At 43.8% G+C, this 144,179-nt stretch overlaps 1 protein-coding gene across 8 annotated transcripts; it reads right to left on the bottom strand.

The window, feature by feature from the left end:
* Positions 1-11,721: 11,721 nt before the first annotated feature.
* Positions 11,722-98,655, bottom strand: TMEM260 (transmembrane protein 260). Of its 8 annotated transcripts, XR_012159604.1 has the most exons (19): positions 98,490-98,654; positions 89,086-89,117; positions 88,180-88,331; positions 72,003-72,180; positions 68,933-69,046; positions 66,168-66,347; positions 62,723-62,763; positions 61,611-61,694; positions 61,024-61,141; positions 60,438-60,610; positions 59,443-59,614; positions 57,375-57,523; positions 55,007-55,183; positions 53,793-53,846; positions 53,192-53,282; positions 20,162-20,334; positions 19,566-19,745; positions 13,459-13,506; positions 11,722-11,977 (listed from the first exon to the last, which is right to left on the bottom strand). XR_012159604.1 is itself a non-coding variant. In XM_073350020.1 (16 exons), exons 1-16 carry the CDS (start codon positions 98,596-98,598, stop codon positions 51,817-51,819), a joined length of 2,097 nt encoding a protein of 698 aa, XP_073206121.1. In that variant the 5' UTR covers positions 98,599-98,653; the 3' UTR covers positions 51,050-51,816. The 8 variants fall into 8 exon arrangements, 6 of the variants coding, with proteins under 6 accessions (XP_073206121.1, XP_073206123.1, XP_073206126.1 ...); XR_012159605.1 differs by lacking the exon at positions 53,192-53,282 and having other exon boundaries at positions 98,490-98,655; XM_073350020.1 differs by lacking the exons at positions 11,722-11,977; positions 13,459-13,506; positions 19,566-19,745; positions 20,162-20,334 and adding an exon at positions 51,050-52,089 and having other exon boundaries at positions 98,490-98,653.
* Between the last annotated feature and the right edge of the window lie 45,524 nt (positions 98,656-144,179).

Genomic DNA, 144,179 nt, shown 5'->3' on the forward strand with positions numbered 1-144,179 from the left:
AGAACGAGGAGTAATGGTCTCAAGTTGCAGTGGGGGAGGTTTAGGTTGGATATTAGGAAAAACTTTTTCACTAGGCGGGTGGTGAAACACTGGAATGCGTTACCTAGGGAGGTAGTAGAATCTCCTTCCTTAGAGGTTTTTAAGGTCAGGCTTGACAAAGCCCTGGCTGGGATGATTTAACTGGGAATTGGTCCTGCTTTGAGCAGGGGGTTGGACTAGATGACCTTCAGGGGTCCCTTCCAACCCTGATATTCTATGATTCTATGATTTGCATGCTCAGCTGTGGCATGTGCCGATTGACCATTGTAACAGTCTGTGTGCCAAGGGGCTTGGGGGAGAACCCTGATCCCCTGCTCACATAATATGAAGCAGTGTCCCCTTAGTAACTGCCTGAACTTCCCATCAGTACACACAGGGCTTGATTCAGTGCCCACTGAAGTAAAGAAAGACTCCTAACTGGGATTATGCCCCCGGTGCATTAAGAAAATCGGAATAGCCAAAGTGCTAGTAAGGAAAGTGTCTTTCAAAAAGACATTTAGTTCCCATGGAGACAGTGCACATATTAGTATCCAGTAGCTTTGTCGGGGCCAGATTGAGAGACCAGACTTAACATGCAAAAATGGGTGTTATCTGGAGCAATGCGTGTTGACAACCACAGATCTGCCTGGTTTGGTCTTTTACCTTTCATTTAGGGAAAATTCTGATTTAAAAAAAAAAATCTTCTGTGTATGTAGCTTATAAAGAGAACTGGATCTTTGACAGAAATCACCCACCCTTCTTATCCAAATCACTGGGGAACATGCAAACACGCACACAGGACCAAGGCATACCTTCAAAACCAGTAACTGACAGTACATTCTTAAACCAATCTGTAGTACTTCTAGATGAAAATGGAGTTGCTTCGAGGCATGATTTTACTGCAATTTTTTTCTTCATCTTGATTAATTTTCAGAGAATGAGTGCAAGGTAAAACAGTAAAAAAAAACAAAACACCCCAGTGCCTTGGAAATGCAGTGTTAGTCCCTAAAGATAGATTCTTCATCTCAGTCAGGAGAATGCTTTACAGTTTTATTGGGGTTTTCCAGTCCGATTCAGAGGAAAAGCCAAACCAAATCTCTCCAATCTGATACAAAGCCTCAGCAGTTGAAACTCTTGCATGTTGAGGGGTGGAGGGAGTAGCCCTGCAGTTATTTTTCTCTGTGAGAGAGGTGTTCAGTAACGTCTCCCCCCTCTCCTACCATTTTCAAATGCAGGGTTAGCTCTGTGGTTCAACGCTTGGAGAGATTATGATGTGCTGCAGTAGCAATAACAGGTGCATGAAACTCATTGCAATTTATCCTTTTTATTGAACTCAAAGTTTGCAGTTCCTTGGCTTTCTTGGCATCTAACTACAGCTTGGATCTGGGTAGGACTGAACTGGCTGAGAATCAACCTGGACAAGACAGGAGTGATACTGATGCAGCGGGGGGATCGGTAGAGGAATGGAAGAGGATCGTGCCTGCTCTGCCACTTTGAGAGTGTACTGCCAATGTGACCGGCTCCCCTGTGTGTGACTGGGTGGTGACGCCTGCCCTCGACTGGAAGCTCTGGCCTTGGGCCCCAGTAAAAGAAGTGTCATCTATCCAGGTTCACCACTGTAGTGCCTCATGTGTGAGCCACAAACCCCACTTCCTTCCTCTTCCTCAGTGCCTTAGCTTCTCTCCTGTCCCGGTGTGGTTACACTTCTGCTTGCTGGTGGCCAGCCTTATTAAACCATGTCCCTTTGGGGCACCACCCCACAATCCAACTGTCCACTCCAACCAAACTGGATGGTGGCAAGTGGAACTCCTCTGGGCTCCTTCAACTCCCTTCTCTCTCCCTTCCCCTGGGATCTCCACAGCGAGCCTGTGTCAATGTCTCCAACCATCCCCCTCTCCAGGGATCCTGACCAAGACCTGGTTTGGGAACCTTTTGAGGTTCTCCTCAGATGGGGAAAAAAGAAGCAGGCTCCTTCCTGCTTCCCTCTGGCCATCCCGCTGAAGCTCATAGTCTGATGAGCCCAGGGGCAAACAAGCTCCCTTTAACCTGTCACAGCGACTCTTGGCCAGTCAGGGCAAGGCCTTGTCTTCACTGATAAAAAAAGGTGCAATTTTACCTCAGGGTAGCTAATGTGCTGGCAAGGTCAACCCAAGGTGTGGGTATAGTGCTGACCACGCTTAGTTCACCTCAGAGAAAAACTAAATAGTCACCCTGAAGTAAACAGCGCACCTCCATTAGCAGTGAAGGCAAGGCCTCGGTGTCCTTTCAGAGTTTATACCTTGCAGGTATTGTGGGTCACATACACAGAGGCCATTGGTGGCCCATAATTCCTTTCCCCCGTGCAGCTAACCTGAAGACTGCCACGTTTGCTTTCAGATCCAGATCTTGCTATACTCTTCTGGCCATTTGTCCTCTGCAGGTTACATTCCTGTCACCGGCTTAGTCTGGGGCTGCCTATGTGAACTCCTGGAAACTCTGTTCAGCTCAGCTGGTGGAGAACAACAATGCACCCGCCTTCTGAACGGGGAGAACGTACACAAACAGACAGCACTTCTGCTCACTCTCCAGATCAGCCTTTTGTTAGCATTCAAAATGCTGGTGATAATCTTGACAGTTCTACATGGTACAGGGCTCGGTGCCTTTATCATATGCTGCCAAGTCTGGGATATGGCTTTCCAAGACTGACAATACAGAATAAGCAGTTGAATGGATTTGTGTCTCTCATTGATTGTGCCCAAGAACCGGAGTCCAGAGGCCTTCAGATTACCAGATACATTTTGTTGGTTTGTTTTGTTCAAGTAGAGTAGTGAGAACTCTAGTTTATTTTGGTTTGAAGTTCTAGGGCAGACAACTTTTCCAGGAGGGGTAGGACACTTGTGGCTGTTTTCTTATTAAATCCCTTTTAACGTGACACAGTAATTTTGACAGATTTTTTAGATGACCATAAAGTGCTGAGTTACAACTGTTACAGGTGCCAAGTGAATAAGAAATACAATAAATGCGAAACATCCACACTGATATGCCTCATGGCAAAGCTAGCAAGCTGAACCCTCCATCATCTGTGGGCAGCTCAGCAGCCCCATAGACACCCACCAAAATGTAAAAGAAGATAGAAGTCACAATGACCAGTTGCTAATTTAAGTAGAATGCATTTTATTTAAAGCACCATCAAACATTCATTATCCACAAGTTGAAAATGAGCATAGATAGATTTCAGATCCTCTGACTAGTTGTGACATATTCTCCGGATGCAACACCCCCGCCTTTAACACTGTCCTTTCTCTCTGGTAGCTGCTAGCCTCTGCTGCTGTCATCCTGTGTTGAATTAATCTCTTTGGAGACGGCTGTTGCTAACACCGGCTGAGGGAAGGGAAACAGAAAAGGGAAAAGAGAAAAGGTAGAGGAGAAGAGAGACAAGTACTTTCTCTGACTGTGATTTAAACCGAGTTGTATCTTCTCTGACTGTAGGAGACTTATGGAATACCAGGCTGGGTGGTTACTTAGATGCTCACCGTTTATGTGGTGAATACCTGGATAGTCCATACTGTGTGGAGGTGATTTCTCTAAGTACTGGCATAGGAATAACAAATAACATATAACAAAAGATACTGTCAGGTATAAGGTGGGGTGGGGGAAAGTACAAAAACCTGCATATATATTACACAGCTCCTCTGCTCTGATTCTAACCTTTCCAACAGCAAGTGAACCCAATGAGTTAACTGGCTACAATGGTCAAATTTTCACGAAACAAACACTGACCAGAGGCCACTCAATATGCAGGTATCTGCATTTGTTTGTGCATATCAAGCAATTGAATACACAGCTGGATACTTGCCTATGCAAATAGCAGTTTGTGCATGCAGCCCCCTGAGTTGTGAATGCAAATCAGTGTTCAGGTCTCCCCGCTATCTCCCCCTGCCCGCAGTAGAAGAGATTCAAAAGAGTCTCAGGGATATAATGGTGTTGCAAAGTGTTGGTTGCTGACTTCAGGAGTCCTTGATGCCTGCACAGCCATTCTCAGAATCACTGCACAGCAACCTGGACACCAGCCATTCTGTGAGTGGGTGCATTTGCAGGGGAAAAAGAAAAAGAAAAGAAGAAACTACTTATTGTCTCTGGTGGTGCACAGTCACAGCAGACAGAGTCTTGTGTCTGGTCTTCATGTGTGACTGGCACAAGTCCCACAGCTAAGTCTTTGACTGCCAGCCAAAAGCGGAGTGGCATGCACCTGTCCCTGCTGGGAGACCTGGTGACCCTGAGTTGCCCTAACGGTTCGTTCTTTTCTAACATCGTGTCTACTCACATTTTCTTCAGGATTTCCCTGCCCTGGGTGCCAGGGAACTGCTCTGATGCCAACTGCTTCGACATGGATAAGGCAAGGACCGTTCCCAAGCTGCACTTCGGCACCCTGGAAGCATTCAGCTTACTGGAACAGATGGGGCCCGTCAAGGTATTCGCGTCCTGCATGCATTAGTGAAGTATCCCCGGCATCACGTCATGTGCAGAGTCAGAAGGGGGCTCCCCCTTACAATACAGCTTGAAGCTTACACTGAGAAAGAAACCTCACTGAAGAGCTCTGACCCTTGCCGACCTGCTCCAGATCGACCTCTGACGACTCCAGCACATTCAGCGTTAATTCTCACAACTGGGTCAAGCCTGGGACCTGGCTGCTCCACAGATTTCTTGAAAGGATTTTGCCTTTCCACTGAACAACTCTCACTCTACCCAGACCCGCACTGCGATCTCGCTTGGCGTCATACAAAGGAGTAAACATTCTGGTCATCAAGGTGCCATGCTCTTAAGTCCGTTTTCTTTTCTAAACCCAGCTTTTATATATAAAACAACAATAACACTTTGTCCTTTCACAGCATCTTCCATTACATGGATCTCAACACACTTCACCAACGGCCTCCCAACACCCTGTCTGGGAGGGGAGGATAATATTATTATTATTTAATTATATATCACCGTGCCTAGGACCTTTAGTGTATAACCCTCTCGTTTTACGGATGAGGAAGGTGAAGTAGATGCCTCCTGTCTCACAGGAAGTACTTGGCAGATCCAAGAATAAAACTTTCATCTCCTGGCACTCAGTCCAGTATCTCACTCACAAGACCAGCTTTTCCTCACCATTATGTGTCACCTTTTCCTCTAGAGTGGACCTATTTCAGTGGCAAATATGAATGTTTGATAGATTTTTGACTCCTACCTTTATGCTGGTTTATTGTCACATAGCTTCTCTTGTCGTATTATGTGTACATTTTCACTTACCCCTTTTACAAAAACCAACAAACTGCTGTCTTCTAAAAATAGTCTGCACAGAAGACTGGCGGATTCTGCATGACCCCTTCTCCCCTGTTCTGTGAAATTCTTCCGATAAAAATAGTCTTTAGACAGGGGTGAAAGTAAGTCGAGTGACTTACCGGTACTCTGGGGCCAGCTCTGGCCCCTGGAAGGGGCGGGGCCTAGGGCGGAAGGGGTGGGGTTGAGGGGGTCAGAGCCAGCCCCACCCCACCCTGTAAGGTAAGTGCCCCCCGCCACCAGGGTAGCAGCAGCAGCCCGGGGCTCCGGGGGCTATTTAAAGGGCCCGGGGCTCCCCGCTTCTACCACCCTAGCCCTTTAAATAGCCGTCGGAGTCCTGGGGCAGCAGAGGCAGCTGGAGCCCCGGCCCTTTAAATAGCCCCTGGAGCCCCCGCTACCCCAGGGCTCCAGGGGCTATTTAAAGGGCCTGCGGCTCCCCTGCTTCTACCTCCCCAGTCCTTTAAATAGCCACCGGAGCCCTGGAGTAGCAGCAGCAGGGCTCCAGTGGCTATTTAAAGGGCCCAGGGGGTAGAAGCAGGGGAGCCCCAGGCCCTTTAAATAGCTGCCGGAGCCCTATAGCCGCTACCCAGGGCTCCAGCAGCGGGGCTCTGGAGGTAATTTAAAGGGCCTAGGGCTCCAGCCACGGCTGGGAGCCCCAGGCCCTTTAAATTGCCCCCTGGGGAAACCGGGCTGCCCCAGTACGGTGCACCGGCTCTTGCCGGGACACTGTACCGGGGCGTACCAGCTTACTTTCACCTCTGTCTTTAGATTAAAAAAACTAAACAAAGAGATAAATCTTGTTGCAGAAGCATTGTTCTGATACGCTGGATGTCGGAGCTCATGAGGGAGACATCGTTCTTGTCAGAAAAGGGGTCTGCTCTGTGAGCAGAAAGAGAGATGTTAGAGTGAACACACTGGCTGAAGAGCTGGGCTTATCTCTGACCTTGAGCGAGTCCCTCACTCTCTTTGTAGCCCATTTCCACCCTGCAAAACGGTGGTAATAACATGCCCTTTCTCCTTTGTCTGTCCTGTCTATTTAGATTGCAAGCTCTTCAGGGCAGGGACCGACTCTTGCTATATGTTTGCACAGAGCCTAGATGCGGCCCAATCTCAGCTGGGGCTTCTAGGCGCTTCTGCAGAACAAACAAGAATAGGAAGAAGAAAGTAATCTGAACTGTAGCCAATGATAAAAGACATTAGGTGTATATTTAGACAATAGAGGTGAAATATAAGTATTCATTAATGCTGTAACACAGGGCCTACAGGCCTGAGGCCTGTAAAATATTTAGTTTAGCCAAATTAGATTTTAGGATTTAGGATAAATTAGCATAAGTAAGTTAATAATAAACCTGCTGAGCTTGTGTCTATGTCTGTGATATGCTGGTGTTTTGAAAATACCTGCTGAGTTTGGATAATAATGTCTAGGAGAGATCAGTAGACCCCACAAGATGACCATTGGTAGCCGGGGTGAAATGTTAGAGACTTCCTTAAGGTAACTGACTGTTACTATGATGATAAGATGACATAAATGCTCATGGGTATAAGGAGAACTGATGATACCACCTGAAAAATGGGTCACCCCAAAAGTAGTGGTGTGTAGAAATTTAAATAAGGAAAAGGGTTTAAAACCTTCATAAATATCCATGAACCCAGCAGGCACCAGTGTAACACATTATATAAGCTTTATCCCGGCCTGCACGCCTTAGTAGGGGGAAACGCTAGGATGACAACCACTGGTGGTGACAATGAGGATGAGGACTAACACTTCAGGTTTTTCCGCAAGGCATGGTGCGTGTAACACAAACACTGTGTGTTCTGCGTTGGTCTCTCCTTCCTAGGGTGACCAGACAACAAATGTGAAAAATCGGAACAGGGGGTAGGGAGTAATAGGAGCCTATATAAGAAAAAGACCCAAAAATCGGGACTGTCCCTATCAAATCTGGTCACCTTACTCCTTCCTTTACCAGATTGCAGGGTGCAAAGTGTTGTTTGGTTGGCTAATAGAAGCAATTATTATAAAAAGAACACTGTGTTGTCCCTATTCTGTAACATAGGGTACCCCCCTTCTCTTAGGGTTGCCAACCCTCCAGGATTGTCCTGGAATCTCCAGGAATTAAAGATTAATCTTTAATTAAAGATGATGTCATGTGACGTAACCTCCAGGAATAAATCCAGCCAAAACTGGCAACCCTACTTTCTATCAATAACCTCTCTACTGTAGTCACTCTTGAGGCTGAATTCTCACAGATTACAACAGGTGTAAACCCTCACCTTGAGGTGGGTAGTTAGGTGAAGTAACCCATAACTACAGATCAGGCTATACAATTCTGCTCTTTTAGAAGTCAATATGTATTTTGTAATTAGTTTTGATGTGTTTAGGCTCAAATCCCTAGCATAGGGGAAAGCATAACTAGGCTGAAATATATACAGGTCCAAGTAAGGTGGCCCTCGGTGAGAATGACACACCACACTAACCACAGAATAGCTAGACACTACTGAAATAAGTAATGCTCTCAAGGAAAAGAAGATAGACTGTGCCATAACTGACCCATATAAAGAAGCCCTTGAGGAATTCCACCATGATTTCAACAATTTCCATCCCACCATCAACCAGAGCCTGGACCAGTCCACACAAGAGATCCACTTCCTGGACACTACAATGCTAATAAGCGATGGTCACATAAACACCACCCTATACCGGAAACCTACAGACCACTATTCCTACCTACATGCCTCCAGCTTTCACCCAGAGCACACCACATGATCCACTGTCTACAGCCAAGCTCTACGATACAGCCGCATTTGTTCCAACCCCTCAGACAGAGACAAACACCTACAAGATCTCTATCAAGCATTCTTACAACTACAATCCCCACCTGCTGAAGTGAAGAAACAGATTGACAGAGCCAGAAGAGTACCCAGAAGTTACTTACTAGAGGACAAGCCCAACAAAGAAAATAACAGAACGCCACTAGCCATCACCTTCAGCCCCCAATTAAAACCTCTCCAACGCATCATCAAGGATCTACAGCCTATGCTGAAGGATGACCCATCACTCTCACAGATCTTGAGAGACAGGCCAGTCCTTGCTTACAGACAGCCCCACAACCTGAAGCAAATACTCAGCAGCAACCACACACCACACAACAGAACCACTAACCCAGGAACCTATCCTTGCAACAAAGCCCGTTGCCACATATCTATTCAGGGGACACCATCATAGGGCCTAATCACATCAGCCACACTATCAGAGGCTCGTTCACCTGCACATCCACCAATGTGATATATGCCATCATGTGCCAGCAATGCCCCTCTGCCATGTACATTGGTCAAACTGGACATTCTCTACGTAAAAGAATAAATGGACACAAATCAGACGTCAAGAATTATAACATTCATGAACCAGTTGGAGAAAACTTCAATCTCTCTGGTCATTCGATTACAGACCTAAAAGTGGCAATTCTTCAACAAAAAAACTTCAAAAACAGACTCCGATGAGAGACTGCTGAATTGGAATTAATTTGCAAACTGGGTACAATTAATTTAGGCTTGAATAAAGACGGGGAGTAGATGTGTCATTACACAAAGTAAAACTATTTCCCCATGTTTATCCCCCATACCCCAATGTTCCTCAGACGTTCTTGTCAACTGCTGGAAATGGCCCACCTTGATTATCACTACAAAAAGCTCTCCGCCCCCCCCCCCCACTCTCCTGCTGGTAATAGCTCACCTTAAGCGATCACTCTCTTTACAGTGTGTATGGTAACACCCATTGTTTCATGTTCTCTGTGTATATAAATCTCCCCACTGTATTTTCCACGGTATGCATCCGAAGAAGTGAGCTGTAGCTCACGAAAGCTTATGCTCAAATAAATTTGTTAGTCTCTAAGGTGCCACAAGTCCTCCTTTTCTTTTCACAATGCTGAAGGTGACCTACCAGCAACAAGCTGACCTAACTGCAGTAATATAGGGGTTGTACACAGACAAGACTGGCCCTGACTTGACTAACTAATCAGAATACCCTGCATGCTAATCAGACTGCCCAGCAGACTGGGTAGCACTGACTACATTAACTAAAACAACGTAGAGATTTCCCCAGCCTGCCCAACAGACTGTCAAGTGATCAGATTAGCCAATTAAAATGGCCTGTGTACAGTCAGCCTACAGACTAGCCTGCCATTGATCTGATTAACAAACTCGGAAAGTGTGGGGAGCACACAGACTGGCCACCAGCCTGGTTTGGACCAGATTGACCGCCGAAAATAATCAGGGCTTTGCAAAGTCTGCCCCTGAAGACTGGCGCTAACCAGATTAAAGAAATACACTGAAGAGAGAAAATGTCTCACAGCCCAGTTTTGAGCTTTTACTTCACATTTTGACATTACATTAGCAGTGGCAGGGGACCAGCATTTTATCTTTCTCCTGCCGCTGAAAATGTTGACTGACTATGGATCCCTAGGGGGAGATGGGGCAGAGTGAGGCCAATGGGACTTTTACCATTGGCTCCAATGGGAGCAAAGTTAGGCCCATGTAGATAGTGTTTGAGAATCCCATCCTGAATGTTTAGGCAGGGTTCATTTTAGTTGGTGGCTTGTCCTCTCTGCATTCACCACAACCGAGAAAGGGACTACACTGCACTGTGGCCAGTAAATGACCAATCGGGAGCTTGCTGCTTGAAGTCTCAATGGGAGACGAACTTTGCACCCAGTCTGGAGTCAAGTATCCTTGCTGGAGAGAGAGAAAATGCAAGTTTAGGATCGGGGGAAGTCACCCAGGGCACAGCCTCGCAGTCTGCTGAGCGGTAGTGTGGCTGTCTGCATACACAGGAAAACCATAACTTGAGTCAAAGGCCTTTTCCATTGGCGTAATATTTAATTTCATCACAGTGGGGTGGCTTCTCCAAATGCTGCCACTGACTTCACTTATGTTCAGATCTTCCAAAGTAATTTTGACGTGCATTTGAGCTGGACCATATTGCAATTACTGGCTCCGGTACCCATGCCAGTTTCTGTACAGATCCTCCCAAGGATCTAATGATGATCTAACAATGATGTCAATGGAGTTATTCCTGATTTACACCAGTGCAGGTAAGATTAGAATCAGGCCCTCATTCTTTGTCCATGCAAAGTGGTTGTCTGTTGGCTTTTTTACTCCCTCGCATTTACCCACCGTCTCACTGGTCTCCACTTTGTTTCTTTTCCTGTCTGAACTACTGTGATAGGCATTTACACTCTAAGACCCCAATTTCAGTTTGCTTTGTTAAAAAAACCAGGAAAGTACATCCAAAAACTGACATCAAAGGACTCACCTTTGGCTTAGCCTTTCTCTGTTTCACCAAAAACGAGCGCAAGCTGACACTCCTGTTGAACTAATACCAAATGAGTATTCACGAACTTCCGTTGGTCGCTGCACAATGGGACCACCGCTTGGTATGTGGTGGGGGCTGCTGCACAAGTCCAAAAGGGAATGGTGACGAACGGCTGCTGTCACAAAAGAGCCTCTGTCTGGAACCCACCCACCAGACAACTTCAGATGACAAGACAAATGGAAAAAGAGGAGAAGGAAGATGTGAGACTGTGAAAACGGGAGCATTTTACCCCAAGGTGGGGTATGTTTAGTATTTGCCAGCAGTGCCCAGAGTGTTCAGACAGGCATCTCTTATTGCTTTATAAATCTCACCGAGTACAAAGATTGCTTCATGGGTGGGGACAAAGCTTCCCCCTCCTGGCTGTTCGGTTCTGCAATAACTGTGACTTCCGAGTTGTTAAACCAATGGATCCATGGGGTGTGCCTCCAGCCATTCTTTCAGCCCACTCTTGCTCTGCCACCAAAACACCCCTTTACAGTGTTGTGGCAGGAACCCCGGGGAGAACATCTGTGCAGGTTCCTTGTCTCTCTCCAGCAGAACCACTCTGCAGCAGGACATTCTGATCAAGATGAAGAGTAAGGGGTCAATTCGGCTTGACTTTGCTCATTGCACACAGCTGTCTAAGCCCAATGGAGTGAGTTGACATCTTCAGCTGGCGTGTGTGTGTTTGCACAGCTCACATTTGCAACCACCAATCAGGTGACTGGGTGCTGTTTAAATTATGCATGCAAGTGAATCTTTGCACACCCCAATGCGGTTGCTTGCCCACTTTTGGGGGGCAGTCAGCCGCTGCTGCAACTAGAGCAGGACTGAAAGTTTAGTTTGGTTTTAGAAGACAGATTTCACTTTGCTGATCCTGATTCTGTAGCTGAGATTTCCACTGATGTCAATGGGAGTGCCATGTGTTGAACAAGCACAAAATATATGATAAAGATCCTCACTGAGGATAAGAGGCTCCTCACTGCTGTTCAGCAAGAAGAATTTTGCTCATAATCTATAAATCACATACTACAAATAATAACTAGAAACCACAAATGCACAACCCTTGATTGATGGTATCTCTTTGGGGTTTTATTTTTTAATTTCTGAAGCCATTCGGATAGGAGACACAGTGTTCTGCAGACTCGGCTTGTTTTGAACCCAGTGAACTTGACACGTGTCCTTTAGGGAGGCTCCCATAGCCCATGATTTGGGGCTGAGTTGCAGAACATTGATCACAGATGTCCCCGCTGTCCCCACTAGTCTCTTGCGAACAACTTCAGAAGCCAATCCCACAAAGACCGACGTAATCTAAACAGAAGATATGATAGAAAACAGAGGTTTTAGGAGTAGTTTATGTAAAACTTAAAACGGCAAATTTCGTTTTCAAGTGTTTCTTTCCTCCTCCTCTAGAAACCTGGGCATTTGATCATTTCACAGGGTTGGCAAAAGGAGGACAATATGGATAATGTTGGCTCAGATCAATTTTTTGTGTGTAAGCCTTTTTTTTTTTTTTTGGCAGAATCAGGGTTTGCAAGAAGCAGATAAAACTTTGCCGTTGAAGAACTCCTGACAGCCAGAAACAGCTGCATGCCAGCAAATCAGTACTTAACAAGAGAGATCATCTCGTTAGCCAGGTAAGAGATGGAGACAGAAATCCAGAGAGCTTTCTTGTGAGGATATAAATGAAACAGTTGTTTAGCAATTACTCCAAGACAGTAAATCTCTGTCTATGAACCCTCTTACAGATAAAATCTAAACTTGGTTTGCCCTCCTCATACAACACACATGCATATGCATACCGGCTGCTACATAGCTCATCGATATTTTATTCACATCACATTCCAAGGAGCTCACTGACTGGAATTCAATAGAAACTGTTCTCTGTGTGAAAGTAATTTCAGAAAGTAATCTAGTTTATGGAAATGAAAGGCATCAAAACACAAAAAAACACTGTTTCTGTACAAGTGCTTTGCTTCAAATATTTGACATGGAAATTTATATAATCCCTTTGGGGCACACGGGTTTCACAAGAGTTAACATCTTTTGAAATGAATTTCACAAATGTTTATTTGGAATACCAGGCATACAAATAATTTAGAATATCAAGGCATCTTGTTGAATCAGTCTTAATGATACAGATCTTCGATGGTTGTGAAGGTTAAAAGGTATGTATTTTAATTGGGTATGCAGAAGATGTCATTTTCAATCATTGTACTGCAGGCAGAGGATAATATTGCTTTCAAATTCTAAGCTTTCCGATACATCCGGCTTGACTTTCTCTGTTACTTAAAGAATGAAATGCAAACATTTTTCACATTTTATTTAAGTGTGTGCGGCATGTACTAAATGCAGAAGTGGGCTTTGGACAAAGGCCTTAGACTTTTACCATCTGCCTTTCTCTAGCTAGGTTTGTACATGACCCCTTTCACTGCAGTATTTGAGCACCTCACCAACATGGAAGAATTTATCCTCACATACCCCTGTGAGATAGGGATGTGCCATTATCCCCCTTTGACAGAGAAATTAAGTGACTTGTCCAAGATCACACAGGAAATCTGTGGCAGAGGCAGGAATTGAATCCAAGTCCAGTTTCTTAACTTTACAAGCAGCTTTCCACTCCATTGGAAGCACTGGCCCCAGCCTAGTTTAGGCCACAAGTAAAACTAGTCTGATTGACACAGGGTAGTCCTTAATTAATCATTCCTACTCTGTGCAGGGATTCAACTGTGTACAGTAAATAGGACCTACGGCCACACACCCATGGCCAGAAAGAAATATTGGATAGCTACCTATTTATTGAGCTCCATCCATCCTGTGCGCTGAAGGAGGCAGAGGCCCTGTAGAAAAAATTGTATGTGATCATGTAATTAAAGACTGTATCATAATGCATATGCACAGGGCGGTCAAATTAAGATTGCACAGGAAACCTGACTACTGACATATCCTAACTTTTGAGCGCTTGCCTTTTGCAACCGTCACGTTCTTTTAATGTAGGGGTTTTTTTCCATGTAGTTTCCTAAGTTGACTAAAAAGCCAAAAAAGACAGTTACCTTTTCCATAACGGGTGTTCTTCGAGATGCATTGCTCACATCCATTCCATTGTACGTGTGTGTGCTCGTCACATACGCTGGTGCCAGAAGTTTTTCCCTCAGCAGTATCCGTAGGGGACCGGCTCTGGCGCCCCCTGGAATGGCGCATGCATGGCACGGTATAAGGGGCACCGCCAGCTCCCGCCACCCTCAGTTCCTTCTTGCCAGAAACTCCGACAGTGGGGAAGGAGGGTGGGTCATGGAAAGGACATGAGCAACACATCTCAAAGAACACCAGTTACAGAAAAAGTAACTGTCTTTTCTTCTTTGAGTGCTCGCTCATGTCCATTCCACATTTGGTGACTCTGAAGCAGTGCCCCTGGAGGTGGGTAGGAGTTCACGGACGTGTAGATTGCAACACAGCTCTGGCGAATCCAGCATCGTCCCTGGCCAGCTGAGTGATAGTCTAATGAGCGGTAAATGTGTGGACAGAGGACCACGTTGCAGCTCTATAGATGTCCTGGTTAGGGATGTGTGCCAGGAAGGCCACCAAAGATGCCTGAGCTTTCGTCAAGTGGGCTCTGACAATCGGCGACAGTGGAACCCCCACCAGGTCGTAACAGGTCCTTGTGCATGAGGTGATCCAATTGGAAATCCTCTGCGAGCACACTGGATGACCCTTCATCCTATCCGCTGTAGCGATGAAGAGTTGAGTCGATTTACGGAAAGGCTTGGTACGTTCTAAGTAAAAAGCCAAGGCCCTCCAGACATCCAGGGCGTGAAGACACCTCTTCTCACTGGTTTTGTGTGGTTTGGGAAAGAACACCGGAAGGAAGATGTCCTGGTTCATATGGAAGGTGGAGACCACCTTTGGCAGGAAGGCTGGGTGGGGCCACAACTGAACCTTATCTTTGTAGAAGACCGAGGCAGTTCTGAGGTCAAGGCTTTAATTTCTCAGACCTATCTCACTGACGTCACCACCACCAGGAACGTGACCTTCCATGACAGATGGGAAAGGGAGCAGGACCCCAGAGGTTCAAAGGGCAGGCCAGTGAGCCTAGAGAGGACCAAATTAAGATCCCATTGTGGGACAGGAGCCTGCACCTGCAGGAAGAATCTCTGCAACCCTCTCAAGAATCTGAACTTCATGTCATGGGAGAATACAGTCTGTCCTTGGATCGGCAGGTGAAAAGTGGGGATGGCCTCAAGATGCACTCTAATGGAAGTGTGCGCCAGGCCCTGGCTCCTCAAATGGAGCAAATAGTCCATGTTCCTGTATGGTGGAACATGAGGGAGAGATGTCCCGTTCTGACACCCAGAGGGAAAACCTCATCCACTTGGCCAGGTAAGACAGTCTAGTTGAGGACTTCCTACTTTGGAAGGAGTCCAACAGGTCCTCCTGGACTCCTTCCAAACAGCTCTGCTCCTCCGGGTTCAGTCACACAATATCCATGCTAAGAGGTGGAGGAATCCAAGGTTGGGGTGTAAGAGCTGACCATGGTCCTGTGATGGCAGCTCCAGTTGGTTGGGTAGGGGCTAGGGAGGGGCCGCTGACAGGCTCATGAGCGTGCCGAACCAATGCTGGTGAGGCCACGCCAGGGCGATCATGATAACCTTGATCTTTGCCATGGCCCTGCTGATGAGAGGAATTGGAGGGAATGCGTACATCAGGCCCTCTGACTATGACAGGAGGAAGGCATCAGGGAGGGAGACCTTGCTCAGAACCTGTCGAGAACAAAACCGGTGGAATTTCCTGTTCTGTCTGGTAGCGAATAGGTCCACTTGGGGAGTTCCCCACCTCAGGAAGATCATGCAGGCTACCTCTGGATGGGGCGACCACTCGTAGTGAGAGGAGAAGTCCCTGCTGAGCTGGTCTACCAGCATATTCCTGACACCAGGAAGGTGACAAGCTTCCAAGTGAATTTCGTGGCTGATACAGAAGTCCCACAGACGGAGTGCCTCTTGACAGAGAGCCGACGAGAGCACTCCCCCTTGCCTGTTGATGTAGAATATCGAGACTGTGTTGTCCGTTAAGACTCATACCACCTTGCCTGACAGGTGGGGAAAGAAGACTCCACATGCCAGCCGGACCGCTCAGAGCTCTTTGACGCTTATGTGTAACCGTGCCTCCTCCAGGGACCATATCCCCTGTGTCTGGTGGATGCTGATATGTGCCCCCCACCGAGGTCCAAGGTGTTCGACACCAACTCAATGGAGTGAGGAGGGTTGTCGAATGGAACCCCTTCCACAACTGTCCTGCGGTCGGTCCACCTTCGCATTGAGATTTCTATTGCCTGGGGGATGGTAATGATCTTCTCCAGAGGGTCTCGGAACTGGGAATAGATAGTCGCCACCATGCTGCATCCAGAGCCTGGCATGGTGGACCATGTAAGTGCATGCTGCCATGTGGCCCAGCAGGTGCAGGCAGACCCTGGCTGTAGTCAGAGGGGACGTGGAGACTTCTGCGATGAGGTTTGCCATCGTGTGGAACCTTTCCAGCGGCAGGAACGCTCTGGCGCAGGTAGAGTCGAGGACCACTCCGAAAAACTCTATCCTCTGCACTGGCACTGACGTTGACTTTTTGTCATTCACCAGTAGGCCCAGAGAGCAGCACATGGCTTGAAGCACCGCAACATCCCTTCAGACTTGAGACAATAATGTAGTTGGCACTGCCAGTACCGGGGCTTCTCCCGCAGGCAGGGAACCTTGCTCCAAGTTGGAGCTACCAGTGGAGTGATTGGTCCCAGGCGACCAGGATCAGGCTGAGCGGTGGCTCTTGTCCAACCAATGCCGGTCACTGCGTCCCAAAGCCAACCTGTCCAAGCAAGACTGTCTTGGTCAGGCTCTCTGTGACCGACGGCGTTCAGCAGATCTGCATCAGATACCAGCAATCCGCACCTCATGCTACTCGATCAGTACCAGGACACTGAATGGGACTGGAAACTATGGGTCAGTTGCTGGGAGGATCATCCTGAGTAGGGCGACCTCCGTCTTGGAGACAAGGCGATGACAGCCAGGTGGCCGGTGGTCTCTGGTGTCCAATCAGTGCCGGAATCAGTATTGGGCCCTTGGAGACAGTTGGGGCCGGTCCCGGAGTTCTTGCCGGGTGGCACATGCCTCAGAGGGTCTGCACCAATCTACTGGCAAGGTACACCTCGAGTCCCTCGATCAATGCGTCCGGTGTGGGGACCAAAGAGGGCTCCATAGAGCCTGCCTCTCCAGTCCTGAGGTGTGACGGCTTCGAGCGAGTGAATGTTGGCAGGACGTCCCTCTCGGTGGGGATCAGTACCACTTAGGCAGGGACACATGCATACGTCCCAACACGGGCTTTCCCCAAGACTGGGGTACCATGGGAGCTGGTGTGGGCAGCACGGGGAGCGTCAAGATCTCTTGAGCTGCTCAAAGAGCTTTGGGCATCGATGGCATCTGAAGCTGGCTAGGGCCTGCACTGTTATCCAAGATCACAGGCGAAGCATGGGATGGGCTGCACCTCTCGATTTGAGATGGGGTCCGACTTCCCAAAGGGGGTGCTGAGCTGCTTAGCACAGATTGTGGCTCACCCCCAGCCCTCTCCTGCCCCTATGGGAGGTGAGAGATCTTCCCCTCCCCCTCTTTTTCCGCTTCTTCCCCGGAGCCGTGGATGGAGGGCCGGTGCTGGCTCATGGACAGCGCCGGCGGAGCACTGCGCATGGAGGCCCCGGTGCTCAGTGCAGAGACGGACTGTTCCTCCGGTGCCGGAGTGAGTGCCGACTCCATCAGGAGCACTTTCAGGTGGATATCGCGCTCCTTCTTCATCCTAGGTTTAAAGGACTTGCAGATATGGCACTTGTCACTTATGTGCCCTTGGCCTAAGCACCTTATGTGATATGTGGATCACTGATGATATAAGGTGATCACCTTATGTGATATGTGGATTGTTTGCAGTGATCGCAGGGCTTAAAGCCTGGGTACGGGGCATGCCCCATCCCCTGGCTGAGTCCCATTTGGGACTAACCAAAAGTTGATGATTACTGCTAAGGGTAACTAAGAAACTAACAACTATATTACAGGTTTTCAAGGTTCACAAGAACATAAAACGAAACACTGCTAGCCGAAGCAGCCGATGTTCCAGCACCGTCACTGACAGCAAGAAGGAACTGAGCGTCGGGGGAGCCGGTGGTGCCCCCTTATACCACGAGCACCCTGCAGGGGGCGCCAGAGCCGGTCCCCTACAGATACTGCTGAGGGAAAAACTTCCAGCACTGGTGTATGTGGCGAGCACACACACCTAATATGGAATGGACATGAGAAGGCACCCAAAGAAGAAACAGAAATTCCATCATGTGGAACAATACTGAATCCCTACAATGTTATCAGAAGGGTTGGAATCTAGAGATCCACAGCAAAACCTCTAGCTCTTGATCTAATGGAATAGCTGGTAGCAGCAGTAGGCTGTTACCCTGTATGTGGACCTACTACTAGAAGGTGACAAGACACTTTGTGAGTGGGTGTCACAGCAGAGGACTGTTGAGATTCAGGAGTCCTGTGCTTTATTCCAGGTTCTGATGTGGAGTCTCCAGTGGTTACAGATGTGGTTCGTTCCCTGTTCCCCACACTTGCCCCCTTCTGCCCTTGTCCCCTAGCAGGTACCCCTGGTGTGGGGTAGATTGCATCCAGGCTGAGCATGCTCTGCCCCACCCCACCTCACAGATTGTTTCTTTGCAGCTTGTGCCCCACCTCCACTCCTCACCCCTCTGCATTCCACTCTGCGAGCTTCCTTGGTCTCCTCCTCCAGCAGTGGGAGAATTGAGAGCACAGGATGGAGCGACAGACTCTCTGCTCTTAGTTCCTGGTGCCACAGTAGCCCCTGTCTGCCAGGAGGTGCAACTGAGGAAAATCCTGCTCATCCCCTGTAGCCCCTGGGGAGGGGCGGAGCATGCTCAGCGTGGATACAATCCGCAGAGAATTTATCTGTCAAACTTTAACAAAGCTCTACTTAAAAGCTCATAATTTGGCCAAATATGGGTAGATTTCTACAAGGATGCGAAAAGCACTTCACTGACACAAGGGCAACCCCTCTACCAAATTTCAAGCCCGGGCGCTCCAAAGCGTGGAGGAGATAGCGCTTGTCTGCAAAACAGTAGCGAGAATTTTTAAACATATTTTCCCTGAGCTTTGCTCTGAGCAACAGCTGAACTCTCTTAGCTGAAACTTTAAATAAATAAATAAATATAAATAAATAAAAGTAACTCAGCCAGAGGCAGACACTGAGCATGGACAAGGTTGGGAAAGTTAAAAGCAACTGAAAACAGGGTCTTATGATGAAAAGTGTTAGAAAACCTTAGCTGTTGGTGGTGTTACCAGCTATACCTACAGTTTTGCTCATAATGAGCCTGATTCCGATTTCAAGTACACCAGTGTTAGTCAGGAATATCTCTACCGAAGTCAAGGGGGTTACACACACTGTGAAACCTGCATGAGATCTTAGTCAGGGCCAAGTTTTGCAGGAGACAGTTTGGTCACAAAGTTCCCTTTTGATTTCCTTCTTCAGTTACCCAGTTGTTATTCCCCACTCCCACCCCCTCCTCTAGGCATACCATGGCATGTGAGCACACACACCCACTCCCCAATTCTGAAACTCCCCTCTCATTAAGGCAGCCAGCAAGTAACACAAAGGCCTCTGTTTTGCTTCAGTCCCTTTTATGAATAGGTGGAACGAATGATAAGCAGAGGAAGCAGGAAGGAAAGCTGTTCAAAACGGGGCATCAGTTTTCCTTAGGGAAACGCTTTTCAAATCCACGCTTGTACTTTCCCATCCCCATCTAACACCGCCATTCCATTACTATCACGACAGTGGATTCTACCTAGCAATTAAATATTAAGCTTACCTTTTCAAAGCTGCTGAAAGGATTTGGAGACCCAGTTCCCCAAAATCTCATCCTTCGTGTATACTGATGTTTTCTTTTCTCACCTCCTGGTTCAACTAGGCCATCTCTGGCCACTAGAAACTACAAACCAGTTGGGCAAGCTGCAAAAGCAGATTCATGAGCAGTGCCAAATAGCAGCATCTATTGGGAGAAAAAGGCATGCCGCAGGTCTGAAGATCATTTCAGGTAAATGTGGGTGACTTGTAATGTACGGGGGCACACCGCAAACGGAGCCTCAAAGGTTACATAGCATCAAAGTGAATGGGCTGCAAGGGGCTTTATTCACCACTAACTCAGCAAGCCATGCTATGAGACAAGTTTCCATTGCAGGGCTGCGGGAGTTAAGATTGCAGTTCCTAGAAGTTGTGGGCATCATTTATTCCTCGAGTCCAGTGATAAAAATGCATCCCTACCCTCCCTCCCATGAGCTAGCAACCTGACTCCCCCATCAGAAGAACCCAGATGCTGTGAATAGATTTAAATAAGGTTTGGCTATACTGGTGACCATAACAATTGCTGTTATGGAAGGTAAGCTAAAATAAGAGTAATCAACGCGCCTGCTTCAGGGTGTAAACTGATCCTCCACAGACAGCATCACTGCATAAGTTATCGGGGAGGGAATGCTTCTCTTCTCGTGAAGTATCAAGTACTGGCCACTGCCCGAGGCAGAATGCTGGGCTAGATGGTTCAATTCTCTGATCTGGCATGTTAAATTCTATCCACATATGACCTGTGAGAGAGAGAGAGAGAGAGAGAGAGAGAGAGAGAGAGAGAGAAGTTTTAAATAAGAGTAACAACTTGTTAATATGGGGGGAAAAAAATCTTTTCCCAGGAATGGTTCTTTAAGAAGTTTCCCAAGAAGATTGCATTGTTTTATGTAATGTATTTGGGGGAGGGGGTGCACGCAGGCTGTTTTGTTTTGTTTGAACAGAACACAGAATGTCATTCAAGAGATCGGTTCCCACAGCCATTCCAGTTTCCATTATATTTCGCTTTTTGGAGCACTGAAAGTTAATTCTTCTAACTGTCTACTGGCTTTCCAGGTACTTTCAGATCTGATTAATCCAAATCCATCGGTAAACCCAATTTTACTTCAGATTAAAAAAGATTCAAATTAACAACTGAGCGAGAGCCGGAAATTGTAAGAGAGTGCTTACGTCTTGTGCAGTGTTCCTGCACAAATCCCTCCAACACTCAGGCAATACGATTAGTCTCTGTATTTCTAAGGTACCTGACACTGACTTACAACCTCAGTCATTATTTATTTACGACGATGCCCACAATATAAAAGGGACGGTCCTTGCCCTCAGGAGCTCATAGTCTAAGGACAGACTTGTTAGGGAGACAGGTGAAGGGAAGGAGAACAACAAATAGGGGATTTTTATACATCAGCTATATTCACAGTAGGCAGCACTGGAGAAGAGGCTGTCAAAGGCGGCTTTAATGTGGACATGGCTGGGGCCTTCAGGATAAGCACAGGGAGATGGTACCGCACACAGGGGGCTGTGTGGAGAAATGCACGGAGGTGATGGCACGGACAAGCAGGGGAACAAGGATGGGATCAATGTCAGAGTGCGGGTGGGGTGACAATGCCAGGCTCAGCACGGAGCGATAGGTAGGCAGGGTCAGAGTTATATGGAGATGTGAAGGTAGTGAGGAGCCCACATGCGATAGCCTCAGTTTACCCAAATCTCACTTATCTGAGATCTGCTGTGACCCGAAATGGGCTCACGTTGGCTAATATCTGGTAATACAGCCATGTAACGCTCCTCCAGAACTGAACTGGTTCAGTATCTCCAGTGACAGCCACGGCTGTATCGCAGTCTGAGCGTGGATTTGCCTCATGGCGGGGGTTGTTGGGATTCCCCCCAGGTGCTCATTTGGAACCCACACAGACACGCTGCATGGAAACCATTCAGGTTTATGATGATGATTACTGGCCTGCAAAGGATTTTGTACAAAAATCGAAACCCCAGATTGGAGGGTTTGGAGATTTTTTTCCTTCCCATTTTGTAAAAAAGCAAAACTTTCCCAGCACACTCAGCTGAACTCAGAGCAACCTCCTCCCCCAGTTCCTTACCTGGCAGTGGCAGGGCCTCTTGAACCGAGTGGAGGGGGCCTGGTTTCACTCTCTAATGCAGGGTCTTTCCCCTTTAGGGAGAAGCTTGACTGTCCTGCTGTCTCCTCCCACTTCAGTTGAGACGTCCAGCCAGTGGACATCACAAACCTCCTTTCCCATCTGAAAGGGGCGGGGGGGGCTTGGGGTTTGGGGAGAAACCCATGTGTCCTCTTCACTCTCTGCAGGCAAGAGAGATACTATTGTGGTCTCAGCCTTTCAACGTGTAAAGGTGTGACAGCTGACAGATACACCAGGGGTTTCGCTGGCCACCTCCAGAGCTGACAGCATGCATGGCATCAGTGTGAGCTAAAGAGACACACTTCCCTAGATAAGGCTGTAACAAGCTCATATCCTCTGTGCTTGGGCACAGAGGGAGACCTGCAACACACGCTCCCCAGTGCCTTACAAAGGCAATTTGGGGTTTCCTTCACAATATACACCCCAGAACACACAGCTTGCTTGTAGGTCACAAGATCCCCTAGCCTCCATCCCTGGGAAATTAGAGGCTGCCATGTGAAGATGAAACTTTCAGACTGTGTACATGCATACACACTGCACTCTGGGATGCAAGCTGCAGGGAAACCCCAGCTAGCTGTATGTTTTTGAAGAAAGAGATCTGCAGGACTCAGGCAAGTGGGTGCTGGGCTAGGAGGAGCCAACACACCCAAACCCCATAAACAAAGGGGGAGAAAGTTTTCCCACAGGCCTGGAGCTGGAAGGAAGCTTCTGTGAAGATCCATCACAGAAGGCAGAGGGAGTTGGAGGAAGAGACAGTGTCCTGTGCTAGGAGGGATGAGGTCAAGGAGATGGGAGCCACCACAGACTCTGGGAAGCACCCACATTTTGGGGTGATTATTTGAGTCCAAAGCAATTTTCGGAAGTTCATCCATCGCTAGTACATGTGGCCTTTTGCTTCACACAATACAGGTGTTTTCTGGACATTGTCACAGCCTGGGTCAAATGATCATTGCCATCATCACAGTCTTTCTAGACCTGTGTTTCTTTGGAGCTGGGTTACAGGTAGTTTTGATTTCTATGGAGCCACGCGAAGCCAAGACATCCATTTCCTTTTAGCTCAGTACAAACTCCCAACTAAACTAATGATGAAGGTTGGGAAGAGCCCAGGGTTTTACCCTTTTATCTTCATGTGTTTGCATGTAACGTTTGAGGCACTTGTTTAAATAAATGCATAAACAGCACTCTTGAAACAACTGAATGCCAGCAGCCCAGCACTCACCAACAACCCCAGCCCAGCATGCTCAGTCCAACACTACACCCCCAAGCCAGTGTGCACACGACAAACCTATCATGCCAATCTAGCATGCTCAGTCAGCTAGTCATAGGCAACCCTATGACACCAGTCTGGCATGCTCTGTCCTGCAGTCACAAGATGCCAAAATCAAGGTGCTCAGACACTACGTTGCCAATCCAGCATGCTCCTTCATGGCAACCCTCAGCACCAATCCAGGGCGTGCACGCAAGGGACAGCTAATATATCCTCACAGAAACCTATTTTGGGTTCCATCTTCCAAACGTTTATTTTCTGAAGGAGAAAGGGGAAGGGAACGTGTCCAACTCTGACACTGTCTGCTTCAAGAAAAACTTCACTCTGGTTTTCCCCCTTCAAAAAATGGATCAAAGCTATTGTTTCAGCAGAATACTTGAGTAATGGTTTCACAGATTTGACTTCCTTCTATGTTACTGTTGATCCGCATCTGGCCCACATCCCTGCAGTATCTGAGCATCTCACAATCGTTAGTCTTTCTCCTCATAGCACCCGTTAGGACAGTATTACCACCCTCACGTTAGAGGCAGGGAACTGAGTCACACAAAGGCTAAGCAACTTGTCCAAGATCTCACAGGAAGTCTATGGTGGAAAAGGGAATTGAACGCAGGTCTCCCAAGACCTATGCTAGAGCCCTAACCACTGAACCATCCTTCCTCTTTATAAAACATGGCTACTGTCTACTAATAATATATCTATTCTCAGGCAGCCAATTCCCAATGTTTCTCTTTCATAAGAGAATTCACACTGGAAAAGAATAGAATCACCAGGAGGCCGGTAGCTATTCAAATTCCTCCCAAGAAGACAATGGTTAATTACCAAACTCCATTTGATTGTTGACTTTGTTTCTTTTCTTGCTATTTTAGGTATACACTTTTTGGAATTCAAACACACTTTCCTTCCTGTTTGTATTTTCATGTCTGTCTGATATCACTCTTGCATTGCAATCAACATTCCTTTATTCTTTATCATTTGAATACTGTTTGTGCGAACACTAGTAAAAAGACCGTATCTGCAGCTTTTCATTCTGCGCACACACACACAACCCCCCCCCCCCCACCCACAACAACCCTAACCAGCATTAAGTGGATTGTTTGCAAAATCATTTTTGTTCTAAAATGTAATCAACTATATTGGATGTAATGTTTGTATGTTGAAAATAATATAAAAAATAGGGTTTGGGGCCTCCTATTTCCATAAAAACGATTTGTATGGCATTTATAAATATTAATATGGAATACTAGTCAAGAACAATGCATAACAGTAATGAGAATCACAAAATCCCATCATATTTGACACTGTCATATCACCAGTTTAAGGATTAGAAGGTGAATTTTACAGTTAAAAATATTGCTTCCCAATAATAACAATAAAATCAGAATAAAAAAACCCAGCTGCTTGTTACATTATATATTCCTGATGGTTTACTTCTTATTCTGGAGTTTACAGGATCATTGCTTTGAATGCATGTTTTTTGGATGGCTCGTTAAAGGGCTAACCTGAGAATGAGAAGGGAGGGTTTCTTATCTGCTTTCATTCTTGCTGAAGCCTGGCTTGGCCTAGGCTTTGTTTCCTGCTAACCCCTGACACTGACAGAGTCAAAGGCCTATCAAGTACTGCCCTCATGTCAGCAGGTTTTTTATATATACACGGAAGCTTCGTTTTGAATGATAAAGTTACCCCAGGTGTCAGTTTCCGCTACTATTTCTAAATACATCTGGTTAAGGGGGAGGGAAGCAGCAATTTCATTGAAAATCCAAGCTATTGAGATCTAATCACTGCTTAAGCTGGGGCTTTATTCAAATCTGGATCACCAATAGGGCTTGAGATGTAAATGAAGTGCAAAGAGAAATAAAGCGAGAAAACCCAATGATAGCCCCTTCCTTCAGCCATTTGATTCCCAAGTCCTTATCAGTCAATTAATGCATACTAAAACTTCAGTGGCAGCACCAATTTAATCGACCTAATAGCTGCCGCAAGCCCCAAGCATTAGCTAAACAAAACACACTTTCCGCAGCCTTAATATGAGACTGAAAAAAGGTCAAAATAGACAGCTTTACTGAATAAATCCCAAAGATCCATTCTAATTTCCACTCACGGATCTCTTAAGCAGTTCTTGGATGCTCTTTATGATACTTTGATCCACACATAGTTTCATTAAAACTTTGTGGCTCGATATTTTTAAACCTGATAGCTTCGCTAAACTAGTTCTCAAAATGTTTGCTAAGCCGCTGTGCATAAAACTACTTTACTGTCACGGTGTCTTCTAATATCACCTAAGTGCAGGCTGTCGCCATTTTGAAAATGAACCTTCTCTACATGCACTAGATCTCAATTTGGGAATTTTTGCTCTTGCATTTGAAGGGTGGCTGACATTATAAAGGAAAGGTGCTGTCTCCCCCCACCTCCCTCCCAGCTCCTGAAATCTAACACTAAAATTATCTGCTGTACCTTATTTGTTCTGGAAGCAAGTTACACAGAACTTTTATCCACTGTGGTTTCCAATTTCAGGATTAACATTAGATGCCAAAAACTGCCCAGAAAAAAAAAAAAAAAAAGTAAATGGTGGTTTGAAATCCAGTTTCATGATGGCAGTATGAACTGCCTAAAGTCCAAAGAAAACAAAAGGCACTTCCCCACCCCCAAAATCAGGGCATGATGATAAATCTAGTTTCACGGCCACAGATAAAAGTCTTCTTCCCAGAGAATGCCCTTTGCTCCCTGGAAAACAACATGCAACTTGGGGGGGAAGGTGACAATTTTCTCTCTTTCTTCTAGAGCTCACAGAAGGCTTGATTTCTTTAGAAGCTTTTGTGGCCAGTTTGCATTACAGCAGTTAAGAGAATTACAGCAAAAGGATTTCCAAAGAGGCTGATCTCAATTTTCAAGAGAAAAAATAAACAAAGGATTTACCAAAAAAACCTAACACTGCTCCCATTGGAGTTAATAATAAAACTCCCATTGGCTTCAGTGGGGGCCATTGATTTCAACGGGGGCAGAGTTCAGGCTTTGGAAAAATCCCATCCCAAAGTAGTGATGTAGCCTGCCTGCTGTTCCAGTTAGGTAGGTAGGTGACCACCACAGGTTGAGCAGTGTAGCAGACATTCGAGGTCACACTTTGGGCTTGTCTACAAAGGGACATCCAGGAAAGTTAATCTGAATTAACTAAAGAAGTGAATCTGAAGTGGATTTGTTAAACTACATAAAACCCTTGTGGGAACACCCTCATTCAGAATTAAAGTGGCTTAATTCAGCTTAGTTTAATTCACTTGGAAGTGAATTAAGGCCTGGTCTATGCTGGGGGGGAGGGGGGATCGATCTAAGATATGCAACTTCAGCTACGACAATAGCGTAGCTGAAGTCAACGTATCTTAGATCGACTTAGAATCACTTACTTCGCATCCTCGTGGCGCGGGATCAACGGCCACCGCTCCCCCGCTGACTCCGCTTCCGCCTCTCGCCGTGGTGGAGTTCCAGAGTCGACAGCAGAGCGATCGGGGATCGATTTATCGCATCTACACTAGTCGTGATAAATCGATCCCCGATAGATCAATCACTACCCTCCAATCCGGCGGATAGTGTAGACATGGCCTAAGACAAGATGAAATAAGGCCACTTTAATTCTGAATGAGGGTGTTCACACAAGGATTTTATGCAGTTTAACTAATCCACTTCAAATTCACTTCTTTAGTTAATTCAGATTAATTTTCCTGGATGTGCCATGTAGACAAGCCCTTACATTCCAATAGTTGCACTAGCAAAGGCCTGCTTACTGGTACAACTATTTCAGCTAGAGGTGTGATTTTTTTTTTAAACCATCAAAGTTATAGTGGTAAAAATCTCTAATGTGGATGCAGTTACACTGGTATAAAGGTGTCTTATAGTTACTCCCCTTCCTATATGTATGTGTCAGTGATCCCTCAGAGTTTGAGGACTATTGTCATCCGTAAAATGACAGCCAGTTATCACTGGTGAATCCACAGGTGGCTAATGAGACCAATCCAGGATCCAAAAAACTTGTCACAATTGAGACAGACATTTCCCAATGGAAGGTGTGAATCTGGATTGCTGAGTTGGGCTGCAGCATGTTCTTTCCTCCTTTCCTGTTTCTCTGTTTCCTGTTGTCTGCTGGATCTCAAAATACTGGGATCCTTGCCACAAGGTCCCTTGTCATTTTGGTTGGTCAAGGGCTTGAGTTTTCCATCAGTTTATGTCAATATTGCACTTCTTCATGTTGGTTTTGAGGGTGTCTTTGAAGTGCTTTTTTTGCCCGCCCTTCATCCGTTGGCTGTGGTTCCTTTGAGAGAACATGACCTGCTTTGGGAGTCAATTTTCTGGCATTCAAAGAACATGACCAGCTCAACTTTCTCTGAGGTCTACAACCAACTCGGCCTCATACCCAACCAAGAAAACTAAAGTATTCCACCAACAGGCTCTGAATCACCAGGATCCTGCTTCTGTAATTCAGATCAATAAAGAGACCCTGGAGAATGTCAAGAACTTCCTTTACCTTGACAGCTGTTGCAGAAAGTCCTGTATGTATAACAGTACTAGTATAAAGCAGCGCAGTGAGGTGGAGTGGCCTCCCTCCAGACCTAAGAGCAAGGGACCACTACACTCTGCCTGGTGGGTGGAGCCAAACCCACCCCACTGCCCTTGCAGAAAGTACCCGGACAGGGCAGGAAGTATAAAGGGAGGACCCGGCAGCTCAGTTGAGTGGGAGCCGGGAAGGAAACAGACATCTCCAGCCCGCTGCAGAACTCCGGAGCTGAACCTGCACTGCGTAGAGCTCTGCCCTCGGCGGCAGCCCACCCTGGAGAGGAGTTTCTGGGACTGCCGTCCACGGTGTAACCCAAAGAGACAGAGAACCCTTGGACTATGGACCCCCTTGCCCAGACTGTGGTAGGAAGTAGCCCAGGGAAGCCAGACTGTATCCAGTTTTGCTGCCAGAGCAGAGGTCAGCATGTTTCAGAGGATCCCCATTGACCCAGTGGTGGAACCACTTGCCACTGTTAGGCCCTGGGGCTGGGACTTGGTGGAGTAGGGTGGGCCTGGGTCATCCTGCTGCCAACCCCACCCCAGATGTGGTGGCCTGTCCTAGGCCAGAAAGCCTGTGCATTGCTTGTGGTTCACTCCAGCCAGGAGGCTGTGGGCTCCAGACTGTTTGTTTGCAGGCTACTTTAGCCAGGAGGTTTAGGCAAAAGCTTGACCCCGGCCCTGCCCAGAGGTCAGAGCTCCATTTGCTGGCTGCTTTAGCCTGGAGGCTTAGGCTAAAGACTGATCCCTGCTCTGCCCTACTTGAGGGGTCTAGAGCTCGAGACTGTTAAAGGTTGTTTGCCCCTGCTAGCAGGCTACGAGCTATAGACTGCTTACAACTGGCCCTACCAGCGGGACCCAAGCCTGAGTGCTGCTGCCTGACGCAGTGAGGTGGGGTGGCCTCCCACCCCACTTGAGAGCAAGGGACCACCACCAGCACCTTTATACAGACAGAGACCAGCAAAACAAGCTATACCAGTAAAAGCACGGTTTTGCCAGTATGTGGTGTCTACTCTATGGGCTTCTGCTGGAACAGCTGTCTCAGGCTACGTCTACACTAGAGACTGATGCAGCTGCACTGCTGTCAGATCTCTTGTGTAGCCGCTCTATGCCGATGGGAGCGAGCTCTCCTGCCAGCATAATTAAACCGCCCCCAAGGAGCGAGAGAAGTTCTCCCACCAACATAACGCTGTGCATGCTACCACTTATGCTGGCGAAACTTATGTTGCTCGTGGGTGTGTGGTTTTTTTACACCCCTGAGGGACATAAGTTTTGCCGACATAAGTGGTAATGTAGGCGTGGCCTCAGACAGGAGCGTAAAGAGGCATGATCCATCACTGACACAGCTGGAGAAGCCCTTAGTGTAGACGCAGTGCTTTTACCAGTATAGCTCATTTTGCTCAGGCGCTGGGAGTGGGCAGGTGGCTGTATTATACCTGTACAAACCTCAGCTTTGCCAGGACAGCTACTCCCACATTCGGAGTGCTTTGCTGGGATGGTATACTGATATTCCTACACTGGCAAAGCACTCCTAGGGCAAATATAGCCTTGGTCCACACACACTGGAGTGATACTATAACAGTATAGCTAAAATGATACAACTTTCCAGGGTAGACAAGACCCGAGTCCCACTCCAATGCTGTAATCACTAGACCATGCTTCTGGCTAACACAATAACAACAACAATAGAAATGAAAGTGAAGAAACCAATGTAATAAGCCTGCAGGGACCATAAAATTGTGAAGCATTCATGGGCTTGGGGAAATCGCAGTCCAGTTTGCTACCTCTAGCAAGGCTAGCTTCTGATTATGTTGATGAGAAAAACCGTAAACAAAACCACCATTCTCTGCTAATTAATTCCCTTCAAAGCACTCTACAAACCTTTAATTACATGGGTTGAAAAGCAGCAGTTACCCTATCAGCGCTGATCAGCCCGGCTCCCTCTTCACCAAACCTCGCCACCTGACAGAAACATTTTGTTGTTTTCACTGCTTCACACACCTAAGATGGGTTTGCAGTAAATCCTGTCAACTAAACGCCTGACAAAAGTGCTCTGATGTCAGGTATAAAGAATGCCACCTACAGCTTAACGTCTGGAAAAAAAAAAATTCTGAGTGCTTCAAACAATGAATGTTTTTGTCTTCTTAATGCCCAGTATGCAACCGAGTGGAAATGCTACTTCCATCCGTAATCTACAAATGAAATTAAAGTTGTTGAAAGACACATGATAAACCAGGGGCCTTTGTTTCCTACAGAAGAGGAAAAATTGAAACCACTAAATATTTTAGCAGATTTACTAAATTTCCAATTAAATCTGGAATTATTCAGAGCACCTTTTTCTCTCTCTCATACACATGCAAATACAGACAGATTTCCTATTTGAATAAAGCAAGGGAAATGTGAAGTGCCCAACGTAGCAGGAAAATTCATGAAGTGGATTCTACGATCTTTCGTATTAGCCTTGTGGACTAGCAGCAACGTTTTGAAGTGCTACCTGGGGATCTCTGGACCCACGCAGGTGGCAGCAGACAGTGGTAAGACAATTCAGTCGGCGTTGGGGGAGGGAGCCAGATATGCTAGGCAAGAGCACCCTCTGCCAGCTGGCATGAAGGGCTGGCTGGAGTAACATGCACCCCCCTCGACAGAGGAAAGGTCACGGGAAGCAGCTTACAAAAGACAGACGAGATGAGGACCAAAATCAGGGGCAAGATTAGATATCAGTGATTTAAACACGGGAGCAGTAGAACAATGCCCAGCACTGTCTCTGGCTTTCTCGTCTTTCCTAGTCCTTGGCCTTTCTTGCCTTTGCCTAGTCCATGCTGTCCTGCAGAGCCTCAATCATGTAAAATTCAAGATGATCTGCACTCCCTGTCCCCGGCGTATGCTGCTGTTTTGGTCCTAAATGCATCCGCAGAGCCAGGGGTGACCACGGTGTCGGCACACCGTTGGAGCTGGTACAAAGAGTGCGCGCTGCCAGCTCAAAAACTGGTTGGTATTTCACTAAACTACAGGACTGGTTTCCTGCTCAATGTTGGCATCACCATTCAGTGCCACCTCTGCCAGATGCCAGCGTTCAGAAGGAAGCCATCAGCCGTGGTGCTGGCGGACATGCAGGGGGAACATGGATCTGCTCCTGCTCCCATTTGAAATCCAGAAGGCGATTTGACCCTGGTCTTTGTGGGAGATGGAGCAGGCCCTTAATATTTGGTTGGCTGCTAAAGAGAAGACAGGGATCTCAGGGACACCACAATCCCTGCATGGATCCTTTCGGCACTGTGTCCCAGCTTACAGGTCTAAGTCATGGAAACATAGTTCAACTCGTAGCACGAGCAGACTTTGACTTTGGGCACCATGCACCACATTTTAAACCAGAAGAATTGCAACACAGAAAACGCTCACATCGAAGACAACCAGCCAGATGCTGCAATGGCTGCAAACTGGGGAGAGGGAACACGATGCACAAGTGGAGAAGGGAAAGATACAGCCCCAAGCAAGTAGAAACACTAACCCTCAGACTGCTTATACTTCTCTGCATTTCTCTCCCCCTGCAACCATCCCGGAGCTACAGGGCTTCCCCAGCATAGTCATCACACACCAGTCTGGGGTCATGACAGAGTATAAAGAGGCCTATCCCCTAGCTTCCACCACCTCCTCTTTCGCTGCCTATGTTTGTGGCACAAGCTGTGCGTGAAATTCACCCCTTTGCCATGGGCCAGCAGAGATACAATGCAGCACTCAAGTCTCACTAAGCCTGACCTGAGATGTAAATTGTGCGTAAGTCTCATGTTGGCTCGCTGCTCAGGGTGGATTTCATCTGTAGTCAGTGCTGGGGCATGGGTATCTGTGCACCACGCAGACAGATATTTGTACAAGGGGAGGATGGACCAATTTGCCCATCTAGTCACTACTCCTGCTGTGCTACACCAAGCTTCTTTGTTTTGTCTGACTCAGCTTCAGATCTTCGATCTAGCTATAAAATGGTACTTGTTGCAAATTTTAGTACAAATGGCGACCTGTGAGCTCCCAGAAGCCCCTGATGAATGAAGGCTGCACATAAAATTTGCTCCTGGCTAGAGCTATTCAATATTTTCCAAAATTTCAATGAAAAGTAACAATTTTTGGGGTGGGGGGGGAATGTTGTCCCCTTTTTGACCCAGCTCATTCTTGGGGTGAGATCTTGACTCCACTGAAGCCAATGGAAGCTGTTGCTGAGACTAGGATTTCACCTTTTGTCGTCTTGGTGGGACAAACTCTTGTATGAACATTCTCCACCAATGTTTCAAGCCCTGTTATTCTGCCATTTACCCAACACATCCCCAGTGTTTCGCAGGGCTCTCTCCCAAAGTGGGCATTCCTATCTCAGCAAAACAGTGCAATCAGAGGGATTGACGGTGGATGCCCCACAAGGATTGTGTTTCTTCTCCCCAGCAACTACTTGTCTTCATCTCCAAGGCCCTTCAGGACCCATCCCCACTCTACCCAACATCTCTTATACAGTGTTGAGACATGGACTCCCATCACCCCTCTGAAAATGATGCAGACCTGGATTGTTCATTTGCCAAATTCTCCTACAACCACTGTTGTGGTTTTTTTTCCCAATGTGCCCCTTATACATGGAAGGACCTTCCTATATAAATCCACCACACTGTCCTCCTGGCTCTCTCTTCTGCCATGATACCTACAAACAAACTCGGCAATGGCTATGCAGCTGGTCTGCTATGACCACTCACGCAGATCACTTTCATCTCATTGTTGCCCTTTTCTCCCCCTTGTCTGTCCTTCTGTACTCACTTGTTGCTTCTAATCGTATACATAGACTGTAAACTCTTTGGGGCAGGGACCATCTCTTTGTTACATATAGTCATGGGATCCCCAGGGTGCAGCCTGGGACCGTGGGACCACTGTGCCCCCTTAACTCTCTCCAGCCTGGGCTCTCTCTCACAATGCTTTGCTAGTGACAAGCAGCAAACCCCTCCAGGCCCTGTTATCACTCAGCAAAACAGCATGTGGAGCCCCACACCCAGCTAGATTGCATGAATGCTCCCAGAGCCACTCGTGAATCACACAGAGAAAGGCAACAGCCTAATCCCTCCAGCTCCCAGCACAGTACCTCAGGAATATACCATTTTGCACTGATCAAGATGAGCAGTGAAAATTTATTAACTGGTTCACCACTTCATCAATGGAAAGTGGACATACACCAGCCTTTGCTAACCTGAGCAGATTTACCACACACTTCAGGCAAACTAACTGGTAAAGATAAACAGTAAAACAAATTTATTGACTACAAAAGATAGATTTTAAGTGATTATAAGTCAGGGGTGGTCAAACTTTTTGGCCAAAGGGCCACATCAGGGTTGCAAAACTATATGGAGGGCCGGGTAAGGAAGGCTGTGCCTCCCCAAACAGCCAGGCCACCAACCCCTATCCTCCCCCTCCCACTTCCCATCCCCTGACTGCCCCCCTCAGAAACCCCGACCCATCCAACCCCCCCTGCTCCTTGTCCCCTGACCTCCCCCTCCCAGGACCCCTGCACCTAACCACCCCCTGGGGCCCCACCCCCTACCCCACGCCCCTTCTCCCTGTCCCCTGACTACCCCGACACCTATCTACACCCCCACCCCCTGACAGGCCCCCCTTCCATGCCTATCCAAGCCCCCCTGTTCCCTGACCACCCTCCCCCAGAACCTCTGCCCCATCCAATCGTCCCCCTGCTTCCTCTCCCCTGACTGCCCCCCTGGGACTCCCTGCTCCCTTACCATGCCGGAGCCAGCCACACCGCCACACCGCCCGGAAGGAGCAGTGGACCAGAGCATTGATGGCGCAGTGCGCTGAGGCTGCGGGGGAGGGGAACAGCAGGGGAGGGGCCGGGGACTAGCCTCCCCAGCTGGGAGCTCAGGGGCCGGGCAAGACGGTCCTGTGGGCCGGATGTGGCTCACAGACCATAGTTTGCCCACCTCTGTGATAAGTGAAAGGCAAAAAGTCAGAGTTTATTACCAAAAGAAAATAAAACATAAGCACGCAGTCTAAACTCTCAGCCCTATTCGACTGGGCAACATCTAGATTAAGCAATTTTTCTCACCCCAGTGGATACTTCAGTTCATAGTACACAGGTCAGGTTTCACCCTTGAAACCTGGGCCAGTCCCTTCTGTTGGAGTCTTCAGAGTGTCCTTGTTGCTTGCAGCATAAATGGGGGAAGGAGAAAGGCCAAGCATGGGCCCCCTGTGTTCTGTTTTATATTCTTAGTCCCATGTGCTTGGAGAACACAAGTCCAGGCATGTCTGGTGGGCATTGCTGACACAAGTCCAGACAAGGCTGAGCAATTCCCCTGGTGTGGCCTCATGCAGGTGAGTCATTGCATCATAGCTCCCTTGCTGGACAATGGCTGTTGATGGGTTGTTTGACATCCCACCCGGGCGTTGGTTCTTTCCTTGCTGTTGTCTCTGGGGAGCTAATATCTGGCTTATTCCCCAATTTACAGCATGTCTTAGTGACAACCATAGAATCATAGAATCATAGAACATCAGGGTTGGAAGGGACCCCTGAAGGTCATCTAGTCCAACCCCCTGCTCGAAGCAGGACCAATTCCCAGTTAAATCATCCCAGTCAGGGCTTTGTCAAGCCTGACCTTAAAAACCTCTAAGGAAGGAGATTCTACCACCTCCCTAGGTAACGCATTCCAGTGTTTCACCACCCTCTTAGTGAAAAAGTTTTTCCTAATATCCAATCTAAACCTCCCCCACTGCAACTTGAGACCATTACTCCTCGTTCTGTCATCTGCTACCATTGAGAACAGTCTAGAGCCATCCTCTTTGGAACCCCCTTTCAGATAGTTGAAAGCAGCTATCAAATCCCCCCTCATTCTTCTCTTCTGCAGGCTAAACAATCCCAGCTCCCTCAGCCTCTCCTCATAAGTCATGTGTTCTAGACCCCTAATCATTTTTGTTGCCCTTCGCTGGACTCTCTCCAATTTATCCACATCCTTCTTGTAGTGTGGGGCCCAAAACTGGACACAGTACTCCAGATTGTATTGTATGGTTACTTCACAGTAACCATACAATACAATCTCATACTTTCATATGCATTAAAGATATACATATTTAGAAAGAACAGTGACTTTCAGCGAATCATAACCTTTTCCCTGATACCTCACATGGCCTGCTTTATATGCAATATCACAATTATATACAGATAAGGAATATGGGGATTACAAGATGCTCCTCTAAGGTATAGTATGTCATACATATTTGTATAGCGCCTAGCACTATGGGGCCAGAGTCTCTGGGGGCTACTGAAATACAAATAATGAATAATCGTGACAATCAAACAACAACAGTGACTCTACAAAGGTGTAACTTACTGGGTCTCATTCTCCCCATTCTGTAGCCATTACACCCAATCAACGTGAGTACAAATGCTTGACGTAAAACAGTGGAGAATCTGACTCATAGAAATTAGGCAGCTTCACTTAGTCTCCTGTTAAAAACCATGAACTTTACAACATAATCAAGGTGTGCAGGTTAAATTGATCCTCTGTAGCTTTGTGACTCTAACCCTGCTGCCCTGGCTTATACCTTTTCTTCCATGCAACTATCATGACCGGGGAATAAGCAATTTACCAGATGATGCTGTATATTGTCTTCTACCAGTGAAATTAAGTAAAACATACTGTTAGCACAAGTCCAGAGATATTTATGTCTATGACATTCTAATCCACATCCTAAAGATAAGTATGGTTAAGAGATTGGCATTTTGCACTCGGTACACACAACACAATTAAAAACCACAGATTATTTGGTAATTGTTTTAGAACTTTAATTCCAGATGCAGAAGGTTTTTTCACATTGTTCCCATTGGAGGGCTAGGAAGGAGAAGTTTCCCTATGGTGGATTGCTGGGAAGAAAAAAGGTCTGGCAGTGGAGTGGTTTTCTCCTCCTTGGAGTGCAATTTGGACATAGAAGGGCTTGATTTACTTCTCACCTCTAACTGAAGGGCTATTTGCACAGCCCATTTTCCATGCGATGAAAGCAAAACACTGTGAAGAGCATTTCCAGAAGGAGCCAAGAGTTACTCATCACAGCCTGGAAATGATCAGTACAGAGCCATAATCATTAACCCTCCAAGTGCATGATACCTGGAACTGGAGGGTTTTGAGGTCATGAGAGGGGCATGTCTGGAGTTTGTGGAAGGGTCTCCATCATCCAGCCCAGGTTCAAGTCAGGAGGGGTAGATGAGGAGGTCAGGTAGGGGGGGCTTTCCAAGAACAATTGGGAGGGGCTTGGGTCACTTGGTGGGAATAGCAGAGGTGCTCAGTAGCTACAGACAAGGACATTTGTCGTTAGCACCCAGTGCCATTCTCTGAGGTAGAATATTTTCATCTGCAATCCAATTTACTTGCTTGCAGTGGTCTAGGGGCTAGTAAGGGGACAAAGGTCAGATTTTTACATTTTCTAATTTCTTTAGCCTCATCACCACCACCAACATGCTTAGACAGCACCGAACGCCCATGGCCACATTGTATGTCTTTATTCCAGGCATGTAAAAGCTCCACAGAGTTATTTCTGATCTGGTGCAGCCAGGCTAATTGCGGATGGCCGTGTGACCATTGCCAGTCCATGACTGGGCAGTGTCCCTTCCTGACCTCACATCTAATCTCCAGGGCTCACTGTGCAGGGACTTTGTGTCCAAGATGGGCTGTATGACGAAAAAGTGCCAGCCGGTGGTGACCGACATTGACTTCAATCCTCTTGAGTGGAAAAAGGAAACTGCGGGGAGGGATAGCTCAGTGGTTTGAGCATTGGCCTGCTAAACAGTTGTGAGCTCAATCCTTGAGGGGGCCATTTAGGGATCTGGGGCAAAAATTTGGGATTGGTCCTGCTTTGAGCAGGGGGTTGGACTAGATGACCTCCTGAGGTCCCTTCCAACCCTGATATTCTATGATTGAGGCCAGTTCTTAATAATACATCCCTATTACTGATCAAATCAAACCACCTTACGCCTAGCAGACGTCACCGGCAATGCACTTGAAATGCCTCCAGCCTCCTGATGTCTTGTTTAAGGAACACAGAGTTTCAGATCCATATAAAAAGACTGGAAATACACAGGTTTGATAAATTCGTGCTTTCGTATACAATTTCATCTTCTTTTGTCTCCAGACCCTATACAGGTCCTACATGGCTGAGACTGCTAAACCGATTCTCCTTAGGATGTCTGGCTGGATGTGTCCATTTAATGGCAATTTACTGCCTAGACAAATGAAATCTTGCATTACTTACATGATTTGTCTGGTAGCCCAGATGTCTTGTATCACGACTTTTGCACTGACACTCTGGATATTTGTTTTTGCCCAAGAAATCCTTAGTCCAAGGGCAGCTGCCACACGTTGGAAGCTCTCTAGTGCATCTTTAAGGTCGTTTGTGTCCTGGCCAAACAGGATGACATCATCTGCATGATCCAGGTTGGTAGCTGAACCTACAGTTACAGTATACTAGCATTTCTGGAGACACGGTCAAGGAGCCAATCCATTGTGCGGCAGAACAGCCCTGCTTCACCCTGGATCTTCTGTAAAACCTGTCAGACCTATGGGTCCCTCATCACACCCATCCCTCTGAATCAACATGTAGATCTTGAATTAACCTCAGGAGGATGTTGGGAACACCAGTGCCTCAGAGGTCCTTCCACAGGGCAGCTCTGTCAACAGAATCGACACCCTCAGTCCATGTTAAGGAGAAACTGGGAAACAGCCAAACACAAACTCACAGGCAGGGCCAGATTAACCTTTTGCGGGCCCAGCACCAAACATATTTGTGGGCCTCCATGTAGTTGTTATGGGCCCCTTCTGAGTGTGGGCCCAGCACGACGGTGCCATTGGCACCATAGTAAACCCAGTACTGCTGGAGTGGGGATGAAAACTTTTATTCAGAAACAAAGTAAGATATTTGAAGCCACGCTTGATTGAGAGGTCCACTCAGCCCATAGAGAACAAACTGGGCTAGCATCAGTATACCCAGAATACTCTTGAATTTGGTTTACTTGTGTGGGAGGGGGTTGTTTGTTAGTTTTATCTTTTTTGTGTAAACACTGAGGACCTGCTTGGGGCCCTGAACACAAGTGCTTAATTAGCACATTTATGGGCCATATTAAGCCCGGATGTAGCAGTCAGTTGAGTGGCACCTGCATCTCCCCACCACCATCTCCTCCCCCCAAAGTTGTTTTGTAAATACATTTTTTGAAAGCTAGATTTTCGAGTTTGGTACAATAATGTTTACAAAACTTTTTAAAAAGTTAGTTTCTTCAGCCTATTTCTCACTTTGCCTCACTGTCCCTCATGACTTCAAGTGAATCAGTAAAATTACGGGGGTGGAGTGTGGGGAGGAAAATTGCTGGTGCCCATCTTTTGCAGGGAGAAAGGGCCATTGAGACACACACACACACACACATTTTACCACCAAGGCTACACAATCCATTCTTAAGCCCGTACCCCAACCTTCATAACTGGGCTCTCCTCTCCCCACCCCCTTACTATTCCCCCCACACAATTAACCTCCCCCTTCACACAAGGACTCTCCTCAACCTCCCTGCTACTGCCCATCCCCCACTTTCACCTTAGAACTGTCACCTCCCTCACTTCTACTGAGCCCCCCGCCCCCCCAGAACCAACCCCCATCTTCAACCTGGACTCTTCCCTCCCTCTGCCCTCCACACCCAACCCCCACCTTCAATTCAGACTCTTCCCTCCCTACCTCCCTCTGCCCACCCACACCCAATCCCCACCTTCACACTCCGCTTCTCCTGTCCCTCCTCCCCACAGAGTCACCGCCAGCTGCCCCATTGCACCCGGACTCACCCCACAACTGCCCCTTCCCCCCTGTGCTCTACCCCCTTCGCTCCCCAGAGTGTGGGGCGCAGTTTCTGGGCATTCCCACTGGCAGGGGACACAGCAGCCAGCCCCACCCATCCCAGCTGTCACTGTGCCCCGGCCCCCAGGCACCACAAATAAAGACTCCCCCCCACCTCTCGGCGCAAAGGTGCAGGGTTGAGACGGTGTCCAGGAGCCCACGGCTGGTCATCAGGGTCGCCGGGGTCCGCATGGCAGGAGGCACAGCACCTCTGCTTCCCCCAGCTCCCCTTCACCCCAGGAGAGTGGGGCGACTCAGGGATGGGGGTGGGACTGAGCCAGGAACCCTCACCCCGTGCCCCATGGGAGAGGAGGGTGTGGCAGGATCAGCGCGGGGAACTAGGGATGTAAATAAAAAAAGTAACTGTGTAACTGATTAAAATTGTATCAGTTACACGGTTCAACATTTAACTGGGCGGGGGGGTGCTGCAGCACCCCCATGTTTTATGCAGGGCTCCCCTGCCAGCCCTCGCGCCCCGGGATCCCAGCCCTCGCCACTGGGGACTCTACCGCCCGCTGCCGACTCCACCGCCCGCTGCCACCACCCCAGCCGCCGGCCCTGCGGGTTCTGGGCTTCGGCCAGCAGCAGGGTATAATCGTTAACTGGCAAGCCCAAAGCGAGAAGAGTGATGCTTATCAGTTAACCGGTTACACTTTTACATCCCTACCAGGAACCTGCCCCCTGCACTGTTTCCTCGCTTGGGGTTTTTTTGGTCCGCTCTGCCTGCTTCAACTGGGGCAGCTCGCAGCATGGCATGGGACATCGTGGGACTAGTCGTACAGCTGGCAGCGCAGGTCCTAGGGCCCCAGCAGAGCGCAGCGGTGCATGAATTACACCTCCCAGCACAAACCGCAACACCCAGTTCCGGCTGCACCCTGTGCATTGCACTTCCTGGGCTGCTGAGTGTTTCAGCCCCACTGGGAAGTTGCAGTCGGCCTGTGGCCAGGGCAGGATTAGTTCTTTGGGGGCCCCCATGTCGTCATTATGGGCCCCTTCCACGTGTGGGTCTGGTGCCACGGCGCCACTGTAAACGCAGTGCTGCTCACAGGAAGGGATTGAGACTGGATATGCAGCTTTCACCTCTGCCTGATAGGTTCAATCCAGCCTTGTTTAGTAGTGACCGAAAGCTGTTGCCAACTCATGGTGACCTGCGTGTAATGAGTTTGAGTTCACAGTCCATTTCCTACTGGACAGGGAACAACATCACAGCCTTGCCCCACCACCCCATCCCTGTCAGCACACTCATTAGAGAGGCCAAGGACTGAGCAGACACAAAGGCCTGAGCCCTAGATATAGTCACGTTCAAAGCAGCAGGTTGCGTGGCAGGGTGGTGCAAGTTACACAACTATTGCCCATGTTGTACCAGCTGTTTGTTTATATTGGCCTCATCGCTATGATCTCCGGGTGCATTACGGACTATGCAGCTAACTACTGTCGAGAACAGTGCATTCAGATCAAATCCACTCCCAGCTTCTACCCTCTCTATTCAGGCTTGATGAGCTAAAAACCCTTTGGCAACGTGACCAATTTAAGGAAAAGCCAGAGTGAACAAAAGCATACGATAGGACTTCAATACAAGCCTACATTTAAAGGAAAAAACCTACGTGAACTGCATCCTAAATGCCTTCACACTTGAACCGTGAGAAAGCACAAAAGGCAGATAACTCCAGGGTCCAGAGATGTCCTCCACAAATGTGGTGTCTTCCTTCACTCGGGGCTCCAAAGTGGGAGGAGGCACAAAGAGCTTTCTGGTGGGATCAGAAGGTACAGTAACAGAAGTCACTTTTTGGACAGCCAGGACCCAAGCAATTCAGAAGTTTTTCCTTGCCCATCTTGCTCTTACAGAATGTATGCCATCTGGCTTTCATTCAGAACCATAACTTTCCTCCCATGCCTGGCAAGGTGACCTTAGAATCCAGGTGGAGGTGAGAATCATCAGCATATCTAGGTATAGACACCACACTTATCACCATGGTATCTGAGTATATTCTGCAACTGTAACCCAGAGCAACTCTCAGCCTCCTACTTCGGCTTCACATACACATTAAACAGAAGGTAGCACTGCATATGCGAATCTTAGGGAGTTGGGAGAAATTACCCAATGAAGCTCTTTCAGTCCTCCCCAAAAAGAATAAATGGCACCACTGTAAACCCAGCCCATTCATCCCTGCCAGGTCCTGTGGATGAGTAAAGAGTGAGTGCTTCATAATCAAATATGTCACATGTCACAGAAAGACCTAATAATATGAGCAAGGAGGTCTGAACTCTGTTCATCCCCAGAAGACTGGCAGCCCAAGAAATAAGTGCATTCTCCACAATGAGCCAAGGTCTAATGCTAGACCTTCCCCACTAATCTGCTACAAAAAGGAGAAAGCTGAGACATCAGGAAATTGGCAAGGTTAACAAGAGAAGTTTTCCTGAACAAGAATCTCACCACCATTTGCTTTAGGAGGGTAAACAGCTTGCTCTTATGAAGGGAAGCATGAACAATGTCTACTTATAATGGGTTCAGGCATTCCCCAGAAAGGAGGGGAGGACATCTTGCAGGCAGCTGAGGGAAAAGCTTATTCAGAACATGCTTCTGGAAACTCCTGACGCGTTGAATGAAACTCAGCCAAAGCAAAGGAGCATGGTGACATTACAAGAGAAGGGGTTTCTAGGGCCCACTGTATACCTGGCTGTGGACAGAAGAGGCCTGTGCTGTCCCAGCAGGCTGCATATCCACCTTCACACACCAACGCCAAGCCTTAGCATGTGCCCACCTACGTGAGACAGAAACCACGCAGGTCTATCCCATGGTGATCATGAAACCCATCCCACCCCAAGTCAACACACCACAGTCACCTTCTGCATGGACCCGTGCATCACCAGCACAAAGGGTTTCCAACTCCAAGCAGAGTCACAATTCCTCCTTGCTAGTAACATGGCTCCTAAATTCATTTTATCTCAGGACTCGCATATCCACATGAATCCTCTTTCAAAGTTAGTCTGTGGTCAGGTGTGAACACCCAAGCCTCCTTTTCCCGACTCGCCTTAGGCTGAATCCAGTACCTGCTGGCTAGAACTGCACAGTTCTGGTGCATAGGTAGGTTCTGGGGCTAAATAGAGGAATGGAGTGTTCAAAGCTGGCAATCTAGCATCTTTCATCAGCACTTAATTCACTAAAAAAAACCCCAATAAGCCACACCAACCCTTAAAAGCTTTAGAGCTGTATTTCTCATGGATGCAATAATACTTACTTACAATATGGACTCTGGCTGCTCTTTATATAACCACTGCTCTTAATCAGCTCAGTATTAGAAGCTCCAACCGGCTCTCATTTGACTTTTTTTATTTTTAAAACACAGATTTACAATCTCTCAGATTCTTCAGTTTTTAAACCACTCTGCAGAGATACTTTAAGAGTCTTATTTAACTCAGACACATTGGAAAATTGCAACCCCTCCCCCCAAAAACAACCCCATAATTGGAAAGCATTGATTTAAATAAATCTAAAACAAAAGAGACTAAAACATGAAAACAGATTTTTGCTATGCAAGTCCAGTGCTAAGCTTGTTTACATGGAATGTTCATTTGCTCCAACGATTCTTTCATTTTATATCTAGAGGAACCGGTAGGGAGCATGTACTTTCAGCGTCTTTTTGAGAAGATTGCTAAGGTGAGCTCTACCTTTAGCAAAACCCCCGCAAGCTTTGCAGTTACAAAAAGGACTTCATGTGTGTTAATTTGGCTTGTTAGAGGATGTCGTTGTTTTCATATCTTTTCCCCCTTCTGATCACTTCTTCATTTGTGAGATAGTTAGGGGGCACTGGACATCATTGTTCGTGTTTTTAAGAACCAGGATCTCCAAATGACATTTTACTATGGAGTACATATTTACTGTATGCTACACTATATAATTTACTTCATGAAAACTATGAGTTGTAGAGTTTAGTTATTCAGAAGACTACATTTCTCTTCAGTTAATACTATTTACTGAATATAATAAAGTACTATATTTAAGGAAAATTTCTATTTTTAAACTAGTGAAGACGACAAATATTTAAACATTTTCTTTCCATGTTTATTGAGGCTTTAATTTAATACTATCACACACTTGTGTTTTTTAAACCCTTAAAATTCTTTTTTCCTTAGAGCATTTTCTCATTTCTTTTCTAATTCAAATATAAATAGCTCAGCCATTCTTTATAGCATAGTATTTGATTTTGGAATTGCAACGATTTACTTTTTTCCAATATTTATTGAGCATCTTGTTATTTTATACATATACATATATACACACACACATATATAAATATATACAAAACAACACACTTTTTCCTGAATAAAATGTGACATACTCCTTTTTCTGCATTCTCCCCATCTCCTAACCTTTTAATATTTATTGAAATTTTCATTTACACTTTCTAAAAAGTCAATTAAAAAAAGAAAAAAAGACCTTGGGAGATTTTTCCTACTAAGGCTTTGAAAGTTTGAATTATATTTAAAAAATAACCAACAAAAATTGCAATAATTCACTGTACTTTAATGATTAAATCCAGCAATTTAACATGGTGGATTTGTAAACATAAAGCTTGCAACAAACGAAAGTCTCCTATGCATTGATAGATCAAAACAAAGTTATAAATCTAAACCCTATATTCTGAATCACATTCCAAAATGTAAATAAGCACACAAGCATGCAGCTACATATTTTTACAAAAGCAATTACAAACAAGTCTTGTCTGACTCTACTAAGTCAGAAATGCACACAATACTGTACTTATCTGTTGTGCCCTCTGCTGGGTAAAGTACACAAGGCAAGTAATATTATTCCTATTAATTTTTGGCATCATCTCTCTGCATCTGCTTTCAGAATGCAAAGCGTGAAATCTGTAGTAGCAGGTTTAATATTTGATCCAGCCAAAAATATTTTTGCTACAAGGACTTACCTTTGGTAGTGTTTTTCCTCCCGCCCTGTTTTGTTTCTTTGCCATCCGGCCTTGTTCACTGTCCAAACCAAAAGATCTGCCACCAAACTCAGTACATGGCAGGACTAATTTCATGCTGTGCAAAATTTATTTAATTTCACATCCTGTAAGAATAATCACTTAGCATAATGCCAATTTAAATATATTTTTATCCGCAAATGCTAATGAAACCACAAAATCCCAAACCATCTTTGGAAAGAATTATGGTATTTAAGGGTCACCCACTCTTCCCAAACAGTGTCTCTCAACAACCCGTGGCTGCACGAAGAATTAAAATGAACTAAACAATGTAACTGTAATTTTAAAAAAATTAAAATCTCAAGGATACAGTAGAATCCCCAGAGTTCTGATAGGTTTCAGAGTAACAGCCGTGTTAGTCTGTATTCGCACAAAGAAAAGGAGGACTTGCGGCACCTTAGAGACTAACCAATTTATTAGAGCATAAGCTTTCGTGAGCTACAGCTCACTTCATCAGATCAGAGTTCTGATGTTTCTAAATAGTATGTTTCCTTTATATGCATTATCAAAGACAAATGCTCTGATGTGGAAGCACTTATGCAAGTGTTTAACTTTACTCATGTGAGTAGTTCCCTGATGTCAATGGAACTTACTCATTTGAGTAAGGTTAATTGTGAGCATCAGCATTTCCAGGATTGGAACATTACAGTAGCTCGCTCTCTTGCATGTTGCAGAGGACAGGAACCAGAGGACCAAACAAGGTTAGATTAGCAGAATCCTAAAACAGAAAGATTCATTACTATGGTGACATCATCAGGTGTAACAGAGAGGGATGAGAGAACCATGTACACAATAAACAGTATTTAGATAGTAAATATGAGTAGTATTAGGCAGTTTGTTTTCTATTCTAGTAGAACAGATAGGTGAATATCTACACCAGTAATGCTAGGTAATGAATTATCTAGGAGTTTGGTAAAGTCATAGTACCTTTTAATGCATAGACAGCATATTATGAGTGGAGTAAAAAAGGATTTTAATTAAAATCTACTTTACTATGGCTACTACCTACCCCGATGTAATAATCTTGCTAGACATTGGATACTACTTTAGTGTTTTTTAAGGAAAATATTCTAAAGCCACGTATTGTCACAGACTCAAATTTACTATACAAATTTGTCAGATCGGCACAGCGGTTATTGTACTGTAGTTTTCCTGGCAGAAAAACAAACAACTGAGGTTAAACTTTAACCAGTTGATTTTTTACATAATATGAAGTCTAAATAGGAAACACTCAGAGAGAGAAGTAATGACAACAACTGAAGAAAAGAACATGTAAATGCATAATGAAAAGTTTCAAAGCAAATCTTAGGAAAAAAAACAAACAAACCCCTGAACAATTCCAATCATCCCAACATACCACTGTAATGTACTGTTCTAATCTTAAAGCCCACATTCTAAAGTCTCTCACAAAAGGGAGAGATGCATGCCTGTATTTTCTGAAATAATCTCTTTATTTAAAACCAGAATTACTGGTGTTTCAAACTGTCTCAACTGTAAAAATGGGCTTTTCCTACCAAAACCAAACGGAATTCTTCAAAAGAGTTTAGGTGTGGAATTGACTAATCATGGTAATGCAACTGATCAGTTTCCAAGAAAATCAGTTTATGAATGTATGGTTTTTAAAATACATTTTCCCTGCTTCTGAACCGCATCTTTACATCTGTCTGCAAAGTGTTTTTCTGCATGCTGGCAAGAACTAATTCCATATAAAAATGTTTTATGAATTAGCTTATTTCTCCTGTGTTTTAAAATGAAGTAACATCACAAGCCTACATCATAATATCTGGGATGACCTTTATGTTCCTCAACCCCACCAATCATCTTATTCCTCCCCATGCAAAAACATATGTGGGCGAAACATGAGAGTAGATGAAGGTGTTATGAATCACAGATTCACTGATGATCAATATATTCATATCTATACATCAGACAATTTAGTAGCAATACAAAAAGCAAAACTTCAAGATAAGCCCTGTGTTATATTAGGGAAACAAGATTATCTGGCATTAAAAACCACCAATAGAACACATCTGAACCACAACCTCAGCTGATGTAAACTGAGGCAGATCCTTCTCTTCATCTTCGGTCTCTCTCATTTTTTAACAAGTTTTAACTGAAATGTCAAGTTTTTGCATGTAACAAAAAAGTCAAGACATACTAAGACATCCTTTCGGGAGTAGCTATGAACAGTAAAGGGGCTACCTTTTCCTCAGACATCAATTGTAAAGCGCTTTTACATTAAGGCATGAGCTCCTGAATCAAAGTCCAAAGTTAAAAAAAAAAACATACAAAAAATACGAAATGTATCAAAAAAGGTTACAGGTGTGGTGGGGGGGGGAGGGTTGCTTCTCTTTTATTTATTTATTTGTTTGTTTTCAAGGTTCTCAAAGTTTAGCAGGTCGTTCATACATTTGATCTGCAGCGTTCTCGTGCTTCACCCCTAAGTATCTTGTGGCATATTTAAGAGCATTCATAGGCTTTATAAAGAGAGACCATACTGTGAGAAGGTTGTTTGGATTTGTGTATTGTTTTTCATTCTCTTTGAATCTTAGTAACTCAACTTTAACCAAATGGCTGATTGCAGAAAATTAGGTCTTGCAATTCACACTAATTTCGTTTTAAATTATTTATGACATATACGGACACCAGTCAGACTGGATGCCAACTTTAAAAGTCTGTAACGCCACTGACTTGCCATGAATATGGAGCTTTGAGAGTAGTAAACTCTCCAGATCTGCATTCACGGGGTGGAGTCTGAAACTTGCAAACAGTCACCATTCAGTAATTCTTTTACATCAATAAATCTTGCCCCAAGATTATACGCTGGTTTATTATACAGGGATTAGAAATTAAAAAATAAAAAATCTTACTACAGAATTGCAAAGACACATTTCTTGTGGAAAACTCTTAGCTTATATACACCTCAGACTATCTCCAGGTAGGAACATCGCTCTATGATTGGTGCTTGAATTAGACTTGCCATGCAGATCCAAATTAAACAGACTTTTAGAGGGTACTGACAATGATGTCTTCATTTGATATCATGATCACTGCAGAAGCTTTAGCTGCATGTTTGCTCATGTAATGATGTGCCAAGATCTTGTCCTTTAAATGTTCCCAGAATTCCCTGGAAACATGACTCATTCATTTGTGAGTACAGGCTTTAGAGCTGTTTTGCATTTGTGACAAGTGTCAGGATGAGCAATACGGACAATCCTCCCCCGGCATCTCTTAGTGGGTGCTGCAGTTAACCAGATGTCTTAAAGCAAGCCAGCAACTCATCAGGACTTTTTTGTTCAGATCTAAGCTTGTAAATACCATCCTTAAGGCTGAAGCCTAGTCTGGTAAATTTCCAAAACACACAAGTTAAGTCCTGAAAACCAGAGAAAGGGTTTTGTGCCATAATGCATGACCCTGATGTTTTTCAGGCTGTGCTGGACCATGAGACATTTTTAGTATAAATATAAAAGTATCTGAAACACGGAAACAGTTATTTTCTGTTTGACTTGTGGAGGGAGGAAAACACACCTAAATTAATTCTGTATTTAACACAATCTCTGTTTAAACAAAATATTAGTTTACAGTAAAACACCTAAGTGCCTACAGTTATGGATTGGTTGATTCTAACCCTTTTTATTTGTTTAGTGCAGTGGGGTATGCAGAGGGGTATGCAGAGATCTACCGGGGGTGCAACAACTCCTCTAGATATTTGCCTAGTTTTACAACAGGCTACGTAAAAAGAACTAGCGAAGTCAGTACAAACTAAAATTTCATATAGACAACGACTTGTCTATACTGCTCTGTATACCATACACTGAGATGTAAGTGCAATATTTGTATTCCCATTGATTTATTTTATAATTATATGGTAAAAATGAGAAAGTCGGCAGTTTTTCAGTAATAGTTTGCTGTGACACTTGTATTTTTATGTCTGATTTTGTAAGCAAGTCGTTTTTAAGTCAGGTGATACTTGGGGCTACACAAGACAAACCAGACTCCTGAAAGGGATACAGTAGTCTGGAAAGGTGGAGAGCCACTGGTTTAATGAGATATCACAGTTGTTAGATACGGGGCAATATCCCAAGATCAAAATCATCACTGGGCATATGGAAACTATGCGGTATCATTACACTTCATGTCCTGTATAAATGATTGCAAATGATTGATATCAACTTTTCCACCATATAAAACAATTCCCTGGCCATGGACGTGCGCTGTTTTGAGTGGATAGATGCTTATATTGCATTCATGGCTATTTAATGATAATGCAGACACCCAAAATCCAAGTCAATTTCAGAACAGAATATCCCTCTGTTAGGATTCTGGCACCATGATTATTTTATAAGCAGTGACTGTACATCGTGTAAGCACAGACACGCCCATTTACCAAGTACTTGCTTAACGTTTTACACTGCACTGAACCCTAACAGGTCTGGTTTTGTTTTAAAGTAAACCAAGCATTTTTTGGTTCCTCCCTGTGGAGAAGTTACTTTCAAGTCAGTGAAATTTCTTGGCCCATGATTAAAAGTCTTTGCCAATTAGGACTCAACAACTTCAATTCATTTTTTCTGGTTCAAGATGAGCAGGAGCCTAATAAGGCTGTGATAAAAGGGCAAAAGGCACCGAGAGCCAAAAAGGGATTAATGAGCTCCTCCATTTATTTGTCTTCCTAACAGCTGAACTGTTACAACTATTGACACTCTTCAAAAGGTTCCGCTCTGAACCCTACCCAGACTCTGCAGGCTCCAATGGACATCTTCAAATCCAGAGAATGGAGGGGCAAGAGCTTCCCCTGTGTGATGCCAAAACCAACAAAGCCCCACGGATCAGGTAATGAAACTTCAGCTTTTCCCCCTTTGAGATTTATTTACTGGCAGCTGACAAGGGGCAAATTCAGCTCGAATTGTGTAGTCAAGGCCCTGTCAAGCCTTTAGAGGCACCCTTGTCTTGAAGCACCTTCATGACTGGCATTTCACTCAAAAGCCCTCGGCACTGGTCCTTAACAGCTTATGACATCACAAAGGACACTCCAGACAGATGCCTACATGGCATCCTGCAGCATTTTAAAAGAGAATTAGTGGTTTTAATTATGGTCGTAGTCTGAAAAGGAACCATGCAAGCTCCACAGGAGACCTTTGATCAGACCCTTTTGCTAGTACAATGCCACGGAACTGTGACTATTCCTAGTAAGGGGCCTTTTCTTGCTGAATGACTCACCAGTGATCTTTGAATGCAGACAAGCTTCTAGCCCTCCCTCTTCATTAGTGAGCATTTCTATACAGAGGCCTATATAGTGCTTGGAGTCTAGGAGCTATACAATTGGGGGGAAAAGAATCCCTACAGATTCTGGCCTCTACTTAGGAAGTGCTGAAGGACTTTGAGTGACTTTATTCATTAAAACAGGTTGCTATTAATTAACTGTCATAATAAAATAAAGAACTATTATTTGCATTTCTTAGTGCGCTCCCTTTAGTAATATGTATAAAAGATGCTTGTAACAGAAATGAATTTATAAGAGAAACCCTCAGAAGTCTCCTTTTTTACATTTAGGCAGCAGGAGTCTGGCTAATTATTAGAACCAGTTCTGCAAGAGAACAAATAGAGGTAAAACACACATATGAAAGTAATTAGGAAAATGCAAAATCCTGTTTACTTGGCAACCGATTCATGCAACTGAGACTAACGAAGACTTTATCAGCTTTGCTTGTTTGATAAACTTAGGGTGCCACCTAAGAGGAGCCGATAAAAATTAAACTTCTGCCAGCTTCTCTGAGCATTGCCATTTAGCATGTAGGCTTTGCAACGTTCTCAGAACAATTGCTTTGGGTAAAAGTACCAGCAGACCTAATCCAAATGGTTTTATTAAACGGAATCTTGAAACTTCTGTTGCTTCCGAAGTTTTACCTTCACAGTCTGACATCAGTGATATTTTTCAGCTCTAGATACACACACTATCTATTTCTATCTACCTACATATGCATGCACACATGTATTGGGAGTAGATAATCCAGGGAAATTCCCTCCCAACCCCTTAAAATAGCTGTTTAGTAGCTCCACATTTCCAATAATTTTCCAGCCAGGGAATGTATTTATCTGTGGGAGAATTCTTCTCTGGTCTGCGTTGCTACTTACTAAAATAGAGATGACACTTTATTTTAATCAGATCACAGTTTAAATGTCTGTGTGGCTCTGCTTTTTCCCAAGTAGGCATTAGAATCCACAAAGGCTTCAAATTATTTCAGGGCTATACAGCTAAGACTGGGCATCAAATCAAGATAGAAATTGCCTAACTATATTTGCCTGAACGGATTGTGAATAATATAGGGAACAAAAGCAGTCAAAAAACCAGAGTTTCTAATGTCATCCATTGTGCTGAAGGACGGATCAAGAGAAGGGAGAAGAATGCTTATTTTAAAAGGCTGGTATGTAGGGATGTATGATATACTGTAGTTTTATATGAATGCTTTACTTATACAGTAATTGACAAAATGGAAGGGTACTATCAACCTGAAATCTAGTCAATTGCAAAACAATGAGTTAAAAGCACACCTGAGGACTTCTACATGAAGCCTTAGCTCACGGCAAGCTGAGGTGTAAATCCACCCCACGCTAGCCCGTCATGCACTCAGTGTCTGTCATATGCTAAAAGCTCCCACCTCTCATTTCAAAGTGAGGTAGATCAATGCGGAACAAAGGGAACACAGATCAAAGGAAATTTTTAGTGCGCAGCAGCAGGGTCCACCCGGACACTTGGTGCATGCGCTTAGTGCATTTAGCACCCCAACTTGCTCACAACTAAGTTTTCGTGTAGACAAGCTCTGAGTCACGCTGGCAATTTTTCTGATTTTATAACCACATGTTCCCATTCTTCTCAGTGTTTGCAAATCCCCCACCTCAAACATTGAGCAACTGACTATTCAAAACGTGCTGCCAAATGTACACAGTGACCAAAATGGAAAGAAAGAGAGGAAAATATTTTTCTCTAATATTGTAACGTAACAACTGGAGGGTAAGAACTTTCAGACAGAAGTGTGATCTTTAAGTACTCAGTGTCCATTTAAGCCTTTATGGAATGGAATGAATCTGTTACATTTAAAAACACAGACCAACACATGAAGAATATCTGAGAAATATCAGAGTTCGTAAGTGGAGTAACAGTCCAGAATCACATATGCACAGACAGATATATATATATATGGGGCGGAAATCCATATAATAAATTGCAGAGCCATGTGATAAACATATAGTGCACCTTTGACCATTTCTCCTGCACTCTGCTCACTATACAATCTCCACTTCTTCTAAGGTTCCAAACCTCAAAATAGCTTTGATCAGTGGTAATTGAAAAGAAGAAGAAAAAAATATCAACCTGCCACATAAATGTTTCCTCTTTCTCCCCAAAAATTACCTCCACCAAGATTCCATTGTGGGCCAGCGACAGCTTCTCTAAATCTAAAAATATCTCAAGGGCCTGCAAGGCTAGAAACGGGAACATTATAATCACTGGGAAGGTAAAATTCCTACCTTGCCAGTGGGGGCCCAGCACTCAGTTTTAGCCCTTGAAAGACCAAATAAAAAGGAATAAATATCAGTAACAAAATAAAATACAGACCAGCTATTTTAGGTCATTTTTAGACAATTTTATTGGTCCCTTGAGCCTGACACAGTTCGATTCATGGTAACCAACTCACTTGGCTCCATAGGAAAGACGAAAAATAGTTCAGAGAAAATGCTCTAAAACATTCCTAAAACTATTTTTTGTAGCATCTGTGACATCTACAGGATGTGTGAGAGAGTAGTGAGGTGTAAAGGTTTTACCAGCACTCTTTCTGGATAACTTGTGTAACTCAATCATGGCTTCACCCACTATGAATAATGATCCTATATCCCAGACACCCACACACACCCACACGCACTCTTTCTCTAATGGAAGTGTATAATACTGTGCACAAAGATATACAAAATAGAGATATTTTACACAGCTGAAACTCTACAACAGAAAGAACTTTTAGTAGGAAATGAATTTCATATATTTATGAAGTAATTATACATATCAAATAAAATCAATGGACGTATCTGCACGCACAGTATTTTGGATTTCCTCACTTTTTTTTTTTTTTTTTTTAAACACAGTGCTTAATTTGGTAACAAATTTTTTTCTACACAAATCAATGTGAAGGGCGCGCTGGCTACCAGAACTCTTCATCTGGCGACAACTAAAAAAAAGAACAGTGCTACATTTCCATCCAGGAGGCCACTTGATTTCCTTCTGCTATCACGTCTGTCGTATTTAAAAAACCTTCTCATGTTGTTAACTAACAGATTAAATTTTACCTCCCGACTTCAGAATTTTAACACTTCAGAAAGCAGGTCCACAAACGGGTTCTATACAGCCAGCTGCTTCAGATCTTTTTTCATTTTTCTCAGCCCCTGCAGCTCTTTCTTCAGGTGTTTTACAGCCTGCAAAATATCGGCTCGTTGGGGATCATCCTCTGCTTTTGCCGTATAGAGGAGGAAATGTTTAACAGTTTCAGATAACAACACTTCAGGGTCCACATCCACCTTATGCAGACGCAGCATCCTTTCGCAAGCTATTGCATAGTTTTTATGCCAATTGACTGGATGTTTTTTGTGTGAATTGATGATTTCCTTGTACGACTGTAAAAATAAATAAAATATGAAGTGCACACACATTTCTCTCTCTAGTGGCTTTTTCAGAATTTTATAGTGTTAAGAAAACAGACAAGATCAACATCATTTTGATGGCCACAATCTAGAATGGCATGTCTGTGAAATCAATCTAGTAGTAATGCAGAGAAGTATGAGTTGGAATATCATTGGGTGGCAAAAATATGTCATTTACTAGAACTGCTATGTTTTCTTTAGAATGCTGCAAATGAATGATATAACCCCATCCCCTGACATAATATATTTCCCTGAGAGAGTTGTTACACTATGGAAAAAAGATTCAGCTGTAATGCATGGAAAGACATTTACCAATAGTTCAGAAGGTCAGGACATCTTAAACAGGACTTAAGCAGTCCATTGACTTCAATGGGACCATTCACATGCTCCAAAGTTAGGCACATGCTTAGGAATCTGCCTGACAAGGGGACGACTCAAACTCTAAAATGTTACACAGCAAGGAACAATTTAAAGAAAACTATTAATAGTTCATCTCTTGGGTTAAGACGTTCCTCATCTCTACCAACGGAGATTATTAGTTTTGCGAATGTGCATCACTTAATACCGTTACCAATAAGGTACTACCAATGAGCCACTGATGAGGTCACAGCTAATATTTCTAGTGGTGTGAAGTACAGCACAACTTATTTCCAGAACGAAGATTTTAGAATTTTATATATGCTGGCACAGCTGTGCATAGACATGGGGACTAGTGTGCACAGGGAACTTCAGTGCTCAATTGGCATGGGTTAGGAGTACATAATGCGACAAAACAAGGTGCTAGCTAGAGAGAAGATGTTTTGAGCGTCACCTTTATTTGCTAACTGAATGACCATCCAGACATGCTGCTGCAATTGTTTGGGGGCAGGCCTTTAAAGCGGGAAACAGGAATGGATAAAATCTCTGAACAATCCCCTTTTAATTTGCTATATACTTGGATTGGATGAACAAGAACACATCCAGCACTCATGCTATCTAGCTATGTGTATGTGCCCTGGGCACTAACACAGCACTAGAGATAGCTCGCCGACAACAACAACAAAAGGAAAAAAAAAGGTGACAAAAAGTTACCTACGTTGTACGCAAATGTATAAAGTTGGGATTTTATATCTGCAGACACGCTAGCAGTTTCTGCAAGGTCAAAAATAAAGAAGGCTGTTTTCATCCTAGAAAACAGAATAAACTCCATCACGACAATTATAATAATTTTTAAATACAACTAGATCACTTCACATTAATAGGCAAAACCTTCAATATTATCTTATGGAAGATGCAACCACGAAATCCCCTTATAATTGTATATGAAAGCCCACCTCTCCTCCACTTGAAAGTCTGCTGTGATTTACATTTGACACAAATATATTTCCTCACTCTATCTCCAAACTATCCTCTCCTTCATCGAGACATTTACAGCAAAATCCACATTTCTGCAGGACCCCGCAACAGAATTCACTCAGTTCTAACCATTTCATCAAGCTGATGTACAATCCACAGGATGAAGGGAATTTTCCTTATAAGCAAGTCTTCCTCTAGACATTTATTTTTTTCTGAGGGGGAAATACTTCACTTCGCGGCAAAGCAACACCCGTTATTACAGCACCCACTTTGACATGCGTTTCACGGCAACAAATTGAAACCATTAGCCGTGGGTTGCTGGAAAGTGAAGGGAACCTCACCTGGCTTGCCACATCTCTTCATTTGCTACAGCTTCCCAGGAAGATGGATCAAACCTAAAAAATAATTAAAGTGAAATTCAACCTCGCTGCCTACAGCACTGCGTTTCATCCTTTGGACTCCAGGCATATCACCCACTGCACGATCATCTTGCGCTCTATGACAAAACCCCTTCCCCTCCAACTTCTCAGATTATAACTCACCTAGGCAGAAGGAACGGGGCCATGAAGTCTAGGGCACGGCAGCAAGGAATGCAGAATGAACCTGCTCCTGGATAAACCTTATTTTTCTCGCTAGATATAATCTCTTGCTGCTCCTTTTACACGTCTCACAGCGCCCTGACTATTCTCAGCCTGGGCAGCCTGATATAAGCACCCTTTGTAGCTCTGTTTGTGACGCTTTGGGAGTTAGATAAGTGATGTCCTTAATACTCTTGGTCCCTGTGAACAGGGAAAAGAAGATCTGAGCCCAGTGAGTCACAAAACTGGCCTGTGTCTCATATTTTTAACACTGCGGGCATGAAAGAGTAATATAAGCAGGAACTATGGAGATTATAATCTTACACTTTAAAAAAAAACACAATTATTTTATTATTAAATTGGGGAACAGAAGTTGCAATTCAGCACAGCACTTAAGCGTATGTTTAAATGCCATTGACTTCACTGGGATTCAAACATGTGCTTAAGTGATCCACTGAATAGAGATGGACTTAAGGACATGCATTTAAGTGCTCCAGTGACTAGGGGCCTTTGTGCTCTTGAAGACAAGGGATCACAGCACTGACTACAACCGGAAAAGGAGTGAGATGGCTCTTTATAAGAGCCCCTACCCAGCTGTGTGGCTGCCCCATAATTTCGACTTGACGTGCCAACAAATCTATAGTTATGAAATACCCCACCAGTCCTAAAGATCCTCACTAGCCCATTCCCAAGCCTCTCTCCTACAGACACTATCCATCCTGGGGAGTGATGCCACACTCACCATGGTGGAGGAAGACTGTGATGACACCTCTACACCCATTTTCACTTGTGACAGCATCAGTGTTTGAGCCTCTCTGAAGGTGAACAGCTACGAGAATTAACATTGCAGCACACAGCTCCCCCACTGTTTATGCTGGTGGCAGAAGACTAATTAAACAGGAAGACACAGCACAGAGTCCTCATGATTTACGAGGCCAAGACAGACAAATAAGATTTGCAACAGTCGCGCTTCATACCTTCCATAGTCTTCAGTCCAGTTATAGATGTTCCTTGTAAGATGTATCCACTCTCCTGGGTTAAAAACCGTTCCTGAAGAAACCAATTTGTCACAGGAACCCCATGGCCAAAGTGAATGGCTTTTTCTCCAAGTTGAGTCCCCTTCGTTAAGTCCTATGCAGGCAAATGCTTCCTTACTGTCAACAAACAGAGAGACTCCGTTATTTGTAAACGCTTCCAGCGTTCACTGCATCGCTCACCACTACAGCGGAAAACAGCTCCTCCCGAGCGTCGCCCAGTACAAAGCACGGCATCTGGGATAAGGCGCAGGCAATGAACCGGGAGAAGATCTGAAGATCTGAAAGAAGTTCAGTGAGTATGTGCTACTTGGGACTGACAAGGAGGGGGGACTGTTGCAACATCCCAGCAGATAATGGCTCCCCTGCCTGGCAGCCATTCGCATCTGCAGCAGCCATGGCGCCAGCGGCAGATGGTTTTGTCCTGAGGCTCCTGTTGGCAGCCGCAGTGACAAACAGGTCATCTGCTGACCTCCAGGCTGGGCAGGTGGGAGAACGGGCCCTGCCGGTGGTGGGCTGGGTGATCAGTTGCAGGGATGGGTCTCCCGGACAGTCTTGAAATGGGCAGGACTCGACTAACAGGTGTGTGCGAGAGCGAGGAGGGGGGAACCCCTGTTCCCCTGGCTTGTGTTGGTGGAGGGGGCTCCTTATTCAGTTTCCAGGTGGGGGTCGGGCAGGTGTACACTAGTACATAGAGAGACAGGCTGCAGTAGCTGCAGGACTTCCACTCAGTGGAGCAATACCTTGGCCTGTCTCCTCCTCAGGTGTTCCTGGGGGGCTAACGAAGGAGGGAGGAGTCTACAGGAACAACATCCCCCCTAGAAGAACTGATGTGGGGCAGAAGGGAGCCCAACACACACACACACTGTCTGCTGAGGTTGCGGCAACAGAGGGCGCACTCAGGGAAGGGGCTGCCCAGGGCAGAGTGAATGTAACCCTTTCTATGCCAAAGCGTAGGCAATGACTCCGCCTTCTCCCCATGCAGCTGCGTGTAGGTGTACCTGCCAGTGCTGCGTAATCCACCTCCCCTCCTTCCATTCCATTGAATCTATTAAGGTATTTCTAGCACCCCTACCACTGGGCACCAGATAGTAAACTGGAAGTTATCTTGCAGTCTGTGAGCTCTACAGCTGACCCAGTCAGGCTGAAAGGAGAGTATCTAAGTCTGAAAACACACAGATGCAGACACACACACGCAGAAACAGTTTTTTCCAGAGGTCAACTGTTAAAATACTTACTTACAATATTAAAAAAGGGAAAATTACCAGACCAATATCTTAGGCAAGGCTTTCTATCCCTATCAATTAATGCAGAACAAAACTATTAGAACTTTGGTGTTATGAAACAGCATTAACTGACTTGCTCAGAATTGCAGACGTAGCCTTTGTCAGGACTGAAATCAGAACTCAGGAGTTCCGGGTCCCGGTCCTGTGTCCAGACCACACAGCTCTGTCCTCGAGAACTGCAGCTAGGAGACCTGGCAATTGCACATTCAGCACTATATTGCCTATCCTTATACAACGGTCACCCCTATGTGTGTCACAATCTTTATTCATTAGGTGCACACTGTTATTAGCACAGTGCTGTGGTGTGCACAGCATTTGACTTGCTGGGCTTTGAATATCGAAACCACTGCTGTGTTACACGCCCATCAAGGCCATTTAACTTTAGAAGGGGAGTTTTTGTGGATTAGTCTAATGTTCCATCCAATATTGCACCTCTGGAATGGCTAATACTGGATGCTTCAGAGTGAGGTAAGGAGACCCCTCCAGTGCACATGGCCAACTGGGAACCATCACACCATGGAATGGAAACACATTTCTTCCTGACCACACCTGACAATTGTCTTATGCCTTGAAGCCCTTGCCATGTTTCTCCTGGCTAGTCAAAATGTGGATGCTATTCTTATTCATGTGAGTGTTTAATCCTTTCTTTGCTCTTACTAGGCTATTTTTGTACAATGTTTATTCCTGGAGTACCTTCATTCTATACTACTAAGATGGCTGCAGTGTCATGAAGGGGAAACGACAACAGTTTTCTCTCCACCCGTGGTGATTTCAAGTATGTAGGAGCTTTGCTTTTTTTTAACTGAATTGTGCCAAGATCTTATGAGCAGTCTTTATTAATCACCTTTTATTTTTCCTCCTGAACAATAAAGGTTATAGCTGGACAGTGTTACTTCGGCCTAGACATTCAATTAAATCAGTGGGGGAAGTCAGTGTAGACAAGTGGTCTTTTGGAATGTAATAGCTGCTGCTATGTAAACAATTTTAGGAAAAAAGCTTAAAGGTTTTAGGAAAGAAATGCTTACTGTTTATTTACTTTGAGAAAATGATGGAGATTAAACGTGAGCGCTCCGTCGGGTAATATTCCTTCCACAGGATTCCACCGCCTCCCAGGAAAAGAGATGCCTGGCAAATGCTTAGACATCTTTGGTAAATACCACTCATAAGTCATCATCTACCACAAAAGATAAAGAAAATATTAAAATGATCTAAACTTTAAGACAAAATTCCCCACCCGCACATACACAAAAAAATGTAAGTTTGCACAGATTAAAAAAAAAAATTTGGCTCAAGCGAAAAACCTCTCTGCATGTGTAAATGTATCCACTGACTAGAGATGTGCGAAGAGGCTAAAGTTTGGTTAAACATTAGGCAGCGTATTTTGGTTTTGCAGGCAAATCAAAAAACCTTGCAAAATAGATCATTTTACACATTCAAGGTTTCAGTGCTCATTTGTGACAAAGTGAAATAAGCGATCTCCTTTTCCATGTTAAATAATTCTTTCCTGCTTCTAGGGCTACAAGGGGAATGAAATAAACCCTGCAAACATACCACAGATATAATCATAAAAGGACTCGTTAAGGCAGCTGTATAAAAACTGTACAACTAGGAGCCTGGAAAATCTCACTCACAAGACAGCAAAGGACACAGAGTGCAGGAAAAGAGCCGCAACATTGTACAAAATGCCAAACCCCATCACTGGCATACTATGGTCAGCATCTTGCTTGGGGTGGGGGCCAGGGACCTGCTCCCTTCTTGCAATGCCTTGTGGGGACAGCTGACAGACTTGCTCCCCCTTTTAACATTTTCCAGGTGCCTTTCTGCACCCACGGGAGTCTCTCTCTTTGCTGGCCAGTCACAAGAGGCTTCAGGTCCAGTAACTTCCCAAACAGCACAAATATTGGCTGTAAGTGACATCCGAATATTTTCAGTTATCGATTACTTGGGCAGCCTATTCCCCCTCCACCTCCTGTTGTCTGTGGTGCTGAGAAGAGAGCACCGGAGGTAGAAGCACTGATCAGTGTCCCATCACTGCATCTGCCTCTGACTGAGCTCTTCCTCTTCTCTTCAAGGAAGGGGTATGATGATGTCCTTCTGAGAGCTCTCCTCCTGGGAAACTGGTAGGTGGAAGAAGGGGGGCTGGAGGGGGCAGGAATGGCAAAAGAGGCATGCGGCAAGAGGTACAATCTCACACCAGGGAAGACAGATTGGGCACAAGCGTCGGGGAAAGGAGGAAGCAATCTTTTGCAATAAACGATGAAGCTTCCCATTCAATGGCAGAGCTCCATTGCGGGTGCTGGGTCAGAACCCCTCTGTGAGAGGGCCAATTGCCATGGCTGCTCTCAAGAATCTGCATTTGAGAACATCTCATTGAGCACTTCACCTGCCTCATCAGAATAGCCCCAAACTCTTGTCACAAAAGTAAGTGACCCATGGTCGTGGATTGTGGCTACTTTCTTTGGGGTCCTTTCTGTCATTCCTCTACAAACTGTGCAAGCCCTGATCAATGTTTGAAAGTTACTTGCAGCTAGTCCCAAGGGGAAACCTCACACTGGACAGCTTGTTACCTTGAGAAAATGTATCTTTTTAATTAAATTAAAGTCACATGGCTAACCATGTGGAAACCTCATGGGCCATTGCATAAACACACACACTGATACCGGTATCTCCATATTGACAGGTGAAAAAACACTTTTCTTTTACATTTACAGATGTGCCATATTCTTCTTCACTTCTTCCTCACACCCACTGGCTATTGTGGTACCCTCTTGTTGGCATACATGCTCCACTCTAAGCCAAAAGCACGAGCGATAAAGTTCAAGCGAAACTTCGTGCCACTCTGGAGGAGTGCTGGAGGCACAACCTTGCAACAGAGAAAATGGGCCCTCATGGTTTGAACACGTTTTCTGAGTCAAGCCCAGTCGCTTCAAGTCTCAGAACTTGGAAACTTCAACTAGACCCTGAACGGCAGGAGACTATTTATAAAACAACGTTATAAATCAGAAAAATGAAACATAAGGAAAAAGTGAAAAGCTGAACCTGCATTTGTTTTCTATGACAAAGTTTTGGATTGCCTCCTATGTATTTACCTACCTCCTGATCCACTAATGTGACATCAGGCCTCATTCCCTCACAATAATGAAGGTAACGAAGAGAATTCCCTGGTAGGTCTCCTCTGAGCAAGATTATTGCATCAGGTGGCATGGAGGACAAAAGGTTCCTTGCAAATTTATCGACAACGTAATTGCGGCTTTGGTCACAAATGCTTAACAGAAGAGATCAAAATATAAACATCTTAGAATAGACATTGACGGGGGCTTTAAACAATTTTATTTGATGGGCAGTCAGAAATATAAATGATACCGGATAGCTATTCAATAGTATTTTTCACCCATAGATCTCAAAGCCTTTTATGACTATCACAATCCCCATTTTACAGATGGGGAAAATGAGACACAAAAGTTGAAGTGACTTGCTCAAGGTCACATAACCATATAACCCATACCAGCGTTTATTAGTTTTAGCTGCAAGTGCCAGTACAATGAAATGTCTGATAGTGTCAATTAAAAACCATTTTTCTCGCTTTAAAAAATACCTCAGTGTATTGAGAATCTCAGCATGGGAATATAAAGTCAGCTGGAGAGGGGCAGATTTACACCAGCTGAGGAGGTGGTTGGAGGGACTTGGGTGCTGGGGAGAGGGCCTGCAGGACAGAATGGTGCTTCTCTAGGATGAGTAGGAGGCAAAACAGCACTTGCATGTCAGAAGGTCTTCAAGACACTGCCAAAAAGGCCCTGGACAGCACTGTCTCCAAACCCATCTCTGGATGTGGCCTTTGACCTGCGACCTTCCTTCCCCAAAGCCAGCAAAGAAAACAGCCCCCAGGCCTTTTACTGCCTTTGTACGCCCTCTGAGCCCATCCAAGGAATCACCCCAATTCCTCCACCCCATTGCCAAAAATTGGCCTTTTAAAGTTTGATAAGCATTTGAGAATTGAGCAGTATGGTTAGGGCCACTACAAATCCGAGATGCATGCAGTAACAGGGCCACGAGGTCCCGTCAAGAAGTATTTCTGGGGTATTTGTTACCTGTAATTGGCATAAATTTGACTAGTAACAAGAGCAGCGGCGGAAAGCCACTCCACGCACTGCAGCACACGGTTGTTCTCAAGCACTGTATTTCCGACGGAGACAAGAGAGGCCAGTCCTAGTCCCGCTAGAACAGCAACCACTGCATTGCTCTGCATCCAAAATCGTTCCACCTATGGCTCAAAACACAGCGAGATTGGACCCAGCTGACAGGCATGTCGTTATTATTTATTTGTATGTGGCAGAGCTCACAGTGGGCTCAGCACTTTCCAAGTTCCCAGACAGGATAGTCTCTGCTTGGAGGTGCTCACAGATAAAGGGCAGACAGAGATTAAGGAAGAGGAACAAGAAACAGGGACTTTTTATTTAAATACAGGTCACCTCGCTTCAAACATACATTTCTAGACAACCACCTCTTCATATTTCACACATTTTATAAGAAAGTACACTACTTATTTGTATTTCTTACTAAGTTTTATGTGGCACTGTCTAGACCTGCACCCTCTGATGAAATAAAGATAGATAAGGGTAGCCCACTGAACATGATAGGTGCCTCTTTATAAAATTAATATAACACAAAACTTACCACGCCCATAAAAAGTGGTTTTGTAATATCCAAATTTGCCCTCCAAGCAAAGAATAACGAATAAATGCAGAGCATTCCAGTAAATAGGCATATCATTGAAGACTTCTCCTGCTTAGCCCTAAAAGAAACAACATAGCATTCCACTGAAAATGATTAAAAGGAGAACAGAAAAGTAATACTTATCTTGAAAAAGCAATATATGTATATTTAAGACAATGAATTGGCCTCTAGATAAACTCAGTCCTGCCATGAGTGCAGGGGACTGGACTAGATGACCTCTCGAGATCCCTTCCAGTCCTATGATTCTCTTTTATTACTAAAGATAAAAGTTCTCTCTTTTCAAAGTGCACCACCAATGGAAGGATTCCAGAGCTACACATTAAACACTAAGTTTAATTTAGAAGAATCACTAGGTCATCAGCAACAAGTAAAGTTTGTCTAATTAAGGCACAGCAGCAGCAGATTCTCTGAAAGTGGGCACTGTAATTAAAAATGGTCGGTACTGGCACAGTGCTGAAAAATGTTACTCTAAACTATCATTCAGCTGATAACCAAAGACAGAATAGAGCATATTCACTCTGACTTACTGCATTCCTGTACGTAGCCATGCCACAATCGCAAGGGCTGGGACAGTAAAGGAAAGTTCTGTTTTCATGTGTGTTACCTGCGAACTATGGAGAAATCAATGGTTATTTCATCCCCCCAAATCACAGTTGGCACAAAATATCGGTGACAATACAGCATAAGCACAGTGTCATGGATTCCTGTTGCGCTGTGATACAGCTGTATGAAATTGCAACCAAGATGTTTTGTATTTCAAAAAGTGGAACGAACATCATTTCAGTTGACGCATCCCACCATCGGGGGACAGAGAGAAAAGGAGAAACACTGTCGTTTCCTGCCTTTCTCTGATTCATTTCATTATACAGCGCAGTGCCCATCCATTTGTCTGGGTGCGTCTCAAAAATGCAGAAGAGTGCCTTTAACCTCTCACACCACCATCTCCTCACTACAGAGGAAGGCAAATCAGAACAAAGCTCAGTTCCTTATGGCTGGCTGACACCAAAGCTACTCTGGGCTAAGCCTGCTCTAGCTCTCAACTAGCTGCCCTGCTCTTGATGACGGCGACTGGTGAGTGGCGGAACCGTGATTTGCGCATTGTAGCGATGAGCTCTTCTTACCTGGGATGGGTGGGTGCAGCAACCACAGGTTACTGGAGCCCTCAAGCTGAAGTAGCTGCCAGAGAAATAGCTCTCCTGCCATTGCAGAGGCTGGTGGTAAAATTACTCCCTTTGCAGGGCACTCCAGCACCCAGTCTAGATACTTGGACTGCGTGAAGCAAACGGAATTTAGCCCTTCCTGCTCCGGAACAGCACTTTCTGACTTACACAGCATATACCACGTCTGCTCGGCAGCAGGAAAAAATACCAGCGTCCCACTGAGTAGGCATCCACCCTCTTCCTTTGGTATTTTTATTTAATAGAGAATTAATGTCAACAGCTGTCATGTGCATCATCCCAGGGCCAAAGCTGGGCCTAGACACACATGCCAACATGGCCACATGCTTTCTAGACATCCCCTGCCCAAGCTATGAAGTCCATAAACTCAGCACTTTAGGAAAGGAATAATTATTACAAAGAATAATTGAGGGAACAGGGATGACCCCACAACTTCGGGGTGCGTTAAAGTTTTTACTCACAGCAACATCTCTCTCATAGTGGATCCTGTCTCTGATTTGGCCTAGACACAAAAGTTAGAAAAAACATATGCTTAGACTGTGCACTGTTTGCAATGCTGCCTGTGTTTTCACTGTGTAGGTGCAGAGTGCTTAGTACAATGGGGCCCCAACTGGAGCCTCTGGGCATGACCATAATACAAATAATAGTGATGATCTTATATTTTTGAAGACAAAACTCTAGTGGAAGTTTTGCTGTGATATAATCTTCCAGCAGTTTACATTCCTTTTGACATCCAGTTATAAATTGTACTGTATTTCATGCATGCAATAAGAACTTTCTTCATTTCAAATACTACAACATTACTGTTTCTTCCACCCTTTCAGAAACATATTATACACCTTAGCAGAATCTTAACTGCATCCTAGGTCTGCTTTGTGACTGTCCTGACAGTCTGTGTCGTACGTGGGTGTTGTCCCGTGTCTTAAAATACACAGAAGCCATTCACAGACAGTAAAAATATCAGCTCAAATGGGAAATTTGTTACTAAATTATCTATTTTCTGGGACTTACACCTCCCCCAATTTGAGATATTTGGGCTGCACTTCTCTTCCTGAATACTGGCAGCAGCTTGTGTTTGTCCACTGTGCTGAGGGCTTGGCCATGCCCCTTCTTCCCTCCTGCCACCCCGTACAAAGCTGCACAGAAGTCCGGGATTCTTAGCAGCAGAGAAGAGTAAACTCTTCACAAAAGCACTTTATTCAATTGTATTAACTACATACATGGACCTGAGAAGAGGCTATTGCAGATGTACCAACAGAAACTACCTCGCCTACGTACGTAGTCGGGGAGAGAACAGTCCCAAAAAGGAAATAACCACCTAACAGACTTTCCATTCTAGACCCCAATCCCCACCCTCCTAATATGAGATATTCAGGATGTCATGAGCAGTGAGGAAAAGCTAACAGAAGAAGAAATAAATAGGACAGGAAAAAGATTCTCCTCTTCCCTACAATTAGCAGTATTTATTTTGGCATCTCTGCTTGGAACGATTTCCTGCTGGAGGATGCTGCTGCTGAAGACTGGACATCAAGCCTCTAGTGTTTTATAAAAGGTGTTAGTGGTTGAGTGCATGGTAGCTTTGTTGGTTTTCTCTGCGGGGGATGATGGCCTTCCTGCTCCGGGTGATGCAGTGGAAATGTGCTGAATGGGTTAAATCTCTTTCTAGAACTAATTTCTATGCAGCTGAATATGTATTGATTCAGCACTTGATCCACCCAGCTATGGAGGATTTACATGTTTTCAGACCCATACACTGAAACGGAAAAAAAAAATTAATGAAGATGACATTCTCCTGAAGTGGCTAGTTCTACTTAGATAAATGGTAGCAGCTCCTTTTTCATCTACCAGGCTTTTTCGTTTGAGTGTTGAGACTTTGGGATAAATGAAGGAAGAAAGCTTTCCTGTGAGCTATGGAAGAAAGAGTTTATCTTGGTAAAAAAAATTACACTGGAGCCCGAAGAATGACCTCACCCCTTGCGGAATCATGGAATCAAGCAAGGATCATGCTTTCCAAGAGCAGAGGTTCTAGAGAATCTTTTTGTCAACATGATTATGACGAGCGAGCACATCTTTACGGAGAGAAACCACAGGAAAAAGGATGCTATCAGCTCAAAAGGAGTGTTATCTAGAACTCATAACACTGTGGTCTGGCCCCAGGTCAGGAAAATAAGCCTGACTTTTTGGCTGGATACACGTTATCCTTCAGTAGCCTTGAACAAGCAGGTGACTACCAGACACTTGGATGTGCCAGCGGTTTTGATATTGTGCAGAGCTGAGATGTGGGAGGGTCTTAAGTTCAAAACTAGGCCATCATGTGAGAAACATAAGAAACCCAGAAGAGCTGGAACACTGTTTTGGGGGTTTTTTTTTTCCTTTTTTTTGTGGAATGTGTGTTTTATTTTTTTTTAAAACACATCATTGTGTTCAGTTTTACACCAGGCTTCCCATTTGGTACTTGCTGTATCAAGTAGTAAGTTACAGATGTCCCACTTGTGGTTTGTTTCAGAATCTAGACAACTATTATAGTTTTATTCATCAGCCTGTTGTACTGTTCCCTTCTCGGAAACATAGATACATCCAAGAATTTTCTGATATCCTTGTTCTTGACTGTTGTGGCCTGCTGGATGAAGGCAGCTATTCCTAACTTGACATAAATAAGAGGATCTTGTTCAGTCTCTTGCCATCTATGAAGGGGTGGGAGGCCTGAAGGAGGCTTCCAGAGTATGTATCACCCTGGGTGAGGATTCTATCTTGGCTAGGCTAAGCTGCCAGATGCAGGTAACCCGTGGTGTAGGAGCAGGCCATGGGGTAAGTTGACCGGGGCTCAATTCCTGGGTGTCCAACTTGAGATGGCTTAAAGGGGCCTGATTTTCAGAAGATGGTTGTTGACAGAGTAGATCTGAGGGAAAGCTGAAGAAGCCTCCAAGTCCCTTCTGAAGGTAGCTTCTATCTTCCTACCTGCAAGATCTCTGGTGAATAAACTACATTCGTCAAGCATTACAGCCTTTGCCAGAAACACTGCACCTACGCTGTCCTTCGGTAAGGTTGTAGTGGTATTCTTTATAGCAAGGATGGAGCTTGTACCAAAAAGCTGTGATGAAGCTACTGTGCACATTGGACTTTTCTACACAGAATCTTTGGGTTCTGGGACCCTATGGAGTTTGCCAAATGAGACATTAGTTTCCCACTCTTCTCTATTTACTTTTGTGAAGGAGGCATGAATGCAGGGATGATAACCAACCACTCTCTTCTTGCTGCCAGAGGCAGAGAACCTGATGCAAGGATGGAAGGGGCCTGGCCAAGCCCCAAAGCTCCATGGACAAGTATGAACTAACTCCTGTATTTGCAGGAAGAGGGGCACAGTCAAAATGTTTCAGACTGGGGGAGAGGTCAAGAACCAAAAAACTCCTTTCATTTTATGTAACATTTATACTAAGAAATACATTAGAAGTACATTCTTTTATAAATAAAATGAATGAATGAAAACTGCTTGTGACACTTTTTAAACAGCTGAAATTTCCCCCAAGTTTTACAATTAAAAACCAACACAACTGAAGCTGTGTAATTTGACTTAAGACAGGGTCATTTAAAATTTACTTTTTAACCTTTCTTAACTATTGTTTATTCTTCATGCCAATACACACTGGTAACAGGACTGCAACTGAATGTACTTGTACATTTTCCAATAAATAACTGTATCCCGAATAGCATGAAGGTAGATTAAATTATTTTTCTACTCTCCAAGCCACCTTAGCGATCCCAAGAAACAAGCTCAGGAATAAAGTGCTAGAAGGTTAACATTTTACGTCAATTCTCCTACAGGACACTGACCTAAATGAATGCAAAGGCTTTGCTGTTGCATAACTTCAAGAAGACTTTTCTCTTTTAGAAAATGACCCTATTTACCAGACTGAATGTCCCATATTCTTCCCTGAGAAAGTGGGTCAAAAATCCTTGAAAAGTCGTCTGGTCTCCCCAGGTCCAACGTGCTTGATTTAGGTAGGACGAGGCAGGCAGATAGAGATAAGGCAGCAAACCAGCCAAGAAGCATAAGCCCAACTTCATCAAATGGCCAAAGGACAATTCCTGCACCAAAATGTGTCATATTGCACAACAATGTTTATTTTAGTTTAATCACACTGGAACTTCAAGAACAGATAAAGAAAAACATCAAATATATTTACACAGAGTTGATCTCTCAATTTATAGTAAGTCCCTACAAAATGCTATGTTAAACCTTACAATTTTGTGGATTACTAGGAAACTGCATCAAACTGATCTCCTTTGCATGGCAGGGTGAAATTTAAGTGAAGCAAATAATATTAGCTAGGACTCATGAGTATCATATGCATTGCATCTTTTACATTTAAATCATGTCATGACATGCATAGATGGCTGAAGCACTGCAAGGCTCAGATAACCCACTTTCCAGTGATTAAGAGTTGGCTGGTATTCCATCTGGCAAAAAAAAAAAAAAAAGCTGTTCCCATGTAACCGCTTACATCATCATCAGGAGTCCGTTCTGCCATTTACTTTATCATGATCACACCGGCTAAACTGGGTCACTCAACTTCAGGGGTGGGATTTTGAAAACGCCTAAGGGAGTTAGGCATGCAAGACTTTCAAATGGACTGCTGCTCCTAATTTCTTTAAGCACTTCTGAAAATCCCACTCTTGAATATTTCACACTGCTTTTTTTTGGGGGGGGGGGTCATTCATTACATTTTAGTCAAACAAAAATACTTCCTTTCATATTTGAGTTTATTTGGGAGAGACAGTGTTTAAAACAACCTTCCACATACTGAAATGTAGTTTAAAAGTTGGTGGCTAAAGTTCCTTAAGACTGAGGTGGAGCAATCTCGGAAGACATTTTACTATATCAAATAACTTGTCAATTATAGGGTTTTCTGTCGCCCGGAACACCAGGATATCTAAAGCATTTCCGAGGTACATTGAATCTGCATGGCAAGCTCCCTACTGGAATTCATGGAGCTTTCTATTCTTCACCCACCTCTGGTTTAAAAAAAGGCTTTGCTTAGGGAATTATGTTGATTATAAAATTAAATGGTCATCATGCCAGTTATGGTGGAAACATTTTGGCAAAAAGGGCTTCACAAATCGTGCTGAATATAGTCAGGTTCTGTATCATTCCTCTAGAAAATGAGCCCCATGGAGCCAGAACATCTTATCCCCAGCTCCCATACATTTCACCCTGGGCTCAGTACGCTGCCTTGTCCCAGAGAAGAACAGCCGTTTTATTGGGTCATGGATACTGATGCAGTCAGGACCTGACCAGTTGACAGCTTTGAAGGTCAGGATCAAGATCTTCAACTGGCAATGGAAGCAAACTGGGAGCCAGTGGAAGGATTGAAGCCACAGCAGTGATGTGCTCACAACATCTGCCTCTTATTGTGCTTTGAGACCTACTGACGAAAAGCACTATGTAGGAGCTGGTCATTATTATTTTTATTGAAGTGGGTCACCACATTTTGTGCAAACTGAAGCATCTGCATTCCATCCATATCCAGGCAGAGGCAATGATTTATAGCAATCCAGTTTGGAAGTGAGAAATGTTTGATCTCTGGCTGGATCCTGACCAAGGAGGAATGTGCAAAGTTTCCTAGCAAGCCGGAGGTGGGAAAACACCACTGATGTTACCTGATTAGCGATACTTAACCATGAGTCTAACAGAATCGTGAGATTTTATACAACTTTGGCAAACAGGGGACTTTGACGGAAAGAGAGGACAGTGTTTCAACTACTTTTTAAGACAAGCATCACTTTGGTCTTGCCCAGGTTGAGTTTGAGCCAGATGCTTTTCATCTGAAAGCTGATCTTTTGCAGACCTTGTGGCATCCTTGAGATGGTGCTGTTTGCATTTGTGGAAAATGAGATATGCAGTATGGTGTTGCTGATGTATTGTTCACAGCAGAGCCTATGGCATCTCATCCCCCTCTCCAACCAGTTTCAGATAGATGTTGAAGTTGAGTTCTTTTGGAGAGGAATGACTGGAGCCATTTTACTGCTGTGCTGTCTACTCCAGCCATGCCATATGTGTGCAGAGAGGTTGTGCAATACTGAGATGTGAATACCAGGAGAAAGTCAGTACATGGAGACTAGTCCTGTGGGTTAAAAGGATTTCCATGCCACCGTCAGCCACCAGGAGCTCTGAGTTGTGAGGGCCAGACTGCTCCTACACTTCTCTGATCTCAAGGGAGTACAGTCACCATCAATTTTATCTACTCTTCTGTCTGAGGAAGGTCATTTTACACACAGAATATGCTCATAATTCCACACACTCGGAACTTCCACCACTCTGCTCATCACAGTACTAACAATGCTCTAGCTACATTGTAGATGGTCAGAAGACAGGGTCCCTGTCCCAAAGAGTTTACAATAGAAATGGACGGCTCTGAGAATGCTCATGTGACTGACAGCTTCAAAATCCTTCAAAGACATAATCCTCGGCTGGGATGCCAGCCAGATGGATTGTGACTTTACGTTGTCAGTGGATCATGATTGACTAGCTTAGGCTAATCATGAACTGTTGCCATCCATACACACATACTTCAATATAAAATCAGTGTCGGAAGAATTACCATCTACCCTTTGAGTATACTAGAAAAACGACACTCTTTAATATTCAACTCAGCAATAGACAAGTTACCTACCTTCCCTTTGAAAAGTTGGAACAGAACCCATAGTACAATGCACAACACATAAAGCACTATGGTGTGCTGATTGCACAAACTAAGCCCACAGCAAAAGGCACCAACTTTCGATATCTGAAAGGAAGAAAGTACTTACAATTATTCTGAAAAATCTGCAATTTATACACACAGTGAAACTGCATCAATGCTATGCGGGGTATTCTTACAATGGAAAGGCAGCTACCTTGTGTGTAATGTTCAATAAATATTTACAAAGAAAATATCACATATGTCTAGATAGAGGTAAGCTAATTATTTTACTGGAAATCTATAAGAACTATTTCAGACTCTGTTTTTTTACAATGGTTATATCTTGATATCTTTATAGGTAGACAGCATACGCAGATATGTGGTGGTAGTATTTATGTCATACCATGTACATGATGGTAATATCTATATGATAAATTGCAGAGCCAGAGTGATAAGCTGCAGATCCATGTGGTTAACTGCATGTATCATGGACCTCTGATCACCTTACCTACCCACTGTCTACTGGGAGTGCTTCTACCATCCCCAATCTCTCAGCAGCTTCTAACAACCTGCCTTCTTTCCCCCAAACATGCAGTTTCCCCTAAAATTACATTGGTCTGAGGCGCAGCATAAATAATATTCAGTCCTGCACTCGTGACAGGTGTGGGGTCCAATATCTCACAACCCATGAGGGCTAGAAAGAGAACTTTACACTGCTGGAAAAGGGAGATCGCTCATAGTACTGAATATTCCCCAGCAATCAGATTCTAAAATCATGATTTTACTACAGACAGAGAAACTACTTTAGGTTGTTTCAGTGGTTTTAAAGATTTATTGGTGATGATTTTTTTCTCTCCCTCTCAGGCGTGCACAGCTGGCATCAGAGTTTAAATTTAAGCACCTTTGCTTCATGAGCTAAGAGAATTCAAGACAGTACCAATAAAATGCATTAAAACATTTCTAAAATAGTTTTTCTATAAAAAAAAATAGCACATCCAACACATACAGCTTAGACCCAAGATTTTAGTGGGGTTGCTTACGACTACACGACTTTGTTACGTGGCTACCCCAAGCTCCTGCTGATAGAAGACCTTCTCCCATGCCAGAACATCACGTGTTCTGCATGCCCCCAAACATGCCCCACTAAAATCAATGGCAAAACACTTGAGAGTTTCAGCAGCAGCCTCATATGAGCATTGGGTCACCACCTTTAATCTTTGCCCCATGAACCACAAACATTCCCGTTATTTGAATTCACTGTCTACTTATCACCTTTGGTCTTTTTGTCTTACGTTTTGTCTGCAATATATGCCTACCACCAGCCTACTTCTATTCAGTGGGGTGCATCCTCAGCTGGTGAAAACCGTCAGAGATTCACTGAAGTTAATGACGCTACAACAATTTACCAGATGAGGATCTGCCCTATATCATCTGCCCTTCCGCACTCCTCTGACGGGTCAGGCGCTGTCGTCTCTTGCTACTCAGGCACTTTTAACATTGAAAATGGAACCATGGCATGGCTTTCTTTGATAGTCCATTAAAATGGAAGAGATGCGCAAGGCGAATGTTTGCTTTCACTGAGTGATGAAATAATATCAGCACGGATGTGAGTTTCTGTCAATAGTCTAGCATTTTCCTTTGAATATGATTTCCACCATTAACAAAGGATTTTTTTTCATCATTGCAATACTAATACATCTGACATTTTCAAACCTGCTTAACAGGTTTGGACACCCAGACCACATTTTTCAGAAGTCACTAGTGATTTTGGGTGATGAGCTAGAGGTGTCAAATGGGTGGGCCTGAGTCCCAGGAAGTGCTGAGCACCTGCCTTCTAAATACTAACCCCCTTTCCAGTGTACATAGTAGGATACCCAAAAAGTTGAGGCCACCAAAACCATTAGTCACTTTTGAAAGGGCACATCCATTGCATTAGAAAGGTAAGAAACTACTGATATTAAAATAGGAGTTGTGTGCTTTTATTCGTAGAACAAAAAACGTTCATTATTATTAACTTTTTTTATTTTGCATTTTTATCCAAAGCACTTTACAATAGTTAGCTAACGGTACAAACAACATTTGGAAAGATCATTAAGTGGTCCGCTGAGACCCTCAGCAATTTTCAAGTGGTCCGCAGGGAAAAAAAGTTTGAGAACCACTGCGTTTGGCAGCTCTGAAAATGTCAAATGACATCATTGAGGAATTTAGCAGTCAGCGATCCAGAAATGGTAGTAACCAATAAAACAATTGCTCTTTGTGATGTTTAATGCCAAATAAAAAAGCCCTCATCTGTTGCGAACCAGAGAACAGGTATGGTTTGAAGACCATACCATTACAGCAGCACAGAATTAGTCTGAACTTCAAAAATTCTGGGCTACTTTTATTAAAAAAATATTGTATTCAGAGAATTTACAGTGGTCATAAAAAGAGAGCTTATAAAAGAAGAATAGATATGATGTCCCCATGCTTAGGGAGAGTGGAGAGAAACATTATCCATTTTTAAAAATTGCTTGAATGTGCCATTTTTATGAAGTATGTAATGTGAAATTTATGGGCGAGATTTTCAAAGCTCTAGGGCTGATCAAAATTTCCCATCCAGACTTTCAATAGAACTTTGGGTTTTCAACTAAACAAGGATTTTTGTGGTTAGTTTCTGGTCTCCATCCAAAATACAGTCTTTTAACTGAAAAATAAGAGCCTGAAAACCAAAAACTTTTCAGCGTTTTGACAAAAAGTTGCACTTTTCTGCAGAAAATTTCAATGAAAGCCATTTTTTTCTTTCATCATAATTTTCCACCCCACCTCCTGAACAGCACTCAATGATGCCAACTTAGACCCTTAGTAAGCGGCCGTATTTTTAGGAGCTTGGCACCTACCTAGTGTGGCCAGAGTCTCAGAAGTGCTCAGCACCCAGTCCTCCCATTCAGAACAATAAACGCTTAGCACTTTTGAAGATCTGGCCCTTAATTTTTAAACCAACCAAAATTATTAAAAACAAACAAGCTCACACACACAACAAATACATTTAAAATCAATATTCACTTTGATCCAAACAGGTTACCTTTGATCTCTCCTTCGCAGTGGCTGCCTCCTCAAAATGTACAGTAAGCATCATCAGCAGCCCCACAAACAGATTGTTTAAGCTAAAAACCTCTGCTGTGATGGACCACTGCCATGTTAGACGAGAAAATGAAAACACCCCCGCAGCAAGGATTCCTCCAGCATATGAGCCAGAAAGCCTGCAAACACAGATAACATGAAATCTTCTTTTCCAACAAAAAGAGCCTACTTCATTGTCCTTTTTTTTTTAAACATACTGTAGCAGCAGAAATTATGACTGGCATCCAACACCCTTCCAAAACATTATATGGTTAATATGTCGCTTATAATAATTTCCTTGCACAAGATTTCACTTAGGAAGGCCAGTTATTAACCATACTGTACACTATGCAAGGTAGTGAATGCACTTCCCTCAATGACCAATGGCTAGCATGCCACCCACAATAGTTCTTTCAAGCACAGAGGGTAACTTCTAGTATTCGAGTCAGTTTGGAAACCTTGATGAGAGATGACATAGTGGATCATGGCACACCAAGCCAGAGAGTCATGCTTTCAACGAGATACTCTTAGCTGAAAGAATTTTGAGCGACAGTGCAGTCTTAAATTCATCAAGACGCTGGATAAAAAATGGATTATAGATATTCATGACAGTGGGTATTATAACGCTTTCCTATGGGGGAGCTTTTAGTTTCGTAGGGCGGGGGTGGGAAATGAAACACTGAGGGCGCTAAGAAGGAAAAGTGTATTTTGGAGCTGGGAGTGTGGCCAGGAAAGAGAGGAAACAAGTGTGAATCGCAATGAGGAAGCAAACACAAACACACGAAGCACCCAGCATTTGGACGTTTGCAACCTTTTCTGTCAAACCAAGATCCCACGACAGTAACCACTGCCTTTCTGACTTCCAGACTGGATTACTCCATGCACTTCCCATGAAGCTACATTCCGAGACCACGTGGATGCTACAGCTGTTGCAGAAGGCCCATTAGATGGTATTTAGCCCCAAGAAACATATTCCGTCAATTCTTCAACAAGTACCCTGGCTTCCTCTCCATTTCTGGGCCAGTTTGTTATTTAATTTGATCTATAAAATCCTGAACTATTCAGAATTTGGCTATCTGGGAGACCTGGCCTCTCACTGAGTCATCATGAAAGTGTTGTCGGGTGACGCACTCAAGCTAACAGTCCCTAAGATTTACGGGGTGGCAGCAGGGCATTCTCAGGAGAAGACTCTTGTCCCAGAAATTCACTTTCCGAGCTGGTGTGACTAAGCCAGAGTTTATTGCCTTTCAGAGCATAGTGTAATGCTCATCTCGTTGCTCAGGATTCTGTCAGAGAGGACGGCTGTTAGTTTATTTGGGGGATTGTCATCTCTCTGCCACTCCCACTTATATTTTGTTTTTTAAACTTTCTGCATGTCCCTTAAGATGGGGACTTGGAACATTTGATAAGTTAACAAAAGAAAGAGATTTCACCAAGCTGTACATTGTTGTTAAAGGTCTACTGTAGCCTCTGATACTGACATGGCTTGAATCAAGTCATTGGTTATTCAACCTCAATTGTTTCGCTTGTTAATGACTGCAAAATACATCGACGCAATGTTTGCTTCCTAAATATTTATTTTAAAATAGTAACATTGAGATGAGTGGGGGGGCACCCCCTCTCCATTCCCTCACTGATATAAAAGAGAGGGAGCAGCTGGCAGAACATTCTCTACACAGGCTTCTTTCCTCTGAGATGCTCTCCCTCCCCTGGTCTGAAGCAGCCCAAACCCATTAACCTTAGCGAACGCTGCAAAGCCAAAGGATTTGAGCAGGCTCAGACAGTTGGGGTGGAAGCTTTAAGCCACAGTGGACCAATAAAAGATGGGAGGCAGTGTGGTCTAGTGACTAGAGCGCTGCACAGGGACGCAGGAGACCTGGGCTCTATTCTTGACTCTGCCACTGGTTTTGGTGGCTGACCTTGGGCAAGTCACATCACCCCACCCCACCCCACCTGTGCCTCAGTTTCCCCATCAGAAAAATGGGGATAACAATAGTCACCTCCTGTGTAAAGTGCTTTCAGCCCCATGGATAAAATGTGCCGTAAGAGCTTGGTATTATCATCTACTCACTGCTGATTGGTTGGAGGGGGGGGAAGGGGAAGCACTGTTGTTGCTTTGACTTACTGTGTAACTCTTTTATTGGGTTTTAAATAAATAAGGGCCCTCACAGCTCCTTTCTTCAGCATGGAATCCAAAATCGAAACACAGAAAAGTCCAGATCTGTTTGTTTCATTTAACAATTGCCCCCTTCTCTCCCAGACCACAAGACTCCACAGTTAAACAAACTTGAAAAAAATCCAGATTTTGTCCCAAAATAGATTTCATCATAAAATGTGCTCCCGAAGGGGGGATCTCCCCTCCCTGAGAGAAGATACTTCCATGAACATATCCAGTAAATTGATTCCTGAAATTGGTAGGGAAATAAAATCAGACACTACCATAATTTCGATTTGCAGGAATAGTACAACAAGGCCTTGATCCTGAACCATTGCAATCAACAGGAGCTCTCCCGCTGCTTTCAGTGGATCAGGCTTGAAATGTTTGCAATCGGAACAACTGGTAACATTTAGTGGGAAGGGGAGAGAGCTGGCTCAAAGGGACGATGCAAACTGAATTCAAATCCTTGCTTTGCTCACAGGGGAATGTGAATTTGATCTGACCCAGTATCCCCATCACAACATTACCATGCAACCTGGCATGGCTGCTGAGAGAGGCAGAGAACAGGAATGGCAGCAGGTTGTTTTACACCCCAGGACTGAGAAACACTGGCACAACTGGCTGAAGCTTGCATAATCCTGCTGGCATTGTGCTGGGCTCCTGACAATTAGATCAAACTTCACTGATAGTATTTGCGCTCCTGAAGATTTTACATGCTACCTAATCCATGCAAAGTATTTACTGTAAGTGCCAAATGCAGGGCTTTTTTTGTTTAATACTCAAAATCATTTAAGGGCCAACCTAGTAACACTTTTATTGTGAGTATCACAGCTGCACGGCAGAGCCACAGTCATGGGCCATGCTTACAACCTCAGCACTACAGATTTGGGCATCAAGCTTCAAAGGGGATATTCTAAAACAGTGGCTCTGAACCTTTCCAGACTACTGTATCCCTTTCTGATTTGTCCTGTGTACCCCCAAGTTTCACCTGACTTAGAAACCACTTGCCTACAAAATCAGACATAAAAATACAAGCGTCACCGCACACTATTACTGAAAAATTGCTGGACTTTCTCATTTTGACCACATAATAATAAAATAAATGGGAATATAAATATTGCACTTACATTTCAGTGTGTAATATACAGAGCAATATAAATAAGTCATTGTCTGTATGAAATGTTAGTTTGTACTGACTTCGCTAGTACTTTTTATGTATCCTGTTGTAAAACTAGGCAAATATCCAGATGAGTTGATGTATCCCCCAGAAGATCTCTGTGTACCCCTAGGGTACGCACAGCCCTGGTTGAGAATCTCTGATCTAAAACATAAAAATAAGATTTTAAAATCCCACCTTGACAGTGGTTTTTTAAACTAAACTCAGATTGTGACTATGGAGGGTTATACATGCCTCGGGAAGAGAGATGCAGAGCCTGTAAGGAGGCTCTTTCTGGGCTGTAGAAGCTAACGGGAATGGAAATCACGAAGTCCTGAAATAACCCTGATGGCTAGTTAAATGCACTCACCCATTCATGACCCTATTGTGCAAGGTCACCCTGTCACAACTGACGAATGTGGGCATAGCAATCATGCCTCCTTAGAGTGGATGCATGCTCAACCTGGCTCCTTCCATAGGCATTTTGGAACTGCATTTCACCACCTCTGCAATGCAGGAACGTTTTTATCACATTAGGCTGAGACTGTCAGAAGCCTGAGGGAGTCAGGCACCCAAATCCCAGTGAAAGTCCGTGGAGATGGAGGCTTAACACTGGCCCTTTTGAAAATTACAGGTTTAAAATATTATAACGCTCAGCTCTGATATAGCACTTTTTATCTAGATCTCACAGCACTTCATGAAGGAAGGTCAGTATCACTATAACCATTTTAGTGATGGGAAACAGCAATAGTAGCTGCTGAACTTCCTATGTGCAAGACACTTCTAAATATGTTCCCACGCAGCTCAAAGATGTTCTTGAAGAAAAAGAAAGGTGAATCCATACTAACTAGAAAATAAGTAGATGAATGTGGACACATTTACTTATTGTCTTCCTGGCCACAGAAAATTCAGTGTAGATTTCAAGATGGGTTGGTTGGAACTGGCCATACAATTTGTTGCATACGGTGTTTGTTCGGGTCCTTTGATTGGCTGAGTCTATCTCACGTAACCAGGAGGTGCAGCACAAGCTATCTGAACTGTTTATTTGATGCTGACAGCTATGTCTTTCTATAAAATTCTCATATACATACCCAGGTCTGTACCTCTGTGGAACAGTGCCCAGGCCAGTCACTGTGGTAACTATTTTTTTACTTGTCTCTTACAAACTAGGAAGAAAATATCTATTCTGAACATGTAGAAAAGTCCCCTGTGCACAATAGTTGAATCTCAAGGGAAGATATATATGTATTTTAGGGCAAATGCCATCACACCTACAAGACTAACTACTGCACCCTTACCTAAATCACCAAAGTAGTGAAAGCAATTTTAAGGTGAGGTTCCGACTCTGAAAAATAACTCCTTAAACATGGCACTATGGGTTTCCATATCAGGTATGCTCTGTTTCTAGTTGCCATCCATGCAAACTCAATATGAGTTCCCTTCCTGGGCAAGTTCAGGTTCTGCAGGCCAAATTCTGCTTTCAGGGACACCTAGGTAACTGCACTCTCTTTAGACTATGCACCAGGTAACACCTGTGTAATTCCACTGATTTCAAGTGGTTTGCACAAGTGTAACTGACTGTTGCTTTGTAAACGATCCCGTTGATAATGCACTAGAAAGAGTCTAGAAAAACTGATTTTTGTCACTGAAGTAGGCAGACATGACCTGATACACACAGAGAACTGATCTGTTCAGCAGAAAAGGAGTTTTCTCACACCTTTTGTCTGTCTTGCCCATTTGGGTCCCAGTCCTGCAATGAGGTCCATGTGGGTACAGCCTTGCAGAGCTCTATTGATGTCAATGGAGTTCCACACAGGGGCAAGAGGGTCTGCCTACTGTGAGATCTATGCATGATCAGGGTCTTCAGTAGTCAGCTGCTATGTATGTAGGAGCACCCAGCACCATGGGGACCTGTTTGGAGCCTCTAGACACTATTATAATACAAAATACAATAAATGATAACAACAACAACAGAAAGGTGCCATTTTACATAATTACTTTTTACAGTGAAACAGCAATTTAAAATCCTTAACAGATAAAATGCAATTCTCTTAGTACTCACAGTAATTAATCATTAAGGTATTCTACCACCAATAATGTAATACAATTGCAGGAGTCCTTTGACAGACACACAAACATGGTACTAAACAAAGTTGAACTCTTCTCTATGAACTTTGACTGTGCAATTCTGATAGACCCATCTGGAAGCACTGACTCACTGGATGTCATCACATGGACAATGGGCAGAAACACCTGGCAAAGGTTTCGGCCCTGAGGACTCCCTGATTTTGCTTTCCTCCCCAAAAACTCAAGTGATGTGGCAGTCAGAGTGGAAGAGGAATGATAAGGGGGAACATTACAGAAATTAAACAAACCAAAGGTAGCGCCTACTCCTCAACCAACCTCCCCGCAACCCAATGGGGTTGAAAAAGTTGTAAGAGCAGGAGGTTCTGATCCAGCAACATTGCTAAACAGTGTCTCTACGTACTCTTGGCTGGATCTTTCTAAAATTCTCATTTCTTTCTCCCTCCAAAGAAATAGCCTTCTAAACCACTATAGAATCTTTTCTGAGAATTCAAGCCATAAGATAACCCTGTGCTATACACTTCTGAATGTAAAACAAAGACTGAGACAAATTTCCCATCATATTTATTTACCAATTTATTCTCATTTTATAAGCAATAGGTCCTTCCTTGGAAGAAACTTCAATGCTGTGTTAAAACCTACATGAGATTAAACAATTCCCCGTTTCCAGGTAGACAAAAAAATCTAAAACTTTATTCTACTTTATGGAATAAGACTTAGGCAGTGGCTGTTAAACCCAAATGTTAGAGGCTTATCCTAGATTGTGAAGGGTGGAGCAGGATACTGTCCTTTTTTCCCTTTATCTGAACAGCACCAAGCACAATAGGGCCTTGACCTTTGATTGGGGTCCCTAGCTTTTACTGCAATAAAAACAAAAACAGCTTTTACTTTCTATTCTAAAGTTCATGATTCCTCATTTAGAATAGATTTGATTTTTCCAAAAGCTGAAACAAGCCTTAACATGCTTAGCAGCTTCTAGGATGGATATGATTCTTAGTTCAGAACGTGCCTCAGTATACACGTGGTTAGAAACACAGGATAGCAAAGACCAGGGTAAGGATTCCCATCTGAGTCACTAAGCATTAGTGTCCAATGTATCAGTAATACTTTGAAATAAGTGATACCGAAGCAAACCCCATAGGGATTTTATGGGAGGCAATGAAGACTTGATTTTCAAAAGGGATGAGCACCGAACAGCTCCCTAGCCAATCAGCTAGAGACAGACTTGGGAGAGCAAGACTGCTGGAGACAGACGTTTAGAGCATCACACTTGACAAATTCCCTGCCATCGATGCACCTCAGTCCCTCCTGTTCTCCCCTTGTGGCACACAATAGTTTAGTCTCCTCAGGGCTCTAACACTTGGTTTAATTCTGGTTGTTGGTCTGGGTACAGGGGTGGCTGGGTGGTGTTTAGAGGCCTGTGATATACAGCAGGCCAAACTAGATGATCTGATGGTTCCTTCTGGGCTGAAACTCTATGACTAATGAATGCAAAGTAGCACAGACAGAACAGACAGACCCAGGAGATGTGCGTTTAAGTGGCTCTCTATAAGAAATGTTCCTTGCCCACCTCCCTAGATTTATTAGCCTTTTCTCTCCTATTTACCTCTTTCGTTTTTCCTTTCAACCACAAAGGAGCAAGGGCATGCACCTGCAACTCACCTCCATAGAACCAGAAAGGGCTGGGGAAATAAGGAGAGAGAGTGGAACCTAAAGGCTTCAAAGCCAAAACTTTTGCCACCACATAACTGCAGCATCTTCCTTTCTGACATTGGTCGCTAATGACCCAAAGGTCTAGAGGAGTGTATCATGAGGAAGTTCCCTAATTCTAACAGATGCAAGGCCTGAATATATTAACAGCAGACAATGAGCTTCTCTCCTCAATTAAAATATTTGGACCATCATTCTTTTAATCACCACCTTTCTCTTCAGTGCTTCTTTCTAAAAAAAGGTTTATATTCTTTTCCCAATGATTAGTAAAAATGGAAGCAACTCAAAAGTGCTCACGCTTATTTTAACTACGTTATGTATTTCAATAATAAAATATAAGTACTTTAAAAGCAAATAAAAGTGAAATACGAGTTTAGAAATTCTTTTCTTTTCGCAATAATAGCGATTATACAAAACCAGCTCTTCTGTTTGAGTGTCTGCTACATGCATCTTCTAACCACATTTACTTTCTGAAAAAAATCAAGTTTCTACAGCTCTTAGCACTGAATAGCCAAAACAGATACTATAGGGAATACTATATTCGACAGCATTCTTCCTTGAGTATCTTCAGTTGAATTGCCACTTAAGTTCTGACCGCAGAATCTATTGCTCAGGAAGAAGTAAAAGGCAGAGAGTACACAGCTTGAGTTTCACATTCCAGGTTGAATCTTCAGGGCTGACACTCAGAAAAAAATATCTTTTGACATATAAATAACACAAATGAAAGAGAAGCACAATGACACTTTTGTAGTCACTTTAACTATAATCACAGGTTTTAAAATGAAAAGTTTTCCATAACATAACTTAGCATTGAAAAAAAAACATAATTACCATAAATTAGAGAAATAAGAAATTAAAATTTAGTCTGAGTGATCTGTCATCAGAATTTGTTATTGTTATTCAATGGGGTTTGTGGGGGGTGTTGTGGCAGTAGTGATGGTTGTTTTTAGTTTTTGTTTTGTTTTCTTGATTGTCCACATTAAATACCCTTAAACTTGTCCAACCCACAGAACAATTTTCAGCCAGGTCAACAATATAAAGGATCACCAAAAGAGACTCTATGGTACTGAATTCCTTCCCCCCTTCCTGATCCAATGCTTGATTCAGCAAGGTCAAAGGAAGAACCACTTCAAGCTGGCAGAGCACACTGCTAGCAGCAAAGGTTAACATCGCAAAACAGATGAACCAACTCTTACAGAGTTTCCTCACTGCCCTCCACATACCCTCTACTTCTTTATCTTGTAAGGCTGCTGGTCACTGGAGGGGTGGAAAGGACTTCTTTGTATTCAACCAAGAACCTCAGACCCCCAACCATTTTTGTTATTTTTGTTGCGGGCAGCACTAGTATAATGGTGATAGATAGATGGGACTGGACAATGAACTCCTCTATTTAGAACAGGTAAAAATAAGGGCGGTGGCATTGTAAGTTTCTCAGCATTGCGCTAACATTTCTCGTCTCCAGAGATGAGCAGGTAGTTTAATCCCGACACGAATTCAAACCTTAGCATCTGCTGACACTGCCAATAAAAATACTGTGATGGTGGTTTTCAACCTGTGACACATTAACGTCAGCCACTGCCTCAGAGAGTAAATCATAATGTAGGACCTAAGGGACAGATTAATGTCCTCAATATGCACAAGAGACACCCACTGACAGCACTAGGAACTCCGGGTGGAATCCTGGCCCCAGTGAATGAGAGTTTTGTCAGCAGGGTCAGGATTTCACCTTCCGTGCACCAATCAAGGGAAATTCAGTTCCCAAAACAACACTCAACTCAGGTTATTTCCATTATTGGCCACCAAAAGGAAAAGTACAGCTATTTTAAAAGCAGACACACAAACCCTAATGGACAGCGTATGCCCAAAAGGCACTGCCCCACTTGAGACAATAGCTTATGACATGAAGAGTGATAAGAGAGGAGTCTTACACACAGCATCCCCAACTTCCTTGTGTCCATGTAACTAACTGGTGCTTAAAGCCAGTTAACCTGTCCTCTCCAAAACAATCTGATTAGCTTGCCTGCTGGGCTACTCCGTGCAAAATGTTGTAAAATACACAGCTAATAGCTTTGAGTTGCAATAATGGAAAACAGTTGGGTAAACTCAATGGTTGGTCCTACTCCAACTTAAAAATGGCCAGACCAAGCTCAACATTTGTAATAAAAAAGACAAGACACCCTGGGACTAGAGTATTTTATTCCAATTTCTTAGAATCTAAAGTCGTCAGGGCAGAGAGCAGGTCTTTGGAGATGTTTGTACAATGGGGGTCAGATATTATGGTGGAGACACTTGTGTGCTGAAGTGACAGGGGCAATATAAATTCCTAGATTAGGGGTTTGCAAACTTTTCCATAATGGAACCTATCAACCAAACCCTCATCCCTATCTAACAATATTTGACGGGTAGGGTGGTTATGGTAGAATGCCCATGACCTAGATAGGTGGGAAGTATCTTCTAGCTGCTACTGCAACATGAATATTCAACAAGAACTTTCAGCCTGAAATGAATGTTTTTAACGCAGGTATGTCTACATACCATGGAAGACAAGCCTTTATTATGCAAATCTTAACAGAAAATTAGTTTTAGTTATGTCAATGGGCTTTATTGTACTATTCGTAGAGAGAGGACGAGACAAACCGCTACTACCATAGGCCCTGATCCTGCAATTGCATTGTCACTGGGACTCTGCAGGGGCAGAATGATCTGCCTGCATGGATCTGATCACAGGATTGTGGCCTGAGGGGCCCGATCTCGCAGACTTTTGTAATCAGTAGTAAATGGTTGCAGATCAGGCCTACAGGTAAGGACTAGTTTGCACTAAACTGTTCATATCCCAAGGACTTTAATTCAGAAAAAGTCTTTGAAGTATATAATTATTAACACAAAAATACCTGTTTATTACAGCTATAAACTTTCAAAGAAGTAAGGCAGATGAATGCTTAAAATCAATGGCTTGACACAAACTATACTGAAGCAACTTAATGAGCAGCATTAACCAAAACAGTACAATACTCTGCACATATGCTGAACTTCATAAAGAAAAATATTTCACCGTTAATAGCTTTCTATTATACAAGTTATAAGAACAGTATTTCAAGTCACTAAAATTCAGAGGGGAATTGCTTTCTTTATGTCTTTGTAAACAGCAAGGGCATATTAGTTATGATCTATTATTTGATTAATAAATTTTTAAAAAAATCTTTAGAAAATGTACATTTATCACTGCAACCATAATAAGTGGTGTCTGGTTCCAATGGCAGAAACTCTGTAGGAAACAGATTTAGCAATTTAAATGTTTTATAAGTTTTTGTAATTGAAGAAACTTTTCATAATCTGACATTTGTTAAAACCACTTATTAGAAATTATGCAGCACAGTAGCTGTGGAAATATGAGCTCGCTTCACAATTATAAAGTCAGCCTATGTAGCCCTTTCCTATTGTATGAAGTGGCATAAACCCCACGGCGGCCTATCAGCTAACTGGCAGGCAGGGGGCTGCTCTATTCAAAGTGAGAGATACAAGCTGCAGGGCAAAAACCTGGCAGCTCCCATCTGACCCCACAATCCCCTACTGGTGACAGCTCCAAGCTCCATAGCAAATTAGGCCTTCTCATATTACAATTGGAGAAGACAGATTCCATTAGCAGTATCTGAAATTGAGTGGAGAGCTGCACTGTTATCAGACTTGACTCATAAGCACTGCTATTAATCAGAGCTATGATAGCATTTATATATTTCAAGCTATCTGCTGCCGCTGTGATATTCTGCTACAAAGGGTTGATGGGACTTAGGAAAGTGAACAATAGAGCTTTCTGGGAAAAGCAGAGTAAATCAAGAAAGTCTATGACTTCCGCACATTCTGAAGGGATTGCGGTTTACATAAATTTTCTCCCAATTGGAGATTGAGCTCTTCCTCATCTTACACATGGGATTTAGTTGTCACTCAATGGTAACAGCTGTGAAAAGGTGAAGCGGCCCACCGCTCAGAATATTGCCTTCGCTTTTAAAGCAATTAACCCATGAACAGGAGGATACCTGGTGATATCAAAGGGATTAAGCTAGGCAGTGCATTATTAACATTTCCTTGAACTAATTCTAACTCTGACTAGCTGTCAGAAAAGACTCTTGAGTCTTTAAAAAAAAAAAAAAAAAGGAGTTTTGCCCTGCTTTTTTCTTCAGAATGAAGCACAGCTATTTGAGCCTAATGTGCCTACTTTATAACAAAATGCAAATGAACAAATCGGTTAATGTCCTTAAACAGCCTGAACTCAATGCAATTTTATAACAAGTATGAGAAAAAAATATATGATCAATTAGCCAGGGGTCATGGTAGATAGTCTTCTAAAAGGAAATTAATACTTGAGTACTTTCCATTCTACTATCCCTATTAAAACTCGGTAACTACTTGTTACTTATGCATAGCTGCTTTGGAAATTGTGAAGATCTTCATATTATGCTACAATATCAATGATCTAAAATAATCTCTAATCTGGAAAATCCAAATATACCTTAGTCAGAAGATTCCTCATTCTCTAAGGTACTGTATTTTAATTTTCTGTTCTTTGCTGAATACGTCAGTGGTCAAGAATGTAACAATTGAAAAAAATTAGGCTTTCTGACTTACTCCAGATTAATAAACTAAATTTCTGCATTATAGCTGTGGAATATTTAAAGTCGCCCCGGATCCCTATACTACCTGTAATGGAAACGTTGATAAGTCAATTTGTCTGAAAATGAACATAATCAAAATGTAAATGTGTAAAATGCTCTAAAATATAATTTCATCAGCTCAGTGTACTGAGGGTCAATGTAGTAAAGGAACCTTTATCTCTCTACTGTATATGGCTGCTTAGTTTCTATGCTTTTGGGTTAACTTTGACGTGCAATAAGGGTACACTTCTCTCTTACACTTAGGTCTCCTTTCAACTTCATCGAAAACGTTCAACTCCCCAGTGACTATTCCTGCTGGAGCAAAACTGATATGTGAAGCACCCAGGGGGCGGAGGGAGGGGTTCCCCAACAGTTGATGGCCTTACGGCTCTGTTTTTGTTTTAAAGAAGCAACATATTCTGATAACAAAACTGCAAGATAACTTTCACACAGTTTTTGCTTCTGCCTCCTGCTATTAACCACCAGTGCACTTTAGAGAGCACAACAAATATCACAAACTTTGCTAACTTTCCAACTCACAAGATTTGCAAGACTTCTTCTCCAACTAGAGACCACAAGTCCAGAACATAAAATATGGTGCAATAAACCTCAGAGTGTTTAATATATTAGGTTCCATCTACATACTACAAAGATGATTTCATAATAAAGTGTTACTTTTTTAGGGAGGGCGCTTTGTCTCAGATTTTTATTTATGATCACAGTTTCTTACAGCATGAATTATTTTGGAAAAATCTCACATTATTCTAACTTTTGACATATATTTTGAAGCACTAGCTGAAAAAACCCTCAGCTACTCAGTTTTACATGAGAGTTAATGCAGATTTTCTCTTTTTAATAGCTTAAATGAACTTCACATAGTGCAACATCACTTCAGAATGAAGCTGCAAAACTTAAAAGAGACACTTTTGAAACAATGACTTTTACTCTAACACTGTGACTGCAAGTATAACTGCTTCTCTAAAGACTACTACACACTAAATATGCTAGTCAATATAGGTAATTAAAATACCCAACTATGAAATGAATACATAGAAAATATATACCTAAAGCAATGAAATGCATAATATTGAACTTCTCTCTACAATAGAGAATGCATCTTCTATGCAAAAAAATTACACTTCGGAAATCATATTATGCAAACACAAAAGATTTTTTTGTAAAATGAATAAATATTAACTTAAAAGAATCATTCATTCTTTCTACATACTGAAATTATAATATAGTTTTTCAGTATCACAAAGCAAAAATTAATGAATTATTGACTTCTATTATCAACAGTCTAACTAAAGAATTCTTTCTAAATGCCACCTTATGGACCTTAAAAGCAGTATGTTAAGAAATGTAAAGAGAAAAAAACGATATTTTGTAATTGTAGCTCTAAAGAGTAAGCTGCTCATTCAGTAAAAGTCTTGCTTACTGAAAACAGCTTTTTACATCAACACATTTCAAGTGGCCTTTGTTTTAAGAAACAAAATCTGTGGTAAAAAAGAAACAGGAGTTCTTTATATCTATCCCAGCAGTCAGTAGAGAGAACACCATGTGAACAATTACCTGGTCGAAGTATAAATCTGTTTAAAGAATAAATGTACTGAACACCATTCAACACTAATCCTGTATGTACTGTAATGTCCTCTTAAATAAGAAAGAATGCCACTATTCAGAGACTCAAAAGCCTCTCATTAAACATGAAAATAAATTGTTCTGACCTGTGAATGAATAAACTCGTGAAATATCTCAAACAAATGCCTGACAAAGGAATAACCCGGATAAAGGAATACATTTCCAGTACACATATGCCGGAAAATAACAAAACACAACAAAAATTAAAAAAACAATGCTTCACTGTAGTGGATGTATAAGCAAGCGTGCCCTGCTGGTGGTTTTGCGTTCACAGAAGAAAGGTTTTTAGAGGTTAAGTTCAGGTCACACGACAAATGAAATTGTAACAACCCAACTGACATTGTATAATGTCTTCTTCCACTCAATCAATAGGGCACTGTTAGTCCTATTTCCATAGAGATGGCTTGCTCCTTTCTGAAGGGTGCCTATTGTTTGAGGAGAGAGATTTGCCACTTGAACTGCGTTGTTCCCAAAGGATACATACTTCATCAATTATTTGTATTCTTAACATCTACATATTTTCATATTAACATCTGCAGCATACATACAGCAAGCATGAGCACTTAGCTGTTTTTCTCTTGACCCTGACAGGTTTTCAGAAGCCCCTGAACAATCAGCTAAATTATAATTAAGGCACAAAGATGTATAAGGATTTGATACACTGTTTTAGAGAGCTCAAGGTGTCTAGAAACCTGGTTAAAAAAAATGCAACAACCCATAAAATTTTAAAGCTTCTAAAGTAGATTGTGCCCGTACATTTTCAGAAAAATGTACAAATGTGTAACAGACCCAGACAGTAACAGCTTTTTTGTTAAATAAATGTCTTTAAGCACTAAGAACTGATTTAATAAAACACCACCAAACCATACTTTTGAAATATATTTGACACACAACGCCTCAAAATATACTTTATCAGTTGGCACTGCTGAGCTTACATGATGTTAACAAAGATAGCATATTATTAAGAGTTATGAAAAGCTACTTCAGAGCCAGAAAAGATTATGGCCGATTGTTGACTTGACCATTTCAAGGGATTCTTGCTGCTCTTTTAAATAAGTTTTAAATATGACTGAATGAACCAATTTAATTTTAGAATCCCTGGTTTTCCTTTAAGAGTAAAAAACACCCAAAACTAGTTTGCCATTTTAATATTGCTTTCCTGTAAGAAAACTTTTTTTAAGTTGCGGGGGGAAACGGGGGAATTACAAGGCTTCATAGGCCAAGTTTCAGCACATAACAGATGTCTGAGTTATAAACTAAGAACCAGGGAAGACCATTAATGACAGCGTAATAATAGGAGCTATAATAATGATCAAAAAGATTTAGAGCATGAAAGAAAGTGTTCTTCTTGCTAATTAATTCAAGCATTATGATGTTTTGTGCCCTGACACTGTGCATGGTGCTGTACATAAAAGAAATTAGAATACTTCCTGCCCTGAAAGTTTACACTCTAAATATACTGTTACAAACTGAGAGTCTTTTAACTGGAGACATTAACTAGATTTATTATTAGTTAAGGATAAAAATGAAGGAGCTAAATTTTATTTATTCACTATTATAGAGAACTATCTAGCACATAATATAGCTAAAGATATTTCAATCTATAGACGTACACTTCGGGGTACAGTATGAAATCATGTATGAAGGACCATGTTTGGTTTTAAGGTACATATCTTATGTTAAAATATCAATTTCTCTTTAATAAAAGAGAGCTTGTCAAACGACGGGGGCCATTCCTGTGTGGAGCTGAGAGCTCTCAACACTGACTGAAGTTTGTCAGAGTTCAGGATATTCCAGCTCCCGGAGGCTCAAGTCCATTGTTAATTTCCTTATACATATTTTAAGTGACATTTTGTGCTTCCACTCAAAGAACGTATTAAAAATTCTGATATGATTTGGTAACATTTTCAAGTCATGAAGTATGCTCTATTTTTCTCTGTAAAAGAGAATTAGAAATTGTTTATATCTTTTTCCATAATCCTCTCCAATATGGGTCAGGCTAAGGTTAAGAGTAGAGGGAACTACCACATCAAAGACAACCAGGGTTAACAAAATCCAAAACCATGTGCAATTCCAGTTGTCTTCTTGTTACAAGGTTAGAGGTCTAGAGAAAATGGAGAGGTTAGAAGGTTCTGATTCTCCTGCAGACTGCAATGCTTACAGTGGGAGAAAGCAGCAAACCACTGCGATAGATACAGCAGCCAATATTGATCTTTGCTGTTCACATTTTCCTTCTTGCATGTATTCTGAATTAAAATGAATATCCATTACAGTGATGTAACTAGAATGCAGCACAAGTATGAAGACAAATCAGGTACCAGAGACAGGCATCTGCCCATAACCGCTAACATAAACAATTAAATTAAATTTACAGTTTACCAATAGGTGAAGCCCATCTTGCTAATCTAAATGGACCATCTGCATCTTTATATAATGACAAACTTCATTAGTTCTGGTTAGTTAATCTGATCAGTGATTTGTAATAATGAGACTGAAAAACTTGTCAATCCTTTTTAAGAAGAGTGCTGGGTTTTTTTAAAGAAACTTTTGTGAAGGGACCTAGGCCAAATTTAGATTAAACTATGGCTAGTTTAATCAGATGAATCTATTACAGTTCAAAACTTAAGGGAGAAAATTATGGTTAAAAAGGCCCAGAGGTATTGCTGGTTAATCTAACCCACTTTCTGAGATGTGGAAGAGAGCTGAGAGAAAAAAAGAATAATACTAGCAACTACTTTACCTGAAAACTGTATAATAAAGCAAAGATGCTGCAGCTGCTCCCAATAAGCCACAGAAAAGATTTACTCGGTAGGCAATGGAACCAAAAGGGAATAGACCAATCACCAGTTTGGCCAGCAGAGTGAACAAAGGGTAACCAGGAGGATGGGCAACCTATGGACAAACCAGTAATAGGTTCACAAAGTTTCCATACAGCTGAAGTAAAGATAGCAATGACATTCTAACTGAGAAGTATCTTCTTTATTAGCCTGGTATTATACACTATGGTCTATCATCAATAACTAGGGTCTTTGAACAGAAGCTTCTCTGTAACAATCTTTTTGTGCCAATTTTAACTTAGCAAATATTTTCTTTAGTAGATTTTGCCACACAAATCACCCATAATAATGACTCACTTAGAAAAGAGGTGACACATTTCATTATGATTTCTTAAACTGCTTGTTGTATGGGATCACAGTACATTAGGGTCATTCAAAAGGCTGTTTTTAAAAAAGCAAATTCTGAACTATTTTATTGGTTAGCAAGTTGAAAGACCACACTGCTATCGGATTACCACCATGCTGACAGTCCTAAGGTCTTGCCTAAAGGGATCATGCACCATAATAAAGTTTATTAAATAATAAAACTTATTAAAATTGTTAACCCGATTTATTTTATTCTCCCCAGCTTATACAAAATTTGGGTTGATAATAAGCCAGCTACTGTATATACAGTAAAGCCTTTGCTTTATAATTTAGTTTAATTGGATTTAAAACTTGAAGTAAATTGTCGCGTGCTGTACTTATAAGTTAGTAAAAACTGTGGTTTGAAAATAAATTAATCTACTTTACTCCATGCTTAATTAAACTTCCTTAATTCCTAAAACTGTTAATGAGAGCATTGATTAAACAATAAAACTAATACTTACTCCAAGCTCATATGCGGCTGTGATCAGCTCCCCTGTGAAAAAATAATGTAAAACCAATAATTACTATTAGGAAATGACACTCCTCCAAAGTTTTCAAAATCCAAATGCTTGCATTGGGGTTTTGCATTAATTTGACTGGATAAAACTGTAAATCTGTAGAGATTTAACAGCATGAAATTTTCTAAGAATATTTTCTCCCTCTGATGTCGTTGCACAAAATATCTATTGTATGTTTTTTCGCAAGACTCTTACGGACAGATATGTGAAGGTGTAGGTAGGCTGCATTAAAGAATGGCCTGATACATTCAAGTTACAAGCATTATTTAAAAAGAAAAAATTAAACCGAGACTGCTTGTTTCAATAACTTTCAAGAAAAATAGCATTACAGTTTGTATAGTTTATACTGCATTGTTTCTTAACAACCTGGTTATTTCTCATGAAAAAATACGGCTTTATATTTTTAAATAGGGCAAAAATAATCTGTGTGCATGTATGCCTGGGTCAGTTTATTCAGGAGACCAGCTATAACCTGGTGCAATTTGACTTTGCATCATTATTTATTTAAAAAGTGACCCTTGTTCCTGCTAGGGGATATTAGACTCAGCCGACATCTTCATTATATAATATAATTTAGATTTTATATTCCGTTTGTATTTCCTGTGATTTAAAAAAAAAGCCAAGAAAGAATTGTGTTAGTGTAATAATACTTAGCATTTCTACAGTGCTTTACATCATTAAAGAATTTTACAAACATTATGCAGTCATATATATTAAATATATTCAACACACATAAATACATTTAAATAACATGAAGGCAACAACACAAGTAGTCCCGAAATTCAAAGTTAATGCTGATATTCTATCACTAAATGGAACATCAAGAATTTAAGTCACCTTGGATAGTTTGCTGCCTGACATTCTAAATCAGTGATGTGATCCTGCCTTGAATTTCTATTCCCTTTCTTAAATGGACAGCTGCAGTCTCACTGTTGTACTGAATATTACTGGTCATTATTATTACTATTATTATAGACATTTTAAGGTGCTTGTGCAGTATTTTAAGGTGCAGTATGTATGGCCAAATGATACATGATACAGACATAATATGAATTGCATTGCTCCTTGCCATATAAATGGCTAAGTGTATGTTACAACAGTATGCTTTTTCATTTGCAAATAATTCTAAAACAGAGATCAGAATTATAAAAGAAGTTTTTAAAAAACATCCAGTTACAGTGCACAATTAGGAAAGAGGTGATAGTCAAGTTACACTTCCTGTTAGTCACTGATGTCAAATCAGGGATCTCATCTAGAGCATTTGAGAAACCCCAGAGCCAGCCCCTGATAGCATAAAAATCTTTTGGCTCTTGGTTTTGTAGTGATATGAAGTAAGTGCTATTTTTATTACTACTCTATTTTAGGAAAGTTTCCATGCAACCTATGATCTACAAAAACATAGTTTGGATTTGGAATTTACTCATCCCCAAATGTAATTTAATCCATAATGGCTACGGCAGTTCTGAGGTATTAGAAATCCAGGGAAGCCGGCAGGGCTTGGTTCTGCATGAAAATGAGCAACTCAGAAGAACTGAGCATTCTTGCTACCCAGAGCATACTCAATAGGGTGCAGACCTCACTGCAACTTGCTAAGCCAGGGTTGTCTCTTTTCTTCTGCAGAGAATTAGGTAGAGCTGGGAGTGGGTTTAGAGACCTGGGGTGGAATCCGGAACTAACAGGAGTTTTGCCATTGACTTCAGTGGCAACAGGATTTCACCACTTGTACTTAAGTGTGAATCCATAAATTTAGGTTCAAACGCCAGCAGTTTTTTGTTCCATAAAAGTTACTAGAGATCTCACCAGGCTGAAACTCCTCCTAGGTGCATGCTCAGCAACACGACTAAGACGTTCTGGAAAGCACAGTGCAAACCCCAGTACAGACAGTCTAGACAGCACTGGCCATAAGCGATCGTAACCACAGCCTGAGGCACGTTAGCAAAGCAAACCTCTGTAATTTGTTCCAAGTGATTCCCCGATTTTGACTATGACCATCATCTAAGGTGCTCCTTGTTTTCCTTTGCAAACAGAAATGTATGAACACCTGCAGCACACTGCGTCCTGGAAAGCAGGCATGAGGATCAAAATTAGCAACTACTGTGAATGTGGAAAAAGGTCACATTAATAAAGGAACCCCTGAATCAGGCTTCCTGCCACTTTAAAAGCGCTGTGATAACTGCATACCGGCACAGTTGCTAAGGAAGCTGAATTATCCAGACTTCAACTTGTTGGATTAACAGCAGGTAAAACCAGGCTCAGAGTTGGATGTTGCCAATTTTTGCACTCACCTGTAGCCAAAGCCACAGCCCGCAGGACTGAGCCAAGGACAGGGCAGCGTCTGAAACAACATCACGGACTGTATCTAAGAGATGGCTAGGGACTCAATTAAATCTTTCTAGGATATTGGGTAATTTGTTTAAAATACCTATTATTGACAAGAAAGATTATGCACTACTATGTTGATAAATATTACTATGGTATTGATCCCTACTGTGGATAAGGACATCAAGACAATATGTACGTAAACTACCAAGAAAAGTTGTGTGAAAAGTTAGAGGATGTATAGCATTGTCAATTTTCAAGCATTATGACACAGCTTTTTAAAAAGTGTTTATCGGAACAAATACCAAAACCTCTAAAATGCTTTAGGCACCAACCTTCATTTGAAAAATGAAACAATACAAAAGAGACAAAGAAAGTGCTGCTACAATCTTGATGAACTACGAGGGGTATCAGAGTAGCAGCCGTGTTAGTCTGTATCTGCAAAAAGAAAAGGAAGCCTTGTGGCACCTGAGAGACTAACAAATTCTTGACGTCTGATTTGTGTCCATTTATGTAAAAGAATAAATGGACACAAATCAGACGTTAAGAATTATAACATTCAAAAATCAGTCGGAGAACACGTCAATCTCTCCGGTCACTCGATTACAGACTTAAAAGTGGCAATTCTTCAACAAAAAAACTTCAAAAACAGACTCCAACGAGAGACTGCTGAATTGGAATTAATTTGCAAGCTGGATACAATTAATTTAGGCTTGAATAAAGACGGGGAGTGGATGTGTCATTACACAAAGTAAAACTATTTCTCCATGTTTATTTCCCCCCCTCCATGCCCCACCACTGTCCTCACACGTTCTTGTCAACTGCTGGAAATGGCCCACCTTGATTATAACTACAAAAGATTTCCCCCCCCACCTCCCCCACCCCCACTCTTCTGCTGGTAAAAGCTCACCTTATCTGATCACTCTTGTGTATGGTAACACCCATTGTCTCATGTTCTCTGTGTATATAAAATCTCCCCACTGTATTTTCCACTACATGCGTCCGATGAAGTGAGCTGTAGCTCATGAAAGCTTACGCTCAAATAAATTGGTTAGTCTCTAAGGTGCCACAAATACTCCTTTTCTTTTTACTAGGGGTATGTGATTTGTCGGTCTGCACACAGGACAAGGAGCCAGGAACAACTGGATTCTAATCTGGCCTCTGACCCTGCCTAATTTTATGACCTTGAGTGAATCATCAGCCACTTAATCTCTCTTCCTCAGTTTCCTTGGCCATCTGTAAAATGTGGATAATAATTACCTACCTCACAACCATGCTGTGGGCATTAGTGTTTACAAAACACTAAGTATTATTATTACATAACAGGGTACATGTGACACTGATATAAAATCAGGACATGAACATGAGATTGACTTTAAAAACACGGTGTGTCTTGAGGCTCAGAATGTAGGGTGCTGCTGTCTGAAACAGAGAGAAAAGTTCTTTTCAACTTGAGTTTATTTGATCCATTTTAAGCTGGTTCAATGTCTGCAGATGTTTTTGAATTAACTGTAAATTTCATTCTCCCTCTTTTTTTATTATTATTATACCAGCAATGGCAAAACACTATGAGAAAGATGCCACTGAAAAGATCTACATCATTCCTGGTATTTACATTTTACGATTACAACACTTTAAGGACAATTTTTAAAAAATATAGTGTTTCGAAAATATTGGGCTGTCTTTCAAAACTATGTATGATTGTAGACACCAATCCTGCAAATACTTAAGCACTTGTGCAACTTTACTTACATGAGTAGTCCCATTGACTTCAATGGAACTACTCTCATGACTAAAGTTAAGTGCTTGCAGGATCAGGGTCTTAGAGCCCAGATGCTCAGAGACAAAATTTACAAAGGACTTGTTTGTCCAGGGGTGGGGGAAGGGAACTGACCTGGTCCTTAAGCGGAAGTGCTTATCACGACTATAGTACTGCATTTATTGATTCAATACGCTTTAGTTTATCGCTATCAGCCACTGTTTTGGAAGGAAAAAACCTGATCCTCCCAGTGGGATGTGGTGTGGAAGTGCTGGGACCCTAGATGCACCTATTCAAATATTTTAAGCAGAAGCCCGTGTAGAAGGCTAGGAAGAGCTGAGTTGGAAATGACCTGGCCTCAACAAGATCCAGCCGCAAAGCCCCAAAAGACACGGATGGTGTAACTGGTCACTGATTCAGAATGAAATGGAAAGAACAAGGGAAGAAGAGACGCTATCAGGCAGACTACCAGAGGGACATGCCACAGGAACACATCTCACATTAACTGCCACATCTAAGGCATGGTCTAGCTCCCCTGACAGGGTGGTTCAGAGTCTTTGTGACTGCTCAAGCCCCACAACACATGCAAAGACTGTCACTTATGTCTTTGTCTTACTCACAACCTCAAGTGGAATCTATTACAGACCGCCTTTTAGGAATCTCTCTTGCAGTGTACCAAAGGCAATTCTCTGAACCGAAAGCAGGCATTTCCCTGCGGCTCTCTTGGTGGCAACACTCTTCTTATTAAAGTTCGGGGCTTCTTATGATCAGAGTCAGCCAATCATGCTAAACTAGGCAGCGGTGCTGTGACACATCATAGCACAGTAGCACCCATAATACGGGAAGTTATTATGAGCAGAATTGTGGTAGTACCTACAGACCCCAATCACAGACCAAGTCCCCATCGTATTAGGCGCTGTACAAACACAGAACAAAAAGATAACGCCTGTCGTGAGGCATTAACACTATAAAAATATCACCAACATAAAAAGACATGGGGTGGATAAAATAAATACAACACACAAGGAAACAGGTCTAAGGGATGAAGAACACACGCCTTGTTGTTTCTTGGGTTTTGCTGCTGTTGTTTTTGATATGCTCTAACCCATCAGACGTAATCAACACCCAAAGAACTAAACTCACTTTAATCAAATTCCGGTCAAATCAGGAAGCAGTATTGTAGAATCGTAGAAGTGTAGAAGCGTCTATCCCCCTGCACTGAGGCAGGACTAAGTAAACCTAGCCCACCCTGGACAGGTGTTCGTCTGATTCTTAAAAACCTCCAGTGATAAAGATTCCACAATCACCCTAGATAACCTATTCCACTACTTAACTATCCCTATAGTTAGGAAGATTTTCCTAATGTCTAACCTAAATCTTCCTTGCTACAGATTAAGCTGATTACTTCTTGTCGTTCCTTCAGTAGACATGGAGAGCATGTATATCACATTTGTTAAATTTATTTGCATCCTGGATACAAAAAACTGAGCAAGATCACAATCAAAACAGCACAGAACTGTTCCAAAAACTGTAAACATGCATTATAGCTATGACCCACAGGCACTGTCTAAGGTAATACAGGTATGTATCCCATCAGGAATTATTTTAGAAGATGAAAAGGTTATTATTGTAAATATATTATTAATTCCAGATTAACATAGAATATGGTTAAAATATGGAAACAGGCAAAGGAAGATGCTTAAAATTAAAATAAAAAATGTTAAACTGAATGAGGAGTCATCAAGATGTGCCAGAGCTAGCCAATGAAATGAGACAGTTACCCCATTTGTCTCTCCCTTCACGCTCCCATTGTCTGCTGAATTCACTTCTTCCATCTTGTTTTAAATATAGTTTGTAAACTCTTTGGGGCCAGGGACTATCTTTTACTCTGTGACTATACAGCATTTAGCACCACAGGGGCCCAGCCGTCATTGGAGCCTCTAAGTATTGGTATAATAATAATTACAGCCCTGCAACCAGGTTACTTACAAGGCATGCAATGTACCTGGGGACCCAAATGTGCACTTTATTAGGAAGATTTTTGTGAAGTGAAACAATTCTGTTTTGCACTGTCCTTAAATCAAGTACCTATCACTTGAAACATTATTCAACTTTGTATTAGGGTATACACGGTTATGCTAAGAATATATTACCTTAAACTTACAATACTGCCAATAAAAAGGAGTACTTGTGGCACCTTAGACACTAACAAATTTATTTGAGCATAAGCTTTCGTGAGCATAAGCAAAAGCATAAGCTTTTCTAAGGTGCCACAAGTACTCCTGTTCTTTTCGTAGATACAGAATAACACGGCTGCTACACTGAAATACTGCCAATGTAAAACATCAACATATTACACAGGAAATATTGTACTTTGCATAACTATCAACCGACTGTTAAAGAAATCCAAGATAATTGACCACAAGTCTAGGGGAAAAAAATTGAAAAAGTATAATTTAAGATGAAAATTAAAATATAGCTCTAATGGGTTTTCATTTCTAAAATTACTTTCTCTAATTAAATCCTAATTTCCAACAAGGGGCAATGTCAGTTTAAACAGAGACGAGAAACATCTTAGATGCAGAGGTGAAGAGGCAAAGCATTGAATAAACTGCTCAGCTCTTTTGGGGGCTGGGAAAGAGAAAGCAACTTAGTCTGTAAGTACCGTTAGGTAATTAATACACCATCCGACACACACAAACTCAAACTGCAGCTGTACAGGCAACATGCTAACCAGAAGTTTAAGCAGGACCAGCCTTACAATTTGCAAGTTCCCCAAGGAACTGGAGGAGAGATGACATTTTCCCTTCCTATTGGCAGAAGAAGAGTGAGTTTGTTTCCCATTTTCCCCCAGTTATACTACTAGAAGGACATATCAGCCTAGTCAATACACTGCCATGTCAAATATAGCCGGACACACGCTCAAAAGAGTAAGAGCCCAAGCAGTCCCATATTGCTTGCAACACTGGCTGGTCTTGGACACAAATTGTCCCCCCAAGGCTGCTTTCTAAATCCCTCATTGAAAGGCAGGACACAGACACAACACATGTCACAAAACCGGAAGCCACATGAAATCAGCATGGTTGGGGTGTGGCTCCAAAATAAATCTCAGGGAGTAAACTGAGGTCCTTAGAGATTTCAGGAAGCTTCTCCACTGCAGTAGAGCACAGCAATTGGGCACAGAGGAAGCGACCACCCCCGACCCTGAGACCCCATCCCTGGAGTGGAGGGAGCATGAGGCAGGAGATGCAGATGGACAGGCTACACAGCGGCCGGACAGCAGTCTTCTTAAGACTGGTTACCGCTCATTACTGCATGGCTATGGGAGAGCAGGGGATGGGCATGGGAGGGCTCCTGGACCTGTTAGGGAGACAGCCCGTATACTCTTCTCAATTCTCACTTGCTGGGGTGAGACTCTCCTCATTCATTCCCTCCCCAAGTCTCTCCCAGGGGGAAAGGGTCGTGGGAGCTGCACAGGGTCCTCTGCTTGGTGTCCCTCTGTAGAACCCTGACTTTGAACCTCTGACTCAGACTCCCTGCCTGTTTTCTCATTTGTTGTGCCTCAAAATCAGCTGATCCCTCTGTTCTCTTTTGGCCCTTCCTCTCTGAAGAGGGGCAGGCCCTTCTGATTTGGTAGCTAGATCGTCAATGGCAATCCATAGAATCATAGGACTGGACGGGACTCAAGAGGTCATCCAATGATGGAGATTTTGCAACCTCCCTAGGCAATTTATTCCAGTGCTTAACTACCTTGACCATTAGGAAGTTTTTTCCTAATGTCCAACCTAACTGCCCTTGCTGCAATTTAGGCCCATAGCTTCTTGTCCTATCCTCAGAGGTTAAGAAGAACAATTTTTCTCCCTCCTCTTTGTAACAACCTTTTATGTACTTGAAAACTGTTATAATGTCCCCTCTTAGGCTTCTCTTCTCCAGACTAAACAAACCCAATTTTTTCAATCTTCCCTCATAGGTCATGTTTTCTAGACCTTTAATCATTTTTGTTGCTCTTCTCTGGACTCTCTGCAATTTGTCCACATCCTTTCTGAAATGTGGCACCCAGAACTGGACACAATACTCCAGTTAAGGCCTAATCAGCACGGAGTAGAGCAGAAGAATTACTCCTCGTGTCTTGCTTACAATATTCATGTTAATACATCCCAGAATGATGTTTGCTTTTTTTTTTACAATGGTGTTACATTGTTGACTCATATTTAGCTAATGATCCTCCATGACCCCCAGATCTCTTTCTACAGTACTCCTTCCTAGGTTGTCCTGTCCCATTTTGTATGTGTGTGTCTGACAGTTCCTTCCCAGGGGAGCATTTTGCATTTGTCCTTATTGAATTTCATCCTGTTTACTTCAGACCATTTCTCCAGCTTGTCCAGATCATTTTGAATTTTAAACCTATCCTCCAAGGCCCTTGCAACCCCTCCAAGCTTGGTATTATAAGCTTTATAAGCGTTCTCTCTACGCCACTATCTAAATCATTGATGAAGCTACTGAACAGAACCGGACCCAGAACTGATCCCTGCGGGATGCCACCCTGCGGGACCCCACCAGCCCGACCATGAATTACTAATAACTGTTCTCTGGGAACGGTTTTCCAACCAGTTCCGCACACATCCATCTAGAAAACAAGGGACCATCCAGAGTTTTCTGCTTGGTGTCCCCATCCAGAACCCTGATTTTGACCCTTTGACTTCACTCCCCTTCCTGGTTTTGCACTGGCTGCCCCCAGTACTTCACTGTCCTCCGAAGTCTCTCGCTCTCCGCTCTGGATTGAGGGGGGAGCCTGGGCCTGCCCTTCCCAGAACCCAAACAGACCCGGCGGGAGAAGGGGGACGGCTGTACAGAAAAGCATCCCTGGGGGGGGCTGTTTGTGCTTGGCCGGCACCCCCTTCGCGGACGGGGGTGTGTGTGTGTGTGGGGGGGGTAGTTCAGTCTCTCCCCCTGGAGATCTAGGGCGGCGAGGGGGGGCAGAGCCGCTGCACTGTCACCGCCCCCGCGGTGTGGGTACCCGGCCGCGCACCGCAGGCGGGGGGAGCCCGGCCTGGGACAGTGACGAGACGGGCTGGACGCGGGCACCGCGGCCTGCGGAGCGGGGCAGGAGCCATGGCCCAGCTGCAGCCCCCGGACAGCGCGGGGCCGGGGCGGGTCCCAGCCCCGTCTCCCCCGCAGGGCGAAGCGGCTCGCGGGCCCGGACGCTGCCGGCGGGGCGCGGGGGGAGGGTCCCTGCGCCGGGGTCGCGGGGGCGGCCTGGGTACTTTACCCGAGTCTCCCCCGGGCACGGACGGCGGCAGCGTGGCCGCGTACGCGGCAGCCACGGCAGCGCCCAGCGCCCCGGCGAAGCCACCGGCTCCGCGGCGCTGGGGGCCCATGTGCAGCCTCCGGGCAGGCGGCCCCCCGCTCCTTCCGGGAGAGCCGCGGGGCGGGGCGGGCGGTACCACTGCCGCAGGCCGCGCGGGGGGGGGGAGGCCCGCAGCGGGGCAAAGGGCAGGCGCTGTGGTCCGCCCCTGGCGTGCTTCCTCCCCCCCCCCCGTGTTGGTACATTCGGAAAGGGTGCGGAGGAGGGGGCGCCGCTGTCTCCCTGGGCCACGCGCTCCCTGCGGTGGGGAGACGCACTACGGGCGGGAGAAACCACTGAGTGGGGGGGCCTGGAGAAACCACTGCGGAGGGGGAGGATTGAGGAGGCTGGAGCAGGGAGGAAGGAGATGAGGCGGGAAGACAGACTGGAGGGAAGGAGGGGGGGAGGGGGTAAGGAGAGAGTGGGGGAGGAGAGAGTGATTGGGGGAGGGGCACAAGGAGAGAGTGGGGCAGGGGAAAGAGGTTGGGGGAGGGGCACAAGGAGAGAGTGGGGAGGGGAAAGAGGCTGGGGAGGGGCACAAGGAGAGAGTGGGGAGGGGAAAGAGGCTGGGGGAGGGGCACAAGGAGAGAGTGGGGAGGGGAAAGAGGCTGGGGGAGGGGCACAAGGAGAGAGTGGGGAGGGGAAAGAGGCTGGGGGAGGGGCACAAGGAGAGAGTGGGCAGGGGAAAGAGGTTGGGGGAGGGGCACAAGGAGAGAGTGGGGCAGGGGAAAGAGGCTGGGGGAGGGGCACAAGGAGAGAGTGGGGAGGGGAAAGCGGCTGGGGGAGGGGCACAAGGAGAGAGTGGGGAGGGGAAAGAGGCTGGGGAGGGGCACAAGGAGAGAGTGGGGAGGGGAAAGAGGCTGGGGAGGGGCACAAGGAGAGAGTGGGGAGGGGAAAGAGGCTGGGGGAGGGGCACAAGGAGAGAGTGGGGAGGGGAAAGCGGCTGGGGGAGGGGCACAAGGAGAGAGTGGGGAGGGGAAAGCGGCTGGGGGAGGGGCACAAGGAGAGAGTGGGGAGGGGAAAGAGGCTGGGGAGGGGCACAAGGAGAGAGTGGGGAGGGGAAAGAGGCTGGGGGAGGGGCACAAGGAGAGAGTGGGGAGGGGAAAGAGGCTGGGGGAGGGGCACAAGGAGAGAGTGGGGAGGGGAAAGAGGCTGGGGGAGGGGCACAAGGAGAGAGTGGGACAGGGGAAAGAGGCTGGGGGAGGGGCACAAGGAGAGAGTGGGGAGGGGAAAGAGGCTGGGGGGGCACAAGGAGAGAGTGGGGAGGGGAAAGAGGCTGGGGAGGGGCACAAGGAGAGAGTGGGGAGGGGAAAGCGGCTGGGGGAGGGGCACAAGGAGAGAGGGGGGAGGGGAAAGAGGCTGGGGGAGGGGCACAAGGAGAGAGTGGGGAGGGGAAAGCGGCTGGGGGAGGGGCACAAGGAGAGAGTGGGGAGGGGAAAGAGGCTGGGGAGGGGCACAAGGAGAGAGTGGGGAGGGGCACAAGGAGAGAGTGGGGAGGGGAAAGCGGCTGGGGGAGGGGCACAAGGAGAGAGTGGGGAGGGGAAAGAGGCTGGGGAGGGGCACAAGGAGAGAGTGGGGAGGGGAAAGAGGCTGGGGAGGGGCACAAGGAGAGAGTGGGGAGGGGAAAGAGGCTGGGGGAGGGGCACAAGGAGAGAGTGGGGCAGGGGAAAGAGGCTGGGGGAGGGGCACAAGGAGAGAGTGGGGAGGGGAAAGAGGCTGGGGGAGGGGCACAAGGAGAGAGTGGGGAGGGGAGACCGACCAGGGAGGAGCACAAGGAGAGAGGGGAGGGAAAGAGACTGGGGGAGAGGCACAAGGAGAGAGTGGGGGAGGGGAGAGCGACTGGGCAGGGAGACAAAGAGCTAGGGGAGCTCAGGACTAGGCAGGGCAAAGGGTGGGGATGCATGGGGAGTGCTGTGGGTACCGGTCTGGTCCAGTCAGGCTCAGCTGTCACCTCCTCACCCCATCTCCTCCTCTGTGGCTTGTCTGGCCCTGCCCCTGGCACATGTACCTGGCTGCTGGGCAGCTCCTCACAGCTGCTTTGCCAGCCCTCATGCTGCAGGCTGAGCTGAGCCCTGATTTACACCTGGGTGTGCCCAGCTGACAATGCCACAGGCCTTCCCCTCACCCGCAGCGACAGGATCATCGGAAGCACCATTCCTGCGGCTGTTAGAGCCTGCTGCTCCCTCCACTGCAGCTCCTGTCAGTCACCGGTTCCTCATTGTCCTGCTGGCACAACCCTAGCTCATGTTCCGCTCCTTTCCTGCCTGGCTAATCTCCTCCCTGCTGGGCCACTCCTCTCCCATCTTCAGTAGGAGCAAAACAAAGCTGCCATGAGCATCACCCTTTCACCACTCTGATCACATCTCTCTCCCTCCCCCTATTATTATTAATGGCAGAAGAGGGGGTATGTAGGGCAAATTCAACAGCATAGTAGACAGCTGCACCCATATGGGGGTGGTTTGCTTGCAGTTGGCCCTGGTGCCTCACTCATCTCGCACTAGTGGCTTCAAGCAGCTGCAAGTGCACTGTCGTGTCATCACCCCTGGCACCTTGCCTCAGCTTGGCATGCGAAATCTAGTAGAGGTAACTAGCTGGGGCAACAACAAATGAAGGACACGACAGGTTCTCCAAGTGCATGCCCAGGAGTCGTGGTCAAACATTAGATCATAGAAACCAAAAGAAGAATGGAAAAGACTATTTGGCCCCCTTGTCGTTGAGCTGACGGATGGGGATTAAAGAAAAAGAAAGGCAAATGGAACCATTAAATTCATCTGGTCTGAGTTCCTGCATAGCACGGTCCATGGAACCTCGCCCCGTAATCTCTGCATCAAGCCCGTAGCTTCTGTTTGAGCGACATCATAAATGTTAATATGTACAGTGTTGGCACCTCGGTTTCCAAGTGATGGATTAAGGCCCCGTTGTGCTAGGTGCCGTACAAACACAACACGCTTTTCAGTCTTTGTACAGACTTCTTTTGGTTTTCTGCATAACTTACAAATTCCTCCTGAATTTTTAAAGTGCTCTGGAGCTCTGATTCTGCCTATACCACAACGTGATTCCTTCCCACAAGCCCTTCCATTCCCAAGCTTGTCCCCAAAGATCTCATCTTCCTATCTTTGTCTTCTTTCCCCAGCCTGATTTCATACTTTTTATGATGCCGCTTAATATTGGAACATACTCCCAAATAACATACACTAAGGGTACCCCCATTACTTCCTCCTTCAAATCTCTTTTGGAAACACCTGCTCCATGAAGTTTATCTCTCTTACTGCTCCCTACCATTCTGGTTGTTATACGTACAGTTCATGACCTTAGACAGACAAGATAGGCTCCTCTCATCTGACATGCACCTGTGTAAATCAGGAGTAAAATCAATGATGTTGCACTACTATTAGGGGGTGGACAATCAGGGCCTTAGAGCAAAGTTTCTGTTATGTGGTTTTTGTTTTGATCATCTTACTCACTGAACAGTTAAGGTGCTATACAAATAATAAGAATTTATGCCCTGAATGGACGTACGTTGTAAAACGCTGATCAAGGAAAGGATTGCAGGCTACAGTGTACAGAATATTAAAAACACCAGCTCACCGTGTGGTAGTTGTTAGGGAAAGTAAATAGAATACTGAGATGTATCGATAGAAGAATAAAACACATCTGTAGAAATCATTATGGGATTGTACAAAAGACTGGTGAGGACATACCTGGAGTATTGAGGCAGATTAAAGAAGGGCTTTTGAATACAAATGTAAAAGGTATAGACGAGGGTAACAAGGATGATAAACAGTCTTATGGATTATATCTAAGTGGAGATGTTGGGAAAATTAGGTTTGCATTCATTAAAAAAAGAGATTAAGGATGGACATGAATGAAATATTGTGTATCAAATTCTGAGGGGCACAAAGAAGGTGTATACTGCAAGAATATTTTAGAGCATAACCAGCTCGAAAACAAGAGGACATGAATTGAAACGAAGAAAGGTATTCAGGGAATTTAGGAGATATTTCTTTACACAGCATAACTGGTGTGCAGAGACAGCAAAAGAAGCTGCCACTTTACCATATTCAAACAGAAGTTAGGTTGTTAGAGGGAACCAGTATTTCAGGATATAAACACTGGCTGAGTAAGATGATGGGACCAAATGGCTGCCTTCCCTCTACAAGTGTTACTCCTTGGTCACCAAGTGTGTTTCAACATATTGAATTCCTTGGCCTGTTTCAGATGTTAGTGGATGAGGCTCATTGGGAAGAAGGAAAAAGTAAGTCGCAGTCCTCAGCCAACCATTGTCACTATGGTAATGAGAGCAAACATTGTTCTTGCACACATTGTGCCTGCTAAAATGTAATGTTAGCAGCAAAGTGAATGGTCAGTTTGCTTATGTATACAGGTGGGGGTGAGGCTCTCTCGCAGAAGTGTTTTGGGTTTTTTTGATTCCTTTGTATTTAACTTGGAAAAGGCATCAACCGACAATGTTAATCATGAGTGATTACATTACTACCACACCATCAATATTTAGGTGTACAGTAGGACAGTGGTTCTCAGCCAGGGGTCCGAGGCCCCCTGTGGGGCCATGAACAGGTTTCAGGGGGAGCTGCCAAGTAGGGCCGGCATTAGACTTGCTGGGGCCAGTGGCAGAAAGCTGAAGCCCTGCTGCATGGGGTTGAAGCCCAGGGCTCTGAGCCCCGCCACCCAGGGCTGAAGCCGAAGTCTGAGTCATGTAGCTTCATGGGGGCCCCATGGGATGAAGCCCCAAGCAATTGCCCTGCTTGCTACACCCTAACAGTCACCCTGGCTTTTATATGCAGAAAACCAGTTCTTGTGGCATGCGGGGCCGTGGAGTTTTATAGCATGTTGGGGGTGGGCCTCAGAAAAAGAAAGGTTGAGAACCCCTACAGTCGGATATGGTGAGGACAAACTGTTCTTTAATTGTCCTGTAAGTTATATTTGTCATGCAAAAGCTACTGCGTTTAGAGCACCAGTAACAAGGTACGTTGATCCAGCATTGGAGGGAAGGCTCGTAGAAGCCTTTATCTTACTGAATAAATACTACATTTTCAAGGGCAAACATATCTTCACTATTGGCACATGCAGTTTGGAGAGTGGCTTTACATTTTGATTCAGAAAACCGAAATGTGATGATCTATGACATTTGACTTTGTGCCTGATCTTTCACTTTTTTCTCAGACATCACTTCCACTGAGGTCAATAGGAGTTTTACCAGAGCAAGATTTGCAGGACTGAACCCTCTATTTTCATTTTGATCAATGCTATGAGCTATGGAATTTTTACCAGTGCATTTTGTTTGTGCACAGAATAATGTTCCTGAACCAACATTATTATTAGTTCATCTGAATAACCTTGAACTCATCTCATTGTCCCTGAACAACTCAAGCCAGCCCCCTGGATTTTAGGGACATTTAGATTTGAACTTTGGAGCATGAATCTATTTCTACTAAAAAGAATACTCAAATAAAAAGCACAAAGACAACTGAAAACCTTTCCAGATATGTCCTCGTGCTGTACACATTGGTAAAAATTCTGGATGTAGCACTAGAGCATACTCTAGTGGTAGGTAAGCAAAGTAAATCCTTCTGGTTGTGTACAGTTTGAATGCTATATTGGTAATGGAATGCGTTCTGTGTTGAACAGGAGGGTAATTCCTTTTATTTCTCCTGTTACAATAAAGCACCTTTGTACTTTTCTCTCAGCATATTAGGAAATATCCAAGGCAAAAAGAAAGTAAACAGGAATGTGTAAAGTAATTTAAAACCCAGCTTGAGAACACATCTCCAAACATGGCTATGTACTTAGTTCTTTTTATCAGGGTCTCTTGCAGATTTACTCATGAAAGACACAGTTTAGAAGAGGCAGGAGATAGAAAGGAAAGAGTAATACTTAAAGCAAATTCTGTTCACCCATGGCAGTGTCATTACAAAGTTGAATGAGCACAATTATTGAAAATAAACAAAAACAATGGACCAGAACCAGTTTTACATAAGAAAATACTGAAATGCTATTCAATTAGTCCAAAGCTTTAGTTAAACCTTTTCTTTTGCCCATCAGTTGATAACGTTAATACAGAAAGCACTCAACTGCTGTACTTGTGTAATAATCAGCATCCATTTAATGACCTTACATATAGACGCATTCAACAAAGCTTCAATATTGTTATCATTGGACTGGTGCAAGAATTTAAGTAGCAAAATTTAACTAGCCAGTCCATTTTTAATTGTTAACCGTATCCTTATATAATAAAAGCACCTTCTAGTGAACAATTGTAACACTATAAATTAACATTGCTTATTTAAACAAGACATTTAACATTCTGTGGTACTGATACAGAAAATACAGGACTGTTTTAAAAGAACTAAAGAGATTATTATCTTTGAGTTTAATTTGTTTCAATAAGCATCAATTTTGCAGATCAGATAACACATGTGACTGACAACTATTTTGACATGCTGCAAGTTGTACCTGACCTAAAAGCAACCGATTGACTGAAGAAATGTGTGGTTGAAATGTCTCAGCAAGCATCATTCTGACCTCACCCACAAGAAGCTGTCTTTGATCTTGGGTCCCAATCCTGCAAACACTGATGCATGTGTTTGGCTTTCCATGAGCTTCATTGGCCTCAATGGGACTACTCATGTTGTCAGATGCCACTGGTGTGGTGCTCTGCTCTATCCAATGTTGATAACAGTCGGCTGCGTGAGTGTGTTCCCTCTGTGTGCTGCCCCAGCTCTGCACAGATAGCTGACACAGCAGACCCCGAGAGAACCCTCAATGACCACAGACTCCGATAAGGTACGAAGGCACCCAGTCAGGTTTATTGCCAAACGAAACACAGTCTCTAGCTCCCCGGATCAGATGTCTACAGTTCTGCTAGTACATATGTGCTCCCTGACAATGGACACAGCTCAGTCAGTGGCGGGACACCCCACTGCCCCCTAGGCTGGACAAAGACACCGCCCCAGGGATGCATTCTTAAACACAAGTTACACATGACTCCTGACATCTTGAGGTGCAACCCCTCTACGTAGCAAGATAGAACCCCTCTACTGAGTAAGATGCCGCCTCTCACCTTGTACATGTTGGTTTGAACAGAACAACTCTACCCATCATATTACCCTTTTGCCCCTGTCTTTAGGATGGGTCCGCCTGTTCTTTGTTATCTCTGTGTAATGTGCAAGTATCGGAGTGTTCTGGTATCGTCCTGGCATATGTTTGTATTTCTAGTGTCCAGTACCTTTTAGGTATGTGTATTTTTGCAACATCAGCCCTTTCTTTGCCAGCTTCTGTGAGCAGGGCCTGCCTCTGGCTCACAGCTTAACTTTGCTTTGTGTTAGCAAAGTCTTGACCATTACTTTAGCTCAGGCCTTAGGCCTCATACTGGGCCTCTGATACAAGGGTTTATGTTTCAGGGCCTCATCTTACTACAACTCGTATGTGTAAAACTAAGAGCACACAACAGTGTTTGCAGGACTGGGGTCTAGTTTGTTATATATGTTTTGTGATATTTCAATAAGCAATTTAAACCTCCTCCTACAACATGAAATAGGTTAACCTTATTTCTCTAGAGGCAAATTTTATTTTCCATACATTTGCAACTTCATAAAATCCACTTCATGGCCTTCTTGTTGTGTACTACAAATGACTTCTTGTGTGCAGCTCTTTACATGTATCTCAATTAGGGGCCTGATTTTCAGTGGTGCGGAGCTGTCACAGTTCTCATTGGCTCAGCTGGAGTTTTGAAAGCTCAACATTTCTGAAAATCAGGCCCTAAATTTTTACACATGATTTCTGTAGCCATGTGTAACTTAGTTTTTTCTGCATGCCTTAGTTAAATAATTTAGGGCCCGATCCTGGTGTCTGATCTACTCAGACAGAGCCCCATTAACTTCACGGGCACTCCGTATGGGCTTAAGCATGTGCCCACATAGATCAGGTTGCAGGATCGTGGTCTTCGATGGCAAAAGAACTGACCATTTCCAGCTGCAACAAATAAGATCTAGTCGTTCTCAACCAGGGATACACGTACCCCATGGCGTATGCAGAGGCCTTCCAGCGAGTACATCAACTCATCTAGATATTTGCCTGGTTTTACAACAGGCTACATAAAAAGTACTAGCAAAGTCAGTGCAAACTAAAATTTCCTACAGACAGTGACTTAATAAGTGCAATATTTCTATTCCAATTGATTTACTTTATAATGATATGGTAAAAATAAGAAAGTAAGCAATTTTTCTGTAATAGTGTGCTGTGACACACTTGTATTTTTATGTCCAATTTTGTAAACAAGTAGTTTTTAAGTGAGGTGAAACTTGGGGCTATGCAAGACAAATCAGACTCCTGAAAGGGGTACAGTTTTCTGGAAAGGTTGAGAGCCACTGATCTAATGAACTAAGCAAGATTATTGGAAATAGATACCTAAAATCCCCATAATCCTCAAGCGGCCAAACCCTGCTTGCTTTACTCATGTGAGTAGTTCCATTGAAGCGCGAGTGGGACAATTCACACAAGTAAGAGTTTATCATGGTATAATTAGCCACTCTTTCTTACCAGGTTTCAGAGTGGTAGCCGTGTTAGTCTGTATAAGCAAAAACAACGAGGAGTCCTTGTGGCACCTTAGAGACTAACAAATTTATTTGGGCATAAGCTTTCGTGGGCTAAAACCCATTACAAAAACTAATTTCTCCCTGCTGATACTCACACCTTCTTGTCAACTGTTTGAAATGGGCTACCTTGATTATATTGGCCTCATTAGCACTACAAAAGTGATTTTTTTCTTCCCTGGGTATTCACCCCTTCTTGTCAACTATTGAGAATAGCCCACTTCCACCTTAATTGAATTGGCTCGTTAGCACTGACTCCCCACTTGGTAAGGCAACTCCCATCTTTTCATGTGCTGTGTATTTATACCTGCCTACTGTATTTTCCACTCCATGCATCTGATGAAGTGGGTTTTAGCCCACAAAAGTTTATGCCCAAATCAATTTGTTAGTCTCTAAAGGTGCCACAACGACTCCTTGTTGTTCTTTCTTACCAGATTCAATGGAGCAATGCCAGTTTATAGCAGCTGAGGATCTGGCCCACCAAATTTAATATTATGTTAGTTAGATAGATAAATGCAATTATTTTCGAAAGATCCCCAATTCTTCTGATCTGCTCTTTATGGGTGAAATTCATACCCGTTCAAAGAATCAGTACCTAAGCCCCCAAAACAGGGTGAAGTAGGATTTCAGTGGTACATTAGCCTTGTGCTGATACTCCACACAGGGAGTGAGTTTCATCCAGTGTCGACAGTTACATTCTCTCAAGAATCATTCTCCCCTAGAATCATAAGGTTAGAAGGGACTGCAAGGGTTGTCTAGTCTAATCCCCTGCCACGATGTAGGATTTGTTGTGTCTAAACCATCCAAGACAAATGGCTCCAGCCTCCTTTTGAAAACCTCCCGTGAAGGAGATTCCACAACTTCCTGAGGCATCTATGCCATTGTCCTACTGTTCTTACAGTTAGGAAGTTTTTTCTGAGATTTAATCTAAATCTGCTATGCTGCTGTTTGAACGCATTGCCTTTTGTCCTGTCCTCTGTGGCAAAAGAGAACAACTTTTCTCCATCTTTTTATGGCAGCCTTTCAAGTATTTGAAGACTGCTATCATATCCCCCCTTAATCTCCTCTTTTCCAAACTAAACATACCCAGTTCCTTCAGCTTTTGCTGACATGGCTTCTTTCCATCCCTTTGATCATTTTTGTTGCTTGCCTCTGGATCCTTTCCAGTTTCTCCACACTCTTTCTATACATTGTGACCAAAATTGGACACAGTACTCTAGCTGAGGCCTAACCAGCGCCAAGTAGAGTGGTATTATCACCTCCCATGACTTTCATGCTATGCCTCTGTTAATGCAACCCAAAACTGCATTTGCTTGTTTTGCAACAGCATCACATTGTTGACTCATGATGAGGTTGTGATCCACCACAACTCCCAGATCCTTCTCAGCAGGGCTGCTGCCAAGCCAGTGTTCCCCCATTCTATAGTTGTGCATTTTGTTTCATTACCCTAAGTGTAGCACCTTACATTTGTCTTTATTAAATTTCAGTTTGTCTACTTGTGTTTATTGCTGTCTTTGCCGGACCCGCTTCTACATTTACTCACCATATTTGTGCTGTGTTCTGGTTGAGTTTAAAACCCTGATCCTACAATTGCAGGTTCAGTGCCTTAGATCAGTGTTTCCCAAACTTGGGATGTCGCTTGTGCAGGGAAAGCCCCTGGCGGGCCGGGCCGGTTTGTTTACCTGCCGCGTCCGCAGGTTCGGCCGATCGCGGCTCCCACTGACCACGGTTCGCCGCTGCAGGCCAATGGGGGCTGCGGGAAGCAACAGTCGGTACGTCCCTCGGCCTGCGCCGCTTCCCGCAGCCCCCATTGGCCTGTAGCAGTGAACCGTGGCCAATGGGAGCCAAGATCTGCCGAACCTGCGGATGCGGCAGGTAAACAAACCGGCCCGGCCCCACAGGGGCTTTCCCTGAACAAGCAGCTTCCCAAGTTTGGGAACCACTGCCTTAGATTGTAAAGCTTCTCCTGGCTTACTATCTTGTCTGTTACCTGCTTGGAAAGTCCTGGAGCTTCAGAGTCAATTCAATAAAATCTGAGTCCTCCATCAAAGCCATTATATTTGACACCTTCCCTTGCTGCAAAGCCAATGATTATTTCTTCTAACTTCTTCCCCAAAACATCCTGTCATATTAAGGTTCATGGCCAGGATCATATGGAGTAGGAAATGTATCCAAATCTGGTGTATGTACTTGTGGAGAGTGTTAAGAACAGTGGGTAGCATTTTTCTGTTTAGCATGAGGATGATGTGGGAGACTTCTTATCAACACCACCGAGATCTTAGCACAAAGCATCCGATAGCCTATAAACCATGCACTCTGAAGTACGAGAAGCAAAACTTTCCACTAACACTGCAAACTGTCCCATGCGAGAATAGGAGTCCTATGACCTTAGGGTCCCCTTCAGCTGCAGGCTTGTCAGCTTTGTCTCAAGAGCCTTGGGGGACTACATTTCTAGAAATATAGGCAGTGATGCCAGCTCTGCCTATAGTCAAGGTTGCCTGAGACTTCCCCCTGGAAGTCCCTGTTCTCAGTTGCTTATAACTTCATCAAACTTGAATCGTTTTGGCTGAAATGTTCCATGCCAGGTATCCATCTCAGGCTCTTTTTGGAAAGCTTAAGCTAAAACAGCACAGCTGCTTCTGAGAGTGAGGATAGAGACAAATACCTGTTTTTGCCCTTGTTAACACTCTTATAACATTTTGTTGGGATGCTCTAGTGTCTCCATCTTTTGAAGCAGGGACTTGGAATTTGGTGGGGAAGGTCCCTGCTGTCAGAGATGAGCCTTTTGCTCTCCCCACGTGAAAACTTGTGCAAGTTAAATGCCTCCAAAAACAAACAAACAAACAAACAAACAAAAAAACCCCAACCCCCCACTTCAATTTGCACGTGTTCGACACACCCATATTGGAGTTTGGCAGCCACATTCCCTGAAGATACCAGCTGCAGCAAGCGTACGCCAACCCCTATGCACCACCTCAACAGAGTGATCAAGCATGCTCCGACCCAAGGCTGCAAGGTCTGTGCAGGACTCTCCCTGTAATTGCTCCTCTCGGCAATCAGAGAGCTGCTGGGGCACTGGAACCAGGAAACGAGAGCAGGGAGACTGTCTTTCCTGTGCTGTTAATGATCCCCCTGCTGGTGCCCAGGCAGCAAGAAGGGGAAGTAGAAAGTGCCTGATATAATGAAGATGGGTGAGAAATGGGGGAGGGGATGGACAAGGGGGAAGGGGCAGGGGGCAGGAGCAAGTAGATGGGGATGGAGAAGGAGAGGGGCGGCAGATAAGAGCAGTGTGGGACAGGTGCTGGGTGGGCTGGACTTAAGGAGATTGGGATAAAAGCAGAGGGGACCATGCAGGTGTCATGGGGCAGAAAGGTATATCCACTAAAAGCTAACCCCTTCCAAAACCTGGAATTGACCCCAGGAGACTGGCGTTTCTACATTCCTCTGTTGTCAGCAAATAGCTGTGACAATCGCTGGCAAAGCTGATGTCTCAGTCCCCTCTAGTGGCTGGTCCACATAGAGGATAACAGTATACTACTACAGTACCAGTTATTTGGTTAGGTCGAGCTGCAGAGGTCCGTGCTGTAGATCTAAAGACGGGGTACAGCGTCTGCTACAGACCACCAGCTCACACTAGGGAACAGCATGACCACTCTCCTACACACCTATCTATAATGTGCAGGGAAAAGAAATTGCATGATCACAGGAGACTTCAATTTGAGTGACATAATCCGGAGGTCTCATGCTGCCAGCACTAAAACACCCTTGGAATTTGTAACTATTAAATATGACAATTTACTAACTCAAAAAAGTGTTGCAGTCAACACGGGGGGATTCTTTATTAGATCTTGTCCTAACTAATTAAGAGGAACTAATCAGTAATCACAGAACTAAAAATTAATGGTAGTGTAGGTACAAATGGCCATGACTTGATCACATATATCATGTGCAAGCAAAATAAAGTCCAGACCAGCCATATATATACTTGGTGCTTCAGTAGGGCCAATTTCACAAAGCGGACAACAATGATGAGGCAAATCAGCTGGGAGGAAGAATTTAATCAGAAAAATGTGAATGATAATTGGGAATCATGTAAGAATTCCTTACTAGATGCCCCAACAGCCATAATCCAACAACTGAGGAAGAAGTCCTGCTGGTTAAAAAAAATCCTGGTTTAGAGGGGAAGTGAAGGCAGCTATAATTTTTTTTTAAAATGTAACAAATGGAAGAAAAGGGAATTTGATAGTAAATAATATAAATCAGAAGTTAGAAATGGTAGAAAATTGGTAAGGGAAGCAAAGGGACATACAGAGAACCGTATGACCAGCAGAGTTAAGGATAAGAAGGAGATTTTAAATATATTAGGAACAAAAAGGATAATGATAGTGGCATTAGTCCATTACTAGATGGAAGTGGTAGAATTATCAATAAAAATGTAGAAAAGGCAAAAGCGATCAATAAATATTTCTGTTCTGTATTTGGGAAAAACACATGGTGTAGTCTCATCATACAGTGATGATAACACTCATTCCATTCCACTGGTATTTCAGGAGGATGTTAAATGGAAACTGTCAAAGTCAGACATTTTTAAATTAGCAGGTCCAGATAATTTGAATCTAAGAGTTTTTAAAGAGCTGGCTGAGAAGCTTCTTGGACCATTAATGTTGATTTTCAATAAATCTTGGAGCACTAACGAAGTTTTCCAGAAGAGTGGAAAAAAATTAAATATAATGTTGTGCCAATTTTTAAAAGGAGTAAATGGGATGTCCCAGGTAGTCATACACCAAATCTGGAGAGTAACTCAACCAAAGTCAGTGAATTACACCTGATTTATGCTAGTGTAACTGAAGGCAGAATTTGGTCCCTAGCATTTAGTTATTTTCTGCACCAGCAGTTCCAGCATTTGAAAAATGAGATTCCTTTTTCTCATTTTGGCTTGTGAGGACCCAGAATATACCATGGCACAAAAAGCAGAGGAGGTGAAGTTAGCAGCTCTTAAATTATAAGTAACAGCAGTTCAGGTGCTTTATCATAAGCAGACTTTGAATGGACTCCTCTCTCACATAACACCGTGAGGCCGTCCTAGCCTGGGTTCTTAAATGCAGGTGGAAGCGGCTTCCATATTAATGAATACCGTGTTTGGTCTCCAAGGCTACGTCTACACTCCCCTGAATGACATAAGTTACCCTGACAGAAGCGCTTGTGTGCACAGTGCTATGTTGATGGGAGAGCTTCTTCCACTGACCTAGCTTCTGCCGCTCGCGGAGGTGGTTTTATTTATTATCTCTCCCACCTTCACCATACACGCTACAGTGGCACAGCTGCATCGGTACAGCCCCAGCACTGTACGTATAGACATGACTTTAGGTTCATTACTTAACCTAGACACAAATCATAATGGTATTTCCTTTTGCTATGGTTGAAATAACTGCTCTAGGAAATACCCCCATCTCCTGCAAAGGCCTTGGTTCCTGGCTTTATGCTAAAGGTTCTTTTAATGGCATACTTGTTAACACCTATGTGATGATAGAGAGGAGCCATTGTATTGTTATGTTACATAAAAACTTGCTAAAAGAATGTTAAGGTTGAAAAGTCAAGTACTCAAAAACTTAGGAAATGCCAGGGTTAAGGTTTCCTGAAACAGTCTTTAATTACCTGATCACATACTATTTTTTTTCCCCACAGGAACCCGGCCTCATTCAATGCACAAGATGGATGGTTATCGCTGACTGGGCACCTATTCAATATTTTGTTTTATCCTCATTGTTCAATGTGTGGCCCCAGGCCTTATTTACTGCTCACTATTCAAACCCTGCTCTGAGTATAGAATTATTAATTTCCTCGTGGGCTTTTCTATGGTGTTCTATACGGTAACATCCAAGTGCTTCACGGCCATTAATTAATTCATCTTCACAACATCCCTGTGGTGTGAGAGGGGGGTACTATCCCCATTTCTCAGATACACACAATTAGTGATCACCTGTTGAGAGTATGGTTTAAGTCTCCTGCCTAGCATCACATAAGAACTCTGTCACAGCTTCATTAACTACGGATCGCTAATAGGGAAGGGGTCCTCTGGGAAAAATAGTATGTGATTATGTAAAGACAGTATCACAATATATTTGTATAAGGGAGTGAATTAAGGTTGCACTGGCAACCTTAATTCTGGCACTTCCTAAGTTTTGAGGGTTTGACTTTTCAATCTTAACAGGTTATTGTGTGATTTCCTATTTAAAAACAAACAACATGAAAAAAACAGAATGTCAGTTTCAGAGAGTTAAGGCCAAAAGGGACCAACAGATCATCTAATATGACCTCCTGTATACAAGTCATTAGGCCATACCCAGATACCCCTATATTAAGCCCAAATACTTAAATAGCCCAAATTTCTATCTTCCGGTGGCTACTGAAACCAATCTGAGAGATTTTAATAGGCTCTAAAAGTCCGGTCGGCAGCGCAGCAGGGCTAAGGCAGGCTCCCTACCTGCCCTGGATCTGTGCAGCTCCCGGAAACAACCAGCATATCCAGCTCCTAGGCACAGCAGCAGCCAGGGGGTCTCTGCATGCTGCCCCACCCTGAACGCTGACTCCGCAGCTCCCATTGGCCAGAAACCATGGCCAATGGAAGCTGCGGGGGTGGTGCGTGCAAGCAGACGCAGCGCACAGAGCCACCTGGCCGCCCCTGAGCCAAGGAGCTGGACATGTCGGTTGCTTCCAGGAGCTGCCCACGGTAAGCACTGCCCGGCCGGAGCCCACACCCCTCACCCTCTCCTGCACCCCAACTCCCTGCCCCAGCCCTGAGTCCCCTCCCGCACCCAAACACCCTACACCCCCCTCCTACACCCCAACCCCCTGCCCCAGAATCAGCCCGGAGCCCCCTCCCACACTCTGAACCCCTCGACCCCACCCCCCAGCCCAGAGCCTGCACCCCCTCCTGCATCCCAACCCCCTGCCCCAGCCCGGTGAAAGTGAGTGAGGATGGGGGAGAGCGAGCGACAGAGGGAGGGGAGATGGAGTGAGGAGGGGGGCAGGGCCTCAGAGAAGGGACGGGGTAGGGGCATGGCCTCAGGGAAGTGGCTGGGCAGGGGGTGGGGCAAGGGTGTTTGGATTTGTGCGATTAGACAGTTGGGAACCCTAATTCCCTTGCAGAAGCCACAGTGCGTGTATAGTTGTGAGTGAGACATTAGATAGAAGAAACACAACATGGGTGTCACGATCTAGAATGATAGACCCCCTACTAGACATCCCCATCACAGGGGTAGCTATGGTGCAAGTGGTGTAATCATGCTGAGGCCCATGAGGTTCTAGGGGCCCAACCAGCAGCGGGTCCCTCCAAACCTCCGCTAATGCTAAGCCCCTCCAAACCTCTGCTAATGCTCCCTGCTGCAGCCCTGGGACCAGGCTGTGGTGGGGGTCAGAGCTCCTCGGGGTGGCCCAGGCTCAGGGCTCCTTTGGGCTCCAGCTGGGGCTCGGGGCTGCTCCGGGTGCTGAGAGCGGGGGGAGGAAGGGGGGCAGAAGGGGTGGAGCAGGGGGCTAGCCTCCCTGAATGGGGAGTGCACGTGCAGCCCATGGATGTCCATGTAAAATCTACAGGAGCCTTTTATGAACCCATCTACACAGTTATCTAATAGGTTCTCATTAGCTAACAACAATATCAGAAAAACTGTGAAAGAAACCTTTTAAAATGTATTTAACATTAGTGCACAAATAGCTTGGAAACATTAGCCCTTCAGTTCTGGGGGATAGGGGATTGCTATTATCCCCATTTTGCAGATGGGGAACAGAGAGACAAAGTGACTTGCACAGGGTCACGAAGGAAGTCTGTGGCAAAGAAAAGAATTGAACCTAGATTCCCCTAGCTCCCAAATCACAGGATCATCTTTCCTCACTGATCTCAAAGCACTTTATAAAGATGACAAATATAATGATCCCATTTCACAGATGAGGAAACAGAGAGGTGCAGAGACTTTCCCAAGGCTACTCAGCACACCAGTGGCAGAATACAACCCAGGTCTCCGGAGACCAAGAGCAGTGCTCACTCCACTAGGCTGCACTGACTCCAGGTAAGCATCTATTGACTCTAATTTGCCCCGTGGGAGTGAAGAGCACAGCCTTGTGCAGATCAGGCTCACAGTTACCTGTTCTCCAGTTAAAACTGGACAAACATCAACAGGCATATCGTGCCAGAGGGAATGGGGAACATTAATTCTCCTAGAACATAATTTTTAAAAAAATGAGAAACAACTGGAGCAAAAACTTTACTATTTCCCAATAGGAGACCTTTTAAATTTAGAGCAGAGAATTCCAGATTAATTCCTCAGTTACCAGATCGATTTCTTATGAGCTGAAGCAGAGCACTGGGACAGCCGTACAGCCTTATGGCTATCAGAGGTTCTTCTGTTGGTCATCTGATCACAGAAAAAGACAGTGCCATAAAGTCCATGGGGCCTGATTCTCCTCTGAGACCACTGCAGCCCAGCTGTGATGCCACTGAAGTTACACAGGTGTAAAAGCTTGCAGAGGTGAAAGGAGCATAAGACCCCCATGTCTCTAGCTGCAAGCAGCCTCTTTAATCCTTTGCCTCTATAATCAGTTTTTAAATGGCCATCAAATCTTTCCTTTGCCTCTAATTGAAAAAGTGATGTCAGCAATAATCTGCTGCCCCTGTTTATCTCCATATATTTGGACAGTTTCTGCTAATGCAGTGTTTCATAAACATATGTTCTAACACACATACAAAAAGAGAAAGTCCCCAACTCCCTGTACCAGTTATGGAGCCTAAATGCTTTAAATATTACTTTTAATACTAATGTCAGATTATTAAAAACATAATCCAGTCTACTGATTGGACCTCATGTAAGCAGCAGGATAAGAGGGTTTCTAGCCATGCATTAACACATTTCATGTAGAGCAAAGCCACTTTCTTCCCACTAAAACATAAGGTCATGAACTAATAGGAGCTGTACCTCAAGTGAGGTTTTTTTACTATTATTATTATTATATATAAATAGTTTAGTGAAAGTTAATCTGTCAAATGGACGAATATTTGTTGTGCTGTAGCAGAGCAAACAAGAAATAACTGTAATTTATGTAAAATTTTGCTCTTTTGCTCTTAAAGACCCATCCGGGCTCTTAAAAACATGTATGTTTAAATAGAACAGCGACCAACACTAAGAAGCACTCAGCCCAAAGCAGCTTTATTTAAATATGTTGTAAGAGACTAAAATAAAGTAAGCTACCTAAATCTCTCAAAGATGGACTGATAAAGGGAGAAGGGCTCTGACCCCAGATGCTTTTCTCCCTCCTGAAAGGGAGTTGTTGCCCTTTTTCTTTTTAATTCTCTTCCACCTCTTTCGTTTTCCCTGACTTTCTCTCTCTCCCTAGGGACTAGCCCATACATCTGTTTCTGCCCAAGCAAATGCCCGCTCTCCTGGACTGTTTGGCAGAGAAGGCTGGGGGGGGGGGGGCAGCGTTATTGGCATCCTTGTCCTAGCGCCTGAGCTTGTCACCTCTCCATTCTGCTCGGCGTCTGCCAGCCTAGCGCCTGGCAACCTGAGCATGCCCTCGGGCCTGGTTGTTTTCCTAATTCCCAGGGCAGTGGGCTGCGGTGGTTCCAAAGACTAGCTCACTGCTCCCATGTCCTTCGAATTGAAACATGAGAGTGATTTGGAGAACTGGAACAGCTGGTAATACTGTATGTACCCAGAAAGGGTCTATTTTGTATGGGAAACGCCATTTTAAAACAGACAAAATGCACAACTTTCTGAAGGTCGCTAAGGCCAGCTGATTGACCCAATTACAGCTCATTTAGTTGCTTAACGAGGGCTTCAGAGACTGGCAGAGGTTTCTGAAGCTGAGGCCTTGGCTCATGGAAGCAAAGCTGTCTCTCGCTCCCTCTGCTTAAAGGACTTGCTTCTAACTGGTCTACTGAATGGCTCCAGCACCCAGGTCCATTCTGTTCTCCTGAGTCAGTTGCTGGGGGAGAAGGGGGGCACTGGGTGGAAGGAAAACCTGGGGTCAGGGTGAGCAAAGAGGGATTTAGCTGCTCATGTTGGTGCCCTGCGGGAGCTGGCCCTGCAGTTTCCAGCCACTGCCAGTGCTTTAAGCTTCATAAACAGGCACCTGCAACCAAAACGAGATTTACAGCAAATAAATTTTGTACATTCAGAAAGGGGGGAAGAAGTCTCCACAGATGCACAGAAGCAGCATAATGCACATATGCTCATTACAGTTTGAGTTCAGATTGAAAGATAGGTTACTTGCATGCAGGATAGGAGGGGAAAAACTAGACCACCCCCATTCCCTCCCCTGTAATGTCCCTCATTACAAAGGTCCTTTTTAGCTTAGATGCATCAGAGATCATTTTTATTATCAGCTTTTCCCTATGGACCTTTTCTATGTTAAGGCTCATACTAACAGTAAGGCAGGATGGCCCTGTGATTAGGCACTAGCTTAGTACTTGGGAGACCTGCAGTCAAGTCCCTCCTCTGCCACAGCCTCTCTGTGTGACCCTGGGCAAGTCACTTAGTCTCACCATGCCTCAGTTTCCCACCTGCACTATGGAGATTAATCTCCCAATATCTATGTGAAGTTAAGATTTTGAGGCACTCAGATACGATGGTAACATGGACAGTATAAGTAGACTTAGATAGAGACTTAAGGAGGGCTCATTTTCAGTCTCAGGTAAAATGCTGCTTTGTAAAGAAAGGCAGGACTTTATAAATAATAATAAATAATAATAATTGTGCCCACATATCTATTCAGGGGACACCATCACAGGGCCTAATAACATCAGCCACACTATCAGAGGCTCGTTCACCTGCACATCCACCAATGTGATATATGCCATCATGTGCCAGCAATGCCCCTCTGCCATGTAGATTGGTCAAACTGGACAGTCTCTACGTAAAAGAATAAATGGACACAAATCAGATGTCAAGAATTATGACATTCATAAACCAGTCGGAGAACACTTCAATCTCTCTGGTCACGCGATTACAGACATGAAAGTTGCTATATTACAACAAAAAAACTTCAAATCCAGACTCCAGCGAGAAACTGTTGAATTGGAATTCATTTGCAAATTGGATACAATTAACTTAGGCTTGAATAGAGACTGGGAGTGGCTAAGTCATTATACAAGGTAACCTATTTCCCCTTGTTTTTTCCTACACCCCCCCCCCCGCCCCAGACGTTCCTGTTAAACCCTGGATTTGTGCTGGAAATGACCCACCTTGATTATCATACACATTGTAAGGAGAGTGGTCACTTTAGATAAGCTATTACCAGCAGGAGAGTGGGTTTGTGTGTGGGGGGGAGAGGGGGGGAGAAAAACTGGATTTGTGCTGGAAATGGCCCAACTTGATTATCATACACATTGTAAGGAGAGTGATCACTTTAGATAAGCTATTACCAGCAGGAGAGTGGGGTGGGAGGAGGTATTTTTTCATGCTTTGTGTGTATATAAAAAGATCTTCAACACTTTCCACAGTATGCATCCGATGAAGTGAGCTGTAGCTAACGAAAGCTTATGCTCAAATAAATTGGTTAGTCTCTAAGGTGCCACAAGTACTCCTTTTCTTTTTGCGAATACAGACTAACACGGTTGTTACTCTGAAACCTGTCATAAATAATAAGATGCTCCTGTGTTTAAGCACTGGACTAGGACTCCGGAGAGCTGGGTTCTATTCCTGGCTCCTCTGCAGGTTCCCCCTGAAACCTTGGCACAGTCACTTTTGTTCTCTGTGCCCCATTTGCACCCTGGCTACGTCTACATTGCAGCTGGGAGCGAGCCTCCCAGCCCGGGAAGACAGCTTCGTGCTAGCTTCCCATGAGCTAGAGTGCGAAAAAGAGCAGGGTGGACCCCGCGGCCCGGAGGGCAGCTCAGGCTAGCCACCCGAGCGTGGACCCAGGGGATCGGCCAGGGTTGGACTTGGGCGGCGAGGCCCCAAGCGCCTCCCATGCTGCAACATCCACACTACTATTTTTAGCACGCTAGCTCAAGGGGAGCTAGTGTGAGTCTGTCCTCCCAGGCTCCTACGCACTGTAGATCTACCCTGAGTGTACACACGGTGCTAATACCAACTGTATTGGTCTGTACAGAGTGCTTTCAGACCCTTGCACGGAACATGCCATGAAAAGCATTCTTAAAGGTTTTGATTTAGTAGCATTTCATTTGCAAGTCGTGACATGTCCTGGAATGGACAAACAGCAACTCCCCGCCTCCACCAATCACAGAGTTCTCTCATCTCAAGGCGGCAGCAGGAAACGGATAAAAGTTGGGCAAAATGCAGCCACTGCACGTTTCCAACTTCGTTGCTCAACCGGACGAAGGCATTTCACTCAAGGTTGCCAGGTCTCCTGACCTTGTTGTCACTGGCTGGTGTTCGATGGCCTACTGCCAGCTTCCACAAGGAAGAGCACAGAGTCTGGGCAAAGCAAAACTTGTCTCTTGTCACCACTATGGACAGTCAGAGACAGACGCAGGAGTGGCGAAAAGCTTCCTAAAACTGGCGGGGGGGGAGCCCCTGGAGCCCGAACTGTGGCCCTGCCCCCTGCTCTGCCCCCGCTTCCCAAGCCTCTGCCCTCACACCACCCCTTCCCCTGAGCCCCCGCAGCAGCTCCTTCTCCCCAAGGCCCTGTCCCACATCGCCTCTTCCACCCAAGACCGCTCCTCCTGCTCACTCCTCTCTGCCCCCCATTGCTTGCCCTTACAGCCCCCCCATTCTGGTGCCCTTGGGCAGACTCACTCAACAAGAAACATAATTTGAATTTTCAGCAGATGCCCAGCTCCAGAGAGCCATGCTACCGATAACTTTACAGAAGAGCCATTCAGAATACAGAAAAAAAGCTTAAAGCGATTAATTCCCTACAACAGGGCCAGATGTTGCCACTTGCACGCATAGTGACACCAGAGGCACTGCTCACAGATTACGTACTACTCACTGGGGGGAGCAAAGGCTGCTTGCCATGCAGCTCGATTTACAGGCCATAGAGTACAGTAGATTTTTTGTTGTTGTGATAAGAATCAGAAACAGCAATATAGATAAGTGCCTTGAAATATCTTCTTAGAGGCCCAAATCCTGAATTCTTTACTTAGTCCTTATTTTATTTTTAAAATTAATCATGTTTATTGGAATCCTGCCTATGGACAGCCCGAGAATGGGGCCCCATTGTTCTAGGCACTGCATAGACAGAGAGACGGTCCGGGCTCCTTACAATCTAAATAGCCAAGACAGATACAGGTTAGGAGAGAGGGGTATAACATACAATTTAACTCAGGCAAAACTCCTATTGACCAGTTAAGGATTCAATCCAGAGATTTTAGCACATTTTCCCCTGAAGAGTAGTTTATAATGCACGTATCCATGCACAGTGCTAAAGTTTTGAGTATTTTTTTTTCTTTTTTTGGAGGGAGAAGGGGACTTTGGGATATGTACAGAATTCATGAAGTTCCAGCAAACAATCACTTTTTTATAATCATTGTACATTTTTCCAAGCAACTTTTAAATTGTAGCTCAATAAGTTTAGCTGTGGGTATCCCTAGCTGAATGAATGGCTGAACTTACCATTTATACACCATCCTTTAGGAGCTATGAATTGTACTTTGGCCTTGGTCCGAGCCAATTCCTTTTGAACGCAGTGGAAGGATTCATTGTTTTCAATGAGGGTTGGGTCAGGCCCTAAGGTCCAGTTCCTCAAAGGCATTTAAGACATCTAATTACCATTGGACTCAATTGAGTTAGGAGTTAGGCACCTAAACCCCTTTGCGGAACTAGGCCTAAGTTAATACCACAAACTGGCCCCCCATGTATGCTACACTCAGCATCTGACTGATTCTTGGGAGAGCCAACTCCACACTCCAGCCTCTTTTTGTGGTGCTAGGTATCCATCTGTCCATTGTACCGATGGATCCACCTCCACAAATGGTCATTGAGGTTTACCTTCTATGGAAAGTTCCCAGGGCAAGGAAAGAGAGCTAAGGACAATGCATAAGCCAAACACAACTGCCACCCAAGCGATGAGGTAGCAACAGGTTGGGATATGAAGTGGGAGATGGTGGGTTCCAATCACCAGGCCATGGAAGGTTGAGCATCTAGTGCAAAATATGCTATGATGGTCCGAGGGCAGCGATTCATACATTTGTGAGCTCCAGGCTGGGCTACTGAAATGCACTGGCCCAGATTCAGTGCTACTTCTCCTGAGAGATGGGGCCTGGATTGTGCAGCCTGGGAGATAGTGGGGAGAAAGAGGTCTTTATGCCGTGTTTGCACTGCGTGGATCGAAGCTGCTGCAGAGGCCCAGATGGTTCCTGGAATAAGTTACAGCGGCCCTTGGGGTTATTTTATAGACACCTGTCCCTGTCTGGCCATGGGCTGCTTTGCAGCCCGGAATCTCCATATCACCAAGCACTCCCTTCTGTGCATGGCCCCACCGTCTGTTTGACGGGAGAGCAGAGTAGAGTGTCAACCCCGTTCTGCACCGGCATGGGTGGAATTCTCCCTGACCCCTTGCAATGAAATTAGAGCCCCTATACGGCTGGAAGAGTGTATGGGACCCAAGTCATCTCTTTTGCATATGAGAATGATAGTGCTTGTTCTCAAAAAGCTCCAGCTAGTGGGAAGTGCAGCAGCCCACCTGCTAAACAACACGTGTGCACATCTCACTTCTCACCAGTGCTCCAGTCACGGCGCTCGCTACCTACTGAACACCAGAGCTGGTGCGAAGTTCTGGCCCCTTCCTTCAGAGTCCCTGGTGGGATGGGGCTAGGCCACCTACCCAGCCATCTCTTTCCATGACCTCCCACAGCTCCTACATTCTGCAGGAATGAGGGAGTTATCGGCTGTACAGCTGGGGCAGGACACGGAGCTCTCTCCATGGCTTGCTTTCCACAGGCATCAGAACTCCCAGTGCTTTCAGCACTTACCTCTATGGCTTAGCTTTCCCACTGGAATAATCCTACCCATTTGCCCCTCACAGGTAAGGCAAGAGGAGAGACCCAAATACAGAGTGATGGGGAGCACAGTATATGTTGGCTAAGGTATTTTTAAGGTAAGGCACTCGGATGCAATGGTGATAAGCACAGTATGGATGGACACATGGCATAGAATCATAGAATCATAGAATATCAGGGTTGGAAGGGACCTCAGGAGGTCATCTAGTCCAACCCCCTGCTCAAAAGCAGGACCCATACCCAATTAAATCATCCCAGCCAGGGCTTTGTCAAGCCTGACCTTAAAAACGTCTAAGGAAGGAGATTCCACCACCTCCCTAGGCAACGCATTCCAGTGTTTCACCACCCTCCTAGTGAAAAAGTTTTTCCTAATATCCAAAAAAGGGTCCAGGCACTGCATGGGTCCAGGCACTGCAACTGCACAGCAAATTGATACCCATTCATTTCCATAGTGCACAGTCCCAAACTCCCAAACTCAGTTCAGCCCAAAGAGAAGTGTCACCAGGAATGGAAGGACAGAAAACACCAGGGGAAAAGGAACAATAACAATCACATGAAAACACAAGCTGTTAAGTTTAAAACATTAACAAATTTGGAAATGTATCCTATTCAGCAGATCAGTGAATATTGAAATGAAATGGGGCCAGAAGCTAATTATATGGAAATATGTCTATTTGCACATTGCACTGGAAGGCAAAGCAGAGAGCGCATCAAATATAGCTTCACAACTGACAAGAATATTAAGTTTCCTGTCATTTTCCCAGCTCAGCTACCTTTCTCAGCATGCATTCTGGACTAGTTCCTATTAAGGTGAGAACAGAATCAAACTCATTAATTGTCTGCATTTTAGATATGATAAGAATTTAGTAGCTGGTGTTAATTAAACTACAAAACAACTCTTCTTGCTGTGGTGTGCATTCCAAGTTGGAGCAATTAATTCACTCACTTACACTGATCAAGATTTAATTACCATCACTTTGTGCAATTACTCCATAATTAAAGTAATTTGGTTCATTCCACTTGCTGACAGTGTCATTGAACAGCCATTCATACTACCAAAAGAAGTGATAATTAACTTATAGAACAGCTCAAGGCAGTTTTACGCAGTGCAGTTCACTTTTTGTTATCCCTAAATGTACCTGTGCAGGAGAAAGAAACACCACAGAATACAGACGGGAGACCTATTAAAGGATCTGGTGGTTTTATTTAAAATAAGACTCATGTACTCTAACAGATCCATAGCCACATAGGGCTTCCTGGTTGTCGCTATACTGCAAGTCGTATAATTTAGAATTCCACTGTGACAGTGGGAATAGAACCGACCTTTCTGCTCCATAAATACAGACTTGTCCTGCTGGAGCTAAAGGAGACTCTTTGTTAGGTATGGGATACACGTACAGATGTCACCTCGGCTCCAACCGCTAAGAAAAACCAGGCTTTGCATACAAAGAGCTCTCCAGCCATCCAAGGAAGACAGACAATCCTTGCTGGAGATTCAATACTTAGAAGACTTGAAAGAGCATTTTACAAGGGACAGGTGGACAAGGTGGACAGGGATGATGTTCTGCCTTCCTGGAACCAAGACATGAGACATCACTCTAAGATTGTATAGGCTTCTGAAGTTGACTGCCAAGGATCCACTGGTGATGGTTCACATTGGCACTAACGACACTGCATCATGGGATATCTCACAGATAGTAGATGACTTCAGGGAACTTGGAAGAATGCTGAAGAAGTCCAAGCTATCTTCTCAGAGATCCTTCCTGTCTCCTGAGCAAAGGAAGGCAGAAGAGACTGGAAGTGAATGACTGGTTAGGTAAAGGATGGAAGGTAGAGGGTTTGGGTTTTGTAGAACATTGATTCACCTTCTATGATGAGAGGGGGCTGCGTAGTTTGGATGGCCTCCATCTCAGGAGAAGGGGGCCAATTCCCTGGGGACAGGCTGGTTAGAGTACTCAGGAGGGTGTTAAACTAATATCAAGAAGGGAGGGTAAAAAGAGGGAAAATATGAGCCCTCAGCATGAAATTCAGATGTTGAGAACAAAATTAATCAAGGAATCAAAAGACATGAAGAGAAGAAATTCTGGAAAATGTGATTTAGCTAACATGGGAGAATTCTTTATTAGACCTTGTCTGAATAGGAAAAAAAAGATCTGATCACAGAACTAAAAATTAAGGGCAGTTTAGGGAAAGTGATCATGATTTGATTACATTTACAGTGTGCAAACAGAATAAAGTCCAGACCAGTAATCGTGTGTGTGCACACACACACAGAGCTTTAATAGGGCCAGTTTCACAAAGTCAAAAACAATTATGAGCCAAACTAGCTAGCAGAAAAGATTTAATCAGAAAAATGTGAATGATAATTAGGAAACTTAAGAATACCTTACTAGATGCCCCAAAAGCCATAATCCAGCAATCAAGAAAGAAAGCTGTAATGGTTAAAAAGAAATCAAATGTGTGCAATTTACAGCCGTTATAACCCTATTACGTCTACACAAGTGTGAGTGCTTCACAAGTTGCCAATAGGTCTAATTGTTATTAAAATATCACTGACTGTCTCAAGGTTTAAAGAGTTTACTCAGACCATTTATACTAGGAAATACAATGATAGGTAGTAAAGATATCACATATGTGCTGTGCTTAAAATAGATAACTATAACATAGACAATGAGATATGGCACACAAGTATTTCCATATTTACCAATGAGTATTTTAAATAAAGAACAAATTCTAGTTTGTTAGTGTTACTGGGAAATTTCTTTCAGATCCAATTTCGTGCTTGAAAATTCTGGAAAATGTTTGCTTGCAGGAATATTCCCTGAGACACAGAATTTTGAGTAACTTCTGTAGAATACTTTCAGAAAAATTACGCTTATTCAATCGAGGAACAGAAAAATACCATGTGATGTGTGCATCCAGCCAAAATTGCTCAAATTTTAAATATCAAATATTCGCTACAAACAGCTCTTGAACAAGCTACAGACCAGAAATTATGCAGAGATAATAAGAACATAAGAATGGCCGTATTGGGTCAGACTAAAGGTCCATCTAGCCCAGTATCCTGTCTTCCGACAGAGGCCAATGCCAGGTGCCCCAGAGGGAATGAGCAGAACAGGTAATCATCAAGTGATCCGTCCCCTGTCGCCCATTCCCAGCTTCTGGCAAACAGGCTAGGGACACCATCCCTGCCCATCCTGGCTAATAGCCATTGATGGACCTATCTCCCATGAACTTATTTAATTCTTACTTGAACCGTGTTATAGTCTTGATTTTGAACAACAAATAAGTTCAAGAAAATGGCAAACTATTCATGGAGAATTCACAAGTGTCAAGTAAATTATTCATTGCAATTTATTTTCCTAGCCCCAGTATACTGTGCATATCATTGTACCTAAGCAGGATCCTGGAGGATCGGAGCTCATGTTATGCACCAACAAAATTTGCAGATATCAAGAAATCTGCGACACAATGGTCCATGTGAGCCTATTTCAGATTCGAAATAGCCAGACAACCTATCTTCGGTCTCACTAAGTGTCTGTCTACACTATCGCACTTAATGGTATTTAGAGCTATTTTCAAACATTCAAATAGATTTCTAACTAGAGCTCTGTATAAGCTTAAACTCTTGTCTCTCACCAACAGAATTTGGTCCAATAAAAGATATTATCTCATCCATCTTCTCTCTCTGGTATCCATATCTAACACAGCTAGAAACCACATTCAGAAACTGCGCCATACTATAGATTACTGGGTGCCTGTAGCTTTATGAACTGTGACAATTTCTTCAGTGCTTTGCACATATTAGTTTTGGAGCTTGCTGTCTCAGTGGCAGAATTCAAAATGGGGCAGCTGGAAGTGACCTCTGACCCTTGGCATGGTCTGCATGGCGGCTAGAACACACACACAAAAGAAAAGGAGGACTTGTGGCACCTTAGAGACTAACCCATTTATTTGAGCATAAGCTTTCGTGAGCTACAGCTCACTTCATCAGATGCTCAAATAAATTGGTTCGTCTCTAAGGTGCCACAAGTCCTCCTTTTCTTTTTGCGAATACAGACTAACACGGCTGTTACTCCAGAACACCCACAGCCTCCCAGTCTGCCCATTTTGAGTCATGTGTTGATGTTATTGTCTTGTGACCTCATTTTTTTGTTATATAGTTAGCCATTTTGTTTTCTGGTCAGGCGTGATGGCTTAGTAGGTGTGTGGTGACCATATGGACTAGCTGCTAGTGTCGGGCTAAGGTGCTGGGTGTGGCTGAAGAGTTCAAAGGGTCACTCCTCACGTAGCAATGCTGGGTGCTGAATGCTGACCAGAACCCAGAGCTGCATGCAGCAGCCAGGCGCAGGTTTCTGGTTTGCATGCTGTGAAGTGTTTACTTAGCACACGTTCTTCTTGCCTGAATGGGAAGATCATCACAGAAACACAACTACTCATAGAAGGGCAAACAGTCTGACTTCACTGATACCGGCTGCTCAGTAAAACACCTGTTCACAATGGGCAGGGAAACCAAGCTATAATGATAACAAGTGCATTGGCGGAGAAGTGCAGAAGCATGTTTAGAACATGCTTGTTGCTAGCATAACACGGCTCAAGCTGTCATGTGGTCAGGACATAAATAACAGCCAAAAGGACAATCTCCTTTTATTTCAACAGGCAATGCAAAATTTTCTGAGAGATCCTAGTTATAGAGAACATTATTCTCAGACTTTTACCATTTATACAGTATGAGGGAAAAAAGCTGGTATTTTAGCAGGGCTCACAAAACAATTATGTGTTAGCCTTCTGTTGGCTGAGCACTAGCCATGTCAGTATTATCTCTACACAGAGGCAAAAAAAATGAGTTTCCCTTCAATGAAAAAAGACATTTATTTTTAAGCTTCTAAAAGGGTATTACAAAAGAATGAAAAGCAAAAAAAAAACGACCCCAAAATAAAAACTGATTAGCAGCATCGTTTAAAAATAGTCAGCAACATAATGCAACATGTGGCCATTAATTCATGCTAACCTTGCACACCTGAATACCATTAATTCATCAAAACTAATAACATTAATTCTTTCAAAAATGAGATTAAAGACAGGCACCCCTTGCAGTCATAATCTGTGACTGATGGCACTAAAATGAAACCTACAGTATACAGGGCTACCAACAGAGATTTCAGAATCTAATAAATCGCAGCTAACAACCAATACATGAATCCTCCAGACAATGTACATTATCTTTAAGGAAGCGTGTACTTGCATACCAAAGAAAGCAAAACAAAACAAAAGACTCTTATGATTTATCCAACTAATTATTTGTTTTCATAAGAAAATTCCTCCATTCAGACTTAACTAAATCAGTAAGAACAGTACAATGTTTAGGACACACTGAAATCACTAATCTGACCTCTCAGTTCTCATCCTCAAAGGACATCTGCACAACCCCTTCAAAAGAGGCAAACTTAAATTCATACCTACTCTAGACACCAAAAGTCAAGGACTTAAAGACCCTGGATTTTTGGCTCATTACAACACCCACTAACTCTCCTTTGTCCTGCAACTGTAAAGATATTAACTGTCCAATTCACCATGAATGATCTCCGGCAACATGTGTTTAAACTCCTTATCTGTTCCACCTTGTACTTAGCGGTGACATTCGAGAACCTTTCCCAGACCTGAAGGAGACCTCTATGTGTGAGCTCAAAAGCTTGTCTCTCTCACCATCAGATGTTGGTCCAATAGAAGATATTACCTCACCAGCTGGGTTGGGAGCTTAATGGAAGTCTTTAAGCCATGGAAAAGGTGCAGAACAGGTAGTGATAGTATAAACTATGCAGTGCAGTTTTCATCTCTAGGGAGTGAGAATGTAGTTTAGTATCCCAGCCCATTCATTTATTTGAACTTTATTTTTATATAAAATATAAACACATACACAAGATGGAAACAGCATATAAATAACAAAATTCAACATTCATTATTTGCAAAACTGGGGGGGGGGAACTGAACCCGTAGAGGTCATGCGGGACATCAATTATTAAAGTGACTAAATAGATAAATAAGTGAGAACATAACCTTTGAGTATTGGACACTGATACTGTATATACTAACTGCAAAAGCGTGAATAGTTTCATGTGTGACCAGACAGCCTCATTTTTTCCTAAGTGTTTCTATTCAACAGTCATTCTTACCATTAAGGCGGTAGTAGAAAGCTCATTAAGCCAGTCTGTATATGAGGGAGGAACTACAAATTTCCATTTTTCTCAAAACAGTTCTTTTGGCCACTAATCCATTTCTTAATGTTAACTGGTAATAACAAAAATACACAAGGTTGGAGGAGGAGAAATTGCAACACAAAGTTTTTGAGAGAGCTCCAGAAGACATGCATTTTTTGCCAGGCATAGAGGATGTGTGAAAGGTTGGCATGTGGCTGTTTGCATCTCCAGTATTTGCTGCGTGTTGCCAATCTAGCTGTAAACAAATGTTCTGGAGTCCAGTAGTACCTATTAAATATCTTGTTCTGGAAGAATCTTTCACATTAAGCCAGATATCCTCCTAGATTTCTATTGTGATAATAAAGCTAAGTTCTTTTCTCCATTTCTCTTTAAGGTAGAGACTGAGAGGGAAATGCAAAGCATTAAGCCATCTATAAGTAATTCCTACAAAGAGATTTTTGTTTCCATATTTCTTAACATATTCTTCTCGAGACGAGAGAGTTGAAACAGATCAATTATCCCCTACCTTGAATGAATCCTTGAGCATAGGCACTGAAAGAAGGAACTGAGAGACAGTGGTAGCTGATATTTGTTACATGTGTAATCAAAGGATGCCAGCCTATCATCTTGTATTATATCTTTAATTTTTGATAATCCTTTTTTCCATCCAAATTGTCTTCAGCGTGCAATTGGCCTTGATCCTGAGGCATGGGTTATGCCATAGTGGTATGAGCAGAGTTAGTAAGACTGGATGCTGTAATCATGTTAACGGGTTACAGGATGACCCATGTAGATGCAAAGACTGGATATTTCCTTAAAGGTGTAGGTAGCCGCTTAGGGTATATAAAAGAAGAGAGGAACCAAACGGCATAGTTAAGCTTTTTCTGGTCTCAAACCAGGCCGGTGTGTATACAGAGAGCTACTGGAGGGGAACCACCTTACAACAGGACACATTTGGAATGCTAGATAATATAGATACAAATTGAGCAACCCCCTACCTCCAGTTGACCAAGATTTTTTTAAGGGTCTTGTGTGACAAGGGAGGCTGTTTTTTATCCCATATAAATTGCATGATAAGCCTATTTGAGCAAAAAACGAGAGAGCAACATTGAAAGGCAATAGGCTAATAATATAGAATCAGTCTTGGGCAGATATTTATTTTGGCTATTTCTATTCTCCCCAGGAAGGATAGAGGGAGGAGACACTACCTCTCTACGTCCTTGGAAATATCTTTTAATATATAGTCCCTATTCATAGAAACAATTTTGGGAAGATTAGGACAAATCTGAACACCTAATAAGTTATTTCTGTGCATATTTGACATGGAAAATACTGAAACTGAGAAGGATCTGATCTTTTGGATATATCCTTTGCTTGTGATTAATTCCAGTTAATGCAAAAACCAGAGATCTTTCCAAAAGTATCAGCTACATTTAATAATGACTGGATTGATGAGGATGGATTAGTCAATAGTACAAAAATGTCATCAGCATATAAATTGATTTTGTACTGTTTATAGTCACACTTTCAATGGCTGAGTGCTGACATATATACATTGCCATCAGTTCAAGAAAGAGATTAAAAAGGAGGGTGGAGAAGGGACAGCCCTATTATATCCATCTTTCTAGTTGAAAAGTGGGAGAAATAATTCCGTTAGTTGATAGTGAAGGGAGGAGAGAGTTGTATAATACACTAGCCCAATTCACGAATATTGGTCCAAATCCTTTTTTTTTTTGTTTTAGAACAGCCGTTAGGTAAGGCCATTCAACCCTATCAAAGGCTTTCTCTGCATCTAGAGATAAGACTATGGAGGGAACATCTGACATCTGAGCTTGCTGAATCCAGTGAGTGATTTTTTTAGTATTATCAACAGCCAATCTGCCTGTAACGAAACTAGTCCTATCTGCACGTATAACTGATGGGATGATGGTGTTCAGTCATGTTGCTAAAATTTTTGCAATTATTTTGCAATCTGTGTTCAACAGAAATATGGGGTGGAAGCTGTCACAGTTCTGACAATTTTTGTTCTTCTTTAATATGAAAGTAATTCAAATAGTTCTCATGTCACAAGACTTTTTTGGGATGTTTCAGTGAAGACATGAAGTCTCATGTCACGAGACTTTTTTGGGATGTTTCAGTGAAGACCTTTGAAAGAATAGAAGACAGGGCCTTGTCAGAATTCTTCCTCCCCACCCCCCCACCCCCCCATTTCCTGTTTGATCTTGTTTTGAAAGTGTTGTGCATAAACAACACTTGTTCTGAAGTTAAAGGTAGGCCTTCAATGAAATGATCAGACGTATTAGAGTCAAAGTGGTTGTCTGATCTAATAAAGCTTGACGGAATGGCTTAAATTATTTGTATCTATTGGTTCAAGAATGGCACTCCTGTCTTCTTGTAATATGGAAGAAATGTTATTGTTGTCTAGTTCCATCTTAAGTCTCCTGGAAAGAAGTTTACCTGCTTTATCTACCCATTCATAATATCTTTGATCCTGTTGAGTGTAAATTTGACTTGGCTGGATAAGCATTCATTATATATATATATGACTCTGGTTAGAGAACATAGCTTTTTCATTATTTGGGTCATTATCTTGTGTGTTCTTTGTAACTCATCTATTTCTTTGGCCAGAGAGTCTAGTAACTTGAGTCTCTCCTTTTGGGGGGCACGCTTTATGCATTCACCCTCTACAGTAGCTTTCAGTGCTTCCCAAAAGATGGTATCTGAGGTATCTGAGTGCCTATTTTCTTGTATGAAGTTAGAAATGTCTGAATCAACTGTGGAACAAAAGTTTGCATCTTTTAGTAGCAGAGTGTTCAGCTTCCACCTAGAAGATTTTAATGATGTGTAACTAGTGTCTATGGTAAGTATAATTGGAGCATGATCTGAAATCCTCAACAGTTGCTCCGAGGCATGCTGGAATCAGGTCTGAACAAACAAGAAAAAAGTCAATACTGTAATAAGATGTATAAATATAGTAAGATGTAAAAATATGTATAGTCGCACTCCTTGTGGTGTCAGTCTCCACATATCTTTTAAATCAAGTTCATTCATTAATAATGAGGGATAGGCTATTGTGTTTTGAGATCTGGGTCTCATGTGATTGGATTTCTCCAAATATCTGTCTAGTGCTGTATTCCAATCATCTGCCAGTATTACAGGAATGTCTTTCTTATTAGAAAGAATGTCTGTAATGTCTTTGAAAAACTCAGAATTACCTCCACTTGGATGGTAAATGCTTCCCAGCCCATTTAGTCCTTTGCCTCTGCTGAAACTGTCAAGATTAAGATGCCAAATAGTGCCTAACTGGGGCTGTGGATGTGAATACATGTCTATTGGGAACTGGTTGAAGCTCCCAAACTCATTTGACATATTTCAGAGTAACAGCCGTGTTAGTATGTATTCGCAAAAAGAAAAGGAGTACTTGTGGCACCTTAGCGACTAACCAATTTATTTGAGCATAAGCTTTCATGAGCTAGCTGTAGCTCACGAAAGCTTATGCTCAAATAAATTGGTTAGTCTCTAAGGTGCCACAAGTACTCCTTTTCATTTGACATAGATCACCACACTGCCATCAGGTGGCAACAACTTTCAGTCATTACCAACCTGGGCTGGATCTTTAACTGGCAAAATAGAAAGGAAGGTCTCCAGTGGTGCAATCCAAAACCCAAGTCAATTGAAAAATTCCCACTGACTTCAATGGGCTTTGGGTCAGGCCCTATGTCCCTTTACCAGGTTCTCCACATTCATAGACTCACTAGATTTGAAGCCCAGAAAGGCCCACTGTGATGGTCTGTTCTGACCTTCTGCACAGTACAGACCATGGAATGTCCAATTCAAAGTGTATTTTCCTTTTAATGCTAAAGTCTAAATTCTAGTAGGGAGTTGGCAATTACTACGGCATGAAGAAAACATGCCATACATAATTTTATACACATTTGTATCAGCTATTTTCAGATATAGCTCTTTGCTGAACTACCCAAACTTACCCTGTACACTTCATCTCTCCCTCTTTGCCCCTTAGCTGCTACCTCCTCTAGTGTCCTGCCTTGTGAGTCAGAGGTGATGTGTGGTGGTGGGACATGTGGCATTACGTGACCTCCCAAAGTTGCTGTTTGGTTTGTACTGAGCATGCTCACACGGACTGAGCTTGCTAAGTAATATCTGCTGCCCTCACTCTGCCTTCCCCCTGCCCCTCATTATTGGCAGGTATGCCATCTCTGCTTGCGATTAGTTAAGGCCTTGATCCTGCAAACATTTAACACAAGTGCGTTACTTTATTCACATGAATAATCCCATTGCAGTCAAGGAGAGTGTTTGTGCGCTTGAGTACAGGACGTCCCCTCAGCCTGTTTTGCAAACTGGAGTGACTGCAAGGGTGTAGCTTGGACTTCCCATCTACTGTACCTGAGCACCTCATCTGCTCCATCATAGAGCGGAGCAGTCTCTCTCCAATTCTCATTACTTGTACTTCAGGCCCCAGGTCTACATGAGTGATGACAGGATGCTATTTTGCTAGATATTTATAGTATTTGCTGTAGTAGGTTAGTGTCTCACAATATTTAATGTATTTATCCTCAGCATTCCTGCGTGGTAGGTACGTGTAGATACGAACCTAAGAATGGCCATTCTGGGTCAGACCAGTGGTCCATCTAGCCCAGTGTCCTGTCTCTGACAGTGGCCAATGCCAGGTGCTTCAGAGGGAATGAACAGAACAGTGCAATTTCAAGTGATCCATCCCCTGTCGTCAAGTCTCAGCTTCTGACAGTTGGAGGTTTAGGGTCACCCAGGGTATGGCGTTGCCTCCAGAAGCGACACCTGACTGCGGATAGTGTGTGTGTGGGGTGCAAATGAAAGGCTCTGTGGGGGCACATGTCCGCATCACTCGTTGCCTCTGCTTCTCCCCCGGAAACTTGATACGTATGTCGACAACATACACTAGCAACTACCTGTTCCTCCTCCTGCTCTCTGTCCTGTGGCTGCCCAGCCCCTTGCTGTGCTTGCAGGCATCCCTCCCAGCCCGGACTAGCTCCAATCAATTTAGCAAGTGTTCAAAACAAGACCAACACAAGGGACAACACAGTTGGGCTGCATCGTCCCCCATTCGCCCTCAGGGTGGGTGGCGCCAGGGTGGGATGGAGCTTGGCACTGGATCATCTCCGTTAATGAGAAGTTAGAGAATTATCAGTCACTTTTTTTTGGAGGGAGGAATATGACACCCCAATTTGCCATCTCCTTAATAGGCACATTGGGGGCTGCTGTTGGGGCTGCATTTGAGCAGCAGCAGCAGGGTCCTCCCACCCTTTCTCACTTCCTCCCCCCTCCGCCTGCTCCCATCAGTCACCCCCAGGGCTCTTGGGCTGGATGGGCTCCACCTGGGTGGCCTGGCACTGAGCACCACATCACAGTTCCTCTTCCCGATCCCTAAGATGCCCCCCGACTCCCCACAGTGAGTGGTCTGCAAAGCAGGCCACGGGAAGCGCTGGGGCTCCCGCAGCAGGGAAGGAGAAGCTGCCCCATGTAGCAGGGCGGGAAGGGGGAGCTCAACCCACAGCCAATCACCCTGCTGCTTCCCCCCTCCCCACTCTAAAGGTCAAACAGTGCATGATGCTGCCAGGGGGAGCCGCTACCTCCTCGCTGCTGGGTGTCCTGGCAAGAGGCATCCTGAGAAATCAGGGAGGGGGCATGACCCTGCTTGCTCCTGCATGCATCGCCTCCTGTTGCCTCCCTGACCATCTCAGCTAATAGCCATTGATGGACCTTTCATCCATGAATTTATCTAATTATTTTTTTAACCCAGTTATATTTTTGGCCTTCACAACATCCCCTGGCAAGGAGTTCCACAGGTTGACTGTCCATTGTGTGAAGAAGTGCAAGCAGTTCACGGCCCTCAGGGTCTGTCAACACTGCATTAAAACCCCTGTAGCTGGCCCATGCCAGCTGATTCAGGCCTGCAGGGTCCCAGAGTCCAGCCTGAGCATCTACACTGCAATTTTACAGCCCTGCAGCCTGAGCCCAAGCCTGCTGCAGGTGTTTTATTGCAGTGTAGACATACCCACAGAGACACAGTACAGGCTCTTGAGGTCAGAGAGGCTGAAGGGGCGGAGCGAAGGGAGCTAGAAAAGACTTTCAGGGGGGTACAATAGAGCAGTCCCACCCAGAGTCTGACAGTCTGTGTACGGTTAAGGAGGAGGAAAGTCTCAGGGAAGGAAAGCATCAAGATGGAGCAGAGGGAAACAATCCCATAGTTGGGACCCTCCTTCCAGCTGATGTGATGGTGTCCCCTCGCACTAAGGATACCCTTGCTGGGGAGGAAACGCCAGTTACTAGGAAGACCCAGGTAGCAGCAGAGGGGGATTAAATTCTTAGAAATAGAGATAGCTGGGCTTATGATGACTGGGGAACAGCAAGGGGAATTGCTGGCTGGATGCAAAGGTTGCAGATCTCATGAGCCATCTAGACAGATTTACATGCAGTGCTGGGGAGAAGCTGGTGGTTGAGGTACAAGTAGATACCAATGACATAGGGAAAGGTAGGGGAGAGGTCCTGGATGCCAAATTTAGCCTGCTAGGTAAGAGATTAAAGGCCAGATAGGAAACTGAGTCACAGCCACTTGCCCTAGGGCACACATGAAGCCTTTGGGCAGCACGGAATTGAACCCAGCTCTCACAAGAACAAGGCTAGTGTCCCAGCTATTGGACTATCCTTCCTCTCAGTGCCAGTCTCCTGTACGAACTGGTCTTTAGTACAGGACCTTTTCCTTTCTACTCCCCTCCATTGAAAAATAAATAGCTGGTTCTTACCGAGCTTTTAGCTCCTTTCTGGAGGACGTAGCATCAGACAAACATCCTCGCCCAAGGTTCTGTTTTATTGTGACAAGAACTTGGCTAAACTTGCCTGCGATAGTCTGCTGATTGTCCCAAGACAGTGTAGTGTGGCACTCAGAACAATGAAGCAACAGCGATTCAAGAAGTAAACGAGGCACAAGTAGAAACTGTGAGAAGAGCAGGAGTACAGAGGGGCTGAAGTTAGACCCCAGAACAGCCCTTCCTTTTCAGGTAAGTTACTATTTAAATATGACTTTTTCATCCAGCGCATATTGTTGCAGGAGACAGATTTCCTTAACAATGGTGGCTTTTATTAAATGAAGTAAGTGTGAGTGCATTGTAAATATTCAATACGTAGCTACTTTCATCAATGCAGGTGTCATTTTCAGGCTCTAAAATAACTCAGGCCATGATCCTAGATATGGATTTGCGTGCACAGATCTAGTCTCCCAGGCTGAGTCTCGTTGACTTCAATGGGACGCTGCTCAGCAGCAAGAATGCTCACATGGAGATCTGTTCACACAATCAGGGGCCATGGCACAGCTCCTCAGAGGTAATTAGGTACCTACCTCCCATTAAAATCAATTATTTCAAAGGCAGTTAGGTACCTAATTACCTTTGAGGATCTGGGCCTATATTATCATCTCCACAAAATGAGGTCTATTTATATGCATAATTCACTAACAGTACTTAACATCATAGAATATCAGGGACCGCAGGAGGTCATCTAGTCCAACCCGCTGCTCAAAGCAAGACCAATCCCCAATTTTTGCCCCAATCCCTAAATGGCCCCCTCAAGGATTGAACTCACAACCCTGGGTTTAGCAGGCCAATACTCAAACCACTGAGCTATCCCTCATCAATGTGCCTAATATCAATCCTCTCCATGCTATGGGCGGTGGTTTGGGAAAATGTATTTGCAGTGAATCTGTGACAGTAAAACCTCAGATTAAGCCTACTGGTTAGGTCCTGGGCTAGTTTCCAGTCAAGCCAGGAAGATCTTCTTTATGGAGGGCGAACCAGAGGATGGAATTTATTAGAATAATGTAGTTGATTCAGAGATTCTGAGGGCAGATGGGATCATTGTGATCATCTGGTCTAACCTCCTATACAACACAGGCCAGAGAACTCCCCCAAGAATAATTCCTGTTTGACCTAGAGCCGATCTTTTAGAAAAACATCCCAGCCTGGCTTTAAAAGTTGCCTGTGACGGAGAATCTACCATGACCGCTGGGAAATTGTTCCAATGAGTTAACTCCCCTCACAGTTAAAAAATTGCAGCTTATTTCCAGTCTGAATTTGTCTAGCTTCAACTTCCAGCCACTGCCTCTTTTCATACCTTTTTCTGCTAGATTGAAGAATGCATTACCAAATATTTGTTCAACATGTAAGTACTTAAAACCTGAAATCATGTGACATCCCCCCCGGAAACCCCCCCAATCTTCCTTTTGTTAGACTCAAGGAGCTCAGTCTATTTAGTTTATCAGTATAAGGCATGTTTTCCAATCATTCTCATGGCTTTTCTCTGAACCTTTTATCAACATCCTTCTTGAATTGTGGACACCAGAACTGGTTACACAGTTGAGAGATCACATGCAAGGGAGGGGGAAAGCAAGTGACACACTTACGGCACATCCAGGCAAATTGCCGTTATCCATTCTCATACATAAACAGTTTTAAACTATTCAGCTACTAAATATGACTTATTATCAGGATACAGTAAGTTGAGTATACAGGCTCAAGTTGCTTTTTGGATCCAGGATCATTTCTTTGTTTGGGTAAATTTCTTCTGTTATTACCTCCTGTGTAACCCAACATGGATTAGGGTGAAAAATTGCTCATAATAACTGAACAGTAGAACTGAGGCAAAGTTGTCTAAAAAACCAGCACTTAACAGATTGTGGTCTATTACATGGGTTCCCAGTAAAATGCCACATATTGCCAACAGAAGTACCCAGAAGGCTTATAAATATAGCCAAAGGAGAGTATGGATTATTAGCTCCTCCACTCAAATTATTTCAGAAGCTTAACAAACTGTCAGGATGTGCATTAGCACTAGTATGACATTTCGCCAAGACTCCTACACTAATGGACATGGTTCAGAAAGGAGACAAGAACATAGTCACCCAGCAGATGTTTTTTAAAATCCTGTGTTACTAATGGAGAAGTGATAGAATGATTTTTAAGCCATTTTAATCAACTGCATTTTCACTTGTAAGCCTGTCGAACGGTCTACCAATAGCTATCAGGGGAGTCTCCGTCCACTCAACACATGGAAAATTCAATCCGTTACACTGAACCTTTACATAAGAGAGTCAAAACAGAACTTTTCTGCACCTGCTTCCATCCTCTTGCAGTACCTACTATCTCTGGGCCAAATGAATTCTGCCCTCAGGTGTGTATGCACAGGTTCTGCCAAAGTCAATTGGAGTTGCAAGAATATGTGAGCTTTAAGTCATTGCTTTGTTTTAATCCGTGAAAAAAATGGAAGTGCAATTGTGTGTGTGCACATGCATGTATACATAAATGTATCCATGCATTCACTGTTAGAAATATATATCCCACACACGCGGCAGTATGTGAATATTTAAGTCAGTAGAGTTTTTTCTGCCCTATTAGAGAACTCTTGTTCTCATTGCCTTTTAAAGACCGACCAATTTTAGTGAAATTTAGAAAAAGTCTTTGGATCCCATTAGAATGGAATCATAGAATCATAGAATCATAGAACATCAGGGTTGGAAGGGACCCCAGAAGGTCATCTAGTCCAACCCCCTGCTCAAAGCAGGACCAATTCCCAGTTAAATCATCCCAGCCAGGGCTTTGTCAAGCCTGACCTTAAAAACCTCTAAGGAAGGAGATTCTACCACCTCCCTAGGTAACGCATTCCAGTGTTTCACCACCCTCTTAGTGAAAAAGTTTTTCCTAATATCCAATCTAAACCTCCCCCACTGCAACTTGAGACCATTACTCCTCGTTCTGTCATCTGCTACCATTGAGAACAGTCTAGAGCCATCCTCTTTGGAACCCCCTTTCAGGTAGTTGAAAGCAGCTATCAAATCCCCCCTCATTCTTCTCTTCTGCAGGCTAAACAATCCCAGCTCCCTCAGCCTCTCCTCATAACTCATGTGTTCTAGACCCTTAATCATTTTTGTTGCTCTTGGATGGTAAACCAATATAGGAAAGAACAACGTCAGTCACAATAATTCAGGGGATTTATAGTTCATGTGTAGAATTCTGTCCAGGATTAGATATAGCATTGAAATTGGCACAGAATTCAATGTCTTCTACGTATTTTTTCCTTCTAATGTATTAGCAGTTCAATGCCTCCTCTACTGCTATCCTTGGTTTTCTGTTTGATAGTAGCTCTCATTGTAACTTCACCAACCCACTCTTCATGCATAACCCTATGGTGGGCTGTGATATTACTTGACTGCGTGGCATGTTTTCACTTCCTATTGACTGGTTGTGTACTTCCCTTGCGTTAATCCCTTGTTAATGGACACTTTCTTTGAGCCAGCTGAGATCTGAGTTACGTTGGCTTTGTGGTTCTGGCAGATTTTATTACTTTGATATCTTTGTTTTCATTATTTTGAGATGTGGGGATTTTGTTTGTTTCATTTAGATTGATTCTCCCAGTCAGAGACAGGCTAGCCTCCCACTGTTTGTGTTTGTATTTGATCTAGGAACAGTAGGAGGGAATCCTCTGGCTGCAAATATTTTAGTTCTACACTTCATCTGGGATAGCCAGAATAAGAGACATCATCCACTGCTTTTGCCACTGAAAATAGATGGAGGTTGCTTTAAATATTAGCCAACAGGCCAGCTCCTTGTCATTTAAGCAGAGTCTTAATGTTGGCTTGCATGGTCACAGGCTCATTTCCAAGACAAAGCGACTCTCCAACAAGCTAACCCTATTGTGATCTGTGTTAGAGCCACTAAAATTTCTCCTCACGAGTACTTGCAGGTGAAACTATTTTAAACAAACAAAAAATAAGTGTTGTCCAATCTTTTAAAAAGCGTGAATTCAGTGAAAATGGGGATATTCTCTTTTTTGTGAATTAGGCCAAATTAGAAATTCTCCCCTTTCTCAGTAAAGTGATTGTTTTTCCCTTTGCAAACTCCACCTCTCATTTTCACTCAATAATGTCCAGCTCTTGCCAAAAACAAATGATTATCCCCCCATAGGTTGCAATTTCTATGTTTGGGGTAAGAAGGGTGCTCATGGTTGATGGTTCATAGCTCATACGACAATTTATAAAATGGCTGCAGATCTATTGAAGTAATTGATGTGGCAACACAGTGATTTGGGAGCACAGAAAGGTACCAGTAGTGACTGATATCCTCCCTGGACCAATATTTGCCACTCTGTCAGGTGGAAGTTTATATTTACCTGGCCCAGAATCAAATTACATCTGCTGGTACCATCTAGTGGCGAAAGTTAGGTATTATACCAGCTGGCTACATAAAAGTGTTCCGGTGAAATAATGGGCCAGATATTCTGGGAGAATAAACTGGCATAGCGCAAAGGAGTTACTGATCTGCACCCACTGAAGAGCTGGCCCATTGAATTGAAGTATATCTTTACGAGTACTCTCCCTCTCCTCCAAGTGAAAGAAGAATGAACTTGTGACTAAGACACTTGATGGTGCAAGGAGCCCTTGATTCTAGTCTCCTTGTGTGGTCTTGGTCAAGCTACTTAAACACTTGATACCTCAGTTTACTTAGTTGTAAGATAGTGATAATTCTGCTTCCCTGTCTCACAAGGGTGCTGAGTTGCTGGAGTAACTGATCATGCCGAGGCTAGCTGAGATTCTGAGACGGAAGGTATTTATTATTATAGCTATCTGGTCAGATTCTCCACTGCACTCAGTTTCTGCTGAACACAGCAGAGTGAGGGGACACTGGGGTGAGCGTTAGGCCTTCTTGATTCTCTGCTCCAACTGGGGCACTGGTGCAGATTAAAATTGAATCCTTCCAAGCCTGCCTAATCAATGTCACTTTTACCATACACAAGCCAGTGCATTAAAAAATATTTCCATCAATATTCAACTTTTACAGATGATAGGCACCACAAGAAAAATGCTGATTGAGAATTTAGGGTTTGATTTAAGGGTATTTACTTTGTATATTTTGACATCCGAGGTTGACAATTTACAGATTATAAAGCTTTAACTTTTTGAATTTCAGTGTTAGTCATTAAATAATTAAGGAGATGCCAGTGCGGGGTCTGGAATGCAGCACACAGGGCCAGGCAGTGACTCCTCCTGAATATTAAGAAAAAACATGCATGAAAGAAGAATTTGCTTGTTAATTCTCGTGTATCTCTTGGGGATGCTGGCGGGTGGATTTTGCCTTCAGGCTGCTACAGTTCAACTGGAGACCAATTTCTGTGAGAGGGTGTTACTTACGGAGTGTGGTTTTGTTTGTTTGTTTGTTGCGACCATTGATTTCTGCATTTAAAGCCAATTAACAAAAAAAGTCCAAAATTTGTGCCCCCAGTTTTGTACCTGCAAAACCCCCACATTGACATATGCAAATCAGGTGAGAGGTTTCATGACCTGAAGTGTCTTCTATCTGGGCAACAATGTGAACCCAAATCTTGATGCCAAGTCGTGTGCCCATGGAACTTTGGCCCACTATTGCTGTTTTGTTATGGTTAGTTTTGATTGTCCCTGGGTTTAAGTTTTCATATGGAACAGTAACTGATTTTTCTCTTAAAGGGGATAAAGGAAAATTATTCTGACTTATTAAATATATCTGCACTTCACAGGCTCACCTTCCCCTCCTGTTAAGTCTGTTGTTGTGAGCTGATGACACCTTATTTTTCCCATCCACCCTTCAATGTTACATGCCCCATTCCCATCAATACTTGTCAATTGCAGATTTGCTGGGGCTCAGGCATGTTATGAGGCTTCAGAAACACAAAACTCCAGTTTAGCAAAGGCATTAGCAGCCCAGGAGGGGGGAAAGATGTTCGTTGGGAACACACCGATGTGGCTAGTGATTTGCACAATTCCTGGTATTTACATACATTTTGAATTCAGCGCTACAGGCTGGCTTTATGCCACTGAAGCCAGCATCTGAGCCATTTGTTCTGCACAGCTATGTTTGTTAAAGTCTAGAGGAAGGATCCCCTTTAAAGCCTCAGTTTTCCTGGTCGGGTGGAAGACTGTGTGTCAGAGAGAGACTAGAATGAGAGCATTTGTTATGCTAAGTGAAATATGCTGCATTCAAACTTTGTAGCATAATCTGGTGACGCACAGCCATGGCAAGTGATCAGTGGCCCAAACCCAGATGGTACTGAGTGGAACGGCCACTGGCTCTTTTGCCAGTCAACAGGAAGCAGAGAGCGAACATGTTCCTAGTGCATTGTGAAGCTGCTGTCATGAAGGATGAGCATGCCAAAGCAAGCCAGCAAATTCAAGGAGTTTGTTACACTCCTGATGTGCCCCAGGGAGCAGCGTCCAACAGAGAGAACCCCTAGTGGAAAGAAGATCCCACAAGAGAGTTCAGCAAGGCGGGAGGTCTCCCACAGGGTCCATAGCCCAGAGGTGGTGGAGAAAGGCAGCAGTATGAGGAGGCAGAACATTGCCTGTTCTATGGATTGTGTATTAATTACTTAAGAATTCCCAGTTACCACTGAGGTTTGATAGGTTCTTGTCCCAAGATCAGGCCCAGTATTATTGTTCAGGTGGGAACTCCTGTGTGCATGGCTGCAAACACCCACACTTAGGAAAACCCTTCTGAAGTTGTCATAGTTTTATTAATACAGGTAGCAAAGTCACAAACACTCTAACCTAGCAAGGTAGGTAGAGAGAATACAGAAGGTACACCTGAACATCCATACACTCACACCATCCCTTGACTAATATTTCAGGTTGTTCTGCATCACCTTCCTCATCACCACCCCCAGTGGTTGTTATTCTGGCACCTCCCAACGGCTACATCTCTCCCTCTCCAACCACACAGGCTGGGATGCAACTTTTATAATGTTTACACTGATGCCACTGTGCCTAATGCATATTTAGTAAGGGTTTCGCCCCTCTTACTTGCATTTTCTAACCCTACTAATGTTGGGATGTCTTTCACCTATAGGTTAGTATATTAATGATCTCAGTTTATTATTATATGTCCATTTGTTGGCAAGGCAAGTTTGTGGTTATGCATCTGTGGATGTTCCTCCTATCCTAAAAATATCCAAAAGCTGGTATCTTCCCATTGTGGAGAGGCTTCACTGCAGAGGATGTGAGGGAGATTCCCACACTTAAGCCACTAATGCATCCGATGAAGTGAGCTGTAGCTCACGAAAGCTTATGCTCAAATAAATTAGCCCCTGGTTAGTCTCTAAGGTGCCACAAGTACTCCTTTTCTTTTTGCGAATACAGACTAACACGGCTGCTACTCTGAAACCTCTTTTTAGGTGACAAATCTGAGGAATTGTCTCAGATTGAAGTGTCAACGGAGGAAGTTTTGAAACAAATTGATAAATTCAACAGTAATAAGTCACCAGGACCAGATGGTATTCACCCTAGAGTTCTAAAGGAAACCCAAATATGAAAATTGCAGAACTTCTAACTATGGTATGTAACCTATCACTTAAATCAGGTTCTGTATCAGATGACTGGAAGATAGCTAATGTGATTAAGATTTTTAAAAAAAGGTTTCAGAGGGGATCCTGGCACTTACAGGCCAGTGAGCCTGACTTCAGTATTAGGCAAAATTGGTTGAAAGCTAAGTAAAAAAAAGACAGAATCGTCAGACACAGATGAACATGATTTATTGGGGAAGAGTCAACCAGGCTTTTGTAAAGGGAAATCATACCTCACAAGTCCAATAGAATTCTCTGAGGGAGTCAACAAACCTGTGGAAAAGGGTGATCTGATGGATATAGTATACTTGGACTTTCAGAAAGCCTTTGACAAGGTCCCTCACCGAAGGCTCTTATGCAAAATAAGCAGTCATGGGATAAAAGGAAAGGTCCTTTCATGGATCAGTAACTGGTTAAAAAGACAGGAAACAAAGGGTAGGAATAAATGATCAGTTTTCAGAATGGAGAGAGGTAAATAGTGGTGTCCCCCAGGGATCTGTACTGGGACCAGTGCTGTTCAGATTAATAAATGATCTGGAAAAAAGGGAAAACAGTAAGGTTGCAGATGATACAAAATTACTCAAGATAGTTAAATCCAAAGCATACTGCAAAGAGTTACAAAGGAATCCTACAAAACTGAGTGACTGGGCAATAAAATGGAGGATGAAATTCAATGTTGTGTGATACAGCATGGCCAGAAGGCAGCAGGAGAGTGATATAGTAGAGATATGTAAGTCCCAGGATGAGGAGAAGCCTTATTCCCTGTAGAGGGAAGAAAGGTTTCTATAGATTAATTAAAAGCACCTGAAGCTAGTCACCTGATAAAAAACCCTGCTTCAATCAACCAGGGGAAGGAGTTGGAGCAGAGAGCAGTTTGGAGAAGTGCCATGGCTGGATAGAAGACCAAGACCCTAGGTAAAGAGACACCCGACTTGTGCAGAGAGAGAGGGCAGGGAGCCCCACAAGCTGAAGGGCAGGAGAGGGAAGTAGCTCAGGGGAAGGAAGCACTAGTTCAAGTGATTTACCACTATCCCTGGGGCCCCTGGGCTGGGACCCGGAGTAGAGGGCGGGCCTGGGTCCCTCCCTCTCCACTACCCTTCTCTGGGTTACTAGTGGGACAGTAGATACCCTAGTTCAGGGGCAGGAAACGGCACCCTGAACCCGCCCCCCAAGAAGAGGAAGCGCGGGACCCATCACAATTGTAACGGCAATTTGCCACAGTTAATAAATGCAAAGTAATGCACACTAGAAAACATAACCCCAACTGTACATACCAAATGATGGGGTCTAAATTAGCTGTGACCACTCAAGACAGATCTTGGAGTCAATGTGGCTAGTTCTCTGAAAACACCCACTCAATGTGCAGCGGCAGTCAAAAAACTAACCGAATGCTAGGAACAATTGGGATAGATAATAAGACTGAAAAGATCATAATGCCACTATA

The sequence above is a fragment of the Lepidochelys kempii genome, chromosome 6 (genome assembly GCF_965140265.1).
Source record: "Lepidochelys kempii isolate rLepKem1 chromosome 6, rLepKem1.hap2, whole genome shotgun sequence".
NCBI lineage: Eukaryota > Metazoa > Chordata > Testudines > Cheloniidae > Lepidochelys > Lepidochelys kempii.

Coding starts and splice junctions, on each gene's coding strand:
- TMEM260 (XM_073350020.1), bottom strand. CDS start 98,598: ATGGGCCCCCAGCGCCGCGGAGCCGGTGGCTTCGCCGGGGCGCTGGGC. Junction 88,332..89,085: donor CAGCCGCATATGAGCTTGGA/GTAAGTATTAGT, acceptor GTTTGTCCATAG/GTTGCCCATCCTCCTGGTTA. Junction 57,524..59,442: donor TCACATTAGTGGATCAGGAG/GTAGGTAAATAC, acceptor CTTTTGTGGTAG/ATGATGACTTATGAGTGGTA.